The 115,148-nt window shown below is 35.4% G+C and overlaps 1 protein-coding gene, 2 long non-coding RNA genes and 69 other non-coding genes across 72 annotated transcripts; 69 read left to right on the forward strand and 3 right to left on the reverse strand.

Annotated features, from left to right (window-relative positions):
* Positions 1-4,515: 4,515 nt before the first annotated feature.
* Positions 4,516-6,673, reverse strand: LOC148599903 (uncharacterized). Its single transcript, XM_088558105.1, has one exon. The coding sequence runs from the start codon at positions 6,671-6,673 to the stop codon at positions 4,634-4,636; it is 2,040 nt and encodes a 679-aa protein (XP_088414231.1). The 3' UTR covers positions 4,516-4,633.
* A 13,820-nt stretch (positions 6,674-20,493) lies between these two features.
* On the reverse strand, positions 20,494-23,090 carry LOC148599904 (uncharacterized). Its single transcript, XR_015917975.1, has 4 exons — positions 22,932-23,090; positions 21,729-21,795; positions 20,978-21,051; positions 20,494-20,642 (listed from the first exon to the last, which is right to left on the reverse strand). It is a non-coding gene; the product is annotated as an uncharacterized LOC148599904 (long non-coding RNA).
* Positions 23,091-26,977: 3,887 nt separating this feature from the next.
* LOC148599905 (uncharacterized) lies at positions 26,978-30,689 on the forward strand. The gene is made up of 4 exons (XR_015917976.1): positions 26,978-27,235; positions 28,233-28,341; positions 28,837-28,935; positions 29,505-30,689. It is a non-coding gene; the product is annotated as an uncharacterized LOC148599905 (long non-coding RNA).
* Positions 30,690-32,967: 2,278 nt separating this feature from the next.
* Positions 32,968-33,058, forward strand: Trnam-cau (transfer RNA methionine (anticodon CAU)). The gene is given in 2 exon segments: positions 32,968-33,004; positions 33,023-33,058. It is a non-coding gene; the product is annotated as a tRNA-Met (tRNA).
* A 2,631-nt stretch (positions 33,059-35,689) lies between these two features.
* Positions 35,690-35,780, forward strand: Trnam-cau (transfer RNA methionine (anticodon CAU)). The gene is given in 2 exon segments: positions 35,690-35,726; positions 35,745-35,780. It is a non-coding gene; the product is annotated as a tRNA-Met (tRNA).
* Positions 35,781-36,269: 489 nt separating this feature from the next.
* On the forward strand, positions 36,270-36,360 carry Trnam-cau (transfer RNA methionine (anticodon CAU)). The gene is given in 2 exon segments: positions 36,270-36,306; positions 36,325-36,360. It is a non-coding gene; the product is annotated as a tRNA-Met (tRNA).
* A 489-nt stretch (positions 36,361-36,849) lies between these two features.
* Positions 36,850-36,940, forward strand: Trnam-cau (transfer RNA methionine (anticodon CAU)). The gene is given in 2 exon segments: positions 36,850-36,886; positions 36,905-36,940. It is a non-coding gene; the product is annotated as a tRNA-Met (tRNA).
* Positions 36,941-37,429: 489 nt separating this feature from the next.
* Positions 37,430-37,520, forward strand: Trnam-cau (transfer RNA methionine (anticodon CAU)). The gene is given in 2 exon segments: positions 37,430-37,466; positions 37,485-37,520. It is a non-coding gene; the product is annotated as a tRNA-Met (tRNA).
* Positions 37,521-38,009: 489 nt separating this feature from the next.
* On the forward strand, positions 38,010-38,100 carry Trnam-cau (transfer RNA methionine (anticodon CAU)). The gene is given in 2 exon segments: positions 38,010-38,046; positions 38,065-38,100. It is a non-coding gene; the product is annotated as a tRNA-Met (tRNA).
* Positions 38,101-38,589: 489 nt separating this feature from the next.
* On the forward strand, positions 38,590-38,680 carry Trnam-cau (transfer RNA methionine (anticodon CAU)). The gene is given in 2 exon segments: positions 38,590-38,626; positions 38,645-38,680. It is a non-coding gene; the product is annotated as a tRNA-Met (tRNA).
* A 489-nt stretch (positions 38,681-39,169) lies between these two features.
* Positions 39,170-39,260, forward strand: Trnam-cau (transfer RNA methionine (anticodon CAU)). Its single transcript is given in 2 exon segments — positions 39,170-39,206; positions 39,225-39,260. It is a non-coding gene; the product is annotated as a tRNA-Met (tRNA).
* A 489-nt stretch (positions 39,261-39,749) lies between these two features.
* Trnam-cau (transfer RNA methionine (anticodon CAU)) lies at positions 39,750-39,840 on the forward strand. The gene is given in 2 exon segments: positions 39,750-39,786; positions 39,805-39,840. It is a non-coding gene; the product is annotated as a tRNA-Met (tRNA).
* Positions 39,841-40,329: 489 nt separating this feature from the next.
* Positions 40,330-40,420, forward strand: Trnam-cau (transfer RNA methionine (anticodon CAU)). The gene is given in 2 exon segments: positions 40,330-40,366; positions 40,385-40,420. It is a non-coding gene; the product is annotated as a tRNA-Met (tRNA).
* A 489-nt stretch (positions 40,421-40,909) lies between these two features.
* Trnam-cau (transfer RNA methionine (anticodon CAU)) lies at positions 40,910-41,000 on the forward strand. Its single transcript is given in 2 exon segments — positions 40,910-40,946; positions 40,965-41,000. It is a non-coding gene; the product is annotated as a tRNA-Met (tRNA).
* Positions 41,001-41,489: 489 nt separating this feature from the next.
* Trnam-cau (transfer RNA methionine (anticodon CAU)) lies at positions 41,490-41,580 on the forward strand. Its single transcript is given in 2 exon segments — positions 41,490-41,526; positions 41,545-41,580. It is a non-coding gene; the product is annotated as a tRNA-Met (tRNA).
* A 489-nt stretch (positions 41,581-42,069) lies between these two features.
* Positions 42,070-42,160, forward strand: Trnam-cau (transfer RNA methionine (anticodon CAU)). The gene is given in 2 exon segments: positions 42,070-42,106; positions 42,125-42,160. It is a non-coding gene; the product is annotated as a tRNA-Met (tRNA).
* A 489-nt stretch (positions 42,161-42,649) lies between these two features.
* On the forward strand, positions 42,650-42,740 carry Trnam-cau (transfer RNA methionine (anticodon CAU)). Its single transcript is given in 2 exon segments — positions 42,650-42,686; positions 42,705-42,740. It is a non-coding gene; the product is annotated as a tRNA-Met (tRNA).
* A 2,630-nt stretch (positions 42,741-45,370) lies between these two features.
* Positions 45,371-45,461, forward strand: Trnam-cau (transfer RNA methionine (anticodon CAU)). Its single transcript is given in 2 exon segments — positions 45,371-45,407; positions 45,426-45,461. It is a non-coding gene; the product is annotated as a tRNA-Met (tRNA).
* Positions 45,462-48,091: 2,630 nt separating this feature from the next.
* On the forward strand, positions 48,092-48,182 carry Trnam-cau (transfer RNA methionine (anticodon CAU)). Its single transcript is given in 2 exon segments — positions 48,092-48,128; positions 48,147-48,182. It is a non-coding gene; the product is annotated as a tRNA-Met (tRNA).
* A 489-nt stretch (positions 48,183-48,671) lies between these two features.
* Positions 48,672-48,762, forward strand: Trnam-cau (transfer RNA methionine (anticodon CAU)). The gene is given in 2 exon segments: positions 48,672-48,708; positions 48,727-48,762. It is a non-coding gene; the product is annotated as a tRNA-Met (tRNA).
* A 489-nt stretch (positions 48,763-49,251) lies between these two features.
* Trnam-cau (transfer RNA methionine (anticodon CAU)) lies at positions 49,252-49,342 on the forward strand. The gene is given in 2 exon segments: positions 49,252-49,288; positions 49,307-49,342. It is a non-coding gene; the product is annotated as a tRNA-Met (tRNA).
* A 489-nt stretch (positions 49,343-49,831) lies between these two features.
* Positions 49,832-49,922, forward strand: Trnam-cau (transfer RNA methionine (anticodon CAU)). Its single transcript is given in 2 exon segments — positions 49,832-49,868; positions 49,887-49,922. It is a non-coding gene; the product is annotated as a tRNA-Met (tRNA).
* Positions 49,923-50,411: 489 nt separating this feature from the next.
* Trnam-cau (transfer RNA methionine (anticodon CAU)) lies at positions 50,412-50,502 on the forward strand. Its single transcript is given in 2 exon segments — positions 50,412-50,448; positions 50,467-50,502. It is a non-coding gene; the product is annotated as a tRNA-Met (tRNA).
* Positions 50,503-50,991: 489 nt separating this feature from the next.
* Trnam-cau (transfer RNA methionine (anticodon CAU)) lies at positions 50,992-51,082 on the forward strand. The gene is given in 2 exon segments: positions 50,992-51,028; positions 51,047-51,082. It is a non-coding gene; the product is annotated as a tRNA-Met (tRNA).
* A 489-nt stretch (positions 51,083-51,571) lies between these two features.
* Positions 51,572-51,662, forward strand: Trnam-cau (transfer RNA methionine (anticodon CAU)). The gene is given in 2 exon segments: positions 51,572-51,608; positions 51,627-51,662. It is a non-coding gene; the product is annotated as a tRNA-Met (tRNA).
* Positions 51,663-52,151: 489 nt separating this feature from the next.
* Trnam-cau (transfer RNA methionine (anticodon CAU)) lies at positions 52,152-52,242 on the forward strand. The gene is given in 2 exon segments: positions 52,152-52,188; positions 52,207-52,242. It is a non-coding gene; the product is annotated as a tRNA-Met (tRNA).
* A 489-nt stretch (positions 52,243-52,731) lies between these two features.
* Positions 52,732-52,822, forward strand: Trnam-cau (transfer RNA methionine (anticodon CAU)). The gene is given in 2 exon segments: positions 52,732-52,768; positions 52,787-52,822. It is a non-coding gene; the product is annotated as a tRNA-Met (tRNA).
* A 489-nt stretch (positions 52,823-53,311) lies between these two features.
* Positions 53,312-53,402, forward strand: Trnam-cau (transfer RNA methionine (anticodon CAU)). Its single transcript is given in 2 exon segments — positions 53,312-53,348; positions 53,367-53,402. It is a non-coding gene; the product is annotated as a tRNA-Met (tRNA).
* A 489-nt stretch (positions 53,403-53,891) lies between these two features.
* Trnam-cau (transfer RNA methionine (anticodon CAU)) lies at positions 53,892-53,982 on the forward strand. Its single transcript is given in 2 exon segments — positions 53,892-53,928; positions 53,947-53,982. It is a non-coding gene; the product is annotated as a tRNA-Met (tRNA).
* A 489-nt stretch (positions 53,983-54,471) lies between these two features.
* Positions 54,472-54,562, forward strand: Trnam-cau (transfer RNA methionine (anticodon CAU)). Its single transcript is given in 2 exon segments — positions 54,472-54,508; positions 54,527-54,562. It is a non-coding gene; the product is annotated as a tRNA-Met (tRNA).
* A 489-nt stretch (positions 54,563-55,051) lies between these two features.
* Positions 55,052-55,142, forward strand: Trnam-cau (transfer RNA methionine (anticodon CAU)). Its single transcript is given in 2 exon segments — positions 55,052-55,088; positions 55,107-55,142. It is a non-coding gene; the product is annotated as a tRNA-Met (tRNA).
* A 489-nt stretch (positions 55,143-55,631) lies between these two features.
* On the forward strand, positions 55,632-55,722 carry Trnam-cau (transfer RNA methionine (anticodon CAU)). The gene is given in 2 exon segments: positions 55,632-55,668; positions 55,687-55,722. It is a non-coding gene; the product is annotated as a tRNA-Met (tRNA).
* A 489-nt stretch (positions 55,723-56,211) lies between these two features.
* Trnam-cau (transfer RNA methionine (anticodon CAU)) lies at positions 56,212-56,302 on the forward strand. Its single transcript is given in 2 exon segments — positions 56,212-56,248; positions 56,267-56,302. It is a non-coding gene; the product is annotated as a tRNA-Met (tRNA).
* A 489-nt stretch (positions 56,303-56,791) lies between these two features.
* Positions 56,792-56,882, forward strand: Trnam-cau (transfer RNA methionine (anticodon CAU)). Its single transcript is given in 2 exon segments — positions 56,792-56,828; positions 56,847-56,882. It is a non-coding gene; the product is annotated as a tRNA-Met (tRNA).
* Positions 56,883-57,371: 489 nt separating this feature from the next.
* Positions 57,372-57,462, forward strand: Trnam-cau (transfer RNA methionine (anticodon CAU)). The gene is given in 2 exon segments: positions 57,372-57,408; positions 57,427-57,462. It is a non-coding gene; the product is annotated as a tRNA-Met (tRNA).
* A 489-nt stretch (positions 57,463-57,951) lies between these two features.
* Trnam-cau (transfer RNA methionine (anticodon CAU)) lies at positions 57,952-58,042 on the forward strand. The gene is given in 2 exon segments: positions 57,952-57,988; positions 58,007-58,042. It is a non-coding gene; the product is annotated as a tRNA-Met (tRNA).
* A 489-nt stretch (positions 58,043-58,531) lies between these two features.
* Trnam-cau (transfer RNA methionine (anticodon CAU)) lies at positions 58,532-58,622 on the forward strand. Its single transcript is given in 2 exon segments — positions 58,532-58,568; positions 58,587-58,622. It is a non-coding gene; the product is annotated as a tRNA-Met (tRNA).
* A 489-nt stretch (positions 58,623-59,111) lies between these two features.
* Trnam-cau (transfer RNA methionine (anticodon CAU)) lies at positions 59,112-59,202 on the forward strand. Its single transcript is given in 2 exon segments — positions 59,112-59,148; positions 59,167-59,202. It is a non-coding gene; the product is annotated as a tRNA-Met (tRNA).
* Positions 59,203-59,691: 489 nt separating this feature from the next.
* Positions 59,692-59,782, forward strand: Trnam-cau (transfer RNA methionine (anticodon CAU)). The gene is given in 2 exon segments: positions 59,692-59,728; positions 59,747-59,782. It is a non-coding gene; the product is annotated as a tRNA-Met (tRNA).
* Positions 59,783-60,271: 489 nt separating this feature from the next.
* Trnam-cau (transfer RNA methionine (anticodon CAU)) lies at positions 60,272-60,362 on the forward strand. Its single transcript is given in 2 exon segments — positions 60,272-60,308; positions 60,327-60,362. It is a non-coding gene; the product is annotated as a tRNA-Met (tRNA).
* A 489-nt stretch (positions 60,363-60,851) lies between these two features.
* Positions 60,852-60,942, forward strand: Trnam-cau (transfer RNA methionine (anticodon CAU)). The gene is given in 2 exon segments: positions 60,852-60,888; positions 60,907-60,942. It is a non-coding gene; the product is annotated as a tRNA-Met (tRNA).
* A 489-nt stretch (positions 60,943-61,431) lies between these two features.
* Trnam-cau (transfer RNA methionine (anticodon CAU)) lies at positions 61,432-61,522 on the forward strand. Its single transcript is given in 2 exon segments — positions 61,432-61,468; positions 61,487-61,522. It is a non-coding gene; the product is annotated as a tRNA-Met (tRNA).
* Positions 61,523-62,011: 489 nt separating this feature from the next.
* Positions 62,012-62,102, forward strand: Trnam-cau (transfer RNA methionine (anticodon CAU)). Its single transcript is given in 2 exon segments — positions 62,012-62,048; positions 62,067-62,102. It is a non-coding gene; the product is annotated as a tRNA-Met (tRNA).
* A 489-nt stretch (positions 62,103-62,591) lies between these two features.
* Trnam-cau (transfer RNA methionine (anticodon CAU)) lies at positions 62,592-62,682 on the forward strand. The gene is given in 2 exon segments: positions 62,592-62,628; positions 62,647-62,682. It is a non-coding gene; the product is annotated as a tRNA-Met (tRNA).
* A 489-nt stretch (positions 62,683-63,171) lies between these two features.
* Positions 63,172-63,262, forward strand: Trnam-cau (transfer RNA methionine (anticodon CAU)). The gene is given in 2 exon segments: positions 63,172-63,208; positions 63,227-63,262. It is a non-coding gene; the product is annotated as a tRNA-Met (tRNA).
* Positions 63,263-63,751: 489 nt separating this feature from the next.
* Positions 63,752-63,842, forward strand: Trnam-cau (transfer RNA methionine (anticodon CAU)). Its single transcript is given in 2 exon segments — positions 63,752-63,788; positions 63,807-63,842. It is a non-coding gene; the product is annotated as a tRNA-Met (tRNA).
* A 489-nt stretch (positions 63,843-64,331) lies between these two features.
* On the forward strand, positions 64,332-64,422 carry Trnam-cau (transfer RNA methionine (anticodon CAU)). The gene is given in 2 exon segments: positions 64,332-64,368; positions 64,387-64,422. It is a non-coding gene; the product is annotated as a tRNA-Met (tRNA).
* A 489-nt stretch (positions 64,423-64,911) lies between these two features.
* Positions 64,912-65,002, forward strand: Trnam-cau (transfer RNA methionine (anticodon CAU)). The gene is given in 2 exon segments: positions 64,912-64,948; positions 64,967-65,002. It is a non-coding gene; the product is annotated as a tRNA-Met (tRNA).
* A 489-nt stretch (positions 65,003-65,491) lies between these two features.
* On the forward strand, positions 65,492-65,582 carry Trnam-cau (transfer RNA methionine (anticodon CAU)). The gene is given in 2 exon segments: positions 65,492-65,528; positions 65,547-65,582. It is a non-coding gene; the product is annotated as a tRNA-Met (tRNA).
* Positions 65,583-66,071: 489 nt separating this feature from the next.
* Trnam-cau (transfer RNA methionine (anticodon CAU)) lies at positions 66,072-66,162 on the forward strand. Its single transcript is given in 2 exon segments — positions 66,072-66,108; positions 66,127-66,162. It is a non-coding gene; the product is annotated as a tRNA-Met (tRNA).
* A 489-nt stretch (positions 66,163-66,651) lies between these two features.
* Positions 66,652-66,742, forward strand: Trnam-cau (transfer RNA methionine (anticodon CAU)). Its single transcript is given in 2 exon segments — positions 66,652-66,688; positions 66,707-66,742. It is a non-coding gene; the product is annotated as a tRNA-Met (tRNA).
* A 489-nt stretch (positions 66,743-67,231) lies between these two features.
* Trnam-cau (transfer RNA methionine (anticodon CAU)) lies at positions 67,232-67,322 on the forward strand. Its single transcript is given in 2 exon segments — positions 67,232-67,268; positions 67,287-67,322. It is a non-coding gene; the product is annotated as a tRNA-Met (tRNA).
* A 489-nt stretch (positions 67,323-67,811) lies between these two features.
* On the forward strand, positions 67,812-67,902 carry Trnam-cau (transfer RNA methionine (anticodon CAU)). Its single transcript is given in 2 exon segments — positions 67,812-67,848; positions 67,867-67,902. It is a non-coding gene; the product is annotated as a tRNA-Met (tRNA).
* Positions 67,903-68,391: 489 nt separating this feature from the next.
* On the forward strand, positions 68,392-68,482 carry Trnam-cau (transfer RNA methionine (anticodon CAU)). Its single transcript is given in 2 exon segments — positions 68,392-68,428; positions 68,447-68,482. It is a non-coding gene; the product is annotated as a tRNA-Met (tRNA).
* Positions 68,483-68,971: 489 nt separating this feature from the next.
* On the forward strand, positions 68,972-69,062 carry Trnam-cau (transfer RNA methionine (anticodon CAU)). Its single transcript is given in 2 exon segments — positions 68,972-69,008; positions 69,027-69,062. It is a non-coding gene; the product is annotated as a tRNA-Met (tRNA).
* Positions 69,063-69,551: 489 nt separating this feature from the next.
* Positions 69,552-69,640, forward strand: Trnam-cau (transfer RNA methionine (anticodon CAU)). Its single transcript is given in 2 exon segments — positions 69,552-69,588; positions 69,607-69,640. It is a non-coding gene; the product is annotated as a tRNA-Met (tRNA).
* A 6,406-nt stretch (positions 69,641-76,046) lies between these two features.
* Positions 76,047-76,137, forward strand: Trnam-cau (transfer RNA methionine (anticodon CAU)). The gene is given in 2 exon segments: positions 76,047-76,083; positions 76,102-76,137. It is a non-coding gene; the product is annotated as a tRNA-Met (tRNA).
* Positions 76,138-76,626: 489 nt separating this feature from the next.
* On the forward strand, positions 76,627-76,717 carry Trnam-cau (transfer RNA methionine (anticodon CAU)). The gene is given in 2 exon segments: positions 76,627-76,663; positions 76,682-76,717. It is a non-coding gene; the product is annotated as a tRNA-Met (tRNA).
* Positions 76,718-77,206: 489 nt separating this feature from the next.
* On the forward strand, positions 77,207-77,297 carry Trnam-cau (transfer RNA methionine (anticodon CAU)). Its single transcript is given in 2 exon segments — positions 77,207-77,243; positions 77,262-77,297. It is a non-coding gene; the product is annotated as a tRNA-Met (tRNA).
* Positions 77,298-77,786: 489 nt separating this feature from the next.
* Positions 77,787-77,877, forward strand: Trnam-cau (transfer RNA methionine (anticodon CAU)). The gene is given in 2 exon segments: positions 77,787-77,823; positions 77,842-77,877. It is a non-coding gene; the product is annotated as a tRNA-Met (tRNA).
* Positions 77,878-78,366: 489 nt separating this feature from the next.
* On the forward strand, positions 78,367-78,457 carry Trnam-cau (transfer RNA methionine (anticodon CAU)). Its single transcript is given in 2 exon segments — positions 78,367-78,403; positions 78,422-78,457. It is a non-coding gene; the product is annotated as a tRNA-Met (tRNA).
* Positions 78,458-78,946: 489 nt separating this feature from the next.
* Trnam-cau (transfer RNA methionine (anticodon CAU)) lies at positions 78,947-79,037 on the forward strand. The gene is given in 2 exon segments: positions 78,947-78,983; positions 79,002-79,037. It is a non-coding gene; the product is annotated as a tRNA-Met (tRNA).
* A 489-nt stretch (positions 79,038-79,526) lies between these two features.
* Positions 79,527-79,617, forward strand: Trnam-cau (transfer RNA methionine (anticodon CAU)). The gene is given in 2 exon segments: positions 79,527-79,563; positions 79,582-79,617. It is a non-coding gene; the product is annotated as a tRNA-Met (tRNA).
* A 489-nt stretch (positions 79,618-80,106) lies between these two features.
* Trnam-cau (transfer RNA methionine (anticodon CAU)) lies at positions 80,107-80,197 on the forward strand. The gene is given in 2 exon segments: positions 80,107-80,143; positions 80,162-80,197. It is a non-coding gene; the product is annotated as a tRNA-Met (tRNA).
* Positions 80,198-80,686: 489 nt separating this feature from the next.
* On the forward strand, positions 80,687-80,777 carry Trnam-cau (transfer RNA methionine (anticodon CAU)). The gene is given in 2 exon segments: positions 80,687-80,723; positions 80,742-80,777. It is a non-coding gene; the product is annotated as a tRNA-Met (tRNA).
* Positions 80,778-81,266: 489 nt separating this feature from the next.
* Trnam-cau (transfer RNA methionine (anticodon CAU)) lies at positions 81,267-81,357 on the forward strand. The gene is given in 2 exon segments: positions 81,267-81,303; positions 81,322-81,357. It is a non-coding gene; the product is annotated as a tRNA-Met (tRNA).
* A 489-nt stretch (positions 81,358-81,846) lies between these two features.
* Positions 81,847-81,937, forward strand: Trnam-cau (transfer RNA methionine (anticodon CAU)). The gene is given in 2 exon segments: positions 81,847-81,883; positions 81,902-81,937. It is a non-coding gene; the product is annotated as a tRNA-Met (tRNA).
* A 489-nt stretch (positions 81,938-82,426) lies between these two features.
* On the forward strand, positions 82,427-82,517 carry Trnam-cau (transfer RNA methionine (anticodon CAU)). Its single transcript is given in 2 exon segments — positions 82,427-82,463; positions 82,482-82,517. It is a non-coding gene; the product is annotated as a tRNA-Met (tRNA).
* Positions 82,518-83,006: 489 nt separating this feature from the next.
* Positions 83,007-83,097, forward strand: Trnam-cau (transfer RNA methionine (anticodon CAU)). The gene is given in 2 exon segments: positions 83,007-83,043; positions 83,062-83,097. It is a non-coding gene; the product is annotated as a tRNA-Met (tRNA).
* Positions 83,098-84,021: 924 nt separating this feature from the next.
* On the reverse strand, positions 84,022-84,112 carry Trnam-cau (transfer RNA methionine (anticodon CAU)). The gene is given in 2 exon segments: positions 84,022-84,057; positions 84,076-84,112. It is a non-coding gene; the product is annotated as a tRNA-Met (tRNA).
* Positions 84,113-98,969: 14,857 nt separating this feature from the next.
* Positions 98,970-99,060, forward strand: Trnam-cau (transfer RNA methionine (anticodon CAU)). Its single transcript is given in 2 exon segments — positions 98,970-99,006; positions 99,025-99,060. It is a non-coding gene; the product is annotated as a tRNA-Met (tRNA).
* A 6,890-nt stretch (positions 99,061-105,950) lies between these two features.
* Trnam-cau (transfer RNA methionine (anticodon CAU)) lies at positions 105,951-106,041 on the forward strand. The gene is given in 2 exon segments: positions 105,951-105,987; positions 106,006-106,041. It is a non-coding gene; the product is annotated as a tRNA-Met (tRNA).
* The last annotated feature ends 9,107 nt before the right edge of the window (positions 106,042-115,148 follow it).

Below are 115,148 nucleotides of genomic sequence, written 5' to 3' on the forward strand. Positions count from 1 at the left end.
TTGACCTTTAAATAATAATTCCTCTTTCCTTTTATGATAACTTGAAACTTTATTTATTTATTATTTTTTTTTGTAATAAACACATGTCGTACAAAAAAGAGACAGGTCTACTTCCTTTAGGGAGGTAGACCTGGGGTAAGGGACATAACTCATGAAATCAGTGATATATTTGTATCATATTAAATTTCATTAAAGTCTTTAAAGTTTTCATTTGAAACAGAATGAAATCAGCCCAAGTTACTTTGATGCTTACATGAGATTGATGTAAAATGCTGAATACAAACGTTCCAATGATTTAAAAGAGTTGTGTCCCTTACCCCAGGTCTCCCTCCTTAAATTACACATATTTTGTTCAAAACTCATCATGAAAAAGGTTTTCATCAGTCATTTTTGCCCTCTCCCTTCAAAAAAGAAAAGAAAACTTAAAAACATGAGCAAAAACATATTTGTGATTTTTAGGCACAACCTTGTGGTTGCTAATTATAAGGAGTGGTCGTTATTATGATAAGGGTGAAAAAATTATTCATTGTTTAAATTTTATTCATTCATTTACCATTATACCCAATTGATTGAAAGTATTTGATATCAATAAATCACCCTCAGTGACAACTGCATGATACTGAGGCGGACTGCTATTAACCAATCCGTCGTTCAAATGTCGCTGGTTTAGACCCATACAAAAGAAAGGTAATTTTCAATTTTAAAGTTTTTAATTAATATCAATAAACAAATATTTTATATTTTATAATCAGTTAGCGAATGCTTGAAAAGTGCATTTGTAGAATACAAGAATATTACATTATCTTTTTTTTTTGTCGTTCAAGAAGTGGTACATATTTTTATTATGACAAAACGACAGTAAAAATGATGTTCGTGAAAAACATTACTCACATCAAAAATGCAGTTAATTTACTTTCAAAGAATGCTTTTAATTCTTGAAAACAATAACGATTTTATATGTATCTATTGCGTTGCAATGCCAAACGTTGCTTGCATCCAAAAAGTAGGTGGAAGGAGGGCTAAATAGAAAATAAGCCGAGCAAATCGATGGGAAAAAAATTAAGTGAAAAATCAAGGTATTTTTTAAAGGAGGAATACGCCGTGTCCGCTTCTTTGAATCTGCTACTTATAGTGTGTATGTCTAGACTCATCTAATCGATCAGTTTACACATGTTTCATAGTTGACAAAAATAATCCACTTTGGTAAGGGATATAACTCATAAAATCAGTGATATGTATGCATCATACTCAATTTCACCAAAACCTCTCAAGCTTTCGTTTGAAGCGGAATAAAATGAATCCAAGTTAATTAGATGCTTACATTACGATTGATGTTAAATGCTGAATACAAACGTTCCAATGATTTTAAGAGTTGTGTCCCTTACCCTAGGTCTACCTCCTTAACAAAACTTTGTACTGCCCAATGTGTTCATGTTGGATAAGTAATCAAGTGAACCAACATTCTAGTGGAAATCAAGAGCATGTAATCCAATGACAAAGACCTGACACTCACAAAAGAACAAACAAACCAAAATAATACATTCAAAGTAACAAATGAGCAACTCAGACATTAAAAACTGGGAGCATGAACCAGGTGCACCGGTAGGGTAAGCGTACTTTGGTTTTCTAGATACACCTGCCGAGTTGCTCAGAAAAAGTCAAGTCCGGGGTAGACAAATAAGGAGAGGTAAACTATGACACGTTAAACAAATCAGTTTTCTTGATGCAGATGGATACACCATAAGTCCACGAGTTCATCATGACGACCATAAAACTTCTGTAGTAATGATTTCAATCTTGTAGCAACATAATCCTATCCCAGAATTAATATAATGTCATGGTATTACAATTCAAGTACTTTGATCCTCTGTCGACTGAAATTATTTCTTTTTCCCAAACCAAAAATAGAGACCAAGCCCTATACCTGGTCCCGTAAACAAACTCATTTTACATTTTTCAGTGCAATGCTTTATTGTCATATACTTTAAAATATCCAGAAATAAGTGGTTCAGATTCCTCGGAGGTTGCATTCATACAACAGTTTTTCTCAATCGAAATATTTGTCGAATCATGTGAAAAATATTCACGCTCAGAGTTATTTGTTTTTTTGTACATTTGGTCGAATGTACATATCTCATTTTCATTAAGCGTTTGAATGTCCGTGGTTTCAGCAGCAAAATATAAATGTATTTTCCAAAAATGATATTCAAACTAATATGGCGTGACAGCCTGATTATGAGATTTTGATATATACTATGCTGAGATGCATGTGAATTAAATTGACCAAGTACATTTCTTATTTCCTTCTCATTTTGTCCATGAAACCATGAATATTGGTACCCCACGAACAATAGTACTTTCACAGTAGGCCAATAACATTTCTCACTTCCTCCACATTTTTACCAGTACTTGTGAACTAAATAGGCCAATTACATTTCTGACCTTCTTCATTTTTTTGCCCAGTACATGTGAACTAAACAGACCAATTATATTTCTCACTTCCTTCACATTTTGTCCAGTACATATGAACTAAATAGGCCAATTATATTTCTTACTTCCGTCACATTTTGTCCAGTACATGTGAACTGTGAAAGTACTTTAATTCGTGGATTAAATTTTCATGGATTAGGTCAGATATTTTTCACAAATGTGTGAAAGAGTAATCACGGGAACCATGGTTATAGTGGTAATCAAAAGAATGCAATCCATGGACAAAGACCAGACATGGAAAACAGACATACACAACAAAGAACACAATGCAAGCAAAATCACACATACAAAGCAACAAAAGCAAATGAGCAACTCGAACTCCACTAAACACTGGGAGCATGGACCAGGTGCACCGGTAGGATAAGCGTCCACTGCTTTTCTAGAAACACCAGCCGAATTGCTCATAAAAAGTCAGGTCCGGGGTAAACGAAAGAGGAAAGGAAAACTGACACGAACAAATCACTTTTCATGGCGCAGATGATGACGACCATAAAACTTTTGTAGTGATGACTTCCATCTTGTAGCAACATTACCCTGCTCCAGAAGCTTATTTGTTAGAATTCTAGCACGATGCAAAAAGTCTGCGTAGATTCGGCAAGCTCTGGCATAACGTATAAGTTGTGATATGAAAACTCCATACGCAGGTGCTGAAGGGATGTTGCCACAGATAAAAGGAAAGTTGACAATTCTGAATGACAAGTCATCACGTTTGTCGTAATAGTTTTCCTTTACCATCGATTTCTAAGTGTAGGTCAAGATATGAGGCTGACTTCAGTGTCTGTAGTATCCTTTATCGCAAGTTCTTTAGAGTAGATGGGTTGTATTAAATCCCCGAAATTAAGATTGTTTAAAGATAATACGTCATCTATATAGCGGAAACTGAGATTATAGGATCTAGCTATATGATATTTTTTCTTTCGTGTCTGATCAGCTATAAAGTCAGTCTCATAAGGGTGAAGGAATAGGTCATCAAGTAGAGGAGCACAATTTGTTCCCATTGGAATGCCGACCGTTTGATGAAAAACATGTCCACCACACTGGACAACTATGTTGTCGATTAAAAATTCCAGCATTTTGTAAACATCTTGTTTATATTTGGAAGATGATCTGAAATTATTTCTGACACAGTATGAGAAATCTCTACCAAGAACTATATATTTGTATATAGGTGTACCACCTCTTTTAGAAAAGAAACAACGATGTATAATGTTTTTAAGTCAGGATTTTAATTGAGTATGGGGAATAGAAGTATAGAGTGTTGAAAAATCATATTATGTTCTGATAATAGCCTTGAACTGATTGCGTCCAAAAGATTTTTCGAAATTTTCAGGATCAACATTGAATTAATAAAAATTCTCAAATTCGTGGTTTTGAGGTTTTCAGTACAAAGATCAAAGTGAATCTCATTTTCGTTGGGAACCAGTTTCCGTTTTTTAGCCTACCCATGAAACCATGAATATTGGTACCCCACGAACAATAGTATTTTCACAGTAGGCCAATAACATTTCTCACTTCCTCCACATTTTTCCAGTACTTGTGAACTAAATAGGCCAATTACATTTCTGACTTCCTTCATTTTTTGCCCAGTACATGTGAACTAAACAGGTCAATTACATTTCTCATTTCCTTCACATTTTGTCCAGTACTTGTGAATTAAAAAGGCCAATTACATTTCTGACTTCCTTCATTTTTTGCCCAGTACAGGTGAACTAAACAGGCCAATTACATTTCTCACTTCCTTCACATTTTATCCAGTACTTGTGAACTAAATAGGCCAATTACATTTTTCAATTCCTTCACATTTTGTCCAGTACATGTGGACTAAATAGGTCAATTACATTTCTTACTTCCTTCACATTTTGTCCAGTACATGTGAACTAAATAGGCCAGTTACATTTCTTATTTCCTTCACATTGTGCCCAGTACAAGTAAATAAAGAACAATGTGACCAATAAAAATGTGAATTCCTTGTCATATAGTCGCAACCAGAGCTGGAAACGGACAAGAGAGATATCTGTTAACGGTATTCAATATACAACATACAATATGCATGTAAAATAATAACAATTAAAAGTCTACATAGTAGAACAATATAAGGTCTATAGGAAAACAACTATATTATTAGCCAAAGTCATATTTACTATTACAGCATTGTAAATATCATTGCATTTCTGTTACAGTTGTTAATCACCATCAGTTTTTTGTCTTCTTTGTTGTAACAAAGAGCGGACGGACGATAGATCCCATCCTGTCTCTTCAAGATAATATCATAGTAGGCCCCATCGGCTGATATCCTGTGAACGTTATCGGACCCTCTACCGGTGACGTAAACAGAACCGTATTCGTCCACGGCGACGCTACTAGGTTCCCGTAGATCTGAACTGCTGTAGAAGATCTCATGTGTACCATTTGTTTTGATGATATAGACCACAGACTGAAGACTTGTAACGTAGAAAATATTCCCTGTTGCTGAGACACAAAAATCCCATAATTTGTGTTGTGTGATGATTTTGCGCAGGATATTTCCGTTGATATCAATCATATGTACAGAGTTATCGTTTCTTTCGACCCATATTCCATTAATGGAAGCGCTGATTGCCCAACATCCGCTACCACCGGGTTTAATGAATTTGGACAATTTCATTGTCTTCAGATCTAAAATTTGGATACCTTTCTTCTTCATTGTTACGATTGCGGTGCTCTCATTGACGCTTACAACATCCCATGGGTCACAGTCTAACTTGATTTTAAGCATTGACCTCCCTTCACAGTCGGTAATATAAAGGAACTGTCCCGAGTAATGGGGAAGAAGTAGTCTCTCACCAGGAATGAAACACCCTTTACCGAAAGCAACATTATTTCCGAAATCAACTGCATCTAGTTGGGTAGATAAAGTAACTTTGCGCCTTTTAGTTCCAGGACAAGGAAGACACTGGTCATGTGCGTTGCTTTCTGGAATGGATAATGATTTGTGTATTTTATCATTTGGCTTGTTTTCAACGCTTTGTGTCTTTCTTACCTTATCGCAATGTCGGAAAATGGATTTCTCTACAGAAATATTAGAAACAGGCAGCTCTCTAGAACTAGTAGAAACCAAATCACTATCTGTCTTGGTTTTGGCAAATGTTTGGAGTAAACTACTTAATGATGGTACAGATGCCGATTTCAAATGAGTTACTTTCTTATCGTTTTCCTTATGGGGGACGTCATGTTCGTCGTATGTTCTTCTGGGTGAACCTTCCTCTTTTGCATTTTTATTTTCATTCGGAATGTCATAAATATTTTTCATTATTTTAGGCGACCTTGGAGACTGCGGAGGAGTAGGTACATTAGACGTGTGTTTGTATGACTTGTCTGATTTGATAAAATGGCCAAAGGAGGGAACTAGAGTTGGTAACTTTAAAACATTTTTATGTGCCTGAAAAACCATTTGTTCCTGTTTGGTTGTTTTTCTTCCTTCGTTCACATTTTCTTCCATTTTGTTTATCTTTCCTTCTAACGCTTTGATTGCCCTGAAAACACCACTTGCGTCAGAAGTGGTCTTAACTAACTCCAGATGCATTAACCATGTTTGGAGATCCAGCGATCCGCTTTCAATTTCAGATTTTTTATTCTCTATTGAAGTCATGCATTCCCCAAACTTCTGCTCCATTTCCTTTCTCAAATCATTTTCTATTTTATCTAGATGATTATTAATACGTTCTCTCATAGTCGAAATCATTTCTGCAAGACTATCTCTCTGATTGTTCAGCAAAATGATGTTCTCCGATTTTCTTTTAACAATTGACATTGAGAGCTCTTGTAAACAAGATATACGTCTCCGAATGTTTTCAATGGACGAAATTTGCTTCATATTTTTAGCTGCGGTTTCAATTGAAACAACGCCTTTGCAATGGATATGGTTTTCCGTAACACACTTCTCACATAGAAGATTATCATGACGAATGCAGTATTTCACGACCTTCTGTCTTCCATGTGCATCGCAAAATCTTCCCCAATTGTCAGTTGCGTTATAAAATTCCTCCATCTGACCAACTGGAACTATTTGATGCGGAGGATCAAATTTCCGATGAACTTTAGCACATGAATCACAGACGAGTTCTACACACGCAGAGCACCAATCAGAAGCAACAACTTGTTCATCATGTCGCTGGCAGCCACTGCAAAACTTTATTGTCGTCATTCTAAAACATAAATTAAAAATAAACGTCTTTCAGTCATAATTATTCTATTCAGAGAAAATCCATACTTTGATTAGGTGTTATGGGTCGATAATTAAAATAGTCATTCTACTACAAAATGTTCAGTAAAAGTCTTTCGTTAAACCTATACAATATCATGGGAATTCTTTAACCATAGGTAATCATTAAATCTAAATTATTTGAAGTGTAAGTCAGAAAAAATATACATGTATGCTACTAGAATTGCAGTCAGTGGTAATATTTCTAAAATTAAGTGTAAATGGGAAAAAAACATGCTAAATGCGTAATAAACGAAAACACTAATGTTAAAAACCATCAATCTGACATTATAATTCCACTCAAGGATGCTATCTCTATTTTAAAAGAGCATTATTTCTGCAGCTCTCGGTTTGCCCGGAATTAATTCTATAGAATGTTTGAAAATTTATGTTTTTGACAGAGTAATCAAGAGAACCAAGGTTATAGCGGTAATCAAAAGAATGTAATCCAGGGACAAAGACCCGATATGGAAAACAGACATACATAACAAAGAACATACAGTAACTCCAATCATACATACAAAGTAACAAAAGCAAATGAGCAACTCGGACTCCACTAAAACTGGGAGCATGGACCAGATGCACCAGTAGGGTAAGCGTCCTCTGCTTTCCAAGATGTTCATTTTTCATTGCAATTCAATAAAATGATAACAATGCACCAAAATGAAATGGAACATCTAGTCTTATTTCTTGATTGTGATGGTACAACTAGTCAAAATAAACTTTAAAAATGGCCGTTTTATATACCAAGGTTCACGCAGTGCCTGGTCTTAGGACCATAAATCTCAAATTTATTATCATGGTGTTAACAATATACTAATAGCTGTTTTCTTTTTTTTTACAATTTTGAAATTGCATGTATACTTGCATAAAATTATTTATTATAAACAAAAAACAATAACTGTTTTAATAACTCATACAAGACATGCAAGCTCATTTAATGAAATTTGAGAAATTTCTCAGACAAATGGCCCGAGTGGTGATAAATTTACAGAACATTCAATTGTTACTCATGTGAAGGGTTTAATCCTATTTTTCATACTCTTAATTAGACCACTTATCAAATTGCCGTAAAACGAAACGGACAGAAGGAGCCACTAGCCATGAAAGCGTTTTAGTCTTCTTTATTAAAGAAGAATATATTTTAAATCATACGGAGACATTTACATGAAAGTACTTAATTGCTGAATTTTATTTCATTCAAAGAATGACTAAAATCCATTTTTCTCATTTCTAAAGCACATTTTGAACACACATAGAAAATCAATATTGGTCAACTTTATTTTATTATTCTATCGTTATCTTCAATATTCATAATTGACATCTTCTAAGAAGTTTCTAAAGTAAGCTCTTCAGGTTTGGATTATAAAATTATTTATTAAGGATATTCGCTGCTCATGTTCAGCCTTTTTCGTCAGATTTTCGAACTCCCCCTGTTCTTTTTTTTCTTTCATAACATGAACATATTTTGCCAAGTGACTTTTTCATGATTTCATTTAATACATCTTATAATGTTATTTGTTGAATTTTGATTATAAATCCTTGTTATTTCGTCGTGGTTTTAATAAAATCTGCTAAGACAGAAATCTATAGAAAATCAGGAGAAATCTTTTTCTGACCAGAATTTCAAATATTAATATCTAAAAAAAGCTACTACACTAATACATAAAACTGATACTTAAATTGTTTTACCATAACAGATTTCACATCCATTAGAAACCGAATTTCCGTGAATGAAGTTTATTGAAAACCAGCCTAATGGTTGTCTAGTAAAAAAAACTGATTGAAATGTACTGATTATTGTTTCCACTTCTGTGTTAATGATTTCTTACTGTCCATTTCTGTGTTAATGATTTCTTACTGTCCACTTCTGTTTTAATGATTTCTTATTGACCACTTCTGTGTTAATGATTATGCTTCTGGAACAGGGTTATGTTGCTACAAGATTGAAGTCATCACTACAGAAGTTTTATGGTCATCATCATGGACTCGCGGGTCGTTATGGTGTATCCATCTGCGCCATGAAAACTTATTTATTCAACGTGTCATAGTTTTCTTTTCCTCGTTCGTCTACCCCGGACTTGACTTTTTATGAGCAACTCAGCGGGTGTTTCTAGAAAAGCAGAGCACGCTTACCCAATCGGTGCACCTGGTCCATGCCCCCAGTTTTTAGTGGAGTCCGAGTTGCTCATTTCTTTTGTTACTTTGTATGTATGATTTTAGTTTCTCTATGTTCTTTGTTGTGTATGTCTGTTTTCCATGTCTGGTCTTTGTCCCTGGATCGCATTCTTTTGATTCAGAATTGTGAACTTTCCTTTCATCTGTGGCAACATCCCTTCGGCTCCTGCGTATGGAGTTTTCATATCACAACTCATACGTTATGCCAGAGCTTGCCGAAACTACGCAGACTTTTTGTATCACGCTAGAACTCTAACAAATAGGCTTCTGGAACAGGGTTATGTTGCTACAAGATTGAAGTCATCACTACAGAAGTTTTATGGTCGTCATCATGAACTCTTGGATCGTTATGGTGTATCCATCAGCACCATGAAAACTGATTTATTCAATGGGTCATAGTTTTCCTTTCCTCGTTTGTCTGCCCCGGACTTGACTTTTTATGTGCAAGTCGGTGGGTGTTTCTAGAAAAGCAGAGGACTCTTATCCTACCGGTGCACCTGGTCCATGCTTCCAGTTTTTAGTGGAGTCCGTGTTGCTCATTTACTTTTGTTACTTTGTATGTATGATTTTAGTTACTTTATGTTCTTTGTTATGCATGTCTGTTTTCCATGTCTGGTCTTTGTCCCTGGATTACATTCTTTTGATTACCACTATAACTTTGATTCCCTTGATTACTCTTTGATTATCGCTATACCCTTGGTTCCCTTGAATACTCTTTCGCATTAGGTGCTTACTGAATACAATTTTTGTTGTCGTCTTCAAATTTATTTGAATGCAATTGGGAAGTATTTCTCTATCATTTTTTGAACAATAATCAATTGTTATCATTAATCGTGAAAACACACAATGTAATCGATTACTTATCAAGTATTTTTTCCTTTTATTGTACATGTTCCTGTACTCGCACTATAATCAGAAAATACAAATCATGGATCACGTCAAGGGAGAAATAAGAGACAAACACAAGAAAAAACATGAAATATCCGAAACAACAAGTACCAAAAGAACAACCCGGACACTACTGATCATCAGGAGCATTGACCAGGTGCACAGGAAGAGCAAGCGTCTTCTGTGTTTCAAGAAAAGCAGAGGACGGCACCTTATCGGTGCACCTGGTCTATGCTCCCAGGTTTTAGTGAAGTCCGATTTGCTCATTTTCTTATTCATTATTCATTACGTATTATTTCAGTTGTTTCATGTTCTTTGTTGTCTGTGTCTGTTTTCCATGTCTGGTATTTGTCCCTGGACTACATTCTTTCGATTTCAGTAGAATACTATTCCTAGAAATACTTGCCGATTTATGAAACAAATGTCAAGTCAAAGGTAGATTGAAGAGGAAAAAACACAGAGAATCGGTTCACATTGCTGATTGATAGAATGTAATGATTCACGAATTGATGATTACAACAATAATGTTTTCGCTATGATGAATTTAATTTTGTAGAATTGTTGCAATGTTCTTACGAATGTACTATTGGGCCTGATAAGCATTTTTGCATGAAAGAGTCAATTTCATCACTTTTAACTTAACGACTGAAATCTTAAATATTCGTAACAACTGATCTAATTCAATATTTTACTTAAAATGTAACGTTATCTGTAGCGAGATGTTTTCGATGGAGGTACCCAAATTAAGCTTTTAAATGTACATTTTGAAGTGAAAATACCATGGGCATATTAAAGCTCAATTCTCTACTTTTTGTTGACATTTTTTGTTTCTGTTTTTGATTTTTTTGTCCGTTTGTGTGTGTGTGTGTGTGTGTGTGTGTGTGTGTGTGTGTGTGTGTGTTTGTTTGTTTTTCGAAGTATTTTGATGTTCATATTTTATTTCATTTTAGTTTTATTCTTTTTGTTTTCACTTCTATTTTGTTATACATACTCATGTTTTTAAATATAGTAGTTATTTAGACAAGGATGCCTAATACTATATTTTTACGTGTATATAGCGAAACCCCTCCCCCCAAGAAATGAAATATATGTACTCATAGATTAACATTCTATTGAAAAATTCCTGAGAAATCCAGGAATGCAGATATTAAATAATGGTCTTTTCAAATAGAGAAAGCATGCGTGAGTGAAACTATATTGTCCGATCAATGGGTTTTTGACATGCATGTTTCTAATTTTTAAAATTTTTCTGATTCTTACAAAAACTTATACTTAATCGCTATGATATTTTTTTTACAATGTACAGTGTTTCCTTTTTATTTCAAATATAAAATACAGGGAATTCCTTAAATAAACCGGAAATGTTTTTTTTTTTCTGTTTAAACGCAGTAAGATCCTGTAAAATTTGAACAACTACTCCAACCAGATAACGTTTAAACCGAATGAATTATACATATAGCAGGTTAACTGTATTTTGAATCTTCTATTTTGTAAATGTCTTTCTATCAAATCAACATTTCTGACTAATTGGTAAAAAAAATAAAAAAAGGATTTAAAAAGAACAGAATGAATAAGATACAAATGGAAATTATAAAAAAATGAATAAATAAAATCATTACTTTTATCCTTACCTTACAAATTCGCTTGGAACTATTATATCTAAGGCTTAACTTTGATTCCCTGCCTTTGTTACGTCGATAGTGAGTCTTTAATGACTTTAACGTTCACTTGAATATACTCCCAGTGTTGTTGTGTCTCGCAGATAGTTTTGTCATATTAATTGTGCTTTTAAAATCAATTAATGAAAATCCATTACTTTAATAACTCTTGTGTTTAGCAGTAACTACAGCCATTGTACGAATCAGGCATTGTATGGAAGTATGTAAATCAATGGTGATATTATCATAACCACCATATTTGCTATTCACCATGACCGTGTTCTCGTTAGATATTATATTTCAAAAAAAAAAAAAAAAAAACATAAAACATGACAATTTAGATTGATTAACTTAAATTGTATTGATTTAATTTCTTTTGTTTCTGACAAGGGGGGGGTGGTGGGTGGTGGGTAAAAGTAAAAGAAAAATATGTTTTACTCATTGTTGTCATATGATAAATATAGTACCAATATAAACCTAGAAAATGAAAGTTATTAACAAAAAAATAAATCACAGAAACTCCATTGTATCGTTGTTTTACCAAGGTTATTTATGTCGCATTGTTTTATCTTTAGCGATATGACTATTTCTTCAATATATGAATAGACGTAGTCTTTGTGTGGCACTATTACTGTTCAACCTGCAAGACACTTAGTTGAGATATTACCACATATCATATGTCATTACGGTGAGTGTATTACGATGTCAAAGACACACAGCATTATGTAATCTAAACAAAAGATCTGGTTTCATAGAGTTCTTCCCAAAGGAAAACAAATATGACATAAATTGTCTACTATCAACTTTATCGTAAGGTCTTTGAGGTCCGTTAATTATATATTTTAAGGAAACTGGTGAATTATCAGATAACTAATTGGAAAGAATGGACAAACAAAATATGACGCAAATAATTTTTGAGCCGTTTTGAGGAATGGGCCCGGGCCCATGCAATTGTAAGAAAGCGGAAAAATTGTGACTTTGGGAAATAATCTTTATATATGAGGGCAATGATTTTTATCAGTATTTTGAAAATAAAGTCTAATCGATATCATTGATGAGGAAAAGAAGTTTCCATTGTAATAATGTCCCTGAGGTGTCACTTGAATGACAAATTTAATACAGAAGAGAGAGGAAAAGGATTTTGTGTATCTCATAATCTTTGGACCATGTTCCAAGTCACAATAGGGAATTTCACAGCTATAATTAGGAAAATTTGGGGCATATTTCTCCGTGGGAATGGGGTTCAAAATCGGGCCAAAAATAGGTTTGGAAAATTACTGCCTTGGGTGCCAAAACAAAACAAAACACAGGAAACAAAACAAACAAAACAAAAACAAAATAAAACAAAAAAGAATCCCAAGACAACTTCCTCTATGCCCAACTTAAATATTCAAGCGTTCTCTTTAGTTGAAATAATCTGGTTCACGATTACTAAAAATAATTACTCCGCCCTGTGAGGAAAGTTAACTGCGACATAAAAAATACGTGTATATAGTGTGATTGAAGTCAAAAACGCAGATCCGCTGTCAAGGATTTCTCCCATAAAATGACAAATATCACTTAAGTTATCTTAATACCTATCATTCAATAACTTGGAAATTAATTGATTTGTATTTTTAGTGAATGGTTGTCAATGACAACTGAAGATATAACATTACTGTATTAGATAAGGAGCTTAACCAGAGTTTCTTTTGATTTGCTGAACTTAATATTTGTATAAACTGTAGATTATGTTACATTTTAATCAGTAAGTTTGATATTCTCCTCAGTTTGTTTTGGTTTTGTTTTTTTGTTTTGTTTTGTTTTGTTTTGTTTTGTTTTTTTTTTTTGCTGTTTTTATTGTACTGTGTATTGCTTTGGTTAATTTGTTTAACCTTTAAAAATTGTTTTGTGATTTTGCACTTGCCGTGATGATGAAAAATCTTTACAAAGACTAACAAAAATAATGAAATAATCTTTTTGGTACATTTTCTATATAAATTTCAGGCACTGCCTATAGTAGAGGTAATTCATGGTGTAGAAATTCCCACTACAGAAAGGCTTTTGTGATCTCCATATGCTACATGTCTGGGTAATGATAGTAATTTTGATATATTTGTAAAGAGGTTTCTTAATTTCCGTTGTAACAAGGGACTAAGAACTTTTTGAACTGATTTTTGGGTGTGTTTAATTGTGTAATATTTTTTTGTTGTTGTGATCACGCCAATGAACTTTAACCTTGCGCATTTTGTGCCTGTCCGAAGTCAAGAATTTTTGGACACTTTCTGTTTTGTCATGTTTTCACCTCTATTTTGTTTTATGTTACATGAGTATAGATAGACAACTCTTTCTCTGTACCAATGTGTAATGGTGCTTTGGAACCACCTGCAGCCTGTCCTGTGGTTAAAGGGTTTCCTCGTCGTTCATTGGAGACCAATTGGTGGCCTTCGGCTGACATTTTCATTCTCGTGGGGTTATTGTCTCATTTACATGTACCATACCTATTCTCGTTATTTTTATCTCCCACTGAATTCAACCAAATCAAACCAAACTAAGAACGATAACTCTTGCAAAGTACCAATTTCATACACTTTCTATATATTTTTTATCTCAAAGGTGCAACAACTGATAGACAAACTATGTTTCGTTATAATAGACCATGAGAGCTTATGCTAGTATTAAGTACCACTCTATATAAAATTCAGTCACTGCCAATGACAAAGTAATTCATGGTGTAGAAAAAATTTGCAAAAACAAACGATGCTTTTTCAGTATATATGTCATGTTTTCACATAACGATAATCATTTCTGCATTCAGATCTGCTCTATTTACAAAATACATTTATCTACCACTAAAACCAACCAAATGAAACCAAATAAAGAACGATAACTCTTGCAAAGTGTCAATTTCATGTAAATTCTATTTTTTTTTATCTCAATAGCTCAACAACCAAATGAAAACTGAGACTGGTTGTGTCATCAGTAATTGTTTCTGAACAAGAAATATAACTGAATTTGGTTGGTTTTTGATATGCATGAATCACTCACTGTCTGATTTTTATAAAGACAGCTACTTAATATGAAACACGACTATTAGTAAAATTTATTTTTTAAACCGCGCAAATTAATTCTACGAATATCTCCATTTAACAGAATCCGCTAATATTAGCTTCCACGAAATAATTAATACGCTTACAGTAACCATAAAGGTCACCAAAAGATCATGCACAAGAAAATTATAAATTATATATATTTTTAGCATATATGTGTCTGTTTTCCATGTCTGGTCTTCGTTCCTGGATAAATTACTCCAACTTCCGCTTCAATCTTGGTACCCTCAATTACTCTTGATTGTTCTTGTCACTACTTGACGTTTCCTGACAGTTCTAGTCGCTTATTGGTGGAACGTATTCTTTGAACAATCTTGTATAATTTCATTAGTTACAATTAAGATGAAAACCTACAATTGTTAATTGAGAAAAATAAGAAAATGGATGGAATTGGGGGGAAAAAAAACTTAGTGACTGATCTTCCTTTGTCTGGCCGTTACCTGAACAAGTACATTTGAGAAACTGAAGTCTGTATCTTACAGCATAGACACAATAACATTGTATATCATCTATTTGGAATAAAATAAAATTGTATATGTAGTTGTTTAAGCCGATATCGATATATTACATGCCCTAAATCACACCCTTGACCTGTATCACATACCCTATATTAAACATATAGACCTATATCGCATACCCTATATCACAGCCTTAACATATATCACACCCCTAGACCTACATCACATACCCTATATCACCCTTGACCTGTATCCCATACACCATATCACACGATTGACCTATATCGTATACCCTATATCACAACTTTAGGCCAATATCACACACGAAATACATTTTACGTTTTGTCATAATATATGATATAATGAACATGACACTTCAAAACCTTTGTCACATGCGATATAGACCCTCGACCTATGTCACCCTCGGGTCGGCGGCTCTTGGGTGATATAGAATTCAAGGGTTTATTTGGTATATGATACATTTTCACATGTAATATATTCAGATAGACAATCCACTTATCTTGACACTATCCAGAAATTGTCACTTGAGTAGAACAAGCTTTCCATTCCATACCATCGCTGTCAGAACAGAACATACCATTCGGTAGCATCGCTGTAGGAACATAACATAATTACCATTCTGTAACACCGCTGTCAGAACAGAACATTATAACCATCCATAGAATCACTGTCGGAACAGAACAAACTTGCCATTACGTAACACCGGTCGGAACAGAACATGCTTACCATTTCGTAGCATCGCTGTCGGAACAGAAAATACGAACCATTCCAAAGCATTACTGTAAGCACAGAACATGTTTACATTTCCGTAGCATGGCTGTAGGAACAGATCATACTTACCATTTTGTAGTGCAGCCGGAATATTAAATGCTTACCATTCCATAGCATACCTGTAGGAACAGAACATGCTAATCGTTCCGTACCACAGCTGTCAGAACAGAACATGCTAATCATTCCGTACCACAGCTGTCAGACAGAACATAACATGCTAGTCATTCCGTAACACCGCTGTCGGAACAGAACATACTTACCATTCCGTGGTAGATTGTACGTGCTTTAGTCTCTTGTTTGTTTATATTAACTTTCTTTGATCTGCAGTTTTGCGTATATGATTGTGTTGTATTCCATTGTATACGTCAAGTATTATCTTCTGCTTCCTGTTTTTATGTTGATTTTTATGCTGATGAATTGTCCTTGTTTTATTTTGTCGATATTGTAAAGAACACACACTTAAGACTATCGATAAAAAATACACAAAATGAGAGAAAATCACTTTTGTCGACGATACGCTACTGTAAATGTTTTTCGCAGTTGTTTATTTTTGCGTTTTAAATTGAATAGTATTACTTGGTTATTATTACTTAAAGTAATAAAGTAACTTACATTGCAGAATCTAAACATTTAGGAATACTTAATATCCCCTCTGGCATGTGTTTCTTTTGGTCATATCATCACTTAAGATTTGAATATCGTTGAGAACGAACCCCTACGTCAGGCAGTTTCTCAACGTCCAAAATTCAGAGAACCACAGCGCCTCAAGTAGAAACTTAATTTCATTAAACCATAATGGACGCTGCTAAAGATTGTGCTAGATCATGGATAAAGAGAGAGAAAAGGACTAATAATCAGAAATCGAGTTATTGACAGATTGGATACATGCCATCCGATCGTTGGTACGGAATCGTATTGACAATCTCCTGAAATGTGTCAATAAAAGACCCAAGTCCGTATTCAACAATCGTGAAGCACTTGAATGTATTTCCTCACAACATGGTAAATATGTTATCGTCCCTGCAGACAAGGCTTGGAGCAACCTTGTATTTGGGTGTAAGGCGCATTACCACAGTAGCCTTATTAGGCACTGATAGTAACATCCCAGGTAATGCCACGTACAAATGTACTATTTTTGATAAAGATGAAATTCTAAACAACCACAAGTCCTTCATGTGTTCTCTCAACATCGAAACAAACTGTGAGGACTTGATTTACTTGTATTGGATACCGAAACCTCATAAGAATCCATACAAAGAAAGGTATATTGCAGGATTTTCATCTTCTCTACGAAGGGGATTTCAATCCATGTAACAAAGATATTATCCTTAGTGAAGGATAGACAGCATGCTTATTGCAATACCACATACTTTCGAAGCGTACTTCTACTTCTACTTGGCATTTATCATATGTGGATACTTAATAATTCTAAAGCTTAACTTAAATCCCGCAGTTTTAAAGAAATTAGTTCTCTCCAAACTTTTGATTTGGCAACTCTTTAGACTACGTTACCACATGATAAATTGAAATCTCGTTTGAAAGGACTTGAACGTACATCTTTTGCTGTTTCAAAAAATCATGTTGTTTTCTTTTACAAATCCACATAGTTTTCAAAACATCGCAGAAGGGCAAAATGCGCTACACAGAAAAGCAGGGTTGCATGCGATATGCTTGATTCCCGCATTGATAACAATTTTTCACATTTGGAAGAGCTATTTTTCCACAAGAAGTTGACATTTTCCAATGGGCACTAACTGCGCTCCTCTCCTAGCCGCTTTGTTTTTATATTCATAAGAGATGAATTTCTTCAGAAAGAATAAAAAATTAAAAAATGCTAAATCCATACAGATAAATTGACGATGTATTAATTGTCCATCAACAGCCCCTCTTTTGGTAAATGGTTATCGTCAATATACCACCAGAGCTCGAGATAAAGGAGACTACAGAAACAGACGTTCTGCATATTTTTGGACCTACATCTCGAATTTGACAACAGTGTTCATTCCATCTCAGCATTAAGATTTATGATAAAAGAGACGACTTTAATTTTATATAGCAAATTTTCCTTACCTGTGCAGCAATATCTCTTCCTTTCCTGCATATTGTGTTTATATTTCAAACTTGATTCGCTACGCTAGAGCAAGTACTAACCACTCTTCCTTGAACGCCATAAATATCAGAGAATTTTTAGAGATCAGTCCTTGGTTGAAAAATACTCAGTTTCTTCTAAAACAATGAGGATAAATTTAAATAGCCTTTGAGTTGTTTTCTAGATGTATTGAATATATTTCAGGCAAAAATGTAAAGGACTAAATTGAGAAAAAAATTATGAACCACCTATTGCCTGATTCATTCACGGAATAATACTGAAATCGCTGTTGATATTTTAAAAAATATTTCCCCTTTTTCACTATGCCCGTGTCAAAGAGGGAGATTTAGCCGCATTCGGAAATTTCACCCGTCTCATTTGAAATTTTTGCTTAAAGTTGTAATTTAAATTTTTGTCTAAAGAAAATGATTTCGAACCTGTATAAAATACCATTATATGTACTATCATTGTACCATAGGACACATTGCGTTTCAACTGTCAGTGAATGATATGTCATGCACGAAAAAGTATCGTAATACAATTTAATTTAATTTCAAATAAGGACTGTTGCTTAACATAAAACAAACATGTCGCCAAATAAAAATCTTGGCAAATTTCCCACTTTGAGAACATTTTGAGAGAGAGAGATATCTTGACCTATATCACCTTGACCACAAAGTACATGCATAGATACTAAGTACACTTGTAGCTGTAAATGATATTTCGCACTGTAAGTGTTTAATAAAGCAATCTAATAATGTATTATTTCGAAAAATATGTACCACAAGCAATGAAATCTACAAAATGTGATTCTTTTCAATGGAAATGAACTGTAGCTGTAAATAAAAGTACAATGTGCAGAATAAATATGTATCTAAAGTTTAGTCAAAAGCAGTAAATTTTGATTTAGCTTAACAATTGACGGTTTCATCAAAATAAGATGTGCATGGAGATGAATATAATCCCCTGGTGATTAATACACTCCTGAAGGGATGGTTGCATTTTCAACTTGAATTTATATACTTATGGAAAGAAACCCATCAATATCAGGTTGAGTGCTTGTAAAGCATAGCATTGGCAGCTTCATTCTCGTATACTCTGTAAATGCCAATGAGAACCACGCCAGTCTCGGAAAACATTCACTAGCTTCAATGGATAAATAAACATCGAATCTTGGCTTTTTCCATGAAAGGGATGGTCAAATTATGGCATGGAATATTTACGAAAATGACGTTTTTAGCTTAACAATACCGGACAATTGGACACAATAGCATTTCCGATCGAACCATGACAACCCAAAAATCCTAACGGAAGCCGATATTTCGATCCGTATACATTTCAAACCATGATGATTTAAAGACTGCATTAATGGAAAAAATATCATGAATTTAACCATTTGAAAAGTTAATAAAAACAATGATATATTATATCAGGGCTGACAAAAAATATAAAATGTATTTTGATTCTAATATGTTTCTTCGGTAGCGTTCTACCTTTCACATATTACGATGAATTGTCACCAAGGCTCATTAATGCAAAGAACTTGAAAAGAAGCAACTCATTGCTAGGAAATTGAATGCTTAATTGAAAAGTATCTCGTCCATATAGTTTGTGTTATAACCTAAAGCTATCAAATTAAGAATTAAGAATTAAGCAACTCTTCAAATACACGAATCCTAACAAATCTTAAAAATTTACAAGGTCCGAAAAACTAACACCAATCCGTGTGAATAAACTACTTAAACGTCGAGTGATTAACGTTTCGTTACGTGTTTAAACAATCATTTTACGATTTAAGAATAAATACGATGCATTTGCGATTCAATACGAATAGATACGAGCAATTTGCGAATACATAAGAGTAACAGAATTTTTGTGAGAACAATACATGTACTTGGTCCAAGCTTCACGTATAATTCGCATATGATTAACGGTAACTAAACTAGTTTTTACGACTTTTCGCGATTTAGTCAGAATTACGGTAAGTCAACACAAGACAATTCAAATTTGCAAAACACTGAATTGCAAATCTTGCGCCGCTTTTTCTTCAACCTACCATGTCATGTGAGTAATCATTGGATGCAGATTTGCATGGGATTTAATAAAATGCATTTTGTTTTACAATACTTACTAAAATAAACTTGTAGTTACAATTTAAAATTCATGGGATTTTTTTATCCCATGGGATTTTTCAATATCCCATGGGATTTCATGAAATCCCATGGGATTTTCATAGAATCCCATGGGATTTTTTTTCTCCCATGGGACTTTTTTTCTCCCATGGGATTTTAATTTCTCCCATGGGATTTTTTTTCTCCCATGGGATATCTTGTGTTAAAATACAATGATAGTCATAGAGAGAGTATGCCTTACATATTCACTTAGTGCATTTTTCTTCTGTGCAGTATGAATAAAAAAGCTGAATGACTAAAAGAGAGAGTTTTTTTGTATTGTTTTGGGATGTTTTTGAAGTTTTTAATCTTTTATAGCTTTGAAATGAAATCACTTTGAAAATTCACTTATCAACCACAAATGTAAAACAACGAAATAGAAAAAAATATTCAAAGACACTCTGTCTATAAATATGCTGTTTAAGAATATAAACTTAGAATGCTGTATGAGCAGTACTTTTATCTTAGTATTTAAATAAATTATAAAAATTCTAATGGAAGTCTAAATTCAGGTCCATAATCAGCTTTTTGGCACTTCTTTTTCTTCTTGGTCAGCTTCAACCCATGAAACATGCTTCATTTCTCGTCTCTGTAGAATAAAACAAGTAAAAATCTTTATGCAAACAAAATATATAAAATATTTTACAATACCATTTTATTTGTAATCAAAGTGATCTTATTTTTTCTTACTTGATATATGTTCATTTCTAATATCAACAGCTGAAATTACTTGCAATCAGACATCTAAAAGATAACATGAACAGACAAACAGACACACAGATAAAGTGCTTTCTATATAAGTTCGTGGCAGCACTTTTGATTTATTGTGCAAAGTATGAAGAACAGATGGACGGACACCAGTATGCCATAATATGTCCCGTCTCAAAAAGCAGGAGTACAAAAGTTCTGGAGAACAGTGTATACCTGATATGATAAGCTATCAAGTTTGCATATACTGAATTAGTCATTCACCATAGAGGCAAGCAGGTGGCTGGTCCCTGAAATGGTGAAAAACAATTCTGCATGATAATACATATGGTACCTTTCAATTTAGTTGAATTAATTTTCATTGCAAGCATCCTTAAAGCAGTTATCTTGTAATGCACATGAGTAACATTCAATGTTAAGTCCAACATGCTGGGGGTAAGTTTAATCAAAATTAATTAAGAGATTGTGGAGAAAGCTGTCGTTGAACTTTCAAAAAATGTAACAAGTTTAGTGTAGTCTGAGTTGCTCATTTGATTTTGTTACTTTGTGTGTATGATTTTAGTTACTTTATGTTCTTTGTTGTGTATGTCTGTTTTCCATGTCTGGTCTTTGTCTCTGAATTACATTCCTTTGATTGCCGCTATTACATTGGTTCCCTTGATTACCTTTGAAACACAAGGTATGTTAGTGGTGCAAAGATAAGAGCTTAAAAAATAATGGTCCAGTTCAACTATAATTTTAGAATAGGACTTGACAAACTCTATTTGCAATTGAATATTCACACAATAAAGATATTTCTTTTTGGCTTAATCATATAACAAAAGCATCTGTATATAAAAAGAGATATCTCCTGATAGCAAGTAATAGTGATTTTTACCAGGACTTAACATCTAGCTAGAGCTTGTTTATCTTGCCTCAGACATAGTTGGTTTAATATTTAATTTTGCAAGTTCTTTATGTCACTCACCTTTTACGAGTCATTACTAAGAATCCTTTCATGCATCCTCTAATCTCTCTTGAGCAACATAGAGCACCTTCAAAACAAAATTATACTTATTATGCATTATTTCAAAATTAGATAACTTTCAGATTCTGTATATAGACAGTAAAATGGAGTTATAAACATGTAACTGAAAGAGGGGCTGCACTGGCTTCCAAAATTTCCACCAATTTTTTTAATCAATGTTCAGAAATAAGAGCAAAAAGTGGTGCCAAAAAAAATTTCCAATTTTTTAAAATATGACAGTACTAAGTCCACTGATGAAAGTCCATGAGAAGAAAAAATGAAATCAGTACAACTTATATGCCATATATATGCCATATATATACAATTTCCAAATCGTAACACAATTTCTCTTCAAACACAGGAAATCTTACACCCCAATTCCCACTAATGAAAACTTGCATCCAATCTTCAGTGTGTGATGGACAGGTTGAAAAACTAAACTAGTATTTTTATATTTAAAATGCTAAAATCAAAACTCTGTACTACATTTGGGTCTAAAAGCACTGAATCTATTATGGTTTCAAATGATCATATCTATATTGTTAATTTCAAATTTAAAGCCTTTCTGAATTGTTAAAACAGAAGATTAACAACATAAACATGTTACATTTGTACCCATAACTATCCATATCTACATTTTAACAAAAAAAAAACAACATTTGTACTGTACCTTATGTGAGACAGTACCAACCTCTATCTAGTTTGTCTTACTGCGTGCACAGATAAACTTATGGAACATATACAAAATGTATTATTCCAGCATTCAAAAATGGTCATTATACTGTTTTAGTCACATTTTTCACTCGATATTTATTCCATCAATTGTAGAAGAATTACCATTGCAGTACATAAATAAAAATCATTGCTTAATATATGCAAACTATAAAGTTTGACTCCACCACATTTGCCCAAAAAATGGCAAAATATTGAAAAAAAAATCCAATAAAAAAGGGGGGGTCTAATCCAGACCATACCCTTTAAAAAACCATCATGTTTACATGGTATTAGTAAACATTATCTGGAAGTGAGACGTGCTGTTGTTGTCCAGTACATGCAGCCCCACTTGTAGTAGTAAAATGGTTATGACCGAGTGATCCTTCAACTCGCGTTTATTTCCGTTTAGTAAACGACAATATCGAATACTCGGGAATGAATGATACTAACCTGTTTCTATTTTGGAAAGAACGAGTTTAAAATATTAATTGCATCCAAGATTTTGAAAGCAGTGAAAATCCTTATTCTCGCGTGCTTATTCTCATGCGAAGAGTTTCTCAATGAGTTTGGAAATACAGGGGAAAGAAACGAATTATGGTGTAATGTGACAAGTTATGATTTGACCACGGACCATAAGGTAACAACACATGGAAACGTTCTATCGTGCATCACATTTCAGACTCCTAGTATTTTAATCGTAAGTACTTTTTTTTATCAGGCTTTCTAAAAATCAGACAGCACGTCAAAAACCAACCCAATTTAATTTTATTTCTTGTTTAGAAACAGTTACTGATCACATAATCTTTTTTTTATTTGTTTGTTGCGCTAAATAGAGAAAAAGTATGTACAAAAATGTAGATTGTAAATGAAATTTACACAGAAGCATCGTTTGTTTGGTGAATTACGTTTTATCCAACATGAATCACTGTTCCATTAGCAGTCTCTAAATTTTATGTTGACTGGTACTTAACATTTGATCTAAACGGAACCTTTCAGGGTTCTCTTAAGTGTTATTTGTACAAATTTGTTGTTGAATTTGTACCAAGTCTGCAAAAATATTTAACAAAACGGACTTATTACAAAAAAATGCCTTACTAGATGTAAACTAAGATAATCATCACATTCCTTGTTTGTTGAAACTGGGAGTTACTATGGTATAGAGATGTCAAATAGATAGTGTGCTTTGTGCACAATGAAAAGTGTCGAGGATGAATTTCATTTTGTATCGAGTTGTGACGCCAGTATGTCTAGCCTTATTATTTTATAAGCCCCTCCTCTCTCAAAATATAGTACATGCATATATTTCAAAATCACTGGAAATTTCAAGGTGATGCGTAATTTATGTAGGTTCCTTGTCCATGTATTTACAGTCTTAACTTAATTACTTTAATTATGATTGTGTATTTGCATTTGTAACGTATATGAACTTCTGTTCAGGTGTTAGAATACTGGGATATGTACTGTTGTTTGTTGTAAAATTGTACTGGTGAGCATGATTGCCTTACTTAACTTATACAGATATTGATTTGAATTGATCTTTACAATGAATTTAAAAAATCAAAATCTGCAGTCAAAATGTATACGTAAAACTCAAATTTTCGTTTATTACGAGAAAATTACTACAGGTATTAACAGCTCGATATTCCGTTTTACTGTTAATTAAGTACAATATACAGGAAGTGGTCGGTTTAGCTGGGGGCACTTATAATCTAGGTAATAAATACATCCCGTAATATGGCTTCGTACGTGTTTCGTGTGGCAGATCAAGATATTTACAAAATAGGAGCTGACATAGGACCCTAAATTTACCAAAGAAAATTATGAAAATGATATATTCTATTCACTTTTATCGAAAATATGTGAAGCAACCATTTGTTTGATTATTTCTTATGCACAAATGTCACATTAAAAAATCAATTTATAAGGGGACCAAGGACAGCCACCATAAAACCTGGTTTAATTCTCATTGTCCAAAGGAAATGCCTGTACCGCGTGACGATGACCATTGCAATGGTTGCAAACTTTCCGGTTGTACTTTGATAATATCATTTAAATTTTATGCAGACTTTTCATTTTGACTCTTATATAGAGTTTATCACTTCGATAACTTTGTTAATAACCATTCATTTGTTATGGAAAAATATTCATGTTTGTTTCTCACCCTTTGTTTTACGGTAATATTCTACACATAGCACGGAAAGCTCGATACTCGCCCAATAAGTAAACTAAACCGTTGAATAGGCTTATTCGTAAGGGATATAATGTTATGATATTCTTGTCAGATCTTTAAGGATGACATTTTTTTGGTATTTCATTGATTCGCTCATGGAGTCTTTAAATAGAAATTGGACAATCTCATTAGTGATGTCATATTCACTAATTTTCATATCATTAAGTGTCAAATTGGTTGGCAAATAAACAACGAAATAAACAATTAGCAAATTCATGATTAGAATCCCAATTTCCAAAACTTTATAACTTTGTTATTCTATATCCAATTTTGGTTCTGTAAAATGTTTCATTTAGATAAAATAATTCATATTTTGTGTGTAAATATTTTACTCTTTTACTTAAAAAATAAATTTGAAATGATATTTATATGTAAACCTCTATTATCATTAAAAAATATTTTAAATTTTTTATGCTCACATAGTCTAATTACTGAATATTTATTTTAAAATTCCGTGGATAAAAAGAGTATTATTGGCAGTGTAGAGAACCAAAAAAATTTTTTCAATTACCTTAAAAAACGAAAACGTTATGATGATATAAAGTTGATGCCCCATGCCAATCAAGAGATTTTTTGTCAACCAAATCCAAATCACAGGTAAGCGATGACATCACGAAGAACTCTCCTATATTTTAAAACAGTTTTTGGCATGACATTGGTTGTGTCCTTATTGTATGACGTGTGAAGCACCGTGGCTCAACCGCGCATGGGAAGAATTGAAATTGATTTTACATATGATAGGGACATCCAGACTTGGGACCGGCAAGTTATCCGCGCGGAGTTAATGTCCATTTAAAAGATTTTTCAATACTAGATCCAATACAAGGTAGATCTATTTAAGTGTAGATTACATCTTTTTGGCATTTTTTGGATATATATATTCTTAACTTCTATTTTATTTTCATATTTTTATGAAATATTTGATATCACTGCCTTTTACAGGTAGACTGATACAATTAGTGCCAGTCTTTTTAAGCGCAATTCAACCACGGGGAAATATGTTGGGACAATTAAGCTAGTTTTTTATCCAATTGGCGCAAACGTTGAATCGAAAAACGCGCAATGTGCACTTTCATTGAACTTCAACATGTAGACACTTGGTAACCAATATGAACGGTACAAAATAGTATGTTCATTGTACACCAGGTATAGATTGTACATATAGATTCCACCGTATAGTGTTTCGAAAAGTAGAATGGGTGAATCTTATTACACGTATGTACAATACAGTTTAATGCATATCATATAAATTGTAGCTATAACCAGAGGTATGACAGACTTTAGAGCTTCAGTTTCCCTACATGTATGTAGGCGATTTTGAAATTATACAATTAAGGATTTTTACTGTAATGTTGGAATATACTAGTATACCTTTGTCATCATCTCATCTGTAAAAGCTTCTTGTATATAACAGGAACGCACTTTTGTACACTATATACACACGGATGATCAGAACTGTAAGGGAACGAACATCTTCTACTGCAATATTGGACAGGTAAATCCTGTCACCTGTTGAGTCACCTGTTCTGTCTGAGCCATAAAACAATTATTTTTTTTTAAATTACCTCAGGGCGATTCTATTCGTCACCTGGCCTGTGTAATGTCGTACGTAAACTTAACCGAGATTTTGAAAGTGGGTTCTAAAAGGGGTGGGGGTTTAGAAAAAAAGGGGTGTGTCATAGTATAATATTTCCTCATTTTCACCAAAATTTTGCATGCAATTATCCACATTAATCCCATTATATCATTTTTAATACTTCTTTTTGGAATGTAACAACCAAAGGATTTTGATAGGCTATTATAAAAGTCCTTGTATATAATTATATTTACTGAAAGGATCTGCTTACTAGTGAATGAGTTTTTTTTTCTTTCAATTTATATAAGGTTTTTTATAATTTTACTAGCGAATTAAAACCGTACATGTAACAGGGAGTTATAATTAATTACAGGTCTATGCGTGTAACTGTCACCAATGATTTTACAGTCCATGCTTTAATTTACATTACAAAACCGAATTACTGCAGCCCGTGAAAGAGGTTCGCTTGCATGCACCATCCTATGGACGAACGGAAATGCCAGGATTCTACGTTAGATCTGGGTATTAAAATGTACACGTACTATGTTTAATCAAGACAAAGTCCCGAGAAAGTACAGTTTCATTCGTTAGCCCAAGGATTTATATTATACATAGCATTTACCTAAATTTAATTCCTTCGCTAGCTATGAAATAACTTTTTGTACAACTATTTACTACGTTACTGGAATGCTCATCTTGTGCATTCCTACATCGATATAACAACAAGTGTTATACGAAAGGATAATTACAGAGGAAACCTCAGATATGTATTGTCAGTCAGTGGCGAAACGGGGTGCCGAAATCACGCATGACACAAGACGCTTTTGTATACGGTTCATTCCCCGCTATGACCTCGTCCCAGCAGCGAGATAAGTGTTGATGCTGCAGTCGTTCAGAAACTAACGAATTCAATACAGCAATGAATGCATACGTCAAGTTCCGACTACAGTAAGTTAGGAGTTGTACTGCTCCAGAAAATCTGCATGATTTGCTCTGACTACTCTGCTCCTGAAACAGTTTCCTCCTTCCACAGTCACAGGTTGGGAACTACAGCTGAATTCTCGTGCGGTGTTTACCCATTATAAAATTAGAATTTTTTTAAAGTATTTTATTTGAAGCGGGAATATTTATTGTATCTGAAGAATCCTTTTTTGAATTAGGTTCACTGTAATTGTAATATTTAATGATTAAAGTTACCGTGGTCAGGGAATTTATATTACAGGGACTGGTCACTCCTTACCAAGTTTATAATATGGAGTAGGCATTTCCTAAATCAGCGAGCACAGTGAGCTTTACTGTATATGTACCATCTTTGCAAGACTTATAAAAATAATAATGAACATTACAAAGTGGGGGGGAGGGCGACCCGGATGAAAATTTTTGCTTCGCAAGTGCAATATTTTTATTTATATTTAACCAGCAAGCAAAATCAATATTTCCACTTAAAAATATGTCTTGTTAAGTAATGGGGAGTTTTTTTACAGCAATACTTATTTAGTGAAAAAATGAACACCCAGCCCTTTTTACAAATTTCTGGATCTGCCCAGCATATAGCTACTTGTCTGTCAAAGAAGAATTAAAGTATTTGTAATCAATTCAACCCCATTTGAACATTAATTACAAGAACAAGTCACAAGTTTTCAGTCAGTAGAATAGACTTATAATTTGTTTACTTATAGTACAAAACAGGCACTACCTGACAATCCTGCAAAAAGTTTTAACTGGATTTGTTGCTTAGTATGTGTTCCTAATACATGTTAGTTCTTAAATAGAACTTAAAATAAGATATGATGTGTGCAAAGATTGAAATATGTTGATTGGCATTTGTTTTTTGGGTTTTTTTTTGGAGGGGGGAGGGTTCAATTTAACTCAATCTTTACACATGTGGCTGGCATTTTAATACTTGTACAACTAAATTTGTCTAGCTGTATTTTTATTTTTTCAGACCTTTAAGTGAAGACTTGTATTTAAAAGAGAGACACTTACACATTTCTTAGAGAAGAATATTGACCAATTAAAAAGGGCGATTATCATTTAACACATTTACTGTAGCAGTAAGTACTTATACATGCAATACTCAGTGATTATTAAATAATTAAACATTTTGTTTTCATCCACAGGTATGCATTTTTTTAACATAATCTTGATGACATTGTAAATAGGCTGAAACAGTTTTGCTTTGAATACACAGGAAGCTTTCATGACGCACATTTTAATAGAAAGCACACTTAAACTCGGAAAATAGTAGTGGAGATGTTTGATTTTGTTTTCGTTTAACAGACTATCAGAAACTTTCACGCATACTGTTTAAATGATTAAAAAGTCATCTAATTTTTTATATTATTAAAATTGGAAAGGTAGGCTTTATGTAAAGATATAATATATGCACTAGACTCATAAAGGGAGATAATTAAACTCATTGGTTTTTAATGTGAAAACCTTGTTAGCACAGCTCCTCCAAAACCACTCAAGGTATTTTAAAAAAAGAATATGTGAAGAAATGCATCAGTAGAGATTCAATGCAGTACTTTTAGCTTTGTATATTGTAGGGACAACCTGACAATACCAGATGACTATTAATACATTGACCAACCTGATGGATTGGGTTTTGGATCCTGTAGTGAGAGCAACATATGATATAATTACAGGTATTCCTATATATGCATGGTAAAACATTACTTGTACATGATTTTGATGTTTTTTAGGTAATCAGTTTACTTCAAATTGTTATTAATGTTGTGCACTCTGTTAGTTGATTGAGCACAAGAAGCATATTACTTGTAGTAAGTTTTTCAAATTAGCACATTAAGTTCTGTCTTTATACATGAATGAGTTACATATAAATCAGAATACATTAATAAGTTATAAATATTTGTAAGAAACCTTTTAGAGTTGAAGACCTACAGATTATGCTTTGCATGGCTTTGAAAAGTGAGGGGGTGGTTGTTGCCTGCTGAAACTGACCAATCACCCTCATAGTAATTAGTCAGCCAGTAACACAAATCATGTTTACATTAGGTTGTTACTTTATTATCTTTCAAGGTAGGTTTTTGATAATTGGCATGTTGTTAAGCATTTTTAAGATGTATAGCCTTCTACATGCTCTAGGGTTAATTACAATTGACCTTGACATCACATTTTTTGTGCTTTGTTTGCATTTTTTTAATTAAAAATCAACCCAATACTATGACATTTTTAGTTCTTAACTATTTTTTAGGTATCATTATTGGTTGGGATTCTATGGTCAGAATAGCTACTGGTATACAGCAAGAAATTCCTGCAAAATTTTAGGAGGATTTTCACATTATATTTAAGAGCAACACTATCATGATCAGATCATCACTACAAAGTGTGCAGTACATAATATGAGCTTTTACTATTATTACCATCAAATGAGAAATTGAGAATCTTCTTTTGGTGATACTGGAGTACAGTTGTAAAGAAATCATCATTGCTACCTAAATATGATATATGTACATACATGTACTTGTGACTGCTAATATTATTCCCACTGAAGCTAAAGTGTTGACATTCAAGAAATAGTTTAGGTGTATCAGCTTCATTCACAGAAAGGTAAAATTGGAGGAAACTGTAGGGATTTAGACATAAGCAACAAACATGTAAATTTTGAAATAGGAATGTAGTTACACGTTTATTCATCAGAAGAAATCAATTCATTTTTTTCAAAACCCCACCATTGCAAAAAAGGTTTTAATTTTTTTAAATAATCATTAATAAATGTCTGCCGATTCAGGAAAACTTAGAACATACATTATTGTACCTTACTATGATTTGATGTGCTGTAATGTGTATCAAGCATTCATTTTCTGTTTAAGTAATTTTATATCTGTTTACATTCATGACAATATTAAGTGTTTTTATTATGTCTATGTTAGCCAGATTGCAATAGTTTATATGAACGGTGGTTCTTGCCCATGATATAAGGTTCAAAATGAGTTAGACTTTGATTCAGACATTTAATTCCTGTCAAATTGCATGGGCATCTATTTCATATCCTTGGAAATTATGAAAGAAGGTTTAGGCGTTAATTTGCTCATTTTTGCCAAAATTTTGCACAAAATCAACCCAATTTTTACCCAAAAGGGGGTGCATTAAATAAAGTTGATTTTGCATTTTAACAATTTTTGTTTGAGAATGGACATAAAATGCCAAAAAATACAGATACTTTTGTGTTGAATGTGGATATGGTTATGAATTGTGATGAAAGACTAACCTTTTTGTAGTTTATCAACAATATCAGTACTTTTGCAATGCAAAAAAGAAAAATGAACTATATTTTGTTATAAAGCATGTTCAAGAAATAACACTTATCAAGATAATTTAGCTTCAATTCTTTTTTAAGTTGAGTAATTAAATACATAAAAACATGCATATTCCTTATAAAGTTTAATAAAGTAATAAATATACTTACTAAATGTGAGAATGCATTGGTTATTACTTGCTTATAAATAATAGAGATGTAAAATTATTTAAATTCTACAGCTTTATTCAATCTACACACACATTTATTCTTTCTGGTATCTTTTCATAATACCTCTTCATACACATGTACCCATGTTTATATGTTTCTAACTGTATAGATTTACAAACAAAAAATCCCATGGGACAAAAAAAATTCCATGGGACAAAAATAATCCCATGGGAGAAAAAAATCCCATGGGACACAAAAAAAATCCCATGGGATTCTATGAAAATCCCATGGGATAAAAAAATCCCATGATTTTTAAATTGAAACTATAAGTTTATTTTATCAAAAATTGTAAAATAAAATGCATTTCATTAAATCCCATGCGAATCTGCATCCAATGGTTACTCACATGACATGGTAGGTTGAAGAAAGAGCGGCGCAAGATTTGCAATTCAGTGTTTTGCAAATTTAAATTGTCTTGTGTTTAACAGATTTGAAATGGACTATTATTGGCTGATATGGTCAGGGTAGCATGGATTTAAAATATCTAGGCTTAAATCTGATATCGAAAGAATCACGCTACTTTGTCGGAATAAGCCGTTAGAAAAAGAATCGCGTAATAAATAACGCAATTATGACATGAACAGCCACTCATATTTTTGTATGTGTTCATCAAGGTAGCAGGAAATTAAAGCAGCGCCATCTAGCGTAAATTCTCGTTTCCTGTCCCATCTGCCCTTAATTATAAATTGTGTCCACTAATTTTGGATTTCTTTGCCTGACAATAAAACGGAGCTTAAAATTGTCCTTGAAAAAGGACCAATTGTCCTTATTTAAAATTAAAACGCTGTCGTTTGTCACTCCGAATATTTACATGTATTCAAATCTCACGATAAGGTCCGTTATCTTAATAGATTCTGAGCAAGATTTCTATCAAATTCTTTATACAGTCTCCCTAAACATGCAATGTACATCGTGACCCTCGAATATAGTTCTGAAGGTATTTTCATAGACAAGACTTACATTTGCAAATTCCATCAACTGAGGCAAACACACAGATACAAAAAAAATAATAAAATACAATTTTGTACTAATTTCCAACATATTTGCGTTAAGAATTACACAAAAACAAATAGCGAAAAAATACATCACAAAAATTTAAAAACTACGTTTTGTTTTGTTTTTTTTTTCGTGTGCATGGGCTGAATACCGCAGTAGGTAGTGCGTCAGTCTCATAATCAATTTTACAAGAGCGATCTGAAGGTCGTGAGTTCGATCCTCACCCGGGACACGAATTTTTTGTCCAGCCTAACTTCTTCGTAATTACAATTAGGGATCGTGGAGCACAGTTTTCTTCAAAGAAAACATTTTTGGACGTCAAGCGAAGCTTTAATATAATGGAATAGTACTGCATGTGGTCGCCCGTTTTGACTGTTTTTAGGTTACAGACCACCAATTCAACCAATGAGCATTTGGAACGTACGCAAAAATAGTCCTACGCAGAAATTACCCCTGTTCCTCATAGTGCTGTGAAAAAAGTTCTCATCTTATTTAAAAAATTTAAACAGTTTCTGAAAGGAAAAACATTTCTGTACATTTTATAGGTGCATTTTGCTTCTTGTGATGTGAAGCCTAATCTCCATAATGATTTTTAAATATACCCCTGTCTTGTGAAAACACTGGGATTTCCCATGCTATTTATAGACCCTTCACTTTCGGTGACCAGTACTGCACTGCAAGTCTGCTAACCCCACATGCCATTCTGAGGATTGTGAGCTGACATATGTAGATTCATGCTGATATATAGTCCTCTGCAGGTTAAAGTTAAGGTAAAGTCCAGAGAAGCCATTGAATATTGTGAAATTAGCAAAGAAGCCTATGGAAAGTGGAATTAGTGGTTTTTAGCCTTTTAATAAGTAAGACGATGACCACTTTGAATGTCGTGAAAGTTGTTTGGACATTATATGCAAGGTGGTATAATTGTCTTCTATTAAAGACCTCAAAACATTTAGAGTAATTGTTTTTCTTCCAATTGATGGCGGTATGGATACAGTATAGGAAAGCTTCCCGTTACTTGTGCATTACGTTCGTCTAACAAATTTCTTCAGCGGTGTGTAAACTGGTGCTTAAAATGTTATTTCCTTTGATAGCTTGTGTTTGAATGTGGCCTTTTACACCTTAACAACTTGTTACATGGAGACCGACAATACACCAATGTTCTTATACCATAATTAAATGTGACATCGTAGTGGCCTCGGTAGCGCAGTAGGTAGCGCGTCAGTCTCATAATCAATTTCACAAGAGCGATCTGAAGGTCGTGAGTTCGATCCTCACCCGGGGCACGAATTTTTTTCTCCAGCCTAACTTCTTCGTAATTGCAATTAGGGATCGTGGAGCACAGTTTTCTTCAAAGAAAACATTTTTGGACGTCAAGCGAAGCTTTAATATAATGGAATAGTACTGCATGTGGTCGCCCGTTTTGACTGTTTTTAATAAAAAAGACGATGACCACTTTGAATGTCGTGAAAGTTGTTTGGACATTATATGCAAGGTGGTATAATTGTCTTCTATTAAAGACCTCAAAACATTTAGAGTAATTGTTTTTCTTCCAATTGATGGCGGTATGGATACAGTATAGGAAAGCTTCCCGTTACTTGTGCATTACGTTCGTCTAACAAATTTCTTCAGCGGTGTGTAAACTGGTGCTTAAAATGTTATTTCCTTTGATAGCTTGTGTTTGAATGTGGCCTTTTACACCTTAACAACTTGTTACATGGAGACCGACAATACACCAATGTTCTTATACCATAATTAAATGTGACATCGTAGTGGCCTCGGTAGCGCAGTAGGTAGCGCGTCAGTCTCATGGAGGACCAGTCGAGTATGCCCAAGATGTCGGACGCCTTTTTGTCAGTGCTGATAGAAAATGTGATTATTTGTCGGATTACCGTGTTTTGGATTGGATTTACCAGCCATTACTTGTGTATTTAGGACATTGTTTCACTAAACGTAAGTCAGATTGACAATTTGATGTATTATAAGCGTTTTTATACTGATTGTGCTTATTCTTCATTTCCCGTTGAGGGTCTGCATGGGAGGTAGAGCTTCATTGGAAAAAATGGAAAATCTCCCAAAAACGTTGTTAGCTTTGGTGAATATTGTTAGTGAACAATACAGTGAATTTTCATGGTCTTCTGTTGAACAGAATGGAAAAATGCGAATTAGCTTAAGTTGGACAAACAATCAACCGAAGCGACACAAATCCAAGTCTACACGTAGTCGTGATCAAAGACGGTATGATGAATTTATTGCAGCCAAAAATAGCGTCGGTGAAAACATAAAAGATCAGACATTGTCAAGTGATACTGGTTCTTCCGATGATGATTCCGAATCATCTGACAAACAATCGGACTGGGATATGGAGATATCTGTCGCAGATAAGTTAGAGAAAACCCCGTGTGGATCCTCGCATAAGGTAATTAAATCACCGGTTGAACCAAATAAAGAAAAGCAGTCAAGCAAGAAAGGTAGCGGTGGACAATCGATTACTGATAATGTGTGTATAAAGAAGACTATTCATAAACCTGTTGAACCACCTCGGCAAGATTTAAATAGATCAAAAGTGAATACCGGTACACAAAAAAGGAAAACGGACAATACACAACCAATTGTTCAAATACCACTTTCATTGGACAAAATTGTTATCAAATTTTGTACTGGTAGTATTGGCGTTTTATTAGCATTTTTGCCAGGAACGATGAACATTCTTCATCACTGTTTAACAGACGATGAAACTATTATTATTGACCGCTCCGTCCATCACTGGAAATATTTTAAGAAAAATATTGAAGAAGATTTTAATGATGTACGGCAAACTAAATTTTACAGTGATATAGTGAAAGAAGGAATTCAAAAGATGGAATACTTTTTGAAGAGTCAATAGACCTTATTTGTATGAGAGTGCCATTGAATTGTGGATTGTTTGAGTTTAATCATATTTTGTTAAAACTTTATACCAAAGTTGATATAAAGGCGTGGAGGTCCAGCCTTTTTACATAACTTTTGGACAAGAGATTTAATTGATATATTGTTAAATTAAAATAATCCTCTTTTCGTGAAGTCATGCTTGTTTTTACCTTTTACGAAAAATGTTGAAAAATAACTAAAAAAGTATGCGAATATATTTAAACTGTTGTAAGAAAGTGTAGATGATATGAGCAGACATTTGTATGTTTAATGTATTCTTTCAGGATTGCATGAAAAATGGACAATTGTGAATGTGATTGTATTCAGCCTGGATTGTAATACGGACAATTGAGAATTAATGTTTTTGTGAACAAAATATTGATGTAAAAATCTGTGATATATATTTGATGATTGATAATATAAAGATAAAAAAAAAAAAAAAAAAAAAGCGCGTCAGTCTCATAATCAATTTCACAAGAGCGATCTGAAGGTCGTGAGTTCGATCCTCACCCGGGGCACGAATTTTTTTCTCCAGCCTAACTTCTTCGTAATTGCAATTAGGGATCGTGGAGCACAGTTTTCTTCAAAGAAAACATTTTTGGACGTCAAGCGAAGCTTTAATATAATGGAATAGTACTGCATGTGGTCGCCCGTTTTGACTGTTTTTAATAAAAAAGACGATGACCACTTTGAATGTCGTGAAAGTTGTTTGGACATTATATGCAAGGTGGTATAATTGTCTTCTATTAAAGACCTCAAAACATTTAGAGTAATTGTTTTTCTTCCAATTGATGGCGGTATGGATACAGTATAGGAAAGCTTCCCGTTACTTGTGCATTACGTTCGTCTAACAAATTTCTTCAGCGGTGTGTAAACTGGTGCTTAAAATGTTATTTCCTTTGATAGCTTGTGTTTGAATGTGGCCTTTTACACCTTAACAACTTGTTACATGGAGACCGACAATACACCAATGTTCTTATACCATAATTAAATGTGACATCGTAGTGGCCTCGGTAGCGCAGTAGGTAGCGCGTCAGTCTCATAATCAATTTCACAAGAGCGATCTGAAGGTCGTGAGTTCGATCCTCACCCGGGGCACGAATTTTTTTCTCCAGCCTAACTTCTTCGTAATTGCAATTAGGGATCGTGGAGCACAGTTTTCTTCAAAGAAAACATTTTTGGACGTCAAGCGAAGCTTTAATATAATGGAATAGTACTGCATGTGGTCGCCCGTTTTGACTGTTTTTAATAAAAAAGACGATGACCACTTTGAATGTCGTGAAAGTTGTTTGGACATTATATGCAAGGTGGTATAATTGTCTTCTATTAAAGACCTCAAAACATTTAGAGTAATTGTTTTTCTTCCAATTGATGGCGGTATGGATACAGTATAGGAAAGCTTCCCGTTACTTGTGCATTACGTTCGTCTAACAAATTTCTTCAGCGGTGTGTAAACTGGTGCTTAAAATGTTATTTCCTTTGATAGCTTGTGTTTGAATGTGGCCTTTTACACCTTAACAACTTGTTACATGGAGACCGACAATACACCAATGTTCTTATACCATAATTAAATGTGACATCGTAGTGGCCTCGGTAGCGCAGTAGGTAGCGCGTCAGTCTCATAATCAATTTCACAAGAGCGATCTGAAGGTCGTGAGTTCGATCCTCACCCGGGGCACGAATTTTTTTCTCCAGCCTAACTTCTTCGTAATTGCAATTAGGGATCGTGGAGCACAGTTTTCTTCAAAGAAAACATTTTTGGACGTCAAGCGAAGCTTTAATATAATGGAATAGTACTGCATGTGGTCGCCCGTTTTGACTGTTTTTAATAAAAAAGACGATGACCACTTTGAATGTCGTGAAAGTTGTTTGGACATTATATGCAAGGTGGTATAATTGTCTTCTATTAAAGACCTCAAAACATTTAGAGTAATTGTTTTTCTTCCAATTGATGGCGGTATGGATACAGTATAGGAAAGCTTCCCGTTACTTGTGCATTACGTTCGTCTAACAAATTTCTTCAGCGGTGTGTAAACTGGTGCTTAAAATGTTATTTCCTTTGATAGCTTGTGTTTGAATGTGGCCTTTTACACCTTAACAACTTGTTACATGGAGACCGACAATACACCAATGTTCTTATACCATAATTAAATGTGACATCGTAGTGGCCTCGGTAGCGCAGTAGGTAGCGCGTCAGTCTCATAATCAATTTCACAAGAGCGATCTGAAGGTCGTGAGTTCGATCCTCACCCGGGGCACGAATTTTTTTCTCCAGCCTAACTTCTTCGTAATTGCAATTAGGGATCGTGGAGCACAGTTTTCTTCAAAGAAAACATTTTTGGACGTCAAGCGAAGCTTTAATATAATGGAATAGTACTGCATGTGGTCGCCCGTTTTGACTGTTTTTAATAAAAAAGACGATGACCACTTTGAATGTCGTGAAAGTTGTTTGGACATTATATGCAAGGTGGTATAATTGTCTTCTATTAAAGACCTCAAAACATTTAGAGTAATTGTTTTTCTTCCAATTGATGGCGGTATGGATACAGTATAGGAAAGCTTCCCGTTACTTGTGCATTACGTTCGTCTAACAAATTTCTTCAGCGGTGTGTAAACTGGTGCTTAAAATGTTATTTCCTTTGATAGCTTGTGTTTGAATGTGGCCTTTTACATCTTAACAACTTGTTACATGGAGACCGACAATACACCAATGTTCTTATACCATAATTAAATGTGACATCGTAGTGGCCTCGGTAGCGCAGTAGGTAGCGCGTCAGTCTCATAATCAATTTCACAAGAGCGATCTGAAGGTCGTGAGTTCGATCCTCACCCGGGGCACGAATTTTTTTCTCCAGCCTAACTTCTTCGTAATTGCAATTAGGGATCGTGGAGCACAGTTTTCTTCAAAGAAAACATTTTTGGACGTCAAGCGAAGCTTTAATATAATGGAATAGTACTGCATGTGGTCGCCCGTTTTGACTGTTTTTAATAAAAAAGACGATGACCACTTTGAATGTCGTGAAAGTTGTTTGGACATTATATGCAAGGTGGTATAATTGTCTTCTATTAAAGACCTCAAAACATTTAGAGTAATTGTTTTTCTTCCAATTGATGGCGGTATGGATACAGTATAGGAAAGCTTCCCGTTACTTGTGCATTACGTTCGTCTAACAAATTTCTTCAGCGGTGTGTAAACTGGTGCTTAAAATGTTATTTCCTTTGATAGCTTGTGTTTGAATGTGGCCTTTTACACCTTAACAACTTGTTACATGGAGACCGACAATACACCAATGTTCTTATACCATAATTAAATGTGACATCGTAGTGGCCTCGGTAGCGCAGTAGGTAGCGCGTCAGTCTCATAATCAATTTCACAAGAGCGATCTGAAGGTCGTGAGTTCGATCCTCACCCGGGGCACGAATTTTTTTCTCCAGCCTAACTTCTTCGTAATTGCAATTAGGGATCGTGGAGCACAGTTTTCTTCAAAGAAAACATTTTTGGACGTCAAGCGAAGCTTTAATATAATGGAATAGTACTGCATGTGGTCGCCCGTTTTGACTGTTTTTAATAAAAAAGACGATGACCACTTTGAATGTCGTGAAAGTTGTTTGGACATTATATGCAAGGTGGTATAATTGTCTTCTATTAAAGACCTCAAAACATTTAGAGTAATTGTTTTTCTTCCAATTGATGGCGGTATGGATACAGTATAGGAAAGCTTCCCGTTACTTGTGCATTACGTTCGTCTAACAAATTTCTTCAGCGGTGTGTAAACTGGTGCTTAAAATGTTATTTCCTTTGATAGCTTGTGTTTGAATGTGGCCTTTTACACCTTAACAACTTGTTACATGGAGACCGACAATACACCAATGTTCTTATACCATAATTAAATGTGACATCGTAGTGGCCTCGGTAGCGCAGTAGGTAGCGCGTCAGTCTCATAATCAATTTCACAAGAGCGATCTGAAGGTCGTGAGTTCGATCCTCACCCGGGGCACGAATTTTTTTCTCCAGCCTAACTTCTTCGTAATTGCAATTAGGGATCGTGGAGCACAGTTTTCTTCAAAGAAAACATTTTTGGACGTCAAGCGAAGCTTTAATATAATGGAATAGTACTGCATGTGGTCGCCCGTTTTGACTGTTTTTAATAAAAAAGACGATGACCACTTTGAATGTCGTGAAAGTTGTTTGGACATTATATGCAAGGTGGTATAATTGTCTTCTATTAAAGACCTCAAAACATTTAGAGTAATTGTTTTTCTTCCAATTGATGGCGGTATGGATACAGTATAGGAAAGCTTCCCGTTACTTGTGCATTACGTTCGTCTAACAAATTTCTTCAGCGGTGTGTAAACTGGTGCTTAAAATGTTATTTCCTTTGATAGCTTGTGTTTGAATGTGGCCTTTTACACCTTAACAACTTGTTACATGGAGACCGACAATACACCAATGTTCTTATACCATAATTAAATGTGACATCGTAGTGGCCTCGGTAGCGCAGTAGGTAGCGCGTCAGTCTCATAATCAATTTCACAAGAGCGATCTGAAGGTCGTGAGTTCGATCCTCACCCGGGGCACGAATTTTTTTCTCCAGCCTAACTTCTTCGTAATTGCAATTAGGGATCGTGGAGCACAGTTTTCTTCAAAGAAAACATTTTTGGACGTCAAGCGAAGCTTTAATATAATGGAATAGTACTGCATGTGGTCGCCCGTTTTGACTGTTTTTAATAAAAAAGACGATGACCACTTTGAATGTCGTGAAAGTTGTTTGGACATTATATGCAAGGTGGTATAATTGTCTTCTATTAAAGACCTCAAAACATTTAGAGTAATTGTTTTTCTTCCAATTGATGGCGGTATGGATACAGTATAGGAAAGCTTCCCGTTACTTGTGCATTACGTTCGTCTAACAAATTTCTTCAGCGGTGTGTAAACTGGTGCTTAAAATGTTATTTCCTTTGATAGCTTGTGTTTGAATGTGGCCTTTTACACCTTAACAACTTGTTACATGGAGACCGACAATACACCAATGTTCTTATACCATAATTAAATGTGACATCGTAGTGGCCTCGGTAGCGCAGTAGGTAGCGCGTCAGTCTCATAATCAATTTCACAAGAGCGATCTGAAGGTCGTGAGTTCGATCCTCACCCGGGGCACGAATTTTTTTCTCCAGCCTAACTTCTTCGTAATTGCAATTAGGGATCGTGGAGCACAGTTTTCTTCAAAGAAAACATTTTTGGACGTCAAGCGAAGCTTTAATATAATGGAATAGTACTGCATGTGGTCGCCCGTTTTGACTGTTTTTAATAAAAAAGACGATGACCACTTTGAATGTCGTGAAAGTTGTTTGGACATTATATGCAAGGTGGTATAATTGTCTTCTATTAAAGACCTCAAAACATTTAGAGTAATTGTTTTTCTTCCAATTGATGGCGGTATGGATACAGTATAGGAAAGCTTCCCGTTACTTGTGCATTACGTTCGTCTAACAAATTTCTTCAGCGGTGTGTAAACTGGTGCTTAAAATGTTATTTCCTTTGATAGCTTGTGTTTGAATGTGGCCTTTTACACCTTAACAACTTGTTACATGGAGACCGACAATACACCAATGTTCTTATACCATAATTAAATGTGACATCGTAGTGGCCTCGGTAGCGCAGTAGGTAGCGCGTCAGTCTCATAATCAATTTCACAAGAGCGATCTGAAGGTCGTGAGTTCGATCCTCACCCGGGGCACGAATTTTTTTCTCCAGCCTAACTTCTTCGTAATTGCAATTAGGGATCGTGGAGCACAGTTTTCTTCAAAGAAAACATTTTTGGACGTCAAGCGAAGCTTTAATATAATGGAATAGTACTGCATGTGGTCGCCCGTTTTGACTGTTTTTAATAAAAAAGACGATGACCACTTTGAATGTCGTGAAAGTTGTTTGGACATTATATGCAAGGTGGTATAATTGTCTTCTATTAAAGACCTCAAAACATTTAGAGTAATTGTTTTTCTTCCAATTGATGGCGGTATGGATACAGTATAGGAAAGCTTCCCGTTACTTGTGCATTACGTTCGTCTAACAAATTTCTTCAGCGGTGTGTAAACTGGTGCTTAAAATGTTATTTCCTTTGATAGCTTGTGTTTGAATGTGGCCTTTTACACCTTAACAACTTGTTACATGGAGACCGACAATACACCAATGTTCTTATACCATAATTAAATGTGACATCGTAGTGGCCTCGGTAGCGCAGTAGGTAGCGCGTCAGTCTCATAATCAATTTCACAAGAGCGATCTGAAGGTCGTGAGTTCGATCCTCACCCGGGGCACGAATTTTTTTCTCCAGCCTAACTTCTTCGTAATTGCAATTAGGGATCGTGGAGCACAGTTTTCTTCAAAGAAAACATTTTTGGACGTCAAGCGAAGCTTTAATATAATGGAATAGTACTGCATGTGGTCGCCCGTTTTGACTGTTTTTAATAAAAAAGACGATGACCACTTTGAATGTCGTGAAAGTTGTTTGGACATTATATGCAAGGTGGTATAATTGTCTTCTATTAAAGACCTCAAAACATTTAGAGTAATTGTTTTTCTTCCAATTGATGGCGGTATGGATACAGTATAGGAAAGCTTCCCGTAACTTGTGCATTACGTTCGTCTAACAAATTTCTTCAGCGGTGTGTAAACTGGTGCTTAAAATGTTATTTCCTTTGATAGCTTGTGTTTGAATGTGGCCTTTTACACCTTAACAACTTGTTACATGGAGACCGACAATACACCAATGTTCTTATACCATAATTAAATGTGACATCGTAGTGGCCTCGGTAGCGCAGTAGGTAGCGCGTCAGTCTCATAATCAATTTCACAAGAGCGATCTGAAGGTCGTGAGTTCGATCCTCACCCGGGGCACGAATTTTTTTCTCCAGCCTAACTTCTTCGTAATTGCAATTAGGGATCGTGGAGCACAGTTTTCTTCAAAGAAAACATTTTTGGACGTCAAGCGAAGCTTTAATATAATGGAATAGTACTGCATGTGGTCGCCCGTTTTGACTGTTTTTAATAAAAAAGACGATGACCACTTTGAATGTCGTGAAAGTTGTTTGGACATTATATGCAAGGTGGTATAATTGTCTTCTATTAAAGACCTCAAAACATTTAGAGTAATTGTTTTTCTTCCAATTGATGGCGGTATGGATACAGTATAGGAAAGCTTCCCGTTACTTGTGCATTACGTTCGTCTAACAAATTTCTTCAGCGGTGTGTAAACTGGTGCTTAAAATGTTATTTCCTTTGATAGCTTGTGTTTGAATGTGGCCTTTTACACCTTAACAACTTGTTACATGGAGACCGACAATACACCAATGTTCTTATACCATAATTAAATGTGACATCGTAGTGGCCTCGGTAGCGCAGTAGGTAGCGCGTCAGTCTCATAATCAATTTCACAAGAGCGATCTGAAGGTCGTGAGTTCGATCCTCACCCGGGGCACGAATTTTTTTCTCCAGCCTAACTTCTTCGTAATTGCAATTAGGGATCGTGGAGCACAGTTTTCTTCAAAGAAAACATTTTTGGACGTCAAGCGAAGCTTTAATATAATGGAATAGTACTGCATGTGGTCGCCCGTTTTGACTGTTTTTAATAAAAAAGACGATGACCACTTTGAATGTCGTGAAAGTTGTTTGGACATTATATGCAAGGTGGTATAATTGTCTTCTATTAAAGACCTCAAAACATTTAGAGTAATTGTTTTTCTTCCAATTGATGGCGGTATGGATACAGTATAGGAAAGCTTCCCGTTACTTGTGCATTACGTTCGTCTAACAAATTTCTTCAGCGGTGTGTAAACTGGTGCTTAAAATGTTATTTCCTTTGATAGCTTGTGTTTGAATGTGGCCTTTTACACCTTAACAACTTGTTACATGGAGACCGACAATACACCAATGTTCTTATACCATAATTAAATGTGACATCGTAGTGGCCTCGGTAGCGCAGTAGGTAGCGCGTCAGTCTCATAATCAATTTCACAAGAGCGATCTGAAGGTCGTGAGTTCGATCCTCACCCGGGGCACGAATTTTTTTCTCCAGCCTAACTTCTTCGTAATTGCAATTAGGGATCGTGGAGCACAGTTTTCTTCAAAGAAAACATTTTTGGACGTCAAGCGAAGCTTTAATATAATGGAATAGTACTGCATGTGGTCGCCCGTTTTGACTGTTTTTAATAAAAAAGACGATGACCACTTTGAATGTCGTGAAAGTTGTTTGGACATTATATGCAAGGTGGTATAATTGTCTTCTATTAAAGACCTCAAAACATTTAGAGTAATTGTTTTTCTTCCAATTGATGGCGGTATGGATACAGTATAGGAAAGCTTCCCGTTACTTGTGCATTACGTTCGTCTAACAAATTTCTTCAGCGGTGTGTAAACTGGTGCTTAAAATGTTATTTCCTTTGATAGCTTGTGTTTGAATGTGGCCTTTTACACCTTAACAACTTGTTACATGGAGACCGACAATACACCAATGTTCTTATACCATAATTAAATGTGACATCGTAGTGGCCTCGGTAGCGCAGTAGGTAGCGCGTCAGTCTCATGGAGGACCAGTCGAGTATGCCCAAGATGTCGGACGCCTTTTTGTCAGTGCTGATAGAAAATGTGATTATTTGTCGGATTACCGTGTTTTGGGTTGGATTTACCAGCCATTACTTGTGTATTTAGGACATTGTTTCACTAAACGTAAGTCAGATTGACAATTTGATGTATTATAAGCGTTTTTATACTGATTGTGCTTATTCTTCATTTCCCGTTGAGGGTCTGCATGGGAGGTAGAGCTTCATTGGAAAAAATGGAAAATCTCCCAAAAACGTTGTTAGCTTTGGTGAATATTGTTAGTGAACAATACAGTGAATTTTCATGGTCTTCTGTTGAACAGAATGGAAAAATGCGAATTAGCTTAAGTTGGACAAACAATCAACCGAAGCGACACAAATCCAAGTCTACACGTAGTCGTGATCAAAGACGGTATGATGAATTTATTGCAGCCAAAAATAGCGTCGGTGAAAACATAAAAGATCAGACATTGTCAAGTGATACTGGTTCTTCCGATGATGATTCCGAATCATCTGACAAACAATCGGACTGGGATATGGAGATATCTGTCGCAGATAAGTTAGAGAAAACCCCGTGTGGATCCTCGCATAAGGTAATTAAATCACCGGTTGAACCAAATAAAGAAAAGCAGTCAAGCAAGAAAGGTAGCGGTGGACAATCGATTACTGATAATGTGTGTATAAAGAAGACTATTCATAAACCTGTTGAACCACCTCGGCAAGATTTAAATAGATCAAAAGTGAATACCGGTACACAAAAAAGGAAAACGGACAATACACAACCAATTGTTCAAATACCACTTTCATTGGACAAAATTGTTATCAAATTTTGTACTGGTAGTATTGGCGTTTTATTAGCATTTTTGCCAGGAACGATGAACATTCTTCATCACTGTTTAACAGACGATGAAACTATTATTATTGACCGCTCCGTCCATCACTGGAAATATTTTAAGAAAAATATTGAAGAAGATTTTAATGATGTACGGCAAACTAAATTTTACAGTGATATAGTGAAAGAAGGAATTCAAAAGATGGAATACTTTTTGAAGAGTCAATAGACCTTATTTGTATGAGAGTGCCATTGAATTGTGGATTGTTTGAGTTTAATCATATTTTGTTAAAACTTTATACCAAAGTTGATATAAAGGCGTGGAGGTCCAGCCTTTTTACATAACTTTTGGACAAGAGATTTAATTGATATATTGTTAAATTAAAATAATCCTCTTTTCGTGAAGTCATGCTTGTTTTTACCTTTTACGAAAAATGTTGAAAAATAACTAAAAAAGTATGCGAATATATTTAAACTGTTGTAAGAAAGTGTAGATGATATGAGCAGACATTTGTATGTTTAATGTATTCTTTCAGGATTGCATGAAAAATGGACAATTGTGAATGTGATTGTATTCAGCCTGGATTGTAATACGGACAATTGAGAATTAATGTTTTTGTGAACAAAATATTGATGTAAAAATCTGTGATATATATTTGATGATTGATAATATAAAGATAAAAAAAAAAAAAAAAAAAAGCGCGTCAGTCTCATAATCAATTTCACAAGAGCGATCTGAAGGTCGTGAGTTCGATCCTCACCCGGGGCACGAATTTTTTTCTCCAGCCTAACTTCTTCGTAATTGCAATTAGGGATCGTGGAGCACAGTTTTCTTCAAAGAAAACATTTTTGGACGTCAAGCGAAGCTTTAATATAATGGAATAGTACTGCATGTGGTCGCCCGTTTTGACTGTTTTTAATAAAAAAGACGATGACCACTTTGAATGTCGTGAAAGTTGTTTGGACATTATATGCAAGGTGGTATAATTGTCTTCTATTAAAGACCTCAAAACATTTAGAGTAATTGTTTTTCTTCCAATTGATGGCGGTATGGATACAGTATAGGAAAGCTTCCCGTTACTTGTGCATTACGTTCGTCTAACAAATTTCTTCAGCGGTGTGTAAACTGGTGCTTAAAATGTTATTTCCTTTGATAGCTTGTGTTTGAATGTGGCCTTTTACACCTTAACAACTTGTTACATGGAGACCGACAATACACCAATGTTCTTATACCATAATTAAATGTGACATCGTAGTGGCCTCGGTAGCGCAGTAGGTAGCGCGTCAGTCTCATAATCAATTTCACAAGAGCGATCTGAAGGTCGTGAGTTCGATCCTCACCCGGGGCACGAATTTTTTTCTCCAGCCTAACTTCTTCGTAATTGCAATTAGGGATCGTGGAGCACAGTTTTCTTCAAAGAAAACATTTTTGGACGTCAAGCGAAGCTTTAATATAATGGAATAGTACTGCATGTGGTCGCCCGTTTTGACTGTTTTTAATAAAAAAGACGATGACCACTTTGAATGTCGTGAAAGTTGTTTGGACATTATATGCAAGGTGGTATAATTGTCTTCTATTAAAGACCTCAAAACATTTAGAGTAATTGTTTTTCTTCCAATTGATGGCGGTATGGATACAGTATAGGAAAGCTTCCCGTTACTTGTGCATTACGTTCGTCTAACAAATTTCTTCAGCGGTGTGTAAACTGGTGCTTAAAATGTTATTTCCTTTGATAGCTTGTGTTTGAATGTGGCCTTTTACACCTTAACAACTTGTTACATGGAGACCGACAATACACCAATGTTCTTATACCATAATTAAATGTGACATCGTAGTGGCCTCGGTAGCGCAGTAGGTAGCGCGTCAGTCTCATGGAGGACCAGTCGAGTATGCCCAAGATGTCGGACGCCTTTTTGTCAGTGCTGATAGAAAATGTGATTATTTGTCGGATTACCGTGTTTTGGGTTGGATTTACCAGCCATTACTTGTGTATTTAGGACATTGTTTCACTAAACGTAAGTCAGATTGACAATTTGATGTATTATAAGCGTTTTTATACTGATTGTGCTTATTCTTCATTTCCCGTTGAGGGTCTGCATGGGAGGTAGAGCTTCATTGGAAAAAATGGAAAATCTCCCAAAAACGTTGTTAGCTTTGGTGAATATTGTTAGTGAACAATACAGTGAATTTTCATGGTCTTCTGTTGAACAGAATGGAAAAATGCGAATTAGCTTAAGTTGGACAAACAATCAACCGAAGCGACACAAATCCAAGTCTACACGTAGTCGTGATCAAAGACGGTATGATGAATTTATTGCAGCCAAAAATAGCGTCGGTGAAAACATAAAAGATCAGACATTGTCAAGTGATACTGGTTCTTCCGATGATGATTCCGAATCATCTGACAAACAATCGGACTGGGATATGGAGATATCTGTCGCAGATAAGTTAGAGAAAACCCCGTGTGGATCCTCGCATAAGGTAATTAAATCACCGGTTGAACCAAATAAAGAAAAGCAGTCAAGCAAGAAAGGTAGCGGTGGACAATCGATTACTGATAATGTGTGTATAAAGAAGACTATTCATAAACCTGTTGAACCACCTCGGCAAGATTTAAATAGATCAAAAGTGAATACCGGTACACAAAAAAGGAAAACGGACAATACACAACCAATTGTTCAAATACCACTTTCATTGGACAAAATTGTTATCAAATTTTGTACTGGTAGTATTGGCGTTTTATTAGCATTTTTGCCAGGAACGATGAACATTCTTCATCACTGTTTAACAGACGATGAAACTATTATTATTGACCGCTCCGTCCATCACTGGAAATATTTTAAGAAAAATATTGAAGAAGATTTTAATGATGTACGGCAAACTAAATTTTACAGTGATATAGTGAAAGAAGGAATTCAAAAGATGGAATACTTTTTGAAGAGTCAATAGACCTTATTTGTATGAGAGTGCCATTGAATTGTGGATTGTTTGAGTTTAATCATATTTTGTTAAAACTTTATACCAAAGTTGATATAAAGGCGTGGAGGTCCAGCCTTTTTACATAACTTTTGGACAAGAGATTTAATTGATATATTGTTAAATTAAAATAATCCTCTTTTCGTGAAGTCATGCTTGTTTTTACCTTTTACGAAAAATGTTGAAAAATAACTAAAAAAGTATGCGAATATATTTAAACTGTTGTAAGAAAGTGTAGATGATATGAGCAGACATTTGTATGTTTAATGTATTCTTTCAGGATTGCATGAAAAATGGACAATTGTGAATGTGATTGTATTCAGCCTGGATTGTAATACGGACAATTGAGAATTAATGTTTTTGTGAACAAAATATTGATGTAAAAATCTGTGATATATATTTGATGATTGATAATATAAAGATAAAAAAAAAAAAAAAAAAAAGCGCGTCAGTCTCATAATCAATTTCACAAGAGCGATCTGAAGGTCGTGAGTTCGATCCTCACCCGGGGCACGAATTTTTTTCTCCAGCCTAACTTCTTCGTAATTGCAATTAGGGATCGTGGAGCACAGTTTTCTTCAAAGAAAACATTTTTGGACGTCAAGCGAAGCTTTAATATAATGGAATAGTACTGCATGTGGTCGCCCGTTTTGACTGTTTTTAATAAAAAAGACGATGACCACTTTGAATGTCGTGAAAGTTGTTTGGACATTATATGCAAGGTGGTATAATTGTCTTCTATTAAAGACCTCAAAACATTTAGAGTAATTGTTTTTCTTCCAATTGATGGCGGTATGGATACAGTATAGGAAAGCTTCCCGTTACTTGTGCATTACGTTCGTCTAACAAATTTCTTCAGCGGTGTGTAAACTGGTGCTTAAAATGTTATTTCCTTTGATAGCTTGTGTTTGAATGTGGCCTTTTACACCTTAACAACTTGTTACATGGAGACCGACAATACACCAATGTTCTTATACCATAATTAAATGTGACATCGTAGTGGCCTCGGTAGCGCAGTAGGTAGCGCGTCAGTCTCATAATCAATTTCACAAGAGCGATCTGAAGGTCGTGAGTTCGATCCTCACCCGGGGCACGAATTTTTTTCTCCAGCCTAACTTCTTCGTAATTGCAATTAGGGATCGTGGAGCACAGTTTTCTTCAAAGAAAACATTTTTGGACGTCAAGCGAAGCTTTAATATAATGGAATAGTACTGCATGTGGTCGCCCGTTTTGACTGTTTTTAATAAAAAAGACGATGACCACTTTGAATGTCGTGAAAGTTGTTTGGACATTATATGCAAGGTGGTATAATTGTCTTCTATTAAAGACCTCAAAACATTTAGAGTAATTGTTTTTCTTCCAATTGATGGCGGTATGGATACAGTATAGGAAAGCTTCCCGTTACTTGTGCATTACGTTCGTCTAACAAATTTCTTCAGCGGTGTGTAAACTGGTGCTTAAAATGTTATTTCCTTTGATAGCTTGTGTTTGAATGTGGCCTTTTACACCTTAACAACTTGTTACATGGAGACCGACAATACACCAATGTTCTTATACCATAATTAAATGTGACATCGTAGTGGCCTCGGTAGCGCAGTAGGTAGCGCGTCAGTCTCATAATCAATTTCACAAGAGCGATCTGAAGGTCGTGAGTTCGATCCTCACCCGGGGCACGAATTTTTTTCTCCAGCCTAACTTCTTCGTAATTGCAATTAGGGATCGTGGAGCACAGTTTTCTTCAAAGAAAACATTTTTGGACGTCAAGCGAAGCTTTAATATAATGGAATAGTACTGCATGTGGTCGCCCGTTTTGACTGTTTTTAATAAAAAAGACGATGACCACTTTGAATGTCGTGAAAGTTGTTTGGACATTATATGCAAGGTGGTATAATTGTCTTCTATTAAAGACCTCAAAACATTTAGAGTAATTGTTTTTCTTCCAATTGATGGCGGTATGGATACAGTATAGGAAAGCTTCCCGTTACTTGTGCATTACGTTCGTCTAACAAATTTCTTCAGCGGTGTGTAAACTGGTGCTTAAAATGTTATTTCCTTTGATAGCTTGTGTTTGAATGTGGCCTTTTACACCTTAACAACTTGTTACATGGAGACCGACAATACACCAATGTTCTTATACCATAATTAAATGTGACATCGTAGTGGCCTCGGTAGCGCAGTAGGTAGCGCGTCAGTCTCATAATCAATTTCACAAGAGCGATCTGAAGGTCGTGAGTTCGATCCTCACCCGGGGCACGAATTTTTTTCTCCAGCCTAACTTCTTCGTAATTGCAATTAGGGATCGTGGAGCACAGTTTTCTTCAAAGAAAACATTTTTGGACGTCAAGCGAAGCTTTAATATAATGGAATAGTACTGCATGTGGTCGCCCGTTTTGACTGTTTTTAATAAAAAAGACGATGACCACTTTGAATGTCGTGAAAGTTGTTTGGACATTATATGCAAGGTGGTATAATTGTCTTCTATTAAAGACCTCAAAACATTTAGAGTAATTGTTTTTCTTCCAATTGATGGCGGTATGGATACAGTATAGGAAAGCTTCCCGTTACTTGTGCATTACGTTCGTCTAACAAATTTCTTCAGCGGTGTGTAAACTGGTGCTTAAAATGTTATTTCCTTTGATAGCTTGTGTTTGAATGTGGCCTTTTACACCTTAACAACTTGTTACATGGAGACCGACAATACACCAATGTTCTTATACCATAATTAAATGTGACATCGTAGTGGCCTCGGTAGCGCAGTAGGTAGCGCGTCAGTCTCATAATCAATTTCACAAGAGCGATCTGAAGGTCGTGAGTTCGATCCTCACCCGGGGCACGAATTTTTTTCTCCAGCCTAACTTCTTCGTAATTGCAATTAGGGATCGTGGAGCACAGTTTTCTTCAAAGAAAACATTTTTGGACGTCAAGCGAAGCTTTAATATAATGGAATAGTACTGCATGTGGTCGCCCGTTTTGACTGTTTTTAATAAAAAAGACGATGACCACTTTGAATGTCGTGAAAGTTGTTTGGACATTATATGCAAGGTGGTATAATTGTCTTCTATTAAAGACCTCAAAACATTTAGAGTAATTGTTTTTCTTCCAATTGATGGCGGTATGGATACAGTATAGGAAAGCTTCCCGTTACTTGTGCATTACGTTCGTCTAACAAATTTCTTCAGCGGTGTGTAAACTGGTGCTTAAAATGTTATTTCCTTTGATAGCTTGTGTTTGAATGTGGCCTTTTACACCTTAACAACTTGTTACATGGAGACCGACAATACACCAATGTTCTTATACCATAATTAAATGTGACATCGTAGTGGCCTCGGTAGCGCAGTAGGTAGCGCGTCAGTCTCATAATCAATTTCACAAGAGCGATCTGAAGGTCGTGAGTTCGATCCTCACCCGGGGCACGAATTTTTTTCTCCAGCCTAACTTCTTCGTAATTGCAATTAGGGATCGTGGAGCACAGTTTTCTTCAAAGAAAACATTTTTGGACGTCAAGCGAAGCTTTAATATAATGGAATAGTACTGCATGTGGTCGCCCGTTTTGACTGTTTTTAATAAAAAAGACGATGACCACTTTGAATGTCGTGAAAGTTGTTTGGACATTATATGCAAGGTGGTATAATTGTCTTCTATTAAAGACCTCAAAACATTTAGAGTAATTGTTTTTCTTCCAATTGATGGCGGTATGGATACAGTATAGGAAAGCTTCCCGTTACTTGTGCATTACGTTCGTCTAACAAATTTCTTCAGCGGTGTGTAAACTGGTGCTTAAAATGTTATTTCCTTTGATAGCTTGTGTTTGAATGTGGCCTTTTACACCTTAACAACTTGTTACATGGAGACCGACAATACACCAATATTCTTATACCATAATTAAATGTGACATCGTAGTGGCTTCGGTAGCGCAGTAGGTAGCGCGTCAGTCTCATAATCAATTTCACAAGAGCGATCTGAAGGTCGTGAGTTCGATCCTCACCCGGGGCACGAATTTTTTTCTCCAGCCTAACTTCTTCGTAATTGCAATTAGGGATCGTGGAGCACAGTTTTCTTCAAAGAAAACATTTTTGGACGTCAAGCGAAGCTTTAATATAATGGAATAGTACTGCATGTGGTCGCCCGTTTTGACTGTTTTTAATAAAAAAGACGATGACCACTTTGAATGTCGTGAAAGTTGTTTGGACATTATATGCAAGGTGGTATAATTGTCTTCTATTAAAGACCTCAAAACATTTAGAGTAATTGTTTTTCTTCCAATTGATGGCGGTATGGATACAGTATAGGAAAGCTTCCCGTTACTTGTGCATTACGTTCGTCTAACAAATTTCTTCAGCGGTGTGTAAACTGGTGCTTAAAATGTTATTTCCTTTGATAGCTTGTGTTTGAATGTGGCCTTTTACACCTTAACAACTTGTTACATGGAGACCGACAATACACCAATGTTCTTATACCATAATTAAATGTGACATCGTAGTGGCCTCGGTAGCGCAGTAGGTAGCGCGTCAGTCTCATAATCAATTTCACAAGAGCGATCTGAAGGTCGTGAGTTCGATCCTCACCCGGGGCACGAATTTTTTTCTCCAGCCTAACTTCTTCGTAATTGCAATTAGGGATCGTGGAGCACAGTTTTCTTCAAAGAAAACATTTTTGGACGTCAAGCGAAGCTTTAATATAATGGAATAGTACTGCATGTGGTCGCCCGTTTTGACTGTTTTTAATAAAAAAGACGATGACCACTTTGAATGTCGTGAAAGTTGTTTGGACATTATATGCAAGGTGGTATAATTGTCTTCTATTAAAGACCTCAAAACATTTAGAGTAATTGTTTTTCTTCCAATTGATGGCGGTATGGATACAGTATAGGAAAGCTTCCCGTTACTTGTGCATTACGTTCGTCTAACAAATTTCTTCAGCGGTGTGTAAACTGGTGCTTAAAATGTTATTTCCTTTGATAGCTTGTGTTTGAATGTGGCCTTTTACACCTTAACAACTTGTTACATGGAGACCGACAATACACCAATGTTCTTATACCATAATTAAATGTGACATCGTAGTGGCCTCGGTAGCGCAGTAGGTAGCGCGTCAGTCTCATAATCAATTTCACAAGAGCGATCTGAAGGTCGTGAGTTCGATCCTCACCCGGGGCACGAATTTTTTTCTCCAGCCTAACTTCTTCGTAATTGCAATTAGGGATCGTGGAGCACAGTTTTCTTCAAAGAAAACATTTTTGGACGTCAAGCGAAGCTTTAATATAATGGAATAGTACTGCATGTGGTCGCCCGTTTTGACTGTTTTTAATAAAAAAGACGATGACCACTTTGAATGTCGTGAAAGTTGTTTGGACATTATATGCAAGGTGGTATAATTGTCTTCTATTAAAGACCTCAAAACATTTAGAGTAATTGTTTTTCTTCCAATTGATGGCGGTATGGATACAGTATAGGAAAGCTTCCCGTTACTTGTGCATTACGTTCGTCTAACAAATTTCTTCAGCGGTGTGTAAACTGGTGCTTAAAATGTTATTTCCTTTGATAGCTTGTGTTTGAATGTGGCCTTTTACACCTTAACAACTTGTTACATGGAGACCGACAATACACCAATGTTCTTATACCATAATTAAATGTGACATCGTAGTGGCCTCGGTAGCGCAGTAGGTAGCGCGTCAGTCTCATAATCAATTTCACAAGAGCGATCTGAAGGTCGTGAGTTCGATCCTCACCCGGGGCACGAATTTTTTTCTCCAGCCTAACTTCTTCGTAATTGCAATTAGGGATCGTGGAGCACAGTTTTCTTCAAAGAAAACATTTTTGGACGTCAAGCGAAGCTTTAATATAATGGAATAGTACTGCATGTGGTCGCCCGTTTTGACTGTTTTTAATAAAAAAGACGATGACCACTTTGAATGTCGTGAAAGTTGTTTGGACATTATATGCAAGGTGGTATAATTGTCTTCTATTAAAGACCTCAAAACATTTAGAGTAATTGTTTTTCTTCCAATTGATGGCGGTATGGATACAGTATAGGAAAGCTTCCCGTTACTTGTGCATTACGTTCGTCTAACAAATTTCTTCAGCGGTGTGTAAACTGGTGCTTAAAATGTTATTTCCTTTGATAGCTTGTGTTTGAATGTGGCCTTTTACACCTTAACAACTTGTTACATGGAGACCGACAATACACCAATGTTCTTATACCATAATTAAATGTGACATCGTAGTGGCCTCGGTAGCGCAGTAGGTAGCGCGTCAGTCTCATAATCAATTTCACAAGAGCGATCTGAAGGTCGTGAGTTCGATCCTCACCCGGGGCACGAATTTTTTTCTCCAGCCTAACTTCTTCGTAATTGCAATTAGGGATCGTGGAGCACAGTTTTCTTCAAAGAAAACATTTTTGGACGTCAAGCGAAGCTTTAATATAATGGAATAGTACTGCATGTGGTCGCCCGTTTTGACTGTTTTTAATAAAAAAGACGATGACCACTTTGAATGTCGTGAAAGTTGTTTGGACATTATATGCAAGGTGGTATAATTGTCTTCTATTAAAGACCTCAAAACATTTAGAGTAATTGTTTTTCTTCCAATTGATGGCGGTATGGATACAGTATAGGAAAGCTTCCCGTTACTTGTGCATTACGTTCGTCTAACAAATTTCTTCAGCGGTGTGTAAACTGGTGCTTAAAATGTTATTTCCTTTGATAGCTTGTGTTTGAATGTGGCCTTTTACACCTTAACAACTTGTTACATGGAGACCGACAATACACCAATGTTCTTATACCATAATTAAATGTGACATCGTAGTGGCCTCGGTAGCGCAGTAGGTAGCGCGTCAGTCTCATAATCAATTTCACAAGAGCGATCTGAAGGTCGTGAGTTCGATCCTCACCCGGGGCACGAATTTTTTTCTCCAGCCTAACTTCTTCGTAATTGCAATTAGGGATCGTGGAGCACAGTTTTCTTCAAAGAAAACATTTTTGGACGTCAAGCGAAGCTTTAATATAATGGAATAGTACTGCATGTGGTCGCCCGTTTTGACTGTTTTTAATAAAAAAGACGATGACCACTTTGAATGTCGTGAAAGTTGTTTGGACATTATATGCAAGGTGGTATAATTGTCTTCTATTAAAGACCTCAAAACATTTAGAGTAATTGTTTTTCTTCCAATTGATGGCGGTATGGATACAGTATAGGAAAGCTTCCCGTTACTTGTGCATTACGTTCGTCTAACAAATTTCTTCAGCGGTGTGTAAACTGGTGCTTAAAATGTTATTTCCTTTGATAGCTTGTGTTTGAATGTGGCCTTTTACACCTTAACAACTTGTTACATGGAGACCGACAATACACCAATGTTCTTATACCATAATTAAATGTGACATCGTAGTGGCCTCGGTAGCGCAGTAGGTAGCGCGTCAGTCTCATAATCAATTTCACAAGAGCGATCTGAAGGTCGTGAGTTCGATCCTCACCCGGGGCACGAATTTTTTTCTCCAGCCTAACTTCTTCGTAATTGCAATTAGGGATCGTGGAGCACAGTTTTCTTCAAAGAAAACATTTTTGAACGTCAAGCGAAGCTTTAATATAATGGAATAGTACTGCATGTGGTCGCCCGTTTTGACTGTTTTTAATAAAAAAGACGATGACCACTTTGAATGTCGTGAAAGTTGTTTGGACATTATATGCAAGGTGGTATAATTGTCTTCTATTAAAGACCTCAAAACATTTAGAGTAATTGTTTTTCTTCCAATTGATGGCGGTATGGATACAGTATAGGAAAGCTTCCCGTTACTTGTGCATTACGTTCGTCTAACAAATTTCTTCAGCGGTGTGTAAACTGGTGCTTAAAATGTTATTTCCTTTGATAGCTTGTGTTTGAATGTGGCCTTTTACACCTTAACAACTTGTTACATGGAGACCGACAATACACCAATGTTCTTATACCATAATTAAATGTGACATCGTAGTGGCCTCGGTAGCGCAGTAGGTAGCGCGTCAGTCTCATAATCAATTTCACAAGAGCGATCTGAAGGTCGTGAGTTCGATCCTCACCCGGGGCACGAATTTTTTTCTCCAGCCTAACTTCTTCGTAATTGCAATTAGGGATCGTGGAGCACAGTTTTCTTCAAAGAAAACATTTTTGGACGTCAAGCGAAGCTTTAATATAATGGAATAGTACTGCATGTGGTCGCCCGTTTTGACTGTTTTTAATAAAAAAGACGATGACCACTTTGAATGTCGTGAAAGTTGTTTGGACATTATATGCAAGGTGGTATAATTGTCTTCTATTAAAGACCTCAAAACATTTAGAGTAATTGTTTTTCTTCCAATTGATGGCGGTATGGATACAGTATAGGAAAGCTTCCCGTTACTTGTGCATTACGTTCGTCTAACAAATTTCTTCAGCGGTGTGTAAACTGGTGCTTAAAATGTTATTTCCTTTGATAGCTTGTGTTTGAATGTGGCCTTTTACACCTTAACAACTTGTTACATGGAGACCGACAATACACCAATGTTCTTATACCATAATTAAATGTGACATCGTAGTGGCCTCGGTAGCGCAGTAGGTAGCGCGTCAGTCTCATAATCAATTTCACAAGAGCGATCTGAAGGTCGTGAGTTCGATCCTCACCCGGGGCACGAATTTTTTTCTCCAGCCTAACTTCTTCGTAATTGCAATTAGGGATCGTGGAGCACAGTTTTCTTCAAAGAAAACATTTTTGGACGTCAAGCGAAGCTTTAATATAATGGAATAGTACTGCATGTGGTCGCCCGTTTTGACTGTTTTTAATAAAAAAGACGATGACCACTTTGAATGTCGTGAAAGTTGTTTGGACATTATATGCAAGGTGGTATAATTGTCTTCTATTAAAGACCTCAAAACATTTAGAGTAATTGTTTTTCTTCCAATTGATGGCGGTATGGATACAGTATAGGAAAGCTTCCCGTTACTTGTGCATTACGTTCGTCTAACAAATTTCTTCAGCGGTGTGTAAACTGGTGCTTAAAATGTTATTTCCTTTGATAGCTTGTGTTTGAATGTGGCCTTTTACACCTTAACAACTTGTTACATGGAGACCGACAATACACCAATGTTCTTATACCATAATTAAATGTGACATCGTAGTGGCCTCGGTAGCGCAGTAGGTAGCGCGTCAGTCTCATAATCAATTTCACAAGAGCGATCTGAAGGTCGTGAGTTCGATCCTCACCCGGGGCACGAATTTTTTTCTCCAGCCTAACTTCTTCGTAATTGCAATTAGGGATCGTGGAGCACAGTTTTCTTCAAAGAAAACATTTTTGGACGTCAAGCGAAGCTTTAATATAATGGAATAGTACTGCATGTGGTCGCCCGTTTTGACTGTTTTTAATAAAAAAGACGATGACCACTTTGAATGTCGTGAAAGTTGTTTGGACATTATATGCAAGGTGGTATAATTGTCTTCTATTAAAGACCTCAAAACATTTAGAGTAATTGTTTTTCTTCCAATTGATGGCGGTATGGATACAGTATAGGAAAGCTTCCCGTTACTTGTGCATTACGTTCGTCTAACAAATTTCTTCAGCGGTGTGTAAACTGGTGCTTAAAATGTTATTTCCTTTGATAGCTTGTGTTTGAATGTGGCCTTTTACACCTTAACAACTTGTTACATGGAGACCGACAATACACCAATGTTCTTATACCATAATTAAATGTGACATCGTAGTGGCCTCGGTAGCGCAGTAGGTAGCGCGTCAGTCTCATAATCAATTTCACAAGAGCGATCTGAAGGTCGTGAGTTCGATCCTCACCCGGGGCACGAATTTTTTTCTCCAGCCTAACTTCTTCGTAATTGCAATTAGGGATCGTGGAGCACAGTTTTCTTCAAAGAAAACATTTTTGGACGTCAAGCGAAGCTTTAATATAATGGAATAGTACTGCATGTGGTCGCCCGTTTTGACTGTTTTTAATAAAAAAGACGATGACCACTTTGAATGTCGTGAAAGTTGTTTGGACATTATATGCAAGGTGGTATAATTGTCTTCTATTAAAGACCTCAAAACATTTAGAGTAATTGTTTTTCTTCCAATTGATGGCGGTATGGATACAGTATAGGAAAGCTTCCCGTTACTTGTGCATTACGTTCGTCTAACAAATTTCTTCAGCGGTGTGTAAACTGGTGCTTAAAATGTTATTTCCTTTGATAGCTTGTGTTTGAATGTGGCCTTTTACACCTTAACAACTTGTTACATGGAGACCGACAATACACCAATGTTCTTATACCATAATTAAATGTGACATCGTAGTGGCCTCGGTAGCGCAGTAGGTAGCGCGTCAGTCTCATAATCAATTTCACAAGAGCGATCTGAAGGTCGTGAGTTCGATCCTCACCCGGGGCACGAATTTTTTTCTCCAGCCTAACTTCTTCGTAATTGCAATTAGGGATCGTGGAGCACAGTTTTCTTCAAAGAAAACATTTTTGGACGTCAAGCGAAGCTTTAATATAATGGAATAGTACTGCATGTGGTCGCCCGTTTTGACTGTTTTTAATAAAAAAGACGATGACCACTTTGAATGTCGTGAAAGTTGTTTGGACATTATATGCAAGGTGGTATAATTGTCTTCTATTAAAGACCTCAAAACATTTAGAGTAATTGTTTTTCTTCCAATTGATGGCGGTATGGATACAGTATAGGAAAGCTTCCCGTTACTTGTGCATTACGTTCGTCTAACAAATTTCTTCAGCGGTGTGTAAACTGGTGCTTAAAATGTTATTTCCTTTGATAGCTTGTGTTTGAATGTGGCCTTTTACACCTTAACAACTTGTTACATGGAGACCGACAATACACCAATGTTCTTATACCATAATTAAATGTGACATCGTAGTGGCCTCGGTAGCGCAGTAGGTAGCGCGTCAGTCTCATAATCAATTTCACAAGAGCGATCTGAAGGTCGTGAGTTCGATCCTCACCCGGGGCACGAATTTTTTTCTCCAGCCTAACTTCTTCGTAATTGCAATTAGGGATCGTGGAGCACAGTTTTCTTCAAAGAAAACATTTTTGGACGTCAAGCGAAGCTTTAATATAATGGAATAGTACTGCATGTGGTCGCCCGTTTTGACTGTTTTTAATAAAAAAGACGATGACCACTTTGAATGTCGTGAAAGTTGTTTGGACATTATATGCAAGGTGGTATAATTGTCTTCTATTAAAGACCTCAAAACATTTAGAGTAATTGTTTTTCTTCCAATTGATGGCGGTATGGATACAGTATAGGAAAGCTTCCCGTTACTTGTGCATTACGTTCGTCTAACAAATTTCTTCAGCGGTGTGTAAACTGGTGCTTAAAATGTTATTTCCTTTGATAGCTTGTGTTTGAATGTGGCCTTTTACACCTTAACAACTTGTTACATGGAGACCGACAATACACCAATGTTCTTATACCATAATTAAATGTGACATCGTAGTGGCCTCGGTAGCGCAGTAGGTAGCGCGTCAGTCTCATAATCAATTTCACAAGAGCGATCTGAAGGTCGTGAGTTCGATCCTCACCCGGGGCACGAATTTTTTTCTCCAGCCTAACTTCTTCGTAATTGCAATTAGGGATCGTGGAGCACAGTTTTCTTCAAAGAAAACATTTTTGGACGTCAAGCGAAGCTTTAATATAATGGAATAGTACTGCATGTGGTCGCCCGTTTTGACTGTTTTTAATAAAAAAGACGATGACCACTTTGAATGTCGTGAAAGTTGTTTGGACATTATATGCAAGGTGGTATAATTGTCTTCTATTAAAGACCTCAAAACATTTAGAGTAATTGTTTTTCTTCCAATTGATGGCGGTATGGATACAGTATAGGAAAGCTTCCCGTTACTTGTGCATTACGTTCGTCTAACAAATTTCTTCAGCGGTGTGTAAACTGGTGCTTAAAATGTTATTTCCTTTGATAGCTTGTGTTTGAATGTGGCCTTTTACACCTTAACAACTTGTTACATGGAGACCGACAATACACCAATGTTCTTATACCATAATTAAATGTGACATCGTAGTGGCCTCGGTAGCGCAGTAGGTAGCGCGTCAGTCTCATAATCAATTTCACAAGAGCGATCTGAAGGTCGTGAGTTCGATCCTCACCCGGGGCACGAATTTTTTTCTCCAGCCTAACTTCTTCGTAATTGCAATTAGGGATCGTGGAGCACAGTTTTCTTCAAAGAAAACATTTTTGGACGTCAAGCGAAGCTTTAATATAATGGAATAGTACTGCATGTGGTCGCCCGTTTTGACTGTTTTTAATAAAAAAGACGATGACCACTTTGAATGTCGTGAAAGTTGTTTGGACATTATATGCAAGGTGGTATAATTGTCTTCTATTAAAGACCTCAAAACATTTAGAGTAATTGTTTTTCTTCCAATTGATGGCGGTATGGATACAGTATAGGAAAGCTTCCCGTTACTTGTGCATTACGTTCGTCTAACAAATTTCTTCAGCGGTGTGTAAACTGGTGCTTAAAATGTTATTTCCTTTGATAGCTTGTGTTTGAATGTGGCCTTTTACACCTTAACAACTTGTTACATGGAGACCGACAATACACCAATGTTCTTATACCATAATTAAATGTGACATCGTAGTGGCCTCGGTAGCGCAGTAGGTAGCGCGTCAGTCTCATAATCAATTTCACAAGAGCGATCTGAAGGTCGTGAGTTCGATCCTCACCCGGGGCACGAATTTTTTTCTCCAGCCTAACTTCTTCGTAATTGCAATTAGGGATCGTGGAGCACAGTTTTCTTCAAAGAAAACATTTTTGGACGTCAAGCGAAGCTTTAATATAATGGAATAGTACTGCATGTGGTCGCCCGTTTTGACTGTTTTTAATAAAAAAGACGATGACCACTTTGAATGTCGTGAAAGTTGTTTGGACATTATATGCAAGGTGGTATAATTGTCTTCTATTAAAGACCTCAAAACATTTAGAGTAATTGTTTTTCTTCCAATTGATGGCGGTATGGATACAGTATAGGAAAGCTTCCCGTTACTTGTGCATTACGTTCGTCTAACAAATTTCTTCAGCGGTGTGTAAACTGGTGCTTAAAATGTTATTTCCTTTGATAGCTTGTGTTTGAATGTGGCCTTTTACACCTTAACAACTTGTTACATGGAGACCGACAATACACCAATGTTCTTATACCATAATTAAATGTGACATCGTAGTGGCCTCGGTAGCGCAGTAGGTAGCGCGTCAGTCTCATAATCAATTTCACAAGAGCGATCTGAAGGTCGTGAGTTCGATCCTCACCCGGGGCACGAATGTTTTTCTCCAGCCTAACTTCTTCGTAATTGCAATTAGGGATCGTGGAGCACAGTTTTCTTCAAAGAAAACATTTTTGGACGTCAAGCGAAGCTTTAATATAATGGAATAGTACTGCATGTGGTCGCCCGTTTTGACTGTTTTTAATAAAAAAGACGATGACCACTTTGAATGTCGTGAAAGTTGTTTGGACATTATATGCAAGGTGGTATAATTGTCTTCTATTAAAGACCTCAAAACATTTAGAGTAATTGTTTTTCTTCCAATTGATGGCGGTATGGATACAGTATAGGAAAGCTTCCCGTTACTTGTGTATTACGTTCGTCTAACAAATTTCTTCAGCGGTGTGTAAACTGGTGCTTAAAATGTTATTTCCTTTGATAGCTTGTGTTTGAATGTGGCCTTTTACACCTTAACAACTTGTTACATGGAGACCGACAATACACCAATGTTCTTATACCATAATTAAATGTGACATCGTAGTGGCCTCGGTAGCGCAGTAGGTAGCGCGTCAGTCTCATAATCAATTTCACAAGAGCGATCTGAAGGTCGTGAGTTCGATCCTCACCCGGGGCACGAATTTTTTTCTCCAGCCTAACTTCTTCGTAATTGCAATTAGGGATCGTGGAGCACAGTTTTCTTCAAAGAAAACATTTTTGGACGTCAAGCGAAGCTTTAATATAATGGAATAGCACTGCATGTGGTCGCCCGTTTTGACTGTTTTTAATAAAAAAGACGATGACCACTTTGAATGTCGTGAAAGTTGTTTGGACATTATATGCAAGGTGGTATAATTGTCTTCTATTAAAGACCTCAAAACATTTAGAGTAATTGTTTTTCTTCCAATTGATGGCGGTATGGATACAGTATAGGAAAGCTTCCCGTTACTTGTGCATTACGTTCGTCTAACAAATTTCTTCAGCGGTGTGTAAACTGGTGCTTAAAATGTTATTTCCTTTGATAGCTTGTGTTTGAATGTGGCCTTTTACACCTTAACAACTTGTTACATGGAGACCGACAATACACCAATGTTCTTATACCATAATTAAATGTGACATCGTAGTGGCCTCGGTAGCGCAGTAGGTAGCGCGTCAGTCTCATAATCAATTTCACAAGAGCGATCTGAAGGTCGTGAGTTCGATCCTCACCCGGGGCACGAATTTTTTTCTCCAGCCTAACTTCTTCGTAATTGCAATTAGGGATCGTGGAGCACAGTTTTCTTCAAAGAAAACATTTTTGGACGTCAAGCGAAGCTTTAATATAATGGAATAGTACTGCATGTGGTCGCCCGTTTTGACTGTTTTTAATAAAAAAGACGATGACCACTTTGAATGTCGTGAAAGTTGTTTGGACATTATATGCAAGGTGGTATAATTGTCTTCTATTAAAGACCTCAAAACATTTAGAGTAATTGTTTTTCTTCCAATTGATGGCGGTATGGATACAGTATAGGAAAGCTTCCCGTTACTTGTGCATTACGTTCGTCTAACAAATTTCTTCAGCGGTGTGTAAACTGGTGCTTAAAATGTTATTTCCTTTGATAGCTTGTGTTTGAATGTGGCCTTTTACACCTTAACAACTTGTTACATGGAGACCGACAATACACCAATGTTCTTATACCATAATTAAATGTGACATCGTAGTGGCCTCGGTAGCGCAGTAGGTAGCGCGTCAGTCTCATAATCAATTTCACAAGAGCGATCTGAAGGTCGTGAGTTCGATCCTCACCCGGGGCACGAATTTTTTTCTCCAGCCTAACTTCTTCGTAATTGCAATTAGGGATCGTGGAGCACAGTTTTCTTCAAAGAAAACATTTTTGGACGTCAAGCGAAGCTTTAATATAATGGAATAGTACTGCATGTGGTCGCCCGTTTTGACTGTTTTTAATAAAAAAGACGATGACCACTTTGAATGTCGTGAAAGTTGTTTGGACATTATATGCAAGGTGGTATAATTGTCTTCTATTAAAGACCTCAAAACATTTAGAGTAATTGTTTTTCTTCCAATTGATGGCGGTATGGATACAGTATAGGAAAGCTTCCCGTTACTTGTGCATTACGTTCGTCTAACAAATTTCTTCAGCGGTGTGTAAACTGGTGCTTAAAATGTTATTTCCTTTGATAGCTTGTGTTTGAATGTGGCCTTTTACACCTTAACAACTTGTTACATGGAGACCGACAATACACCAATGTTCTTATACCATAATTAAATGTGACATCGTAGTGGCCTCGGTAGCGCAGTAGGTAGCGCGTCAGTCTCATAATCAATTTCACAAGAGCGATCTGAAGGTCGTGAGTTCGATCCTCACCCGGGGCACGAATTTTTTTCTCCAGCCTAACTTCTTCGTAATTGCAATTAGGGATCGTGGAGCACAGTTTTCTTCAAAGAAAACATTTTTGGACGTCAAGCGAAGCTTTAATATAATGGAATAGTACTGCATGTGGTCGCCCGTTTTGACTGTTTTTAATAAAAAAGACGATGACCACTTTGAATGTCGTGAAAGTTGTTTGGACATTATATGCAAGGTGGTATAATTGTCTTCTATTAAAGACCTCAAAACATTTAGAGTAATTGTTTTTCTTCCAATTGATGGCGGTATGGATACAGTATAGGAAAGCTTCCCGTTACTTGTGCATTACGTTCGTCTAACAAATTTCTTCAGCGGTGTGTAAACTGGTGCTTAAAATGTTATTTCCTTTGATAGCTTGTGTTTGAATGTGGCCTTTTACACCTTAACAACTTGTTACATGGAGACCGACAATACACCAATGTTCTTATACCATAATTAAATGTGACATCGTAGTGGCCTCGGTAGCGCAGTAGGTAGCGCGTCAGTCTCATAATCAATTTCACAAGAGCGATCTGAAGGTCGTGAGTTCGATCCTCACCCGGGGCACGAATTTTTTTCTCCAGCCTAACTTCTTCGTAATTGCAATTAGGGATCGTGGAGCACAGTTTTCTTCAAAGAAAACATTTTTGGACGTCAAGCGAAGCTTTAATATAATGGAATAGTACTGCATGTGGTCGCCCGTTTTGACTGTTTTTAATAAAAAAGACGATGACCACTTTGAATGTCGTGAAAGTTGTTTGGACATTATATGCAAGGTGGTATAATTGTCTTCTATTAAAGACCTCAAAACATTTAGAGTAATTGTTTTTCTTCCAATTGATGGCGGTACGGATACAGTATAGGAAAGCTTCCCGTTACTTGTGCATTACGTTCGTCTAACAAATTTCTTCAGCGGTGTGTAAACTGGTGCTTAAAATGTTATTTCCTTTGATAGCTTGTGTTTGAATGTGGCCTTTTACACCTTAACAACTTGTTACATGGAGACCGACAATACACCAATGTTCTTATACCATAATTAAATGTGACATCGTAGTGGCCTCGGTAGCGCAGTAGGTAGCGCGTCAGTCTCATAATCAATTTCACAAGAGCGATCTGAAGGTCGTGAGTTCGATCCTCACCCGGGGCACGAATGTTTTTCTCCAGCCTAACTTCTTCGTAATTGCAATTAGGGATCGTGGAGCACAGTTTTCTTCAAAGAAAACATTTTTGGACGTCAAGCGAAGCTTTAATATAATGGAATAGTACTGCATGTGGTCGCCCGTTTTGACTGTTTTTAATAAAAAAGACGATGACCACTTTGAATGTCGTGAAAGTTGTTTGGACATTATATGCAAGGTGGTATAATTGTCTTCTATTAAAGACCTCAAAACATTTAGAGTAATTGTTTTTCTTCCAATTGATGGCGGTACGGATACAGTATAGGAAAGCTTCCCGTTACTTGTGCATTACGTTCGTCTAACAAATTTCTTCAGCGGTGTGTAAACTGGTGCTTAAAATGTTATTTCCTTTGATAGCTTGTGTTTGAATGTGGCCTTTTACACCTTAACAACTTGTTACATGGAGACCGACAATACACCAATGTTCTTATACCATAATTAAATGTGACATCGTAGTGGCCTCGGTAGCGCAGTAGGTAGCGCGTCAGTCTCATAATCAATTTCACAAGAGCGATCTGAAGGTCGTGAGTTCGATCCTCACCCGGGGCACGAATTTTTTTCTCCAGCCTAACTTCTTCGTAATTGCAATTAGGGATCGTGGAGCACAGTTTTCTTCAAAGAAAACATTTTTGGACGTCAAGCGAAGCTTTAATATAATGGAATAGTACTGCATGTGGTCGCCCGTTTTGACTGTTTTTAATAAAAAAGACGATGACCACTTTGAATGTCGTGAAAGTTGTTTGGACATTATATGCAAGGTGGTATAATTGTCTTCTATTAAAGACCTCAAAACATTTAGAGTAATTGTTTTTCTTCCAATTGATGGCGGTGTGGATACAGTATAGGAAAGCTTCCCGTTACTTGTGCATTACGTTCGTCTAACAAATTTCTTCAGCGGTGTGTAAACTGGTGCTTAAAATGTTATTTCCTTTGATAGCTTGTGTTTGAATGTGGCCTTTTACACCTTAACAACTTGTTACATGGAGACCGACAATACACCAATGTTCTTATACCATAATTAAATGTGACATCGTAGTGGCCTCGGTAGCGCAGTAGGTAGCGCGTCAGTCTCATAATCAATTTCACAAGAGCGATCTGAAGGTCGTGAGTTCGATCCTCACCCGGGGCACGAATGTTTTTCTCCAGCCTAACTTCTTCGTAATTGCAATTAGGGATCGTGGAGCACAGTTTTCTTCAAAGAAAACATTTTTGGACGTCAAGCGAAGCTTTAATATAATGGAATAGTACTGCATGTGGTCGCCCGTTTTGACTGTTTTTAATAAAAAAGACGATGACCACTTTGAATGTCGTGAAAGTTGTTTGGACATTATATGCAAGGTGGTATAATTGTCTTCTATTAAAGACCTCAAAACATTTAGAGTAATTGTTTTTCTTCCAATTGATGGCGGTATGGATACAGTATAGGAAAGCTTCCCGTTACTTGTGCATTACGTTCGTCTAACAAATTTCTTCAGCGGTGTGTAAACTGGTGCTTAAAATGTTATTTCCTTTGATAGCTTGTGTTTGAATGTGGCCTTTTACACCTTAACAACTTGTTACATGGAGACCGACAATACATCAATGTTCTTATACCATAATTAAATGTGACATCGTAGTGGCCTCGGTAGCGCAGTAGGTAGCGCGTCAGTCTCATAATCAATTTCACAAGAGCGATCTGAAGGTCGTGAGTTCGATCCTCACCCGGGGCACGAATTTTTTTCTCCAGCCTAACTTCTTCGTAATTGCAATTAGGGATCGTGGAGCACAGTTTTCTTCAAAGAAAACATTTTTGGACGTCAAGCGAAGCTTTAATATAATGGAATAGTACTGCATGTGGTCGCCCGTTTTGACTGTTTTTAATAAAAAAGACGATGACCACTTTGAATGTCGTGAAAGTTGTTTGGACATTATATGCAAGGTGGTATAATTGTCTTCTATTAAAGACCTCAAAACATTTAGAGTAATTGTTTTTCTTCCAATTGATGGCGGTATGGATACAGTATAGGAAAGCTTCCCGTTACTTGTGCATTACGTTCGTCTAACAAATTTCTTCAGCGGTGTGTAAACTGGTGCTTAAAATGTTATTTCCTTTGATAGCTTGTGTTTGAATGTGGCCTTTTACACCTTAACAACTTGTTACATGGAGACCGACAATACACCAATGTTCTTATACCATAATTAAATGTGACATCGTAGTGGCCTCGGTAGCGCAGTAGGTAGCGCGTCAGTCTCATAATCAATTTCACAAGAGCGATCTGAAGGTCGTGAGTTCGATCCTCACCCGGGGCACGAATTTTTTTCTCCAGCCTAACTTCTTCGTAATTGCAATTAGGGATCGTGGAGCACAGTTTTCTTCAAAGAAAACATTTTTGGACGTCAAGCGAAGCTTTAATATAATGGAATAGTACTGCATGTGGTCGCCCGTTTTGACTGTTTTTAATAAAAAAGACGATGACCACTTTGAATGTCGTGAAAGTTGTTTGGACATTATATGCAAGGTGGTGTTATTGTCTTCTATTAAAGACCTCAAAACATTTAGAGTAATTGTTTTTCTTCCAATTGATGGCGGTATGGATACAGTATAGGAAAGCTTCCCGTTACTTGTGCATTACGTTCGTCTAACAAATTTCTTCAGCGGTGTGTAAACTGGTGCTTAAAATGTTATTTCCTTTGATAGCTTGTGTTTGAATGTGGCCTTTTACACCTTAACAACTTGTTACATGGAGACCGACAATACACCAATGTTCTTATACCATAATTAAATGTGACATCGTAGTGGCCTCGGTAGCGCAGTAGGTAGCGCGTCAGTCTCATAATCAATTTCACAAGAGCGATCTGAAGGTCGTGAGTTCGATCCTCACCCGGGGCACGAATGTTTTTCTCCAGCCTAACTTCTTCGTAATTGCAATTAGGGATCGTGGAGCACAGTTTTCTTCAAAGAAAACATTTTTGGACGTCAAGCGAAGCTTTAATATAATGGAATAGTACTGCATGTGGTCGCCCGTTTTGACTGTTTTTAATAAAAAAGACGATGACCACTTTGAATGTCGTGAAAGTTGTTTGGACATTATATGCAAGGTGGTATAATTGTCTTCTATTAAAGACCTCAAAACATTTAGAGTAATTGTTTTTCTTCCAATTGATGGCGGTATGGATACAGTATAGGAAAGCTTCCCGTTACTTGTGCATTACGTTCGTCTAACAAATTTCTTCAGCGGTGTGTAAACTGGTGCTTAAAATGTTATTTCCTTTGATAGCTTGTGTTTGAATGTGGCCTTTTACACCTTAACAACTTGTTACATGGAGACCGACAATACACCAATGTTCTTATACCATAATTAAATGTGACATCGTAGTGGCCTCGGTAGCGCAGTAGGTAGCGCGTCAGTCTCATAATCAATTTCACAAGAGCGATCTGAAGGTCGTGAGTTCGATCCTCACCCGGGGCACGAATTTTTTTCTCCAGCCTAACTTCTTCGTAATTGCAATTAGGGATCGTGGAGCACAGTTTTCTTCAAAGAAAACATTTTTGGACGTCAAGCGAAGCTTTAATATAATGGAATAGTACTGCATGTGGTCGCCCGTTTTGACTGTTTTTAATAAAAAAGACGATGACCACTTTGAATGTCGTGAAAGTTGTTTGGACATTATATGCAAGGTGGTATAATTGTCTTCTATTAAAGACCTCAAAACATTTAGAGTAATTGTTTTTCTTCCAATTGATGGCGGTATGGATACAGTATAGGAAAGCCTCCCGTTACTTGTGCATTACGTTCGTCTAACAAATTTCTTCAGCGGTGTGTAAACTGGTGCTTAAAATGTTATTTCCTTTGATAGCTTGTGTTTGAATGTGGCCTTTTACACCTTAACAACTTGTTACATGGAGACCGACAATACACCAATGTTCTTATACCATAATTAAATGTGACATCGTAGTGGCCTCGGTAGCGCAGTAGGTAGCGCGTCAGTCTCATAATCAATTTCACAAGAGCGATCTGAAGGTCGTGAGTTCGATCCTCACCCGGGGCACGAATGTTTTTCTCCAGCCTAACTTCTTCGTAATTGCAATTAGGGATCGTGGAGCACAGTTTTCTTCAAAGAAAACATTTTTGGACGTCAAGCGAAGCTTTAATATAATGGAATAGTACTGCATGTGGTCGCCCGTTTTGACTGTTTTTAATAAAAAAGACGATGACCACTTTGAATGTCGTGAAAGTTGTTTGGACATTATATGCAAGGTGGTATAATTGTCTTCTATTAAAGACCTCAAAACATTTAGAGTAATTGTTTTTCTTCCAATTGATGGCGGTATGGATACAGTATAGGAAAGCTTCCCGTTACTTGTGCATTACGTTCGTCTAACAAATTTCTTCAGCGGTGTGTAAACTGGTGCTTAAAATGTTATTTCCTTTGATAGCTTGTGTTTGAATGTGGCCTTTTACACCTTAACAACTTGTTACATGGAGACCGACAATACACCAATGTTCTTATACCATAATTAAATGTGACATCGTAGTGGCCTCGGTAGCGCAGTAGGTAGCGCGTCAGTCTCATAATCAATTTCACAAGAGCGATCTGAAGGTCGTGAGTTCGATCCTCACCCGGGGCACGAATTTTTTTCTCCAGCCTAACTTCTTCGTAATTGCAATTAGGGATCGTGGAGCACAGTTTTCTTCAAAGAAAACATTTTTGGACGTCAAGCGAAGCTTTAATATAATGGAATAGTACTGCATGTGGTCGCCCGTTTTGACTGTTTTTAATAAAAAAGACGATGACCACTTTGAATGTCGTGAAAGTTGTTTGGACATTATATGCAAGGTGGTATAATTGTCTTCTATTAAAGACCTCAAAACATTTAGAGTAATTGTTTTTCTTCCAATTGATGGCGGTATGGATACAGTATAGGAAAGCTTCCCGTTACTTGTGCATTACGTTCGTCTAACAAATTTCTTCAGCGGTGTGTAAACTGGTGCTTAAAATGTTATTTCCTTTGATAGCTTGTGTTTGAATGTGGCCTTTTACACCTTAACAACTTGTTACATGGAGACCGACAATACACCAATGTTCTTATACCATAATTAAATGTGACATCGTAGTGGCCTCGGTAGCGCAGTAGGTAGCGCGTCAGTCTCATAATCAATTTCACAAGAGCGATCTGAAGGTCGTGAGTTCGATCCTCACCCGGGGCACGAATTTTTTTCTCCAGCCTAACTTCTTCGTAATTGCAATTAGGGATCGTGGAGCACAGTTTTCTTCAAAGAAAACATTTTTGGACGTCAAGCGAAGCTTTAATATAATGGAATAGTACTGCATGTGGTCGCCCGTTTTGACTGTTTTTAATAAAAAAGACGATGACCACTTTGAATGTCGTGAAAGTTGTTTGGACATTATATGCAAGGTGGTATAATTGTCTTCTATTAAAGACCTCAAAACATTTAGAGTAATTGTTTTTCTTCCAATTGATGGCGGTATGGATACAGTATAGGAAAGCTTCCCGTTACTTGTGCATTACGTTCGTCTAACAAATTTCTTCAGCGGTGTGTAAACTGGTGCTTAAAATGTTATTTCCTTTGATAGCTTGTGTTTGAATGTGGCCTTTTACACCTTAACAACTTGTTACATGGAGACCGACAATACACCAATGTTCTTATACCATAATTAAATGTGACATCGTAGTGGCCTCGGTAGCGCAGTAGGTAGCGCGTCAGTCTCATAATCAATTTCACAAGAGCGATCTGAAGGTCGTGAGTTCGATCCTCACCAGGCTGGTTTTTGGATGTACCATGTTTAACATGTAAACAAAGTGTTGTCCGGAAATTATTCTGATTTTGGTGAGTTCTTCGCCATATTTGTAACTGTAAACATTTCCTGAAGTTTAATGTGTATTATATGATTGAATGTGACATATATTATCGCATAATATTTGTTGAATAGCCCCTTTTCCTGTGTTTTCGTTACAGGGAAAAGGGGGAGGGAAGGTGTGTTCGATTTGTATTCAGTGGTTTGACTAAAGACTGATGGCAAACTTTAATAATAGTGGGGGAGAAAGTTCTCGAAAAAACATGAATTTTTCAAATGAACAGTTCTCAAAGGAGAAAACCGTTTTAGTTGGGTGCCCCGTAGATGGTTTTGGTGCCGTGGAGGCTGAAATGATTATTGATGAAATTGAGAAGAAATGTGGTGTTGGAAGTGTCGTTGCATGCGTACCGAAAAATGGAGTTGGTTATGAGGTGGTACTAAGAGAGAGAAAAATGATGGAATCCGTTATTGGTGAACTATCTTTAAATGGTAAAAAGTGCGCTGTTAATGAATTAGAGGCAAGTTTTAAGTACGTTTCAATACTAAATTTAAGTATGTATGTCTCAGATCGAGAAATTATTGATAGATTTTCCAAGATTGGAGTGGAGATTGTTTCTCCGATAAAGAAGCATAGGATGAAGTCAAAGAATAATGTCTTTGACGGAACTCGTATTTTCAAAGTTAAACTTCCGCCGAACATGGCTTCAATACCGTATTCAATGAAGTTTTCAGTTAATGAAAAGGAGACGGCTTACTACCGGGTTATTCATAACCAACAAGTCAAGGTGTGCTCTGGGTGCTTTAGCTCAGAACATATATACAAAGACTGTCCAGAATTTAAATGTTTTGAATGTGGTCAGCAGGGGCACATTAGTAGAAAATGTTTAAAAAACAAGTGTGCGTTTTGTTTTCGAAAGAAAGACTATTGTAATTGCAAAGCCAGAGAAGAATTGCAAATTGTGAATCAATTTCCACAATTTTCTTCTGAGAATTTGCAGGAAATGTCATGTCGGGAGTTGATAAAAGAAGCAGATGAGGAGGCTATGAAAACCACAGATGTGAAAGTTGGATATATGGATAAAAATTGTAAGGAGAAGGAGGTTTGTACAAGTGTGCAGGAGAATGTTGATTCTCGTGAAGGTACAGATGTAGGAGATAGTATGGAAGATGGAATCGTAAGTGTAAATGGCGATGCTAGTCATTACACTGAGGATGTAGATGAAGTGGGTTTTGGTGAAAGTGCTAAAGGTGGTGCTAGCCTTTGCACTGATGATGAGGGTGACGGTGACTGGAATGGAGATGGTATTTACATTGATGAGGAGGAGTGTTTTGAGATGGATGATGGTGTTGGTGATGACAGTGCGGAATGTGTCATAGATGATAAAGTCAAGAAAGGTACAGATAAAGAATTAAACAATATTTGTTTGAATAATTGTAATATTGAACCAGTTTTGCTTACTAAATCAAATGTTGAATTGTCTGGTGAAAATATAATTGATAAAATGTCTGATGGTTTAGGTGTTGAAAGTGCTGTCTCCCCCCTTGAACAAAATGACAGTAGCCAGGGGGAAGTCAGAAGTTCATGTGATTCTCTGGATGAGATTACTATGGACACTTTTCCCGTGGTCAGTGAAGACCAAGAGGAAAGTGGAGATACTTTCACTGTTGTAGGGAAGAAGAGAAATTACTTGGGTATTAAAAGGAGAAGTATGCTTAATATCAAGCCTAATATTAAAGCAGCAAGGTTGTCAAATTTACAAAAACATTTGAATAGTTAATAATGGAGTGTTTAATGTTGTATATTATTAGAATTATTTTTGTGATGGCTACTTATAACTTCATAAGTTTTAATTGTAATGGTCTATGTAACCAAAGTAAAAAGGATTGTATTTTTTCATTATGTAATGAAAGAAAGTATGATATTGTATGCTTACAGGAAACATTTTGGAATAATATTATTTTTGAAGATATAAAGAATGATAAGACATTATGGAATGGTGATATTTTTGCAAGTAATAGTAACTGTAATAGACAGGGTGTTGCAATTCTTGTCAGTAAAAACCTTAAAAATGTATTTAAAGTTTGTGAATGTGTACCTGGTAGATTTATTCATATTCAAGGTAAAATCAATGATAAAATTGTAGATATTTTTAATTTGTATGTTCCTAATAGTGTAAGTGAAAAATGTGAATTTTTTGAAGATTGTAAAAGTAAAATTAAAGGAGACGGATATGTTATAGCAGCAGGTGATTTTAATACTGCACTGTCTCCTTTAGATAAAAGTGGGAAAACTGCTTTTTATGCAGATAGGTCTGTGAAATATCTTAATACTATGATGCACGATAATTGTTTGTTTGATGTCTGGAGAGACAGAAATGCAGGTGTCAAAATGTTTTCACGAAAACAAGTTGTACAAGGTTTTTTGACACAGAGTAGAATTGACTATTTTTTAGTTTCTAGTAATGTTAAGCCCTGTATTAAAAATATTTTTTATAGAGATACTTGTTTTAGTGATCACTGTATTGTTAGCATGAAATTAGATTTTACAGAGGTTGAAAGAGGACCAGGTATCTGGATTTTTAACTGTTCCTTATTAGATAATGAAGAATATGTAACAAGAATCAGAAAGTTATTAGAAGATGAAATATGTTCAGATTTTTATTATTCAAACCCTCTCATTTGGTGGGATAATTTGAAATTTAGTATTAAGAGAATAAGTCAAATCTATGGCAAAGAAAATCAGAAAGAGAGAAGCAAAGAATATTTTAAATTGCAAAATAAGTTACAAGAATTGTCAGTGAAGTCTGCATGTGGTATAGAAATTGATTATGTAAAATATTTAGAATTAAAAGATGAACTTGAAGCTATAGAAAAACATAGATGTAATGGTGCTATATTAAGGTCTAAATGTCAACATGCCTTAGAAAGTGACAAGAATACTGCTTATTTCTTAAGTCTAGAAAAATATAAACAAAATAAGAATTTGATAAGTACTTTGAGAAATTGTGATGGTAATGCTGTTAGTAGTACTGTGGAATTATTAGATGTTGTGCATAATTTTTATGAAAAATTGTTTTCATGTGTAAATACTGACAATAATGCAATCAATGACATGTTAGATTGTGTTGATGTTAAAGTTGATGATATTGATATTACTAAATGTGATGATGATATATGTATTGATGAGATTGAACAATCATTGAAAGGAATGAAAAAAGGCAAAACGCCTGGCTCTGATGGATTGACTGTTGAATTCTATCTTTATTTTTTAAATGAATTGAAACCTGTATTGAAATATATTTATGATAGTATTGAAGAAAATAAAGTTTTATCTAGGTCTATGAGATATGGCATGATTAATTTGATATATAAGAATAGAGGTGACAAATCTGAACTTAAAAATTTCAGACCTATAACTTTATTAAATGTGGATTATAAAATACTAGCAAGAGTAATGGCTAACAGGTTTAAGTTTGTATTACCAAAAATTATATCACCTACTCAAAGTTGCTGTATTATAGGTAAAGACATTTCTGACACTACTGCAAGTGTTAGAGATATTATTGATTTGGTTGAAATGGATGATTTAGAATGTTACTTGTTGAAACTTGATCAGGAAAAAGCATTTGACAGGGTTGGACATGAATATTTATTTTCTGTCTTGCAGAAATTTGGATTTGGGGAGAAATTTATTTCTTGGATAAAAATATTTTATACTGACATTTTCAGCACTGTCAAGTGTAATGGGTTCCTGTCCAAATATTTTCAATTAAAGAACTCTGTAAAGCAAGGTTGTCCTATATCAGCTTTATTATATGTATTAGTAGCTGAACCATTGAGTACAATGATTAAAAAGAATAGTAGTATTAGAGGTTTGAATATTCCTAATACAAACGTTGAAGAAAAGATTTTTTCACATGCTGATGACACTACTTTAATTTTGTCTGACAAAAATTCAGTAGATGAAGCCTTTAGAGTTTTACATTTGTATGAACAAGCATCTGGGGCAAAATTAAATAAGGATAAATCAGAAATTTTGGCATTGGGAACTGGAACTATTTCAAAACATGAATTAGATGCTTGGAGTATTAGAGAGTGTGATGGGGTTTTACAGCTTTTAGGCATATGGATTGGTAAGGATAAATCTCTTTGTGATAGTTTGAATTGGGATTGCAAAGTACAATCTATTTTGAAGCTATTGAATTTTTGGAAAATGAGACACTTATCAATACATGGTAGATTAACTGTAATAAATACTTTATTGATGAGTAAACTTTGGTATACTCTTATGGTTGTTAATATACCAGAAAAACATTATTTAGAAATTAAGAAGATATGTATTGATTTTTTGTGGAATGATAAACCATCTCTAGTTGCATATGATGTAATAACTAATAAGGTGTTAGATGGTGGTTTAAATTTTCCTGAAATTTTTCATAAAATGTATGCATTTAGACTAAAGTTTTTAAATAGGCTATTAGATATGGATTATAATGCTGTTTGGAAAGTTACATGTCTTTATTTCTTTTCTAAAGTACAAGGAATGAATCTTGGTGTTGAAATATTGTATTGTGATTTTACTCATAGACAATTAGGATGTTTGCCTGATTTTTATAAATGTATGTTGTATGCATGGGGGAAGATACGTCATTGTATGGAAATAGAAATTAATGTGACTAACGTTTTTGATATTCCCCTCTTCTGTAATCCGATGATTGTGAATGGTGATAGTATGTTATATATGAGAACATTTATAGAAGCAGGTATTATCAAGATTAAGGACTTAGCTTATGAATGCAAGAGAGGTTTTATGAAGGACACTTATATTCAAGATATTGTATCTCAAAAGTTCCCTGATGTTTCCGTTGATAAAATTATTAAAGTAGTGAAATGTATTAAGCAATGTATTCCACAAGATTATGTAGTTTTAGTTGAAGAAAATGCAAACACTTGTAAAGCAACTGTTTTAAATATAATTTACAGCGTTAATGGTAGAAAGTATGCTTTACCTAATACAACAAGATCATTTTATGATATACTGTTAAAGACATTAACAAGAGAACCTAATTCTGTAAAATACTGGTGTGAAATATTTTCAGATTTTGATGTTCAAAAAGTACAAAAAGTTTTGAACTTTTCATTTTTACAAAGTGATTGGATTGAGTCATCATTCAAAATTTTCCATAGAGTTTTCTTCACTAAGGAGAGACTGATGAGATGCCAAATTACTGTTGATTCTATGTGTCCAGTTTGCGAAGATGTGCATGAAGACTTGGAGCACTTGATCATTGTGTGTAGATGTTTGACTCAGTTCAATGACTTTTTTAAAGATTTCCTACATAACATTCTGTGTAATAGTTCTACTAGCTTTGTCAATACTCTAGATTTCAAATATATATGTTACTTTGGTCTAGTCAAGAAGGATAAAAATATAAACTTATACTTTGTGAATACAGTTTTATGTGCTAGAAGATTCTGTGTAGTAAAGAGGAGAAATATCTCTATGAAGGATGATCATTTGATAGACATAGTGCCATATTTTAAAAATGTTCTGCAAAAACATGTGAGTTATGCATACTTGTATTATAAACAGAAGAAGTGCATGTATTTATTTGAAAAGTATTATTTAAACAAAAATCCTGTACTAAGGATAAGTAATGATGAAGTACATATTGAGTTTTAATTGAGATCTGTTGTTAATAATTGTTACAATTCTAACCAACACTGTGATAATATGAATTAATGGGAGACTAGCCCAATAATTCTTTTATGAATGTATTTATTTGAATAAAATTTTATCAAAATAAAAAAAAAAGCGCGTCAGTCTCATAATCAATTTCACAAGAGCGATCTGAAGGTCGTGAGTTCGATCCTCACCCGGGGCACGAATTTTTTTCTCCAGCCTAACTTCTTCGTAATTGCAATTAGGGATCGTGGAGCACAGTTTTCTTCAAAGAAAACATTTTTGGACGTCAAGCGAAGCTTTAATATAATGGAATAGTACTGCATGTGGTCGCCCGTGTTGACTGTTTTTAATAAAAAAGACGATGACCACTTTGAATGTCGTGAAAGTTGTTTGGACATTATATGCAAGGTGGTATAATTGTCTTCTATTAAAGACCTCAAAACATTTAGAGTAATTGTTTTTCTTCCAATTGATGGCGGTATGGATACAGTATAGGAAAGCTTCCCGTTACTTGTGCATTACGTTCGTCTAACAAATTTCTTCAGCGATGTGTAAACTGGTGCTTAAAATGTTATTTCCTTTGATAGCTTGTGTTTGAATGTGGCCTTTTACACCTTAACAACTTGTTACATGGAGACCGACAATACACCAATGTTCTTATACCATAATTAAATGTGACATCGTAGTGGCCTCGGTAGCGCAGTAGGTAGCGCGTCAGTCTCATAATCAATTTCACAAGAGCGATCTGAAGGTCGTGAGTTCGATCCTCACCCGGGGCACGAATTTTTTTCTCCAGCCTAACTTCTTCGTAATTGCAATTAGGGATCGTGGAGCACAGTTTTCTTCAAAGAAAACATTTTTGGACGTCAAGCGAAGCTTTAATATAATGGAATAGTACTGCATGTGGTCGCCCGTTTTGACTGTTTTTAATAAAAAAGACGATGACCACTTTGAATGTCGTGAAAGTTGTTTGGACATTATATGCAAGGTGGTATAATTGTCTTCTATTAAAGACCTCAAAACATTTAGAGTAATTGTTTTTCTTCCAATTGATGGCGGTATGGATACAGTATAGGAAAGCTTCCCGTTACTTGTGCATTACGTTCGTCTAACAAATTTCTTCAGCGGTGTGTAAACTGGTGCTTAAAATGTTATTTCCTTTGATAGCTTGTGTTTGAATGTGGCCTTTTACACCTTAACAACTTGTTACATGGAGACCGACAATACACCAATGTTCTTATACCATAATTAAATGTGACATCGTAGTGGCCTCGGTAGCGCAGTAGGTAGCGCGTCAGTCTCATAATCAATTTCACAAGAGCGATCTGAAGGTCGTGAGTTCGATCCTCACCCGGGGCACGAATTTTTTTCTCCAGCCTAACTTCTTCGTAATTGCAATTAGGGATCGTGGAGCACAGTTTTCTTCAAAGAAAACATTTTTGGACGTCAAGCGAAGCTTTAATATAATGGAATAGTACTGCATGTGGTCGCCCGTTTTGACTGTTTTTAATAAAAAAGACGATGACCACTTTGAATGTCGTGAAAGTTGTTTGGACATTATATGCAAGGTGGTATAATTGTCTTCTATTAAAGACCTCAAAACATTTAGAGTAATTGTTTTTCTTCCAATTGATGGCGGTATGGATACAGTATAGGAAAGCTTCCCGTTACTTGTGCATTACGTTCGTCTAACAAATTTCTTCAGCGGTGTGTAAACTGGTGCTTAAAATGTTATTTCCTTTGATAGCTTGTGTTTGAATGTGGCCTTTTACACCTTAACAACTTGTTACATGGAGACCGACAATACACCAATGTTCTTATACCATAATTAAATGTGACATCGTAGTGGCCTCGGTAGCGCAGTAGGTAGCGCGTCAGTCTCATAATCAATTTCACAAGAGCGATCTGAAGGTCGTGAGTTCGATCCTCACCCGGGGCACGAATTTTTTTCTCCAGCCTAACTTCTTCGTAATTGCAATTAGGGATCGTGGAGCACAGTTTTCTTCAAAGAAAACATTTTTGGACGTCAAGCGAAGCTTTAATATAATGGAATAGTACTGCATGTGGTCGCCCGTTTTGACTGTTTTTAATAAAAAAGACGATGACCACTTTGAATGTCGTGAAAGTTGTTTGGACATTATATGCAAGGTGGTATAATTGTCTTCTATTAAAGACCTCAAAACATTTAGAGTAATTGTTTTTCTTCCAATTGATGGCGGTATGGATACAGTATAGGAAAGCTTCCCGTTACCTGTGCATTACGTTCGTCTAACAAATTTCTTCAGCGGTGTGTAAACTGGTGCTTAAAATGTTATTTCCTTTGATAGCTTGTGTTTGAATGTAGCCTTTTACACCTTAACAACTTGTTACATGGAGACCGACAATACACCAATGTTCTTATACCATAATTAAATGTGACATCGTAGTGGCCTCGGTAGCGCAGTAGGTAGCGCGTCAGTCTCATAATCAATTTCACAAGAGCGATCTGAAGGTCGTGAGTTCGATCCTCACCCGGGGCACGAATTTTTTTCTCCAGCCTAACTTCTTCGTAATTGCAATTAGGGATCGTGGAGCACAGTTTTCTTCAAAGAAAACATTTTTGGACGTCAAGCGAAGCTTTAATATAATGGAATAGTACTGCATGTGGTCGCCCGTTTTGACTGTTTTTAATAAAAAAGACGATGACCACTTTAAATGTCGTGAAAGTTGTTTGGACATTATATGCAAGGTGATATAATTGTCTTCTATTAAAGACCTCAAAACATTTAGAGTAATTGTTTTTCTTCCAATTGATGGCGGTGTGGATACAGTATAGGAAAGCTTCCCGTTACTTGTGCTTTACGTTCGTCTAACAAATTTCTTCAGCGGTGTGTAAACTGGTGCTTAAAATGTTATTTCCTTTGATAGCTTGTGTTTGAATGTGGCCTTTTACACCTTAACAACTTGTTACATGGAGACCGACAATACACCAATGTTCTTATACCATAATTAAATGTGACATCGTAGTGGCCTCGGTAGCGCAGTAGGTAGCGCGTCAGTCTCATAATCAATTTCACAAGAGCGATCTGAAGGTCGTGAGTTCGATCCTCACCCGGGGCACGAATTTTTTTCTCCAGCCTAACTTCTTCGTAATTGCAATTAGGGATCGTGGAGCACAGTTTTCTTCAAAGAAAACATTTTTGGACGTCAAGCGAAGCTTTAATATAATGGAATAGTACTGCATGTGGTCGCCCGTTTTGACTGTTTTTAATAAAAAAGACGATGACCACTTTGAATGTCGTGAAAGTTGTTTGGACATTATATGCAAGGTGGTATAATTGTCTTCTATTAAAGACCTCAAAACATTTAGAGTAATTGTTTTTCTTCCAATTGATGGCGGTGTGGATACAGTATAGGAAAGCTTCCCGTTACTTGTGCATTAGGTTCGTCTAACAAATTTCTTCAGCGGTGTGTAAACTGGTGCTTAAAATGTTATTTCCTTTGATAGCTTGTGTTTGAATGTGGCCTTTTACACCTTAACAACTTGTTACATGGAGACCGACAATACACCAATGTTCTTATACCATAATTAAATGTGACATCGTAGTGGCCTCGGTAGCGCAGTAGGTAGCGCGTCAGTCTCATAATCAATTTCACAAGAGCGATCTGAAGGTCGTGAGTTCGATCCTCACCCGGGGCACGAATTTTTTTCTCCAGCCTAACTTCTTCGTAATTGCAATTAGGGATCGTGGAGCACAGTTTTCTTCAAAGAAAACATTTTTGGACGTCAAGCGAAGCTTTAATATAATGGAATAGTACTGCATGTGGTCGCCCGTTTTGACTGTTTTTAATAAAAAAGACGATGACCACTTTGAATGTCGTGAAAGTTGTTTGGACATTATATGCAAGGTGGTATAATTGTCTTCTATTAAAGACCTCAAAACATTTAGAGTAATTGTTTTTCTTCCAATTGATGGCGGTGTGGATACAGTATAGGAAAGCTTCCCGTTACTTGTGCATTACGTTCGTCTAACAAATTTCTTCAGCGGTGTGTAAACTGGTGCTTAAAATGTTATTTCCTTTGATAGCTTGTGTTTGAATGTGGCCTTCTACACCTTAACAACTTGTTACATGGAGACCGACAATACACCAATGTTCTTATACCATAATTAAATGTGACATCGTAGTGGCCTCGGTAGCGCAGTAGGTAGCGCGTCAGTCTCATAATCAATTTCACAAGAGCGATCTGAAGGTCGTGAGTTCGATCCTCACCCGGGGCACGAATTTTTTTCTCCAGCCTAACTTCTTCGTAATTGCAATTAGGGATCGTGGAGCACAGTTTTCTTCAAAGAAAACATTTTTGGACGTCAAGCGAAGCTTTAATATAATGGAATAGTACTGCATGTGGTCGCCCGTTTTGACTGTTTTTAATAAAAAAGACGATGACCACTTTGAATGTCGTGAAAGTTGTTTGGACATTATATGCAAGGTGGTATAATTGTCTTCTATTAAAGACCTCAAAACATTTAGAGTAATTGTTTTTCTTCCAATTGATGGCGGTATGGATACAGTATAGGAAAGCTTCCCGTTACCTGTGCATTACGTTCGTCTAACAAATTTCTTCAGCGGTGTGTAAACTGGTGCTTAAAATGTTATTTCCTTTGATAGCTTGTGTTTGAATGTGGCCTTTTACACCTTAACAACTTGTTACATGGAGACCGACAATACACCAATGTTCTTATACCATAATTAAATGTGACATCGTAGTGGCCTCGGTAGCGCAGTAGGTAGCGCGTCAGTCTCATAATCAATTTCACAAGAGCGATCTGAAGGTCGTGAGTTCGATCCTCACCCGGGGCACGAATTTTTTTCTCCAGCCTAACTTCTTCGTAATTGCAATTAGGGATCGTGGAGCACAGTTTTCTTCAAAGAAAACATTTTTGGACGTCAAGCGAAGCTTTAATATAATGGAATAGTACTGCATGTGGTCGCCCGTTTTGACTGTTTTTAATAAAAAAGACGATGACCACTTTGAATGTCGTGAAAGTTGTTTGGACATTATATGCAAGGTGGTATAATTGTCTTCTATTAAAGACCTCAAAACATTTAGAGTAATTGTTTTTCTTCCAATTGATGGCGGTGTGGATACAGTATAGGAAAGCTTCCCGTTACTTGTGCATTACGTTCGTCTAACAAATTTCTTCAGCGGTGTGTAAACTGGTGCTTAAAATGTTATTTCCTTTGATAGCTTGTGTTTGAATGTGGCCTTTTACACCTTAACAACTTGTTACATGGAGACCGACAATACACCAATGTTCTTATACCATAATTAAATGTGACATCGTAGTGGCCTCGGTAGCGCAGTAGGTAGCGCGTCAGTCTCATAATCAATTTCACAAGAGCGATCTGAAGGTCGTGAGTTCGATCCTCACCCGGGGCACGAATTTTTTTCTCCAGCCTAACTTCTTCGTAATTGCAATTAGGGATCGTGGAGCACAGTTTTCTTCAAAGAAAACATTTTTGGACGTCAAGCGAAGCTTTAATATAATGGAATAGTACTGCATGTGGTCGCCCGTTTTGACTGTTTTTAATAAAAAAGACGATGACCACTTTGAATGTCGTGAAAGTTGTTTGGACATTATATGCAAGGTGGTATAATTGTCTTCTATTAAAGACCTCAAAACATTTAGAGTAATTGTTTTTCTTCCAATTGATGGCGGTATGGATACAGTATAGGAAAGCTTCCCGTTACCTGTGCATTACGTTCGTCTAACAAATTTCTTCAGCGGTGTGTAAACTGGTGCTTAAAATGTTATTTCCTTTGATAGCTTGTGTTTGAATGTGGCCTTTTACACCTTAACAACTTGTTACATGGAGACCGACAATACACCAATGTTCTTATACCATAATTAAATGTGACATCGTAGTGGCCTCGGTAGCGCAGTAGGTAGCGCGTCAGTCTCATAATCAATTTCACAAGAGCGATCTGAAGGTCGTGAGTTCGATCCTCACCCGGGGCACGAATTTTTTTCTCCAGCCTAACTTCTTCGTAATTGCAATTAGGGATCGTGGAGCACAGTTTTCTTCAAAGAAAACATTTTTGGACGTCAAGCGAAGCTTTAATATAATGGAATAGTACTGCATGTGGTCGCCCGTTTTGACTGTTTTTAATAAAAAAGACGATGACCACTTTGAATGTCGTGAAAGTTGTTTGGACATTATATGCAAGGTGGTATAATTGTCTTCTATTAAAGACCTCAAAACATTTAGAGTAATTGTTTTTCTTCCAATTGATGGCGGTGTGGATACAGTATAGGAAAGCTTCCCGTTACTTGTGCATTAGGTTCGTCTAACAAATTTCTTCAGCGGTGTGTAAACTGGTGCTTAAAATGTTATTTCCTTTGATAGCTTGTGTTTGAATGTGGCCTTTTACACCTTAACAACTTGTTACATGGAGACCGACAATACACCAATGTTCTTATACCATAATTAAATGTGACATCGTAGTGGCCTCGGTAGCGCAGTAGGTAGCGCGTCAGTCTCATAATCAATTTCACAAGAGCGATCTGAAGGTCGTGAGTTCGATCCTCACCCGGGGCACGAATTTTTTTCTCCAGCCTAACTTCTTCGTAATTGCAATTAGGGATCGTGGAGCACAGTTTTCTTCAAAGAAAACATTTTTGGACGTCAAGCGAAGCTTTAATATAATGGAATAGTACTGCATGTGGTCGCCCGTTTTGACTGTTTTTAATAAAAAAGACGATGACCACTTTGAATGTCGTGAAAGTTGTTTGGACATTATATGCAAGGTGGTATAATTGTCTTCTATTAAAGACCTCAAAACATTTAGAGTAATTGTTTTTCTTCCAATTGATGGCGGTGTGGATACAGTATAGGAAAGCTTCCCGTTACTTGTGCATTACGTTCGTCTAACAAATTTCTTCAGCGGTGTGTAAACTGGTGCTTAAAATGTTATTTCCTTTGATAGCTTGTGTTTGAATGTGGCCTTTTACACCTTAACAACTTGTTACATGGAGACCGACAATACACCAATGTTCTTATACCATAATTAAATGTGACATCGTAGTGGCCTCGGTAGCGCAGTAGGTAGCGCGTCAGTCTCATAATCAATTTCACAAGAGCGATCTGAAGGTCGTGAGTTCGATCCTCACCCGGGGCACGAATTTTTTTCTCCAGCCTAACTTCTTCGTAATTGCAATTAGGGATCGTGGAGCACAGTTTTCTTCAAAGAAAACATTTTTGGACGTCAAGCGAAGCTTTAATATAATGGAATAGTACTGCATGTGGTCGCCCGTTTTGACTGTTTTTAATAAAAAAGACGATGACCACTTTGAATGTCGTGAAAGTTGTTTGGACATTATATGCAAGGTGGTATAATTGTCTTCTATTAAAGACCTCAAAACATTTAGAGTAATTGTTTTTCTTCCAATTGATGGCGGTATGGATACAGTATAGGAAAGCTTCCCGTTACCTGTGCATTACGTTCGTCTAACAAATTTCTTCAGCGGTGTGTAAACTGGTGCTTAAAATGTTATTTCCTTTGATAGCTTGTGTTTGAATGTAGCCTTTTACACCTTAACAACTTGTTACATGGAGACCGACAATACACCAATGTTCTTATACCATAATTAAATCTTACATCGTAGTGGCCTCGGTAGCGCAGTAGGTAGCGCGTCAGTCTCATAATCAATTTCACAAGAGCGATCTGAAGGTCGTGAGTTCGATCCTCACCCGGGGCACGAATTTTTTTCTCCAGCCTAACTTCTTCGTAATTGCAATTAGGGATCGTGGAGCACAGTTTTCTTCAAAGAAAACATTTTTGGACGTCAAGCGAAGCTTTAATATAATGGAATAGTACTGCATGTGGTCGCCCGTTTTGACTGTTTTTAATAAAAAAGACGATGACCACTTTGAATGTCGTGAAAGTTGTTTGGACATTATATGCAAGGTGGTATAATTGTCTTCTATAAAAGACCTCAAAACATTTAGAGTAATTGTTTTTCTTCCAATTGATGGCGGTATGGATACAGTATAGGAAAGCTTCCCGTTACTTGTGCATTACGTTCGTCTAACAAATTTCTTCAGCGGTGTGTAAACTGGTGCTTAAAATGTTATTTCCTTTGATAGCTTGTGTTTGAATGAGACTGACGCACTACCTACTGCGCTACCGAGGTCACTACGATGTCCGATTTAATTATGGTATAAGAACATTGGTGTATTGTCGGTCTCCATGTAACAAGTTGTTAAGGTGTAAAAGGCCACATTCAAACACAAGCTATCAAAGGAAATAACATTTTAAGCACCAGTTTACACACCGCTGAAGAAATTTGTTAGACGAACGTAATGCACAAGTAACGGGAAGCTTTCCTATACTGTATCCACACCGCCATCAATTGGAAGAAAAACAATTACTCTAAATGTTTTGAGGTCTTTAATAGAAGACAATTATACCACCTTGCATATAATGTCCAAACAACTTTCACGACATTCAAAGTGGTCATCGTCTTTTTTATTAAAAACAGTCAAAACGGGCGACCACATGCAGTACTATTCCATTATATTAAAGCTTCGCTTGACGTCCAAAAATGTTTTCTTTGAAGAAAACTGTGCTCCACGATCCCTAATTGCAATTACGAAGAAGTTAGGCTGGAGAAAAAAATTCGTGCCCCGGGTGAGGATCGAACTCACGACCTTCAGATCGCTCTTGTGAAATTGATTATGAGACTGACGCGCTACCTACTGCGCTACCGAGGCCACTACGATGTCACATTTAATTATGGTATAAGAACATTGGTGTATTGTCGGTCTCCATGTAACAAGTTGTTAAGGTGTAAAAGGCCACATTCAAACACAAGCTATCAAAGGAAATAACATTTTAAGCACCAGTTTACACACCGCTGAAGAAATTTGTTAGACGAACGTAATGCACAAGTAACGGGAAGCTTTCATATACTGTATCCATACCGCCATCAATTGGAAGAAAAACAATTACTCTAAATGTTTTGAGATCTTTAATAGAAGACAATTATACCACCTTGCATATAATGTCCAAACAACTTTCACGACATTCAAAGTGGTCATCGTCTTTTTTATTAAAAACAGTCAAAACGGGCGACCACATGCAGTACTATTCCATTATATTAAAGCTTCGCTTGACGTCCAAAAATGTTTTCTTTGAAGAAAACTGTGCTCCACGATCCCTAATTGCAATTACGAAGAAGTTAGGCTGGAGAAAAAAATTCGTGCCCCGGGTGAGGATCGAACTCACGACCTTCAGATCGCTCTTGTGAAATTGATTATGAGACTGACGCGCTTTTCTTTTTTTTATCATTTATTAAAATTATAATACATACAATACAATAAAAACGGAATCGGACAATCCCCGAAATCCGCTATCACAGTGCTAAATATTAAATACTATAATGTGGAGCTTATCTTGTACATCTGTGAGGGATTCCATCATTGATGTAATTAATCCAATGTCTTTATTTACTTGTATAGTATTGAGTGTTGGGTGCAGAAGTTATCAGTGCCGTCTATTGGTTTCTTTGTATATAAAAAATAATCCGGAACCAATAGAAGACCCTGTCCATATGCATGCACTATCCAGGGGAGATCACAACTGTGGTCTAATTAAAGTCATAATTACTTAAGTTATTCTTCTTTGTATACTGAACCATAGCAGCGGGCAATTTTGACTTGTACTGTCACCCTGATTCTAAGAAGTTTTGGGGTGTTATCATTAGTCACCTTTTTTAATATGTATATATGACTAAAACCCTTTAGAATTCTTTCAGGTGTTATTATTAGTCACCCTCATAAGGTTACATATGGTACCGTTACATTTTACTCGTAAATTTAATGTGTATACACGGCTAACTTAAATACTCTTTAATATATTTAAGGGTGTTATCATTAGTCACCCTGGTGCAAATGTAAATAATAGATGGAAAACCTCATTTGTACTGTGTTTAAAATATTACAACACACCATTGAAAATATTTCATATGTTCTAAATAACATCGAAATTAATAGTTTTGAAGCCCACTCTTAATATGTATTAACCACAAAGGAGGTACACAACACTGCAAGCCAAACCAACAAAAGTCATTTTCACATGTTATAGCCCGAAATAAACTACAGATAGAATTTTCGATGTTTTCACAGCCTTATGTAATCATTCGTGACCACATTTGCATAAGTATCATTGCATTCATTCAATTGGTTAGAGGGAAAATAGATATAATCTACAGTCCCAGAGTAACTATTAACGTCATTTCTATGTGTTCATACTATTCATGTACGTGTATGTGTAAATTGTAAAGTTATCCATTTTGTTTACTGTACACTGTGTAGATAAAAGACAACGACTACCAATCAACTAAATGCAACAAAGTATATCACCATCGGCCCGCACCAGACTTAGTCGAACCTAACGATAGGTGGCAAGCGCCTCTCTACCGACCAGTAAATAAGCAAATTCCGTGCAGGGCAATGACTAATGTACCAACTAAAATTTAAATAATTAGAACCCAAAAACTGCCAGACTGAAGTCTACCTCCCCAGTAGCTACAGAAATAAAACTACCTTATCATTCTGTATTTTCAATAGTGTGTTGTTTCGTAAAAAATATTTTTCAAAAAAACACATTTGATTTTTCATCTTATAAAATGAATATGCGTACTCTACATACTTCTGCATTGTGTACTTAAATAAACGTAAAGTATCCAAGTTTTTACCTTTAAAAACGAGAATATTCCTAACTTTAAAAATGCACAATCTAGCAATACTTAATAAAAAGTTCAAAAAATGAACATTTACTATGTTGGAAGACCTCAAATAGCCAAAATATATCAGTTCGTCATAGTTGATCATTTTTACAATATCAGGTGGGACATTAATAAATATGTTATGTAATAAATCTTTCAGGTAATCATGTACTGATTTTAATTTCGTACAAAAAATAAACAGGTGTGCTAAATCCTCAGTACAATACCCGCACGCTTTACATGTATTGGTATCTACCTGACTAAATTTAGACAGTTTATCAAGTGTGAAAATTGCTCTATTAACCAGCCTATAATTCAAACAATGAAGATCTGGACAAAGTCCCACCTGATTGGCTACTGAGTACACTTGTCTAAAATTGATCGATGGAAATTTCTCCGCCCACTTTAACTCAGAGGTCGGTTTTTCAAAGAAAGTAGACATGAAGAGTTTGTATATTTGTTTTGTTACAGCCGTTAATAATGGAATTTCTGCATTATTTTCAAAGCAAAGCATTATTTGTGGGACGCAATTAGCATTGACCGGATTGTTATGTCGGAGCAATATTTTCCATTCGTCAGGAATACAACGCAATATCTTGTTAAAAGCGGATTCGATTGTGTATGGTTTTTCGTCCGGAAATCTACGATGAATAATTTCTACTATCGCATCAGAAGTGAAAAATCCAGGAATGAATTCATAACACACATTCTTAATTTGAATCAAACCGGCTTGTGCAAAGTCGTCAAAAAGAAGCATCTTACCGTTGTGTGTTATTTTCGGGTTACAAAATATTGGATTACTGTAGGCATGTTGAACTTCAATTTGAAATTTCAACTTGGATTTTATTCTGTAAAAAGCTGCAAACATCTCCTGATAATAAAGAGGCAACCTTTTCAGCTGAGCAGAATTCAAAAATGTGTACACAATATTCTGCTTAAGATTCATGTGATCAATTTTGAAAATAAAATAATCTAGTGTTACTTTCCAAATGGATGTACAATCAGGATCTAAATATTTCCGGAGAAATTTTATCCGGAATGCTTGCATCTTTATAAAAATATCAGGAATATTTAACCCACCGGAAAGTTTTTCACCAACTATAGTTTGATATTTCACTAAATGCGCTTTGTTTTGCCACAGAAATTTCATGACGGCTACTCGAAGTTCATTTTTTACATATTCCGGTAGCGGACAAACTGTGAGAGTATAGTAAAACCGTGATATAATTAACGATGTCAAAACCGTGGCTCGACCGGGTAATGTTAAATCTCGTTTTAGCCAGAAAAATAAAATAGTTTTTATTTTCTTAAGCTTGTCTCTCCAGTTGAGTTCGTCACACGCATTTCGGTTTTTACCAACGTAAATGCCTAGCACTTTTGTAACATCTTCACATCTTTGTATTTCTAATTTATTTAGCTCGTTATCAGATAATGTTCCGGACCCGAGACACATAATTTCTGATTTTTGCTTGTTGATTTTCGCACCGGACGCATCACTATAAAGTTTCAAAACATTGAAAACTTCATCTATCGAGTTTTTGTCACTTGTGAAAATATTCGTGTCATCTGCGTGTTGAAATATTCGCGCTTCTCTTTCAGATTTCGGAATTGTTACTCCTCGTATAGTTTGATTTTTTGCTATGGCTTGTCCTAGTGGTTCTGCGGCGATAACGTACAATAACGCGGAAAGCGGACATCCTTGTTTTATATAATTTTTAAGCTTAACATACTTGGTCAAGAAGCCATTGCATTTGACACTGCTGTTAACATTTTTGTAAAATATTTTAATCCACTCTATAAATTTTGGACCAAAGCCAAATTTCTGTAAAACAAGAAAAAGGTAATCATGATCAACTTTATCAAAGGCTTTCTCTTGGTCTACTTTGATCAGATATGCTTCTAAATTATCGTTTTCAATTATTTCTATCAGATCTCGAATACTCGAAGTCGTATCAGCAATATCACGACCTAAAATACAACACGTTTGGCTATTCGATATTAATTTAGGCAGAACGAATTTTAGTCGGTTCGACATGATGCGAGCCATTATTTTGTAATTAACGCATAATAAAGAAATCGGTCTGAAATTCTTTAATGAATTTTTATCACCTCTGTTTTTATAGATTAAGGTTATAACCCCATGTCTCATTGATCTAGTCATAATCTGCTCTTCTTGAATAATACTAAATATTTTCATAAAAATATTTTCAAACAAATGATAAAACCTGCAAAAAAATTCCGCAGTTAAACCATCCGGACCCGGCGATTTATTTTTTGTCATACTAAATAGTGCCGTTTTAATTTCGTCGCAAGTAAAATCAGCTTCTAAATTTTCCATATCATTTTCCGGAACTTTTTTGGTAATAAAATCTAAAATCTCATGTGCGCTATTCTTGTTAATGTGCGTACAGGAATACAACTCCTCATAAAAGGACCTCACTTCTTCTAAAATTTGTTCAGTTGTATTTACAATGATACCTTCTTTTGTTTTCAACTCTTTGATAGCATTACTTTTTTGCTTATATTTTTCAAGCTCTAAAAAATACTTAGAATTTTTATCACCTTCAATAGCCCAGTGAGCTTTAGAGCGTAATATAGCTCCTTTGCAGATTATGTCCTCGTAACTTTTAAGTTTTAATTTAATTTCTTCAAATTTATTTATATCAACCTCTTCATCATTTGCCACAGCAAGAGAGAACTATTCGAATTCTCTTTGAATTTTAAAATATTCCGATCTTTCGGCACGCTTTTTATCTTTTGAAACTACTTTAGATAGTTGTTTAATCTTAAATTTTAAATTATCATACCAAATCAGTGGCTCGTCATCATATAGTCTACACTGTTTTTCAGTTTCTATTAATTTCTCAATTTTTAAAACAAACTCTTCATCATTTAACAGTGTGTTATTAAACACCCATAATCCTGGACCTCTCTCAACTTCACAAAATTCTATATTTAAAACTACTAAAGAATGATCACTGAAAGTGCTGTGCTTATGATAAATATTTTTGACAAAAACAGAAAAAGATTTTGGAATAAAGATGAAGTCAATCCTACTCTGAATGAGAATATTTTGAACCACTCGGCGCCAAGAGTACACTCGAGCATTTGGATTCCTTGAGCGCCATACGTCATAAAGGTTGAAATTGTCACAAAATTTACTAATAGATTTATAAGCTTTGTCTTCAGTGTGTTGTGATCTGCCACACCTATCAAGTGTTGACATAGATGTATTCAAATCCCCCAACAGAATGACATTTTCGGGGTCAGATAACTTATCTAATATGCTGTCAAAAAACTTGCTCCTCTCAAGGACTAAATTAGGAGCATAACAATTAACAATATCAAAAACTTTGTCATCCTGGTGAAGCTGTATTTGAATACACCTACCATCGAAACCCTGTATATATTTTACTTCATTTTCTATTTTTTTGCTTATTAAAAAGGCTACACCTTGTCTGTGAATATCACTACATGAATGAAATATTTGACCACTCCAGAACTTAGACAAATTTTCAATTAAATCTTCTGACCAAAAAGTTTCTTGTAACCCTACAACATCATAATAATTTTCAGAACAGTAAGTACATAACTGCTGAAATTTTGACAAGTCTCGAAGACCATTTACATTGAAAGAAACAATACTTATCATCTGAAAGATAATAATAAATTGAAAAAGATTTAATTGGATGAATTTGATTCTGTTAATTTATTTCTGGGATCCATTCTTATCTTTTTCAATTCATCTTTCGAAAACTTTGGACCATTCACCAATCTTTTGCGGCGAATTTTCACCATATTCACAGCCAACTCCTCATCAGTCATCTCAGTGTCACTATTTATACAAGAGGGGGCAGACTTAGTGTGATGAGGAGGGGATTGTGAAGTAGAGGGGGGAGGGCTAGTTGATTTTTCATTACTTTTTTTAACAGGTAAATCAACAAAAGAGTTATTGTCTAATTGTTCCGTCTGATTTCCACCAGAGGCCATCAGGTTTAGTTCCTCGTCAGATTGTCCATTATCATCACCATTTTCTCCAGATTTATGTGTATCATCATGATTGTTATCATTTATGCTCTCATCATGTTCATTTGTAACAGGATCATCATCTTTTTCTCTACCATTAGCAACATCAACATCATCATCTTTGATATCATCATACTCATCATCACTGCCTATCTCATCTTTTTCGACATTCTCATCAGTGTCGATCTCCTCATTATCATCATTGTTTTGGGACTCATTTGTGTCATCGGGCCAACTGGGGCACTTACATCTCGTCACATGCAGATTACACTTACTACATGGAGGAGTGTTACAAAATCGGGCTAAGTGCCCAAGCCTTAAACACTTGAAACATCTGTTTTCTGGACATTTCGAAAACACATGATCGGTTTCAAAGCATTTGGTACAAACTTTCCTCTGATTATCGTGTGTCACACGAATATACTCAAACGAGTTAACACCTGTTGGTAATTTCATCGTGTAAGGGAGGCTTTTAATTTCATTGTTAAATTTCACCACAACATACCTCGTGCCATTTTCCACTTGAGTGCCTGGGTGAACGTTTCGTCTCATCGATGACTTCAATTCAAGGCCAAGATTAACTAATTTATCTGTTATTTCCGAGTCTGCAACGTAGTGCGAAACATTGAAGAAACAAACAACTTTTTGCTCGGAAAAAATCTGTTTGGGTTTAAAAGATTATTTTCAACCTTAAAACCAGTATCAACCAAAAGTTCCACAGCATCAGTTTGTTTGAGTGTTATTTCAAAGAAATTACCGCTTTTTGGTACACACGCTTCCACCATTCCCTCCCCAACTTCCTTTTCAATACTTGCAATGACATCAGCTGCCTTTATACGTTTATTATCACCAACATCAACTGACACTGTGTGTTCCTTCAGTTTTCGGGTTTTGGAACGGGGCTCCCCCCTTTCACCCGACATGGTGAGGGGAGGGCTAAACTGTCACAAAATGTCAAAATATGGACAAATAAAGGTTCTATACTTCACCAATAATGACACTAAATCAATACATGGACCAACCATCAACTGATGGCTGGTTTTAAACAGCAAAAACTTCGGATTTTCTCTCAGCTAAATCAGGTACGTCCGCTCACCTTGAAAGCTTAACCGGAAGTCTTGTGAAATTGATTATGAGACTGACGCGCTACTTACTGCGCTACCGAGGCCACTACAATATAGGTTTAATTATGGTATAAGAACATTGGTGTATTGTCGGTCTCCATGTAACAAGTTGTTAAGGTGTAAAAGGCCACATTCAAACACAAGCTATCAAAGGAAATAACATTTTAAGCACCAGTTTACACACCGCTGAAGAAATTTGTTAGACGAACGTAATGCACAAGTAACGGGAAGCTTTCCTATACTGTATCCATACCGCCATCAATTGGAAGAAAAACAATTACTCTAAATGTTTTGAGGTCTTTTATAGAAGACAATTATACCACCTTGCATATAATGTCAATCTCAATTGGTGGCGGTATGGATACAGTATAGGAAAGATTCCCGTTACTTGTGCATTACGTTCGTCTAACAAATTTCTTCAGCGGTGTGTAAACTGGTGCTTAAAATGTTATTTCCTTTGATAGCTTGTGTTTGAATGTGGCCTTTTACACCTTAACAACTTGTTACATGGAGACCGACAATACACCAATGTTCTTATACCATAATTAAATCTTACATCGTAGTGGCCTCGGTTGCAGTAGGTAGCGCGTCAGTCTCATGATCAATTTCACAAGAGCGATCTGAAGGTCGTGAGTTCGATCCTCACCCTGGGCACGAATTTTTATGTCCAGCCTAACTTCTTCGTAATTGCAATTAGGGATTGTGCAGCACAGTTTTCTTCGAAGAAAACATTTTTTGGACGTCAAGCGAAGCTTTAATATAATGGAATAGTACTGCATGTGGTCGCCCGTTTTGACTGTTTTAATAAGTAAGACGATGACCACTTTGAATGTCGTGAAAGTTGTTTGGACATTATATGCAAGGTGGTATAATTGTCTTCTATTAAAGACCTCAAAACATTTAGAGTAATTGTTTTTCTTCCAATTGATGGCGGTATGGATACAGTATAGGAAAGCTTCCCGTTACTTGTGCATTACGTTCGTCTAACAAATTTCTTCAGCGGTGTGTAAACTGGTGCTTAAAATGTTATTTCCTTTGATAGCTTGTGTTTGAATATGGCCTTTTACACCTTAACAACTTGTTACATGGAGACCGACAATACACCAATGTTCTTAATATACCATAATTAAATCTTACATCGTAGTGGCCTCGGTAGCGCAGTAGGTAGCGCGTCAGTCTCATAATCTTGGCAGATTCGGGTTTTGGACATATCCTAGCAGGATGTTTACATTTTGCCGCTCCAGTTAAATGTGCCATTTCGGTGAGTTCACCGGTTTTTGTGTGATTATATACATTTATTTGTGTGTTCTTTACTTTAATTGACCCGGATTGATAGATTTTAATCCGTATAGGTGCGTGTTGTACCCCTTTTCCTGCTTTTTAAGCATAGGAAAAGGGGGAAAAGGTGCGTTTGATTTGTTTTGAAAGGTTCGTTTGATTTGTTTCGTGTTGTTTCATCTTAGAACCAGAAATGAGTTCTGAAAACAAAGCACCGGAAAGGTCTGAATATAGGAAAAATTATTCACGAAAGTATGATGGAGAAATAAATGGAGAAAGACAGAAAAAGTATACGAATTCAAGGAAAATTTACAAGAAAGAATGTGCAGTAAAAATTGTTAATATTGCGAAGGAAGCTTCAAAAATTATACAAGCTGCTGAAGAGGTTTGTGGAGTGAATACTGTTCTGGCAGTTGTGCCTGATGATTTAGAGGGTGCCTATACTATAACGATGGACTCTGAGGAAAATGCAGATATTTTGACAAAAGGACTTAATGTTGATGGGCATTTTTATGACTGTTATTTTCTCTTTCAAAATGCAGTTATTGTTTTTTTCATTCATTTACCTGCGCTTATTAACGATGAAACCATACTGAATGTTTTGAGAGAAAAGAACTGTAAGCCATTGTCACAAGTATATAGGCATGTTTATCCGGGAACTGACGTTGCTGATGGAACTCGTTATGTTCGAGTACAATTTCCCCCTAATTTGAAATCCCTACCATTGTTAAATAAAGTTTGAAACGGGGATGGGGACGAGAAGTTTTAGAGTAAAACATGATCATCAGATACAGCTTTGTAATTTTTGTGGATCTCCAGGCCATAAATATAGACAATGTCCACAACTTATTTGCGATAGCTGTGATAAACAAGGACACAAACGGAAAGAATGTTAGGAACCACCATGTGAGAAGTGTGGAAATCGTTTGAGAGCTTGCTTTTGCAAAAAAGACAGGAAATGTAATTATTGTTACAAGGAGCCATGTGAATGTCCATGCTTTACATGTGACAAAAAGAAGAGTGACTGTAGATGCATGTGTGCTGACTGTGGTATGATACTAGACAGATGTGTCTGTAAAAAGGCAGATACTAAGGACAATACAGATGATGAAGTAAAAGAAACAGAAAGTGGAATGGATATACAGGTGCTACATTTAGAGGGGGAGACGACAAAAGAGGGAGAAGAAGATAGAAATATGAAAGTATTTTCTGTTGTAATGGAAGTCAAGGATAATAGTGACATGGTGGTCACTGATGTCAAAGAGGCTGATATTGTGGTCTTCGGGGCCACAATGCAAAATGATAAAGAGGCCTTAGGGGCCACTGCAGGTGATGAAAATGTAGTCTTCGGGACTACAGAATTAGAAAATGGAGTCGTCGGGACTTCAGAGGTGGAAAATGTGGTCTTCGGGGCCAACAGTGAAAGGAATGATATAACGGTAAAACCAAGTGTGGTCTTCGGGACCACAGAAAAAGATCAGCTGGTCGTCGGGGCCACGGCTTGTCATGATGTTAACATCCAGTCAACAAAAGGTTTAGATGAAGGGTCTTCTAGAAAAGAACAATTAGGTGTAGAGAACAAAGGACAGAAAAGACAGAGAGATGAAGTAACAAAATCGTGTGACTCTGATGAAGAAATTATCTTTGTAAAAATTGATGATAAATGTATTGATATAGAAAGTGATGATATGGACACAGACATCCCTTCCAGTGAAAATGACACTGGTTTGGATGTCTCTCAAATGTCAATGGATGGTTTATCTGGTTCCTCTGGAACTGGTCCATCTCAAGGAAAGAAGAGAAGGAACAGGATGAAGTTTTATCCAAATGTCAGTAATGCTATGAGAGATAATTCAAACAAAAAAGATATCGAAAATGGAGATCTATAATTCTGTATTTCTGGTTTGTATTTTTGCAATGGTGCTATTAGTAAGCAACAATTGTAATGGATTGAGAGATATCAATAAATTTAAGAAATATGTATCAATCATTGATATCAGTAAGATTGATTTCTTTTTACTGCAAGAAACGTTCTGGGATGATGATTTCATTTTTAATCTTGATAGAATTTATGATGGTTGTGTTTTATATTCTAATAGTAGTACTAAAAGGCAAGGAGTTGCTATTCTTGTGAACAAAAGGTTTGCAAATAATGTTAAAGTTATTTTTAAAGATGATGTGGGCAGAATTTTACATGTCCAATTTGAACATGAAGGTTGTATTTATAACATATTTAATATTTATGCATATAATTCTGTTAAGGAAAGGTGTGAGTTTTTTACATTCCTCAATCAATATATTAGTTCTTATGAGAATATAATTGTATCAGGTGATTGGAATACAACATTGTCCAGCCTAGATAGATGTGGTAAATCTGTACACAGGAATGATATGAGTTATAACTTATTATATAATTTGATGACAGATAACAATGTATATGATGTATGGAGATGTAGAAATCCTTGTGTTAGAACGTTTTCATGGAAACGAGTAAGTGATTTTTATTTACAACAATCAAGATTGGATTATTTTCTCATTTCTAGAAATTTGTCAAGTTTTGTACAACATATAAATTACAAAGACACTACTTTAAGTGATCATTCTTTTGTTGAAATGAGAATAGTTTTTGATGATGTAGAAAGAGGCCCGGGTGTGTGAATTTTTAATAATACATTGTTAGATAATAATGAGTTTGTATCAACTGTTTTGAATATTATCAATAATACTAAGGAATGTACTCTTTTTGATGATGATGTTTTAATTTGGTGGGATAATTTAAAGTTTAGAATTAAGAAATTCTCTCAAGTTTTCAGTAAGAGAATTGCAAAAGAGAAAAATGCAGAGTATTATTGCATAAAAATAAGATACAGCGAATATGTACGAGAATTTCTGAAGGTGAACAAATTAATGTAGAAAGGTATGAGAATTTAAAGCTTGAATTAAACAATTTAGAGGAAGAGAAATGTAAAGGTGCTATATTGAGGTCGAAGGCTTTTTGGGCTACAGAAAATGATAAATGTACAAAATATTTTTGAACTTAGAGAAATATAAGCAAGAGTAATAGTATTAAAGAACTTTTTGATCATGATGGTAAAACTATTGTTTCTGATACTGATGGCTTATTAGACATACAGTATAAGTTTTATGATAAGTTGTATTCATGTGTAGAAACAGACAAAAATGGTACGGAGGTTTTGTTGCAAAATATAGATGTAAAAGTTGATAGTTTTGATCGAGGAGTATGTGATAATGATATTACTGAAGAAGAGATTTTTGTTGCATTACATAAAATGTCTAAAAATAAGAGTCCAGGATCTGATGGACTAACTGTTGAGTTTTATTGTAAATTTTATCATGTTTTAAAAGATATTTTACTGAAGGTATTTAAGGCCGTTGAAAAATGTAACACTTTATCAAGGTCTATGAAAAATGGTGTACTGTCTCTTATTTATAAGAAAAAAGGTGATAAAAGGGATTTAAAGAATTATAGACCTATTTCATTGTTGCAAGTTGATTACAAGATTTTAGCACGTGTCATGTCAAATAGATTCAAATCAGTACTTTGCAAGATAATATCAAATAGTCAGTCATGTTGTATACCTGGTAGAGATATTGCAGATACAATAGCTAGTGTACGTGATGTAATAAATATGGTAGAAGATGATGATGTAGAAGGGTATATTTTAAAATTTGATCAAGAGAAAGCTTTTGACAGAGTGTCTCATGATTATCTCATTAGAGTATTAGAACGTTTTGGTTTTGGATGTAAATTTATTAATTGGATTAGGATTTTTTATACCGATATTCAGAGTACTGTCAAGTGTAACGGTTTTTTAACAAAATATTTTAAGATACGAAATGGTATTAGGCAAGGTTGCCCTATCAGTGCTTTGTTGTATGTTTTATCAGCAGAACCACTGTCAATGGCAATTAAGAAACATTGTAATATTAATGGAATACGTATACCTTACAGTAAAGAAACTGCAGTTTTGTTTCAACATGCAGATGATACTACCTTATGTTTGAGCGATAAAAAATCTATTGAATGTACTTTTGATGTATTTAATTTATATAGTAGAGCATCAGGTTCTAAGATTAATAGAAGTAAGTCTGAAATTTTATGTATTGGAAAAGGAAGTTTGACTGATGTTGATAAGACTGTACTTGGATTAAGAATTTGTGAAAAATGTATTCAAGTTCTTGGCGTTTATGTTGGTGTAGACATTGATGTATGTAATGACATGAATTGGAAGGATAAGATCAGAAAAATAAGAAGTATTGTTAATATGTGGAAACAAAGACAATTGACTCTATCTGGTAGAAATATTGTAATTTCTTCTTTATTGGTATCAAGAATTTGGTATTTATTAGCTGTTTCGCCAATACCTGAAAATGTACTGACAGATTTAAAGCAAATATGTATTGAGTTTTTGTGAGATTCTAAATCTCATTTAATACAATATGCAACTATTACTGGTATGAAACAGGATAGTGGCTTGAATTTTCAAGATATTTATTTAAAAATGTGTTCACTTAGATTGAAATTTTTAGGAAGATTTTTAAACCCTGAGTGCAATTGTATTTGGAAAAGTATATTTAGCTATTTTTTGAGAAGAGTACATTGTATGAATCTTTCTAGGCCTGTTTTATTTTTGCGTTTAAACAAAAATGATTTATTATGTTTACCGCATGTGTACAGAGAAATGTTGGAAGCATGGCAGTGCATTAGAAAAGATGTAACTTTTAATATAGGAAACTGTGATGTTTATAATCAACCACTGTTTTATAATAGCTTGATGTTCGTATCTGGTAAAGAATGGGAATGTTTTATAAAAGCTGGTATTGTACTAGTTAAAGATATATCATATGAAGCTATACCTGGATTTTTGCCAGTTCAGGCAATTTTTTATATGATGAGAGAAAAAGAAATAGATGTTAATTTTAACATTGTCAGGAAATTGTATATGTTATTATTGAATCATATTTCTGCTGAGTGGAAAGAAGTCGTTTTGACAAATTGTCATTTGAAAAATGAAGAACTCTCCCAATTTTATGTTCAATTCGACAGTAAAGTGTGTGACATGACGCTATGTACTACAAAAAGGTTTTATACATTTCTATTACAAAAGTGTTTTATTAAACCTAAATGTTATGAATTTTGGTATGAACAATATGGTATTCATGAAAGTGATTTCCGTTTTGTGTGGAAACAAATACATAATTTTTGGAAACCATCTGAATGTATTGATCTAGACTACAAATTGTGTCACAACAGGATTTTTACTAATGTTAAACTTTGTAAGATTGGAATAATAGACAGTAGCACCTGTCAAAATTGTGACTGTAAGAAGGAAACTTTATTTCATATTTTTTTGACATAGGAGTTACTTGTTAAATTTCATGATTTTATGTTTGATATTTAAGAGACACTATTTGTAAAATCAGTGGAAAATTTGATACATAACTATACCTACATGAGGATATTTATGCTGGGTTTATCATCTAATGTGAAAGGTGTTAATATTCATTATGTTAATTTTTTGTTGTCTATTGGAAGACTCTGTATAATGAAGCAAAGACAAATGTTCAAAAATGGCACAAGAGGTATTAACCTAATAACATATTTCAAATACACACTGAAACATTATATTAGTTATTTTTATTTCTATCGTAAATTTACAAACAGACTAACAGTCTTTGAAAAGAAGTTTTTGAAAGATAATCCACCTGTGATGTTAGAGGAAGATGTGCTGTTATTCAAACTGTGATAAATTGTATATTCTTAAGTTCTGTAACATGATGATTTTATAGATATTCTGATTTGTATTGTTATTTCGTATAGTTTTATTCAATAAAGATAAAAAAAAAAGGGCGTCAGTCTCATAATCAATTTCAAAAGAGCGATCTGAAGGTCGTGAGTTCGATCCTCACCCGGGGCACGAATTTTTTGTCCAGCCTAACTTCTTCGCAATTGCAATTAGGGATCGTGGAGCACAGTTGTCTTCAAAGAAAACATTTTTGGACGTCAAGCGAAGCTTTAATATAATGAATAGTACTGCATGTGGTCGCCCGTTTTGACTGTTTTTAATAAAAAAGACGATGACCACTTTGAATGTCGTGAAAGTTATTTGGACATTATATGCAAGGTGGTATAATTGTCTTCTATTAAAGACCTCAAAACATTTAGAGTAATTGTTTTTCTTCCAATTGATGGCGGTATGCATACAGTATAGGAAAGCTTCCCGTTACCTGTGCATTACGTTCGTCTAACAAATTTCTTCAGCGGTGTGTAAACTGGTGCTTAAAATGTTATTTCCTTTGATAGCTTGTGTTTGAATGTGGCCTTTTACACCTTAACAACTTGTTACATGGAGACCGACAATACACCAATGTTCTTATACCATAATTGTAGTGGCCTCGGTAGCGCAGTAAGTAGCGCGTCAGTCTCATAATCAATTTCACAAGAGCGATCTGAAGGTCGTGAGTTCGATCCTCACGCGGGGCACGAATTTTTTTCTCCAGCCTAACTTCTTCGTAATTGCAATTAGGGATCGTGGAGCACAGTTTTCTTCAAAACATTTTTGGACGTCAAGCGAAGCTTTAATGTAATGAATAGTACTGCATGTGGTCGCCCGTTTTGACTGTTTTTAATAAGTAAGACGATGACCACTTTGAATGTCGTGAAAGTTATTTGGACATTATATGCAAGGTGGTATAATTGTCTTCTATTAAAGACCTCAAAACATTTAGAGTAATTGTTTTTCTTCCAATTGATGGCGGTATGGATACAGTATAGGAAAGCTTCCCGTTACTTGTGCATTACGTTCGTGTAACAAATTTCTTCAGCGGTGTGTAAACTGGTGCTTAAAATGTTATTTCCTTTGATAGCTTGTGTTTGAATGTGGCCTTTTACACCTTAACAACTAGTTACATGGAGACCGACAATACACCAATGTTCTTATACCATAATTAAATCTTACATCGTAGTGGCCTCGGTAGCGCAGTAAGTAGCGCGTCAGTCTCAGATTTTGGGTTTTTGGATGTACCATGTTCAACATGTAACCAAAGTGTCGTTCGGAAATTATTTTGAATTTGGTGAGTTATTCGCCACATATGTGTTTATAAACAGTTGTTGAAGTTTATTTTGTATTATATGACTGTATGTGATATATATTACAGACTAATATTCGTTTAGTTGCAGGAAAAAGGGGGAGGAAAGGTGTGTTCGATTTGTTGTTTGCTGATCTAAGTAAACACCAATGGCGAACTTTGACAGCAACGGGGCAGAAAGGTCCCAACGGAATTGGTTCAATTCTAAAGACAAATTTTCTAAAGAGAAAACGGTGTTAGTAAGCTGTGTAATTGATGGTTTTGGTGCAGTTAAGGCTGAAAAACTAATTGATGAAATTGAAAGTAAATGTGGTATAGGTAGCGTTGTGGCATGTGTGATGAAAAATGGAGTTGGCTTTGAAGTGGTGTTTAGAGAGAGACAATTGATGGAACCAATTCTTGGTGAATTAAACCTTGATGGCAAAATCTGTAATGTGAACGAACTGGAGGCAAAGTTCAAATATGTTTCGATATTGAATCTTAGTATGTATGTTTCAGATGAAGAGATTATTGACAGATTTTCTAAAATTGGTGTAGAGGTTGTTTCTCCAATAAAGAAGCATAGAATGAAGTCCAAAATTAATGTTTATGATGGCACTCGTATTTTCAAAGCTAAACTTCCGCCTAATATGGTAGCAATACCATACTCCATGAAATTTTCTGTAAATGAAAAAGAAACAGCTTATTACAGGGTTATACATAACCAACAAGTCAAGGTCTGCTCTGGATGCTTTAGCCCAGAACATATGCACAAAGACTGCCCTGAATTTATATGTTTTGAATATGGTGAACAGGGCCACATAAGTAGGAAATGTTTGAAAAACAAGTGTCCGTTTTGTTTTCATAAGAAAGACAAATGTAACTGTGGTGTTAGAAAGGAATCGCACATTGACAATACATACTCACCATTATCTCAGATGGAAAGTTTACAGGAGACAATGTCTAGAGATAACATTGCAAAGAAGGGAGATGTGAAAGATAGAAAGGAGTGTGACGTGAATATTGATTATATTGATGACAATTGCAATGTAAAGGAAAATAGCTGTACGAATGTTGATGATATGACTGATCAAAATGAAAGTACACCTGTAGATCAAAATGGAAGTGCAAAGGTGAATGACGATGCTAGTCATTATTCTGAAGATGCTGGTAAAGTTGTTTCGAGAGGAAGTGCTCTAGGTGTTGCTAACCTTAGCACTGTTGAACTTGGTGATGATGGTAGTGGGGATGACATAGATGATGAATGTTTTGAGATGGAAGATGATGTGATTGATGACTGTGAATGTGACGAAAAAGTAAAGGCAGATACAAGTACAAAACAGGATAATGTAGTCTTGAACAATTGTAATACTCAATCAATTGAATTTGTTAAATCAAGTGTTGAATTTTCTGCTGAAAATATTTTAAAAGATGATGTTAAATCGGATAGATTAGTTGTAGATGGTATTGTCTCCTCCCTGGAACAAGATAAAAGCAGCCAGGAGGGAGTCAGATATTCATATGATTCTCTAGATGAGATTAGTATGGACACTTTTCCTTTGACTAATGAATGTCTAGGGGCAAGTGGAGATGATTTTACTGTCGTTGAAAAGAAAAAGAAGTATTTAGGTATCAAAAGAAGGAGTAAGCTTAAGGTTACGCCTAATATAAAGGCAGCAAAATTATCAAATGTACAAAAAAAATTTGGTAAATAAAAATGGAGAGTCCTATTGTTAATATTATTAGATTACTTTTTGTGATGGCTACTTATAATTTTATAAGCCTTAACTGCAATGGTCTTTGTGATAGAAATAAAAGAGATTGTATTTTTTCATTATGTAGTGAAAGGAAATATGATATTGTATGTTTACAAGAAACTTTTTGGAATAATGATACATTTGAAGATTTAAAGGATAAGATTTTATGGAGTGGTGATATTTTTGCAAGTAATAGTAATTGTAATAGACAAGGTGTTGCTATTCTTGTTAGTAAAAGTCTTAAAAATGTATTTAAAGTTTGTGAATGTTTACCTGGTAGATTTATCCATATTCAAGGTATAATTAATGATAGAACGGTTGATATTTTTAATGTATATGCTCCTAATAGTGTAAGTGAGAAATGTGTGTTTTTTGAAGTTTGTAAAAGTAAAATTGAAGGAGATGGCTATGTTATAGTGGCTGGTGATTTTAATACTACTCTGTCTCCTTTAGATAAAAGTGGAAAAACTGCTTTTTATGCAGATAGGTCTGTGAAGCATCTTACTAGTATAATGAATGAAAAATGTTTGTTTGATGTCTGGAGAGATAGAAATATAGGTGTTAAAATGTTTTCACGAAAACAAGTTGTTCAAGGTTTTTTAACACAGAGTAGAATTGACTATTTTTTAGTTTCTAGTAATATTAAGTCTTGTATCAAAAATATATTTTATAGAGATACCTGTTTTAGTGATCATTGTATTGTGAGTATGAAGTTAGATTTTTCTGAGGTTGAAAGAGGACCAGGGATCTGGATTTTTAATCACTCCTTATTAGCTGATGAAGAGTATGTTGCTAGGATCAGAAAATTGTTAGAAGATGAAATAGGTACAGATTTTTATAATTCAAATCCACTCATTTGGTGGGACAATTTGAAATTTAGTATCAAGAGAATAAGTCAAATATATGGTAAAGAAAAACAAAAAGAGATTAACAGACAATACTTCAAATTGCAAAATAAATTACAAGAACTGTCTGTGAAGTCTGCTTGTGGTATAAAAATTGACCATGTAAAGTACTTAGAATTAAAGAGTGAACTTGAGACTATAGAAAAACATAGATGTAATGGTGCTATATTAAGATCTAAATGTCAACATGCCTTAGAAAGTGACAAAAATACTGCTTATTTTTTAAGTTTAGAAAGGTATAAATAGAATAAGAATTTAATATGTACTTTGAAAAATTGTGATGGAAATGCTGTTAATAGTACTGTGGAATTATTAAATGTTGTACATGACTTTTATGAAAAATTGTTTTCATGTGTAAATACTGACAATGATGCAATTAATGACATGTTAGATTGTGTTGATGTTAAAGTTGATGATATTGATATTACTAAATGTGATGATGATATATGTATTGATGAGATTGTACAATCATTAAAAGGAATGAAAAAGGGCAAAACGCCTGGCTCTGATGGATTAAATATTGAATTTTATCTTTATTTTCTAGATGAACTGACGCCTGTATTGAAATATATTTATGATAGTATTGAAGAAAATAAAGTTTTATCTAGATCTATGAGATATGGTATGATAAATTTGATATATAAGAATAGAGGTGACAAGTCTATGTTGAAAAATTTTAGACCTATAACTTTATTAAATGTTGATTATAAAATCTTAGCAAGAGTAATGGCTAACAGGTTTAAGTTTGTATTACCAAAAATTATATCACCTACTCAAAGTTGTTGTATTATAGGTAAAGACATTTCTGACACTACTGCAAGTGTTAGAGATATTATTGATTTGGTTGAAATGGATAATTTAGAATGTTATTTGTTGAAACTTGACCAGGAAAAAGCATTTGACAGGGTTGGACATGAATATTTATTTTCTGTCCTGCAGAAATTTGGATTTGGGGAGAAATTTATTTCTTGGATTAAAATATTTTATACAGACATTTTCAGCACTGTCAAGTGTAATGGGTTTTTATCCAAATATTTTCAATTAAAGAACTCTGTAAAACAAGGATGTCCTATATCAGCTTTATTATATGTATTAGTAGCTGAACCATTGAGTACAATGATTAAAAAGAATAGTAGTATTAGAGGTTTGAATATTCCTAATACAAATGTTGAAGAAAAGATTTTTTCACATGCTGATGACACCACTTTAATATTATCTGACAAAAATTCAGTAAATGAAGCCTTTAAAGTTTTACATTTGTATGAACAAGCATCTGGGGCAAAATTAAATAAAGATAAATCAGAAATTTTGGCATTGGGGACTGGAACTATTTCAAAAAATGAATTAGATGCTTGGAGTATTAGAGAGTGTGATGGGGTTTTACAGATTTTAGGCATATGGATTGGCAAGGATAAATCTCTTTGTGATAGTTTGAATTGGGATTGCAAAGTACAATCAATTTTGAAGTTACTGAATTTTTGGAAAATGAGACACTTATCAATACATGGTAGATTAACTGTAATAAATACATTATTGATGAGCAAACTTTGGTATACTCTTATGGTTGTAAATATACCAGAAAAACATTATTTAGAAATTAAGAAGATATGTATTAATTTTTTATGGAATGATAAACCATCTCTAGTTGCATATGATGTAATAACTAATAAGGTGTTAGATGGTGGTTTAAATTTTCCAGACATTTTTCATAAAATGTATGCATTTAGACTAAAGTTTTTAAGTCGGCTATTAGATGTGGATTATAATGCTGTTTGGAAAATTACATGTCTTTATTTCTTTTCTAAAGTACAAGAAATGAATCTTGGTGTTGAAATATTGTTTTGTGATTTTACTCATAGACAATTAGGATGTTTGCCTGATTTTTATAAAAGCATGTTGTATTCATGGGGGAAGATACGTCATAGTATGGAAATAGAAATAAATGTGAATAACGTTTTTGATGTTCCCCTTTTCTGTAATCCAATGATTGTAAATGGTGGTAGTATGTTATATCTGAGAACATTTATAGAAGCAGGTATTATGAAGATTAAGGACTTAGCATATGAATGCAAGAAAGGTTTTATGAAGGAAACATATATTCAAGATATTGTATCTCAAAAGTTCCCTGACGTTTCCGTTGATAAAATTATTAAAGTAGTGAAATGTATTATGAATTGTATTCCACAAGATTATATGGTTTTAGTTGAAGAAAATGCCAACCCTTGTAAACTACCTGTTTTAAATATTATTTACACTGTAAATGGTAGAAAGTGTGCTTTGCCTAATACAACAAGATCATTTTATGATATACTGTTAAAGACATTAACACGGGAGCCTAATTCTGTAAAATACTGGAGTGAATTATTTTCAGATTTTGATGTTCAAAAAGTTCAAAAAGTTTTGAACTTTTCATTTTTACAAAGTGATTGGATTGAGTCATCATTTAAAATTTTCCATAGAGTTTTCTTTACTAAGGAGAAACTGATGAGATGTCATATTACTGCTGATTCTATGTTTCCAGTTTGCGAAGATGTACATGAGGACTTGGAGCATTTGATTATTGTGTGTAGATGTTTGACTCAGTTCAATGACTTTTTAAAAGATTTTTTACATAACATATTGTGTAATAGTTCTGCAAACTTTGTCAATACACTAGATTTCAATTATATGTGTTACTTTGGTCTATTCAAGAAGGATAAAAATATAAACTTATACTTTGTAAATACAGTTTTATGTGCTAGAAGATTTTTTGTTGTAAAGAGGAGAAATATCTCTATAAAGGATGACAAATTGATGGACATAGTGCCATATTTTAAAAATGTTCTGCAAAAACATGTGAATTATGCATACTTGTATTATAAACAGAAGAAGTACATGTATTTATTTGAAAAGTATTATTTAAACAAAAATCCTGTATTAAGAATAAGTAATGATGAAGTACATATTGACTTTTAATTGACATATAATTGTTTGTAAACATTTGTTACAATTCTACTAATACTGTGATATTGTGAATTATTGGGAGACTAGCCCAATGGTTCTTTTATGAATGTATTTATGTGAATAAAATTTTATCAAGAAAAAAAAAGCGTCAGTCTCATAATCAATTTCACAAGAGCGATCTGAAGGTCGTGAGTTCGATCCTCACCCGGGGCACGAATTTTTTCTCCAGCCTAACTTCTTCGTAATTGGAATTAGGGATCGTGGAGCACAGTTTTCTTCAAAGAAAACATATTTGGACGTCAAGCGAAGCTTTAATATAATGGAATAGTACTGCATGTGGTCGCCCGTTTTGACTATTTTTAATAAGTAAGACGATGACCACTTTGAATGTCGTGAAAGTTGTTTGGACATTATATGCAAGGTGGTATAATTGTCTTCTATTAAAGACCTCAAAACATTTAGAGTAATTGTTTTTCTTCCAATTGATGGCGGTATGGATACAGTATAGGAAAGCTTCCCGTTACCTGTGCATTACGTTCGTCTAACAAATTTCTTCAGCGGTGTGTAAACTGGTGCTTAAAATGTTATTTCCTTTGATAGCTTGTGTTTGAATGTAGCCTTTTACACCTTAACAACTTGTTACATGGAGACCGACAATACACCAATGTTCTTATACCATAATTAAATCTTACATCGTAGTGGCCTCGGTAGCGCAGTAGGTAGCGCGTCAGTCTCATAATCAATTTCACAAGAGCGATCTGAAGGTCGTGAGTTCGATCCTCACCCGGGGCACGAATTTTTTGTCCAGCCTAACTTCTTCGTAATTGCAATTAGGGATCGTGGAGCACAGTTTTCTTCAAAGAAAACATTTTTGGACGTCAAGCGAAGCTTTAATATAATGGAATAGTACTGCATGTGGTCGCCCGTTTTGACTATTTTTAATAAGTAAGACGATGACCACTTTGAATGTCGTGAAAGTTGTTTGGACATTATATGCAAGGTGGTATAATTGTCTTCTATTAAAGACCTCAAAACTTTTAGAGTAATTGTTTTTCTTCCAATTGATGGCGGTATGGATACAGTATAGGAAAGCTTCCCGTTACTTGTGCATTACGTTCGTCTAACAAATTTCTTCAGCGGTGTGTAAACTGGTGCTTAAAATGTTATTTCCTTTGATAGCTTGTGTTTGAATGTGGCCTTTTACACCTTAACAACTTGTTACATGGAGACCGACAATACACCAATGTTCTTATACCATAATTAAATCTGACATCGTAGTGGCCTCGGTAGCGCGTCAGTCACGTTTTTTGAGCTGGGTGAAAAATTGAAAAGTTTTTCTCGTTTTTACGAGTCATCCGCACATGTGGATATTCTTTTATTGGATTATTAACCTTAACTGTGATGTTAAATAAGTATTTGTGCTTTTTATCAAACTGAACTGTGTTTCCTCCTTCCACTATGTCGGGTGGGAGGGGAGGTCGAAAAACCCTGAAGGAAGTTATTGTGTTTGTTAATGTTGGAGACAACAAATCTCTATTAGCCGGTGCTGTTATTAAGAGTGTTGAAGAAGCAGTCGGAGAAGGAACAGTTGCTGGGTGTGTACCGAAAAATGGAAACGGATATGAAATTACTTTGTTGGATTACGATGCTTTGGAACTTATCTGTGACACTGGGTTTAAAATCAAGAACAATACGTTTAAACGAAATGCCATTTTCTCAAAAGAGAAGCTGGTAAGTTTTTTGAATGTTTCATATTTTGTAACTGATGAAGAAATTTCTAGAAAGCTAACAGATGCAGGCTTAGAACTTGTTACTTCTCTGAAACGCAGAATGTACCCTGGCACCTCGGTGGCGGATGGTACATGCTTCGCAGTAGTCAAATTCCCTGGTGAAATACAGAGCTTACCATATTCAATGAAGTTCTCAACTGGCATAAACTCTTTCGAATATATCCGAGTTGTACATGATAACCAGAAAAAGGTATGCACAAAGTGTTACGAAAGTGGTCACGTCTACGCCAACTGTCCAGAAAACCGATGCTTTAAGTGTTATAGAACTGGTCACCTAGCAAAGATGTGTAACACACCACCGTGTAAAACCTGCAACAAATACCCCCACAAGTGTCACTGTACTCCTTGGGGGGGACATTCACGACCAGAAGCCGAGATTGATGAGGCAGAGCTATGGCAGACGAAAGGCGGAGATACGACCTCGGATGATAATACAGAGGAGGCAACATTGATGACAGCTAATGATGATACAGTCGACACTGGTAGCGGTGATGTGCAGGACGACGATGATACACTTGACATTGAGGACATTTCAGATATTGAAACAGACAATTGTGTTAATCTAAAGAACATTATGAAAGAACCAGTTTCAAATATGGACACTGACAGTGTTGGTAATATTGATACTTGTAATAAATTTGGGGGTCTGGGTGTCTCGGGCATCAAGGGACAGCCTCGGATTCTGGTATTCCTCTTTGTACTACAGATTTTGCATGTAAGTCTGATGATAAAGACCAAAATGACTCCGAGTCTGTCCTAGAACTTGCAAAAGATATGTCTGATGAAGATTGTGAAAACCTTAAGAAAATTTGTAAAATGGGGTCATGTCATATTCGGAGAAGAAAGATGGTAACAGGTCCTTCACTTACTGCTGAGGACATTAAGAAGTTGAAACAAAATCCTAGACACAAACTTTCCTGTTAAGACTCCACCTTCATCGTCCTAAACCCTTTAGTAGCCCTCCTCCTTATTACGATGGTTAATATTGTATCAATTAATGTCAATGGTCTTAGAGATTTGCATAAATTTGAACCGTTTAGTACATATTGTGAAGCGAATAAGTTTGATATTATTGCTATTCAAGAAACTTTTTGGGACGAGTTCGTTCAAAATAATTTAAGTAAATTATGGAATGGCAAAATATATGCCGAATGTACTGAAACCAATAGGCAAGGTGTTGGATTTTTAATTTCAAATAGATTAAAAGATAATGTTTCTTGTGTAAATAGTTTTGACGGCAGGTATCTACATATTAAGTTAAAAGTTGATGATAGAGAATTGGATATAATAACTTGTTATGCCCCAAATGTCGTGAAAGAAAAGGTTGCCTTTTTTAAGAAAATATCAAGAAATATCCCTATGTCAGAAAATACCATTTTACTCGGAGATTTTAACAATTCATTATCTAAACTCGACCGCCCAGAAAGGCCAGTTCACATAGAAGATAATATTTTTAAATGTTTAGTACAATTATGCCAGACCCTTGATATTTATGATATTTGGCGAGCTAGAAACCATTCAGTCCGTTGTTACTCGTGGCGTAGAGTTATTAGTGATAAATTATGCCAAAGCCGTATAGATTTCATTTTTATTTCTAGAGTTTTGTCACAATTTGTCAAAAATGTTTATTACAAACACAATACGTTTAGCGACCACTCCGCCGTCGTGATGCGTGTCGACTTTGTAGATGTAGAGCGTGGCCCCGGCCTTTGGATTTTCAACAACATGTAATTAGAAGACGTTATGTTCACTGAAAAAATTCGTACTTTAATCGAAAATGAAAAGAAATGTAACTTATATAATAGTGACCCGCTTGTGTGGTATGATAATTTTAAATTCAAAATTAAGCAAATTTCAAAGCTTTTTGCTACGAATAAAAGAAAGGCAGAAAAGTCAGAATATTTCAAACTACAGCGTGAATATGAACAAATGTCCATTCAAGCGGCAAGTAATATAAATTTTAATGTTACTATACTCGGCGTCACATAAATAACATACTGTTAAAATTTGAATAAAAATATTTTCTACGACTTTATTGACACCTACCTCGTTTAAATTGTCTTAAATGACTTGCTCATTCGTTTAGCCAAACGGCTTCTCCCTAAACATTGAATCGTTAAATTCCGGTCAGATTTTAATTCTAGGTGCCAATATTTACATTGTAAAAAGTCGGCCATGTTTACAGTGATCGGGTTGCTAGGAGATGTTGTTTACGTTTAAATGGTTTGTCCAAAAACCGAAGAACCCAGAATGCATTTCGGCGTTATTTCGGATATCTCGGATTTATTTTACGCGAACAACGTACAATACCGAGAAGTTAATCAAGCAGACGATTGTCACCGGAGTTCGACGGGAACTTACGAACTTCGTTTGTAAACAAATCGTCCCGTAGAAACCAACATGGCGGATATTAGTACGGGATTTTCCCGTAAGGATTTGTTACGCATGATTTAAGCTAAAAGCGACTTGTTCGGGGAGAAGCCGTTTGGCTAAACGAATGAACAAGTCATTTAAGACAATTTAAACGACGGTAGGTCTCAATAAAGTCGTAGAAAATATTTTTATTCAAATTTTAACAGTATATCATTTATGTGACGCCGAGTATAAGTTTGAAGAAACCAAAATGAAACTTAAAGAGTATGAACATGATATATGTAAAGGTGCCATTCTCAGGTCCAAAGCCCATTGGGCGATCGAAAGCGATCGAAACTCTAAGTAGTTTCTTGAATTAGAAAAGTTTAGGCAAAACAATAACTGTATAAAAGAACTCAAAACTCCCGACGGTAACTTACTCACAAACACCGACGACATTTTGAACGAAATCCACAGATTTTATAAAAACTTATACTCTTGTACTGAAATTAATAAGGATAAGGCAGCGGAGATACTTGACTATATTTCCGAAAAAAATACAGAAGAAAATATGCAAATATTGGAATCTGAGGTAACTCTAGACGAGATTCGTTCGGCCTTATTCGGGATGGCTAAAAAATTCTTTTGCAATTTTTTCGATATATTCGGTGAAATTTTTATGAAGATTATCAAAGTTATAGAAAATGAACAAATCCTTTCTAGATTTATGCGCCATGGTGTGATAAATCTCGTTTACAAAAATAAAGGAGATAAAATAGTCTTAAAAACTTTCGTCCAATTTCATTACTTTGCGTTGATTACAAAATTCTGGCAAGAGTTATGTAGAATCGCCTAAAAATCGTTCTGCCTAGTATCATCTCCGAAACACAGACATGTTGTGTAACCGGTCGCGATATCGCGGATACTACGTCCAGCATACGAAACATTATAGAAGTCAATGAGAACGACAACTTAGAAGCGTAAGTGATTAAGGTTGATAAAGAAAAAGCATTCGATCGAGTGGATCACGAATGTCTCTATCTTGCTTTGGAAAAAATCGGATTCGGGCCAAATTTTATTCGTTGGATAAAAATCTTTTATACTGACGTAAGCGGCAGTATTAAATGCAACGGATTCCAAACTAAATACGTAAAAATTAGAAACTCAATTAAGCAGGGTTGTCCCGTTTCTGCTCTCCTGTACGTCTTGGCCGCTGAACCTCTCGGACAGGCTATAATTAAAAACAAAAACATTGTAGGTGTTAAAATTCACAATTCAGAGAAAGAGAGGAAAGTTTTTCAACATGCCGATGATACTAATATATTTACTTCCGACAAAGAGTCTATAGGTGAACTGTTTGAGGTCCTTGACTTATACTGTCATGCTTCAGGTACTAAAATTGATAAAGATAAATCAGAAATTATGTGTCTCGGAGCCGGAAAATTATCGGATCAAGAATTGTATAATCTAAAATTTAAACGAAGTGAAAATGTTACAAACGTTTTAGGTATTTACGTTGGTAAAGATAAAGATTCTTTTGAATATCTTAATTGGAGAGGCAAAATTCAAACAATTAAGTCCATTCTCTCCCTTTGGAACAAGCGTCAGCTAACCCTCCATGGTCGCGCAACTGTCGTCTCTACTTTGATCATGTCGCGTTTATATTATATGCTAACAATTTGTCCCCTGCCTGAAGTTTATTAAAGTTGAACTCCGGTCAGCAGTTTTAAAATTTTTATGGAAAGGGAAACCACCTTTAATTAAATACCAGTCAATTATAGGTGCAAAGGCTAATGACAGATATTTACTTAAAAATGCAAGCATTTAGATTAAAATTTCTTAATAAATATTTAGACCCTAATTGCACTGCTCTTTGGAAGAGTGCATTTAGCTATTTAATAACAAATATCAAAAATCTTGATGTTGCCGAAAATATTGTCTATTTGGTTTTAAATAACAGCCAGCTTAAGCAACTGCCGGTATTTTATCAAGAAATGATGGAATCTTCTACAGAATCAAACATAAAATCAGCTTCAAAATGGAACCACACCAGATTTATAATATTCCAATTTTTTTTGTAATCCAGAGATTAAGTATAACAGTAAAATGCTCCTCTTTCAAAATTTCATAGATGCAGGCTTGTTTCTAGTAAAGCACATATCCTATGAAGTGGTACCAGGTTTTCTAAATCCGAATGCAATAATCGAAATAATCCAATCGCATAATCCAGATGAGAATGCCGAACACATAGCGTTATCCTTACAAAAGATTCTCGTTTCGATTCCATTAGAATGGCACAAACACGTAAAAACTGTAAATAATCCCCAAGGTGACAAAACCCCGATACTCAAAATTATCGACGAAAATGAAAAAGGAATTTTCTTCAATACATGTACAACTAAGAATTTCTATTCAGTGATTTTATCTTTATCGTGGGAACAGCCTACGGCCGAGAAGAAGTGGGCGGAGTTTTATCCTGAACTAGAATTTACACGCTTATACTCGCTTGTCAATCAAGAAACGTTAACGCCTGATTGCCGATATTTGTACTATCGCATGATACATCGCTCTTTATTTACCCTTGAAAAATTAAATAAAATAGGTATTGTAGATAATGAGATATGTAAGGCCTGTAATCAATCAACAGAAGACTTGTCTCATCTGTGGGTCACTTGTTCATTTCAGAAACCACTTCACAACTATTTAAAGGATTAATTATTTGACATGTTTAGGAATTGTTCTGCAGATATTGTGAACTCTATAGACTACGAACAACTTATCCTACTAGGTTATTTGAATACTTCAAAGCTTATAAATACATACTTTTTGAACTACATGATTTGTGTAGCTAGACTTGTCATTTATAAATCACGTAATTTGAAAGTGTTTGAAAACAAAAATATCGAAACAGTCCGTTTTTTTCAAATTTACAATTCAGAGATACATTGAATATGCTTTTGTTTTTTATAGAGTGAAAAACAAAATGAACCAGTTTTATAAATATTTTCTTAATAGAAATTCACTCTTACGACTAGAGATGGATTCACTTGTGTTTCATTTTTGCTTTTATCATATGAATGAAAGGAAAATGTTCTTGCCTAATTATTGTGATTAGTTGTAGACATTGTTTATATAAATACAACTTTATACATGTACAACTGTGTTTGTATGCAGAAAGCATTGTTATCTATTTTTATTTCCTCCTTTCTTCTAACATGTAGTAGCTAAATTTGGCTAAATTCAAAATTAAGTATATCAAAAAGACATGAATTTACATCATCATGCTTACATAAATATATATATATATATATTCGTAGAATTTGTAAAACCGGGTATTGTCCGGTTAAACACAAACTTGTAAATATTAATGAATAAAATATTTTTACAATGACAAAAAAGCGCGTCAGTCTCATAATCAATTTCACAAGAGCGATCTGAAGGTCGTGAGTTCGATCCTCACCCGGGGCACGAATTTTTGTCCAGCCTAACTTCTTCGTAATTGCAATTAGGGATCGTGGAGCACAGTTTTCTTCAAAGAAAACATTTTTGGAAGTCAAGCGAAGCTTTAATATAATGGAATAGTACTGCATGTGGTCGCCCGTTTTGACTGTTTTTAATAAGTAAGACGATGACCACTTTAAATGTAGTGAAAATTGTTTGGAAATTATATGCAAGGTGGTATAATTGTCTTCTATTAAAGACCTCAAAACATTTAGAGTAATTGTTTTTCTTCCAATTGATGGCGGTATGGATACAGTATAGGAAAGCTTCCCGTTACTTTTGCATTATGTTCATCTAACAAATTTCTTCAGCGGTGTGTAAACTGGTGCTTAAAATGTTATTTCCTTTGATAGCTTGTGTTTGAATGTGGCGTTTTACACCTTAACAACTTGTTACATGGAGGCCGACAATACATCAATGATCTTATACCATAATAAAATCTTACATGGGAGAGATTCGGTCTTTTGATGTACCATGTGTTTGTTTACATTCCTGGAGCTCCCGATGATTTGATGTTTTGATGAGTCTAACGCTAAATCCTGAATTGATGAACTGTTTCTGAGAGTAAATATTGATGTAAAGAACTCATATTCATTGTTATTTGTGCACGAACACTTCGTATATTCCCCCTTTCTTGCCTTTTACGCGCAGGAAAAAAGGGGGTTCGCGGTGTGTTTGATTTGTTTTTCACAATATATCTGAAAGCCAAATGAACGAATCTCGGACCAACGCACAGGGAAGTTCTGGAGTCGGAATGAATTCCAGAAGGAAGAATGGAAATAATTCTTTTGGAAGGAAGGGAACTTATATTCATGAAAAAAGAAGATATCTCAAAGAGTGTACGTTCCGCATTGACGAAATATATATTAATATACGCGGTGAGAGGATTATCATAGAGTCTATTGAGAATGTTACTGGAATCAGTACTGTATTAGCAGTGGTGAAAAATGATTCCGAATACTATGATATTACGATGAATACACAAGAAAACACTTTTACTTTAGCTGATGGTATTGATATAGCAGGTCGCAAATACCATGTGAACCTATTATTTTCTGATGTTTTTATAGTTTCATTTATGAAACTTCCTGCATTGATCTAGGATAACGCCATTACAATGAAGTTTAGTAGTAAAGGAATTTTCGTAGTGTCTCCAGTTTATAGAAAAACAGTCTCTGGAACACAAGTTGCCGATGGCACTAGAATTGTGAAATGCAAATTTCCACAAGGAATCTCTGCATTACCATGGGCAATGCCGTTTAGAGTAGGTTCTACCACTCGATATTTCCGAGTGAAACATAACAATCAAGCTTAACTGTGTTCACAAAAAATATGCGCAAAGAATGCCCATACATTGAGTGCAATGGTTGTGGCAATAGAGGACATATACTTAAGGATTGTAAGGCTGACAAATGTGACAGATGTAAGCGTTTTCCAAAATTGTGCGTTTCTGTAAATGGGTTTTTGCGTAGAAACCGTATCCCCCGACGACGTTTGCCTGCAACAATTGTGGTTTATTCTTTTGCAATTGCAAATTTTCAGTGTGTAGATGAATTACATGTACATGCACTTGTATGTTTTCGAAACTGATCCATGTCAATGCAATTTGAGAAGTTATTTGTGTTCACCTTGTAGAAGTGAACCTTGTGTTTGTCCTTGCCAGGACTGCAATAGTCATCCTTGTTCGTGTGAAAGTACTAGTTCAGAAGAAAAAGATGGTGAAGAGGTGTCCACTAATGATGAAGTGGATATTACTCTGGTGAAAGAAGCAGTGGTTAAAGAGTCTCATTTGAGTAGTGAGGTTTTTTTTCAGATTCTGGTGTTGATGACAAAGATGAACAAATGGAAGTTGGAGATGATAACAGAAAAAGAAAACTGGATGTTGCATCTAGTGAAAACGATTATAGTAATGAGGAAAGGGATGTGAATGATGAAGATGACCCTGACAGTTATAAGAATGAGGCATCACGGCTATGTAAAGAGGGAAAGGATGGAAAAAAATTAAAATACAAGATGAAGAGATTTCTTGTGGTGAAATAGATTTTTTAGACCAGATCGCTAATTTTGTAGATAGTGCTGAGGCAGCAAGCACCTTAGTTGGTGACTGAGAGGTCACCGCAGAAGGTGCATCTGGTATTTTATATTTGGTGTGCTCTGATGAGGAATCACAGAGTACTCCTGATACTAGTGATCAATTTTCTTTGAGTAATAAAGACTTAAAGAAAAGGAGGAAAAAAGAAAAGCAATTAGAAAGAA

The sequence above is a fragment of the Perna viridis genome, chromosome 13 (genome assembly GCF_037379345.1).
Source record: "Perna viridis isolate PV_CMFRI_1.1 ecotype Kerala chromosome 13, ASM3737934v1, whole genome shotgun sequence".
Taxonomy (NCBI): domain Eukaryota; kingdom Metazoa; phylum Mollusca; class Bivalvia; order Mytilida; family Mytilidae; genus Perna; species Perna viridis.

Excerpts from the sequence above, each read along its gene's own strand:
- LOC148599903 (XM_088558105.1), bottom strand. The coding sequence starts at position 6,673 with ATGACGACAATAAAGTTTTGCAGTGGCTGCCAGCGACATGATGAACAA.